Source organism: Momordica charantia, assembly GCF_013281855.1.
Source record: "Momordica charantia cultivar OHB3-1 chromosome 6 unlocalized genomic scaffold, Mcharantia_2.0 BLBB01000006.1, whole genome shotgun sequence".
Lineage (NCBI taxonomy): Eukaryota > Viridiplantae > Streptophyta > Magnoliopsida > Cucurbitales > Cucurbitaceae > Momordica > Momordica charantia.
In genome coordinates, this window is record NW_028275164.1 from 12,295,235 (window position 1) to 12,439,413 (window position 144,179).

The following is a 144,179-nucleotide window of genomic DNA, read 5'->3' on the forward strand; positions in this document are numbered from 1 at the left end:
TCTACTCTTTGAGCATAGTTCCGATTTGATTTATTTCTGTTATAATTGGAACCAGAACCTGATCTGGGATTAGTTAGCATATATTGTCTGGAATTGTGATTGAGATAATATTTGTTAGCTTGTTTTATCCCTAACCAGTGGCAGAGCGGGGTTGAAGAACAATGGCAGGGGACGACAAATTGGTCACTTTTAATGGGTCAGATTTTCATTTTGGAAAAATCAGGTATTAGATTATTTGCACTCGAAAGAGTTGGAACTGCCATTAGAAGGAAAGCCGGATGATATGGGAGAAAAAGAATGGAAGAAGTTGGACAGGAAAGTGTTAGGTACGATTCGCCTGACATTAACTAAAAATGTTTAGAGTAGCGTGGCGAAGGAGACGACCACAATGGGGTTGATGAATGCCCTGGCCAACATGTATGAAAAACCCTCGGTAAATAATAAGGTGTATCTCGCAACTAAATTTTTTAATTTGAAAATGGCTGAATGTACATCTATTACTGCCTATTTAAATGAGTTTGATGCGTTGATTAACAAACTGGTAGCTGTTGATTTAGAATTCAGTGATGAAGTTTATGCTATTTTGTTATTAAGATCTTTGCCTGATAGTTGGGAATCCATTCGAGCTGCTATTTCGAATTCTTTGTGGGAAAGAGAAATTGAAATTTGAAGATGTTAGAGATGCAGCTCTTGCAGAAAAAATTCGCAAGAAGGACTCTGGTATCGCTTCTACTTCTGGTTCAGTATTGAATGTGGACAGAGGAAGAAATAATAACAGAGGTTATGGGAATCGAGGCAAGTCGAAAAACAATAGAAGCAGATCGAGAAACAACATGTTTGAGTGTTGGAATTGTGGTAAGAATGGACACTTGAAGAGGAATTACAAGGCCCCGAAAAAAAATGAAGGGAACGAAGCCGGTGCTGATGTTGCTGAGCAGATACATGATGCTTTGGTTCTGCAGTTGAGAGCGCTCATGACACATGGGTGATGGATTTAGGTGCATCTTTTCATACTACAGGACAATGTGACATTCTTGAAAATTATATTGTAGGAAATCATGGAAATGTCTATCTTGCCGATGGAGATCTTTGGATATCATTGGTATCGGTGACGTAAATTTAAAAATGGCGAATGGTTCAGTCTGGAAAATTCGCAAGGTACGTCACGTTCAGAATATGATGAAAAACTTGATTTTTATGGGTCAGTTGGATAATGAAGGATGTGAAATATCCTTCGGTCAAGGAATGAAAAGTTACAAAGGGTGCCATGGTGATTGCTCGAGGAAGCAAGTCAGGAACTTTGTATGTCAACAACAATGATAAAGACATGGTGGCTGTTGTAGATCATTCGAGCCATACTCAATTATGGGTTAACAGACTGGGACATATGAGTGAAAAAGGTATGAAAATTCTTCATTCTACAGGAAAGTTACAGGGACTTAAGGCGGTTGATCACAAGCTGTGTGAAGGTTGTGTATTTGGGAAACAGAAGCGTGTCAGTTTCTAAAAAACAAGTGCAGTGCCAAAGCTTACGAAATTGGAGTTGGTTCACACTGATGTGTGGGGTCCTTCTGAAGTTTCTTCTCTTGGAGGTTCCAGATACTATGTGACCTTTATAGATGACTCAAGCAGGAAGGTATGAACTTATTTTCTCAAACATAAGTCTGATGTATTTTATGTTCTCAAAACTTGGAAAGCTATGGTTGAGAATGAGACAAGTCTAAAAATTAAAAGCTTGAGATCAGATAATGGTGGTGAATATGTTGATGCGGAATTTAAAAAGTATTGTGCAGACAGTGGAATTGTGATGGTAAAGATTATTCCAGGGATACCACAACAGAACAGTGGGTCAAGAGAATGAACAGGACGCTGAATGAGCGTGCTAGGAGCATGAGATTACATGCGGGATTGCCTAAGATGTTCTAGGCAGAGGCAATCAACACTCTGACCTATCTTATCAATAGGAGCCCGACCACATCACTAGACTTCAAATTGCATGAAGAAGTCTGGAACGGTAAACAGGTAAACCTTTCTCATTTAAAGGTTTTTGGTTGTGTATCTTACCTTCACATTGATGCTGTAGATAGAAGTAAACTGGATGCTAAATCTAAGAAGTGTTATTTTCTTGGTTATGGCGGAGCTGAGATGGGCTATAGGTTTTGGGACGACCAAAACAGGAAAATTATCAGAAGCAAGAATGTGATCTTCAATGAGGATGTTCTGTACAAAGGCAGAGCAAATGATGAATCTGGAAAGTCAGAGTCAAATGAAAGCACAGAAGAGAAGACTAGGTACATCAGTCTTCCCAGAGTTGAGACCAAGACAACAAGCATTGAAGATCATAGTACAACTACTCTTGAGGAACCAGTTGTGGAATCTGAGGAACAGGTTGTTGAACCTGATGGACCAGTTGTTGAAACTGAAGAAGTTCAGAGAACACCACCTACAACAATTAGGGGATCTAGCAGGTCTATTAGACCACCACAGAGGTATTCCCTCTACTTTGAATTATATATTATTGACTGACAGAGGTGAATCTGAATGTTATGAAGAAGCAGTTCAGTTGGAAGATTCTGTCAATTGGGAGTTAGCCATGAAGGATGAAATGAACTCTCTTATGACAAACCAGACATGACAATTTACTGAGTTACCAAGAGGTAAGAAAGCTTTGCAGAACAAATGGGTGTATAGAATCAAACAGGAGCCCGATGGTAGCAAAAGATATAAAACAAGGCTTGTAGTTAAAGGCTTTCAACAAAAGGAAGGTATTGACTTTAATGAAATTTTTTCTCCAGTAGTTAAACTAACTACTATTAGAACTGTATTATCGATAGTGGCAAGAGAAGATTTGTTTCTGGAACAAATGGATGTAAAAACAACTTTTCTTCACGGTGATTTGGAAGAAGAAATATACATGGAGCAGCCACAGGGATTTACAGTACAGGGGCAGGAGAAAATGATTTGTAAATTTCAGAGAAGCCTGTATGGTTTAAAACAGGCTCCCAGACAGTGGTACAAGAAGTTTGACAGTTTTATGTGCAATAATGGATTTCAAAGGTGTCAGGAAGATTATTGTTGTTACATAAGAACTCAGGGTAACTCTTCTATTATTTTATTGTTATATGTTGATGATGTGTTAATAGCAGGACCAAACAAACAGGAAATTCTAAACATAAAGGTTGAATTATCTGGAGAATTTGATATGAAATATTTGGAAGTTGCCAAACAAATCCTAGGGATGAGGATCGAAAGAAAAGATGGTACGTTAACATTGTCATTGGAAGAATATGTAAAAAAGGTGCTAAACAGATTTTACATCGGAGATGCAAAACCTGTGAGTACTCCTTTAGCTTGTCATTTTAAATTATCTAAGGAGCACTCACCCACTACTGAGCAAGAAAGAGATTATATGGCTAGTATTCCATACACTTCAGTTATAGGTAACCTGATGTATGCCATGGTTTGCAGAAGACCAGATATTGCACATGCAGTAGGAGTTGTTAGCAGGTATATGAATAATCCAGGGAAGCAACATTGGGAGGCTGTGAAGTGGATCTTCAGATACTTGATAGGAATGACTGATTATGCTCTACATTTTAAAAGGTCAGATTCTAAATTGCAGGGCTATGTTGATGCAGATATGGTAGGTGATACAGATGGCAGAAAAAGTACTACCGGGTATGTATTTACTTTGGGTAATACTGCTATTAGTAGGGTCTCTAGATTGCAAAAGATAGTAGCACTTTCTACTACAGAAACTGAGTAATTAATATTGCTATTAGTTGGGTCTCTAGATTGCAAAAGATAGTAGCACTTTCTACTACAAAAACTGAGTATGTTGCAATTACTGAGGCAAGTAAAGAGATGATATGGCTTCAGTCCTTTTTAGAAGAACTTGATTTGAAATTGGGAAAAGGGACTTTGCATTGTGACAGTTAAAACGCTATTTCATTTATCAAAGAATCCTGTATTTCATTCGAGAATGAAACATATACAGATAAGGTACCATTTTATCAGATCAGATTTGGAAGATGGGGTGCTATTGCTTGAAAAGATTCTAGGAAGTGAGAATCCAGCCGATATGCTTACCAAGACAGTCCCTGTTGATAAACTGAAGTTGTGCGCAACTTCAGTTTGACTTCTCCACAAGTAGAGAGAAGTTGCTACCGTTGCAGAGGAGACGTGATGCTTGTTTTGTCTCCAAGTGGGAGATTGTTGAGAATGAAGAGAAAATAACAAAATGAAGAATGAGTTGATTGGGCCTAAATACAAAAAGCCCAATACATTTAGATTACTTTTTATTGAAGTTTAGTTATATAATTTTTATGTAAAAATTATTATCCTTGCCGCCCCACTATTTTAACAACCCCAAGAGAGAGAGTGTTTTTGTGAGATTTTTATACAGAGTGTCATCTTCTTCGTGGGGTTTCTATGAGGGTTTTATAGAGAGTTCTGTGACTAAAATTTTGTGAGAAATTTTTGTTGGGTGTGTTGCCCTAAACTCGTAGTTTGTATTTATGTAAAAAACAAATGTATATTCAATAAAGTTTTATTCAATAAATTTGTTGTTGAATTCATAGCATTTTGCATTGTCCAAAATCCAATAAACTAAACATCCAAGGTTATTTTAATGTAATCGGGACAGTATATATACTGTGTATATATTTGATATATTGGGTATATATTTGATATACCCCTGATATACGAGTGGATAACGTCCCGTGAATAACCTAAACGGTCTATAGTATATGGATAAGGTTAGGTACCTTATCCTGGCAACACTATGGATACGACCCACTTTGTCAATGTTACAGACGTCTCGATCCAGGTCGTTCGTGTGGAGACATGCGAGTGGGGGTATCCTATACAATGAGTTTGTATAAGACTGGACTGCGAAATAGCCAATCTTTAGATATAACGCTGTTGACTAACAGATTGCTGTTTCATAGGATGACCAAACAACTCATTCTCAATCCTGAGTGAGTTATGGACTCATACTCGTGAAGGCTCATCCTTTGATCTGTATGGGTGAGAGTGGCCCGAGTTGCCGACTCAATATAACTACCATTTTGGGGACGAGACCGAGTGGGGAGCTGGGAACATAACTTCACAAGATGGAATTCACTCCTCCCCGACTTTAGGGGAATAGATGAGTGTTCTCTTAAATGCTGGCTCTGGGACTTGAACAAGAGGCCCCACCCTCTCATTGGCCCGAGAGGGACTTCCGGTTATTGGTCGGACCATAATCGGGTTGTTCATTAGAGGAGCAGTGGTATTTAAAGAGTAAGATGTAACTCAGGGTAAAACGGTAATTTGACCCAACTTGAGTTACAAGCACTCGTGAAAGATTGACTTGTCATTAATGGTCGTATATCCATGAACACAAAAACATTCTGCAGTGAGAACAGTGCAATTGCGAGTCTTTAGTGGATTGACCCGTAGTTAACGAATGTTGATTAACTCGGTAAATGAGTTTGACCGATTAATCTCGTATCATTGGAGCTTCTGATCTGTAGGTCCATTAGGTTCCCTTGCTAGCTCAAAACGGGTAAAACGAGGATCAAGTTTTTGGAAGAATTTGAACTGTTCAAATTACTTAAGGGATTATATGTATATTGATACATTATAATATATAGTTAATTCTAAATTAAAACTATATATTATGAGAGAAATTATTTGAATGAGATTCAAATAAAATTAATATGAATAAGATTGATATTAAAACTATAGGTTAAAAATAATGTGCATAAGATGTACATTAGAACTATAGGTTATACGAGAGAAATGCTATATAATATGATTCTATTTATGTGATAAATAATTATTTGATATATATATATATATATATATATATTAATTATTAATTATTAATATTAATATTAAACTCCCTTGCAAAATTGCAGGGGAGTGGGAAGTTAATATGACGTGGGGAAACTCCCCACGTCATTTTTCTTTTTCAAGTTTGTTGCAGAACTGTTCTGCAATATAGAAAAAAGAGAACGCCCAGTACTCTCTCAACAAGGCTCTCTCAATTCTCCCTCTCATCCAAACCTGTGCTCCCACAAGCGTGTTCTCGAAACCCAAGAAGATAGCACGGAAGATCGTTTGGTAGTGTCGGGAAATCATTGAAGAAGAGTTCTTCAAAGGTAAGAAAAACAAGTTTTTCCCCTGTATTTTCATTCATGAACGTTTTGATTTTGTTTCCCAAAAATCATGAACGATGGTCCGTTTCCGCTCCGGGATTCACATCCCTTCAATTTTATGTTCAACAACCTCCATTGAAGAGTTTCAAGATGATTCGTGAGCATTTTTCTTTGAGAAAAAGTGAGAGAAATCATTGTGGAGCGTTTGTAAACTCTTGAAGATTCTCCTGGCATTTAGTGGAACCTGCAACGGTAGCAGAGAACTGGACGTAGCCCACATTGGGTGAACCAGTATAAATTCGGTGTCGATTTCTCTTCCCTATATTTTATTGTTCTTGTTGCTTGAAGTTTAGGTTGGTTTATCTACTCTTTGAGTATGGTTCCGATTTGATTTATTTCTGTTATAATTGGAACCAGAACCTGATCTGAGATTAGTTAGCATATATTGTCTGGAATTGTGATTGAGATAATATTTGTTAGCTTGTTTTATCCCTAACATAAGATATTATAAATAAAATAGAATTAGAATATTTAAGACATTAGGAATAAAATAGAGTTGGAACCGTGTATTCATATTCAATGCTCTTAAATCATTATTATTATTATTATTATTTATTTTTTTGAGAAAACGCTCTTAAATTATTAGATAATTTATGTGGTATATATGTAATAGGATCTAAATTAAGAGTATGATTTAAATAGCTTACCATATACAGATAGGACTACAAACCTTTTCCCATTGACAATCCACTTTATAATATGACAAATGATCTTATTCAGACGTTGAAATAGGTCAGTGGAGGTACTGTAGACAATGGGATTAATTTATAATCAAGAATCAGAATGAGAATGAATCGGAATGAGAATGCTATTTCTTTGATGTTGTTTACTAAAACTGTGTGGAATTGAAATTGGAGTCAGAAATATAAAAATTACTAATATACTAATTTCTTCTTTCTTGCTAATTACAAATATACATTATTGTGCTAACATTTTTTTAATTAAAATAATAATAAATCTTATTTCATTTTATTACTATATATTATTGATAGTAAATATTTTGTATTATAACCGATTATTAAATAATAATAAATAATTAGTAATTAAAATAAAATTATATCAACTAAAATACATTTTTATCAGGACAACCATCATTTAATATAAAATATTATTATTCTTAATATTTAATAATAATGAATTATCTTTTTAAAAGTTTATCGATATTAATTAATAATAACAAAGTAAAATTAAAAAATTAAATATAAATTTAATAATATTTTATAATAAAATCACATCAACTGAAAAGTTGTATAAATTTTGATTAGAAGAAAAATTATTAGTAGCATAAATGAAAAGGAAATAATCAAAGTATAAAATAATTAATTAAAAAAGTCATGGATCTGGAAGGATAAAAGTACTAAATAAGTAGGGCCCATAGAATAAAAAATGTGAATTAGATGAATGAGTTTGTATGAAAGGAATGAGATTGTCCAAATTTGATGTGAGTCCCACCATTTGATTCAATTCCTACAATTTAGTAAATATGAAGGAATTCATTCTCATTATTTGATTCTCATTTCAAGTAAACATGGCCTAAGACTTAGACCACACCAACGGTTTTCTTCTAAAATTGCTAATGAAAGCATGAATATATATTAGTAAAGGCCCCGTTGGGTAATACGATTTGGTTTGTAGGCCAATATAAGCTTAGCTTAGCAGTTAAGTCACGTTGCTTATCCTCACATTTGTTGTATTTAAAAAAAACATATTTTAGTTTTATGTTTTTTTTTTAAATTATACTATTTTCTTACAATTCTTCAATATGTTTTTCAGATCTCTTTAAAACATTTGAATTTTTAGCCAAATTTCAAAAAGGATACAAACAAGTTTTTTAAAATGACTCTTTTTAGTTTTCATAATTTAGCTTACATTTTGAAAAAGTATTTAAAAAGTATATAATAAAACAAAGAAGTACATGGCCGAAAGTAGTATTTATAAACTTAATTTTAAACGAACACCATAAACAAAACAAAAAAGCTATCAAATATGGTCTAAGATAATCACTCCTAACTTCATGTCAATCTTAAGTGTATCCATGGAATATTGTTAATGAAAATGTTAGTGAATGGGCCGAATTAGGAACCCTTTTGGGCATGTGAATTACCCCTAACACACGAGCACTAAAAAACCCTGAAATCAATTCAATTTCAACCCTAAGATTTAGGTTAGACGCAGATTGCATCATGATAAAATCTCGTAAGATAAAGAACCTAGTTTCTTTGACCCAAGAGCTAGTCCAACATTCCACGAGATAGGATGATCAATCCTAGTTCAATCTTATTGATATGAACCTCAAGACATGAATTTCAAAATAGTTCACAAGTAGCTCCTAGCTAGGCTCGAAAGAAAAAGTCCAAAGACACCAAATACATTTTTCCAAAACTAAGGTATCAAACAATGATATTGCAAGACTTTAGATAGCCTCCAAATTAAACGGTAAATGCCACATCATCAACCATAGCAAAACAACAAAAACACCCCTACTCAATGTGTTCAAGAAAGGGTAAAATTGGAAAGCGGTAAAATTACACAGAAAACTCTTAAATAAAAGTATATTATAATTTGAAGTATTGGGCTGTCCATATCACACATCTTCTCGAATACATTCGCAGTAATATGAACAAACATAATAAGAAAGATGAACCAACCACACGTGAATACATCATTTAATCCAGTCTAGTCCACAAGTTTGGCCGTCCAACACAAACATATTAAAAAAGACAAGAAAAATAAAAAATTTAGGGTATCAAAATCCAACACAAGATCCAACAAAAAAATGCATCAACTTTATGGGCAACTAAATGATTATATGTCGACTGGAGTATAGTTTATCTAATTTACCCGTCACCAATGTGAAACTCAAAAGGAAAAAAGAGAAAATCTATATGTTTGTATGTTTGAATTTCCCTTTATTGTTATGTCATCTTATTGCTTGTTTATCACGAGAATGATTCCACTTGACTTGTATTTCATGATTAGTCAATAATTAAACACATGTTCATATCAAACAAAAAGAAAAGGAAAGAGGAAAGGCCCAACCTTTGGTTGTCCCTCTATTTTATATATGTTAAGAAATGCGAGAGGATGGTCAAAAAGAATAGGATGAGATCGATCATGATTAATTATTTTCTATAAAATCATAATAAATTAATTGCTAAATATATGTTATAGTCTATATGATACTTGGGTATTGTTTCAACTCGATTCTCCATTATGAAAAGTTTCGATGTTTTAACATTCTTAATTACACTTAATCGTTGATGAATGTTAAAATTGGCTTTGATAAACTTCCACACCAAAAAAAACTTTGTGAGTTAGTATAAATTTAGAAGAATAATTAAACTACTTCAAAGGAGAAAAGTCAAATTTCTACTAATTTTTTTAGAACTTTGGAGGAGGTATTAGAAACTTTTCTCTATTAGATTACTTAGAGTGCATTTGGTTGGTAATCAAAAAATAGAAATTTGAAAACAAGGTATTCAATGAAAACCAGAGTTGTATTCTTTGTTTTCAGTGTTTTCAGACATGTGTTTGGTAGCAGATTTGGTAATTGAATTTCGATTTAAAAAATTGTTCCATGTGTATTTAGTAATATATTTGTAAACTAGAAGTAGTTGCAAACTAAATTTTAGTTTAATCTAAACTTGTATTAATTAATTTATTAACATGTTTTTATGAATTTTGTATAATTGTTATTTTACAAGGTTATATAATTTAGAATACATTATATTTTACATGTTTTAATTTTAACAAACATAAAATGAGTTTATAATATAATGAGTTTATAATATGAACTAATATATTTATCAAAGTTTTTATGATTTTTAATGTAATTCTGCATCCTCAAAATTTCAAATTGTGAATCTGAAAACACTGAAAACATAAAAAAATCAGTTTCCAACCAAACAGACCCTTAATTTCTCCTCTAAATTTATGTGGACTCACCAAGTTTATCAAGTCAATTATAGTATTCACCAATATTGGTGAATATTATTGGAATATGGTAAAACAAAACAGACCAAATTGAAACTTTTTAAATAATAGGGACTAAAATGAAAAAGAATAACATTGAAGACTAAAATTGACCTAAATTAAATATAATAAATGGAAAGAAATATAAAATTGGGGTGATATATTAGGGAATTAATCATTGATTGTTTTCAAAATTAAAAAACATGCATGCATGGAAATGATTATATGTTTTTACTTTTGATTTCCTATACTAAGGCTTAAGAGTTTGTTTAAAAGAATCAATCAATAGGGTTGAAATAGAAAGTGCTTTAAATGGGACTTTTTGAATGAATGGCCTTCAATTTTTATTTCCTTATTGATCTTTGTTTGTGCCTTTTTGATACACAAATGTTGCTGTCATTATGCTGTGTTTTTACCACAATGGCCCCTCAAATTAATGGTATTTGCAACCGTATACATAGACTAAATTATTTGATTTACATCCAAAGCATGGTTTTTTATTTAGTCCTCGTCCTTGATATGACATTGGTCCACAAAACACGTCAACTTTTCTTTTTAATATTTCAAATTTGATTTTTAATTACTAATTAATGCTCGAAATAGTCGAGTACAATCGTATCAATCTCTTTTAAAGACGGCCACTTGTCCATCTCCTTCTACTTTCTATTTGTCACATCATATCAAAGTAGTTACTATTTGTTCAATAAACCCGTCACGATCATCATTTATTGAATAGTGTTGATGTTGAATTTTGTTGAGCTACCAAAAGGTTGGCTATGTCTTCACTCAGATGAACTACAAAGGAGCGAACAATGCAAGGGAAGACCTGCAAAAAGGAAAAACATTCTATAGGAGTATAAGATAGAATTACGAAGTTGAATCGTAGAACTGGTGTCCTTTTTGTAAATGGAGTAAGGGACAAGTCTGTTAGGGCAATTTCGACAAGAGGTTGGGCAGTTAAAGACTGTCGAATTTGAGGTCAGTTTGCCTCAAGCTCAGATGTGCACTCTTAAGAAGAATCAATTGATCTTCTGAACTTCTTCAAGTCGGTTCTCCTTGATACATTGAACAGTCTCATATGTGTAGGATCTTATCAAACTTACCATGTTGACATATGATTCATCCACGTGTCACTCAATTTTTACCCTCCAATAACAACAAAAATCGCATTAACTAATGATTCATAATTTACGAATGTAATTTTGAAACTTTGTAAAATTGAAAGACATGATAGGCATCAACCATCAAAATTCATGATAAAAAATCTAAAACTTATAACAAAATTGGCCACGAAATTGAAAAGAAAAAAAATAACTCAGACTCTCGACAACCATTTTACTTTTAGCTTTCTATTTTTTGTAATCAAGCTTACGTTCACTTACTACTTTATCTATACATTTATTTGTCTTGTTATCCACTTTTTATTCAAAATCTAAGTGATTTTTTTTTCAAATATGGTCAACAATTCAAACGTATTCTTAAAAATAGTGAAAATCATATTAAGCAAACGGTGAGGGGAAAAAAATAATTTAAAAAAATAGGAAACTAAAAACAAAATCATTATTGGAGCTTAAATTACATATTTTAAAAAAAGGAAAGTTGAGAGGGACCAAGGAAATGAAAGCAAACACCCAAATCGAGGGACCAAAATTTAAAACTAAAAAAAAAAAAGGTAATATATATATGGTATAGGTTGAGGAAGAAGGAAAGAAAATAGAGAGATCGAAAAATGGGGAAATCAGAATCAGCATTGTTGAAGTGGAGGAGCTCATTCCTCCGCTATTTGTTGATAGTTGTGAATTTGGCAGCCATTGGAGCAGCTCCCCAAGGTTCTCTCATCACCAAACTGCCTGGTTTCACTGCCAATTTTCCCTCGAACCACCATTCTGGGTCTCTCTCTGTCCTCTGAATTTGTTCTCTTTTTTTTAGGGCTTTTTTTCTTTGTCTGAGCTTTTAGAGTGATGGGATTTGTCCATAGGTACATAAATTTAGATGAGAATTCGACAGGGAAGAAGCTTTTTTATTACTTCGTGGCATCGGAACGGTCTCCGGCGGAGGATCCGGTGGTTCTCTGGCTCAACGGCGGCCCTGGCTGCTCCAGCTTCGACGCCTTCGTCTATGAACACGGTACCTTTTCTCTCTCCTCTCTCAATTTTTTTTTTATCTTAATAAAACAATTATGTCTTTTAAAACCTCAATTTTTAATTATTTATTGTTAAAATACCTGTATTTATATTATAAAGAGATAGTAAAATAAATGTTTTGGAAGTAAAACTAAAATCTTAAAAATATGTATAATTATCGAAAGGGTAGAACAAAAACATCTTTTTTTAATTAGTTAGGGTCATGGGGGATAGGAAATGAATTCCTTTGCCTTTGACTTCGAGTTCGATCCCATTTTTTAATCTCTTTTTTTTTTAATTGTATTTATCAGCTTTTGTACGATAGACAAAAATTGGTAAATATTTATATAAAGTTGATGGTTGGTTGAAAATAATAAATTACTTTACAAATTTTTATTTTCTAATTTTTTTAACTTAAAAATGTACCTTTTTAATATATTATTTACTATATAGTGAATCTTTATTTTTTTTTAATACTTCCTACACTAGATAGTAGGAAATTCTCACCAAAGTGACAGGTATTTATTAATTCGAAAAAGTAAAAGAATTTTTTTTTCCTCTCCCTACGTTGCTCTCTCCTACCTAAAAAAAAATTGAGTGGTGAATGGTAGAATTCTTATTGCCTAATTAATCATAGTTAACTGACTAAGATATATATCTCGAACAAAAATATTTTAAATAGCGTATTAATTACATGATTCATGAGTTTAGTATAATAAAAAAAATTAAGAGAATTAGCTGGACTGAACGAACACTAAAATAAATTTGAAGTTCATTTCATTTTGGTCTCTACAACTTGTCCTTCTTTTCGAAACATTTTTTTTTTTACTTTTCAAAATAGTATCTCTAGACTAGAAGTCGGCTAAAATTCATGTATATTGTTTCTAATCGTAGCCAATTAATCTCTCACGTCATTTAAAACAAAGAGTTATGTATTAAGTTTCATTTGTCACATTTATAAATAACTTATTCATTTATTTCATTTTTCTTTAATCAAAGATATAACAATTCATCTTAAAAGTTAAGAGTATAAATTATAATTTAATATAAAAAAAATATCTGCAGGACCTTTCAATTTTGAAGAAGGAAATCCAAAGGGAACTCTCCCCACCCTACATCTCAATCCCTACAGCTGGTCCAAGGTGACACCAAAATAATAATAATTCTTTTTTTTTTTAATAATTATTTCTTTGTCTCATACCAATAGTTTGTTTAATTTGTTATTTTCTAAAAATAATTTATAATTATTTATTGTGAATATCTTTGTTTTTTGTTTCACTTTGTAAAAGTGCTTTTATTATAATGTTGGTTAAACTTCCTAAGAATTTAAATGAAATTAAACTAATTATATGGTTAACAAAGAAGTAAAGAAAAATATACTATTAAATATAACTCTAAAAAATTACGATTTAAATACTATTTTGGTTCCTGTAATTTTGATATTTTCAACTTTTGTTCATTTTAGTCATTGTAATTTCAAAACAAATGTTCCGCTCCCTGTTTAAAAAATGATCAATTTGGTCTTTGATTGTAAAATTTTATGTACGATAGAAACCTTTTAATACAAATTTATAGCTACATTTCAAGAAATTTAATACATAGAGTGTGTTATGCGAGAATTATTATTGAAACAAATGAGATAACAATGAAAATGAATAGATTCACTAGTGTGCAGGATCAATAAATGTTTTAAAATTACAAAAACTAAGTTACAAAAATATTGAAATGAAAATAGATGTTTTGAAAGTATATAAACTAAAATAAACCAAAGTAGAAAGTACATGGACGAAAATAATATTTAAAGGCTGATTCTAAGTGGTAGTTATTTTAATTTTTTTTTCTCCACAATTTCATTTGCCTTTTCTTACTAAACTTTGTAAAATATTTAATTTGGTATTTTGGTATGAATATTATTTTTGCAGGTTTCAAATATTATATATTTGGATTCTCCTGCTGGTGTTGGCTTATCCTACTCACCAAACGAGGCAAATTACATAACTGGAGATCTACAAACTGCTTCTGATACCCACACTTTTCTTCTCAAAGTAATTAATTTTTATTTATTATTAATTCCATTTTATTTAACGTTTTGACCACAAAAAAGATTAAAAAGAAAAGAAAAGAAAAGAAGAAAAAACACATTTTTCAAATATTTCACTTTAAATTTTCATTCAAGTTCCTATTGAATAAAGAAATAGTAGAGTGAAATTAGAAAAATATATTTTCTATGAGTCATCGGTTTGTTTAGGTTAAATATCTATTTTACTCTACTCAATAAAAAATAATACTAATAAAGTCATGTTGAAATCTTTTGATCCGAGTATGGTTACGAGGATATTTAGAGTCTGTTTTGTAATGTTCTTATTTCATGTTTATTGTTTCTCATTTCATGTTTATTGTATTGTTGCTGCTTTCCTCTTTTACGATTAAGAAAAATAGAACGGAATTGGTTTTGCTTATGATCTTTTCTATGAAAAAAAAAGAAAGAATATGTTTGTAATTATTTCTTATTTCTTATTACCTAAAATTATATAAAATAAGTAAAAATTTTATATAAAATTAAAAATTAAAAATTTCAAATACGGTATGTTATAGTTATTTTTTTTGATATTTATTATGCATTTAAAATAAATAATAAAATAATATTTTATCTTTTTTCTCTCTCTCTCTCTTATATTTAATTATGTAAAAAAAATTGAAATTGAGGCAGTGGTTTAAGGCCTTTCCAGAGTTCCTTCAAAATCCATTTTACATAGCAGGGGAGTCTTATGCTGGAATCTATATCCCTACACTTGCTTCTCAAGTTGTCAAAGGTAATTATTTATTTATTTTAAATTACTATGTTATTATTTTAAAAAATATTAAATTTTGCACCATTAAAAAAATATATATTTGTGTGAACTTTAGTGAAGATACGATATAATCATCGTGCAAAACATTGAATTAGTCGAAAAGGTAAAAGAACAAATATCTTTTAACTTTTTTTTCTTCTTTAAATTCTCTCTATATCATATCCCTACTATTTAAATAAAGGTTAAAATACTACGTTAATCCCTGTACTTTCAACTTTAGTTCATTTTAGTCATCGTACTTTAAAAATGTTCATTTTAGTCGTGTATTTTAAACTTTGGTTCATTTTAGTCTCTCTACTTTTAGTTCTTGTACTTTTGAAAAATGATCATTTTAGTCATTCTTTGTAAAATTTTAACATAAATTTTACACATAACAAAAACTCTTTAGTATAAAGTAATGTTTACATTTTAAGAAATATATTGATTTTAGTGTCGTGTTGAAATTGTGATAGAAAAAAATGAAATTAAGAATAAAATTAAGGGACCAAAATGGTCACTTTTTAGAAGTACAGAGACCAAAATGAATATTTTGAAAGTACTGGGACTAAAATGAACCAAAATTGAAAGTACTGGGACCAAAACAAACATTTTGAAAGTATAGGGACCAAAATGAACCAAAGCTAAAAGTAGAGTGACCAAACTAGTATTTTAACCTTAAATAAATAAACTGTCAGTTGTTTTTCTTATAGGAGGTTGGATTTATGACCCATAATAAATATTATTAGTGTCTTAATCAGTTGAGTTATATCTAAGACGGTCATTAAAAATAAAAATAAAAATACTAAAATATTAAGACTGAAATTAAAAATCATATGTATACGTATTTATGCATGTCTCTAGGCCTTTATTGGAAAATTGTGAAATAGTGATATCTTATAATTATTTATTAATGGATGTAGGGCTAAAAGTTGGGGCTGTACCAGTAATAAATTTTAAGGTATGTTGTTAATTTTGTTTTTTTGAAATAAAATGTAAAGTATGAGAAATTATTAAATAAACTTTTTGGTGTCAATGCAAATTAATTAATAGGGTTACATGGTGGGGAATGGTGTGACTGACCAAAAGTTTGATGGCAATGCTCTCGTCCCCTTTGCACATGGAATGGCCCTCATCTCGGACGCTATCTTTCGGGTAATAATTTCTTAACTCGATATCGTATATAATATGTCTTTTAAATGTCAACTTATATATTTTTGTTTATGTGGCATCGTCGTCTGTTAGTCTCTAAACTTTAGAAAGTTGCATTGATATGTTTTTAGATTTTGAGCTATAAACTTATTTTTAAGTATATGTTATTTGTCTTCACCATTAAGAAAGGGTCTAAGATATTCAAGTCGAGCATTCATCGATCGGTTCAATGACAAGGACCAAAGATCATGAGTGTATTCAAAGTCTACTATGGTTTAGTTCATGTTAATGGCAAGGTAAAGGATAATTTAATGCTTTTAAGTTAATCGAGTTGGACGTTTCGTTAATCAGTGTTAATGATAGGGATCAAAATTAAGATAATTTAAATTTAAGGGTGTAATCAAAAACATTTTAAAATTTGAAAGATTAAGTTGATCTACAATTTATAATTTAAGCTATTTTAGAATATAAGTCTAGGGGGTTGTTTCTCTATTGATGTATTATCAAATTTTAATTGTAACTAATCAAAATGTATATTTGTGTAAAGCTCGATAATAAGAGAAAATGTATTTAAAAGCATAAATATTGAAAAATAAAATGAAAATTTAGAGAAAAAAATAAAATAAATGTATGGCATTGTAGGCAAGCTTTAAATGGTGATGGAGCGTCCCAATCTCAATTTTAATTGATATTTCTAAAAAACTATAAAGATAAAAAATTCATAATAAAAATTTAAAATAACAAACAAACATTTTATTTTTTTAAACAAGTTAAAATTTATTAATATTAAAAGTATGTCTAGCGATATTTTTTGTTGATTTTTTTTAAATATTTTTGTCAACATTTTTCATCTCAATTCATCTTATATATTGATATCAAATTTATGAAAATATAAATTGTCGATAAAAATGTTTGACATGTTAATACTTGATTGTAGGAAGCCGAAGCTTCATGCAGTGGCAATTACTACCGCCCTCAAACTAGCGACTGCTCTAAAAAGCTTGATCGAGTTGAGGAGGTGAATTTTTTTCCTTTGTTCTTTAAATTATCTTTTATATTTTTTAATTTTCTCCCATATGAAATAATGAAATGATGGAGAGAGATTTATTTTCTCATTCATAAACAAGTTTCTATTATTAACCACGGTCTTAAATTTTTTAAGAATTTTGAAATCATTCTAATAAAGTATGAATGGAGATGTTAGGTTCTGGATGACTTAAACATATACGACATCTTGGAACCATGCTTTCATGAACCAAATGCGAACAAAGCCAACAAGACAAACACAAATTTACCATCGAGTTTTCAGCAACTCGGACAAACGAAGAAGTCTTTGGCTGTCAGGAAGCGGATGTTTGGTCGTGCTTGGCCGTTTAGGGCACCAGTGCGTGATGGCATTGTCCCATCTTGGTCTGAACTTATTGAGAGTGACACCAAATCCCATGTCCCGTGTATGGTTAGTTCATTCTCACCATTTTACTACATGTTTCTCAATCTTTCTCCATGTTAAATTACAAATTTAGCTATTAAACTTCAATGGTAGTATCTATTTAGTTTTGAAACTTTTAAACTTTTTATTACATCCTTAAAAATTCAATTTTAATTCTAATATATTATATCGTGGTTAAATATAATTAATTTAATGTTGATGTGACATAAATTAATTAAAATAATAAGTGATAATTTAACATCACATGACGTGACGTAATAAGTGTGCCCGGTAGATAAAATAAGAGACTAAAACAATTTGGTGAAGTAATTAAATAAATAAGCCCTTTAATTTTTTTAGTATATGCTCTTATTCTTGTTTTATTATCATTTATGTCATATGTTGTCATGCCCGGTTGAAACTTATTAGTCTAATCTAATCATGTGTCAAGTTAATATTTTAGTAATAATATTATTAACAACAATAACTTATTGGAATCAAAATCGTGCAAATAATTGAAATATATTTTAAAAAACGATACTAAATAGATACAACTATAAAAAATTTAGAGATCATATTTTTATGAGTTAACATTCTTTTATTATCATATACTTTTTAATGTGATATTATTTTTATACCCCATCTTCATTCAAAATTTTTTTTTTGTAAGTATATATTATTTGGTTAAATTCTCTAATTACTTCATACGGTTTTAATTTAGTCTCCTTCTCTAAATAAAAAAGATAGTCTCCCTCCTTTGAATAGTTTTATTATGGTTCATATTATTTAATTGGGTCCCATAGGATGATGTCTTGACAAAGTTATAGAAATCCTGTCGTATCACCACTATTACTATTCTTGTGTTCAAATTTTATGTTGGTCATTGTGTTGCTCAGTCTAGACAACGAGTCCTGGTTATAATAATCATTGATTAATTTAAACGTTTTTCTTAATATTTTATCTTAATTAAATATTTAAAGTTTGACAATCTAACTGTTTTTGCTTAATATTTTTTTACGAAAGCAGAATGATGAAGTTGCAACGACGTGGTTGAACGATGAATCTGTGAGAGCGGCAATTCACGCCGAGCCGGTATTTCTTTATAACCCCATAATTAAATAAAATTTTGATTCCTATATTTTCAACTTTGGTCTGTTTTGGTTTATTTTGGTCTGTATATTTTCAACTTTGATTCATTTTAGTATCTCTATACTTTCAAAATATTCGTTTTGCTCAATTAATTTTATTTTTATCTCATTATTTTTCTATCACAATCTCACACTACACTCAATAAATACAACAAGATTTTGTATTAATTAAATTGTTTCCAATTTTACAAATAGGGACCAAAATAGTAAATTTTTTAAAGTACACGTACCAAAACAAATATTTTAAAATTACAATGACTAAAATGAAGTAAAATTGAAACTATAACTGAAGTAAATAAACAAAAACTGAGAATACAGATACTAAAATAGTATTTTAATCTAAAATTTTTAAATAAAAATAATTCTTTGATCAATTAATTAAAAAAAAAGAAAAAACAGGAAAATGTGGCAGGTCCATGGGAGCTATGTACTCGTAGAATAACGTACTTTCACAATGCTGGAAGTATGATTCCTTATCACACAAACCTTACTTCTCAAGGATACAGGGCCCTTATCTACAGGTAAATTAACATCTTCCCTTTCTTATATTAATTTGGTTTAAATACTATTTTCGTCCTATTTTATACTTTTAAAACTTTCATTTTGGTTATATATCTTTAAAACGTGACCATTTTAACCCTTTTATTTTAATTTTTATCTCATTTATTTTTATCACTGTTTTAGCATGATACTTTGATCATTAAATTTCTCGAAATGTAACTATAAATTTGTATTAAAAGTGTCTCTATTGTATATAAATTTATAAAATTTATGTTAGAATTTTACAAATAAGACTAAAATGGTCACTTTTTAATAGACATTTTGAGTGCTGATAGGCTAAAATAAACAAAAGTTGAAAGGATAGAGATCAAAATATATAATTCAAACCTCTTTATTTTTATCAATTTTATCTCTATATTTTATTTTTTTGAGCAAATTGCACGAATCACTTCTAAAGTATAGTGACTGTTACTCTTGTATCCACAGATTTTTTAGTGTAAAACTTAAATTATCAAACTTGCAAAAATGACAAAACTGAATACTTTTGTAACTTGCAATTAAAAATTGCATTCCATGGATACATAAACACTTTTATTGGTTAAAAAATTTGCTTAAATTACCGGTTTAATCCCTAAATTTTCCTAAGTATTTAATAAGTCTCTAAAATTTAAAAAATGTCTACGTCTTTGAACTTTCAACCGTCGCAACTCAATAAATATAAAACATAACATTGAAATTTTAGGAACTTATTATTCATTTGACCTATTAAACACAAGAGAAGAACTTAATTATCTCTTGTAACATAATTTTTAAGAATGTTTTGTATTATAATTATTATTTAAAATTTTCTTCTTTTATTTATTTATTATTATTATTATTTTCTTTTCATTCTCCTTTATAATGAAAAACAGTGGAGACCATGACATGTGTGTGCCATACACTGGAAGCCAAGCTTGGACTTCTTCACTTGGATACAAAATTGTTGATGAATGGAGGCCATGGCTCTCCAATGCCCAAGTTGCTGGGTAATTAATTATGTATTTTTTATGCATCATAAATTCATTTTCTTTTAACAAAAAAAAAAAAAAACTTTAAATCATATTTTCTACTTCTTGGGTTATTTTTTATTGTCTATAAATTTTAAATATTTTAATTTTAGCCTTTGAACTTTGCATAAATTACAATGTTGGTCAATATGTAGGGATGAAGATTCGAATTCACGATCTTTAGATTGAAAATAGGTAATTTGAAGCTGTTAAACTATTACTCAGGTTGGCGTATGCAACCAGAGTCAAAGTTTTAGTTTTATGTTATAAATGATTGATAGAAAATTGAGAGGAAAGACTAAGTGGCATAATTTATAGAAGAAGAGAGAATATTTAAAGATGAGAGACTACTAAAATAAAACGTGTGGGATAGTTTAGGGAATAAAATAGGATTTTAAAAATATTATTTTCACTTACAAATCAAGCATTCTTCCTCTTTCTACTCTTCAAGGTATTTACAAGGATATGAGTACAATCTCACTTTCATCACCATAAAGGTATGTATTATTTTCAAAATTATGGTCTAAAATTTGTCAAATTTTGTGAGTCTTATATTAGTTTTCTTTTTATTAAAAAATTTCCTTTTATTTATATTTGACAGGGAGCGGGACACACTGTACCTGAGTACAAGCCCAAAGAGGCATTCGATTTCTATAGTCGATGGCTAGAAGGAACTCCGATATGATCAAAATTGAAACATCTATCTTTCAATTGAATGATATAAAAAATCATTAATTTTCCTTTTGTATCCAAATGAAACCAAAATTATTGCAAATATAAACTTAGCTCAGTTATAATTGACACATGTCTCTGACCAAGAGATCATGAGTTCGAATCTCCCCACTTGTTGTACCAAAGAAACAAAAAACTATTTACTACATCAATACATCATCAATGAAAATCTCACTCTCTCCCTCATTATAGATTAATATGTTATACGGCCTCCCTACGAAGATCACGAGAGGCAAATATTTCAAACATAGGAACTTATGAAAGCGGAGCTTGGATCTAATCCCTCTTTTGTTTGGTGAAGCATTATTTTGGTCAAGGAACTTTTCAATAAAGGCTACAATATGTGAAGGATTGGGAATGGGTTCATGGTAACGATTAAAAGTGGTGATTGGATTTCGAGTGAATTTACTAGGGTACTAGAAATGAGGAGCGTATTAGAAGACATTTTTGTGATGAGGATGTAGAAACTATTCTACAAATTACCATCCCTAGTCAAAACAAAGAAGATTAGATTATTTGGAATTTAAACAAGAATGGTTTGTTCAGTGTGAAAAGCCCTTATCACCTTTTCAACCTCCTCAAAGAAATACTAGAGACAGAGATGAAAAAGCTTTTGGAAGATTAAAACTCCTCCAAAAACAAAAATATGCTATTTACAATGATATTATCCCTAGGGTTGTGTTTGGGGAAGGGAATATCCTGGACGCGTGGAGGACCCCTATTGGTGCTCCAAGATTGCTCATTAGTCATGCCCAGTTCGGATAGCCGAGATGGCCGCCACTAACGTCGACAAATGCTAAGTATGAGGGCCGAGGTGAACCTGGCCCAAGTCTGACCTACCGGGGAGCTCGGTAGGGGCTGATGTGAGCAACTGTCTGCGGCGTGATTATCGGGCGTAACCGTCGGTCCCGAGATTACCGGGTGTAACCGACGGTCCCGAGATTACCGAATGTAACCGTCGCGAGATTAGCGGGACTACCACCCATAAGTAGAGGACCTCACTCCCCGATCAGGTACGACGATTTCTGGCCTCGAATTAAACTTGGAATCCGACCTATACTGACTTGATCGTCGGAGTGCTCACCTTTTTGTGCAGGTCCGCCCAAGTGTTCAGGTCGGTCCGGAGGCCGAGTTCGAGCTACAATCGGGAACACACTGTTGTGCATATCCTTGCATAAACAGGTTGATTAATGATTTAAATCCAAATTCAAATTAGATTTGAATTAAGGAACAATTAACCCACAAATGAAGGGTTTGATCATCCGAACATTCTAGAAAAAAACAAGAATGACTCCTAACCACCCTTTCATTTACCCTCATTGAATTTCAAGTGTTCTGTTTAAATACTTGAAGACTGGTCTTGTTTTTATTCTATTTTATTTCTTTGCTATTTTGTCTCAATCTTCCTATGTCAAAATCACTTCTTGATTTATTTTTCTGTATTTGTTATTGAAAATATGGTAAACATGATAAGGACACCAAAATATTAGGATAAGAGCTCAGAGGCTAAAATGAATAAGACAATAGAAAGTTTATCCCTTATAAATTTATAACCGAGTCATGAATTGGATTTGATATACTTATTCCAGTATATAATCCAAGTAAATAGTCAGCTTCATATGATTATTTGGGAAAAAAGTTTTGTTGCAAGATGATTGAAGACTGAGTGTTTTAAAATCACTCTTGTCTTTTGAGTGCTTTAAGAACTTAGATAATTTTTGGAATCGACACAGTGGTGATAACCTTTATGAAATTATGACCAAAGCTTTTGTGTACGAGCTCAGTATACAAGCTACTTTAGAAAAGCATAAGGCTTCAGTCTATGGAGAAAGGATCCATCTCAACCGAAACAAACGTGGAGTAGTGATAAGTCTTGAATTTTAGGAAAAAGTGTTTACAAATTGTGCATGTTTAGTGTCTTCTGAAATTAAATACATATGTTTCATGCATTGAATCAGGTATAAATGAGACTATTTCTTAGGAAAGACTTGTACACTTGGTTTTGGATAAATAGATGGAATTATGAGGAAATATATATGTTTTATAGGAAAAAGGAAGGAAAAAGCAGCAATGCACCTGCTGCAGATGACACAGAGGCTATCTTAAAGCTAGCAGCGATACGTCTGGCGCATCGCCAACACTCCAGAAACTTCAGCAATGCTTCTGGTGCATTCTCCACCTACAAATAAGGGCTTTTGTTGACCGGGCAGTTGGAAGAAATCTCAACCCATCCCTTGATCCGTGCAACCAAATGCTGTTAAAGCCCCATTGTAGCTCCTCCACTCAAATACCCAAGATTTTCTCCACCAACTTGCAAGGTTTAGCTTATAAATACCAAGTTCCATCAAGCTTCAAAGGGGAGCTCACTTGACATTTAAATTCCAACTTGCTTTCTCTCTAGAATTTACGCTTTGATAATTTGTTATGTCTTTAATTGTGTTCAACATTCTTGGAATTATTTTTATTGCAATCCCATTTTGTTGTTATCATTTTCTTTAGATTTTGGTTCTCGATTTTAATTTAGCTATTGTAATTACTTCTTAAACTTAATATGACATTTTATTTCAATCCACTTCTTATTATTTCTATTTTTCATGTTTCTATGAGTAGCTAATTTGCTTTTCCAACCCTCTTACGAATGACTTAGTTCCCATCATTTTAATTACATCTATCAGATAGCACGGCGTTTACGCTCAAATTGCTTATCTTGATTGAGTTAATTAATCTAGTTGATTTTACTTGCTGGCCACTTGTTTAAATCACAACAGTTGAGTTTAATTCTGAAAAGGTTAGAGTCAACGGAGTTCATCAAGATAAAATGGAAAGTTACTTAGACATAAGAACTTAAACAAGATCCTAGACATAGGCTCTCTTACCCATTAAACGTAAGTTGGAGTTTTAATTACTTAGGATTCTTCTAGTATTTTACAGACATGTTTTAAATACTAGTCTAATCTTCTAAACAAACTAAAAGCAGTATGGAATAGGAGTTGAACTAGTTTGCAATTAGAGAGTAAATTTAGTGTGAGATTCTGATAGGTGTAATTCATTTCTCTTCGAACTAGTCAGTAGTATGAGGGTTGGTTTCAAAATTCTATTTCATTAAATTATAAAATGTGTATTTAAACCAACCGATTTTTTTTCCCAAACTCGATTGCTCATTCAAGCAGTTTACAAAATCAATTTTAAAAGAAAACTAGTCCCTGTGGAGACGAACTTGGAATAGTTCCAGATTATTACTTGTGACAGTGTGCACTTGCACTCGTCCCTCTTGCTATTAAGCAGAGGCGCAACAAGTTTTTGGCGCCGTTGCCGGGGACTTTATTTTCATTTTAATTTATTCTTTGTGAATTGTTTTTTTGTGCAATCACTCCACCATTTCTGTTCTGAAAATATCCCCCTATCCAACCTCAAAAGTGAGTATCAGTGTATGAGCGCAAATTCATATTTGTTACCTTACGATCTAGAGATCGAGAAAACCTGCAAGAGGTTAAGACGTGAACAGAGACTGAAAAAACAGCAAGCAAAAATCCAAAAAGAGAAATAACGTGAGCACTTCAACAAAATGGCAGAAAATGTAGTGCCGAACCCAATTCACGTGGCTGACCAAAGAGGCCGTGCAATGCGAGATTATGCAGCCACAATATTAGAGGACCTGAACTCTAGCGTTATGAATCCACTTCCAGCAGATGCCCAATTTGAATTTAAGCCAATGATGCTTCAAATGTTAAACACTATTGGCCAGTTTGAGGGGCTTGAACATGAAGATCCACACTCTCACCTTAAATCTTTTATTAAAGTTGCTAACACTTTTAGATTACCTGGAATCTCTGATGATGCATTAAGACTCACATTATTCCCTTTTTCTCTTTCAGGCCAAGCAACAGCATGGCTGAACGCCTTCCCGTCAGACACCATTATCACATGAAGCGATATGGTGGATAAATTTCTTGTTAAGTACTTCCCACCGACAAGGAATGCAGATGTTCGGGAAGAGATTATCTCATTCAGACAAAAGGAGAATGAGGCGGTAAACGTTGCTTGGGAACGTTTCAAAGATCTAATAAGGAATTGTCCAAATATTGGAATCCCAGCGTGCGTACAAATTGAACATTTCTTTAGAGGTTGCGATATACCGACTAAGATGATGCTTAATGGGGCCGAAAATGGGAAATTTACATCAAAATCTTTCAACGAGATAGTGGAGATTTTGGACCAGCTATCTGAACACAATGATCAATGGTGCTCGGAGAAATCAAGGACCCAATCAAAACGAGCAGATCCAGCAGGCGTGCTAGCCTTAGATAATATGACGTCTATGCAAAAACAAATTGACACCATCACTCAAATGTTGAAGAACATGGACAAGAACAATGCAGCTGTCGCATCAGCCCCAGCAACAACCAATCCTTCTCCTATTTACCAAATAGCTGAATCTACTTGTCATTATTGTGGAGATCTACATCCATCTGAAAATTGCCCTTCTAACCCTTCTTCTATGTCTTATGTAGATCAAATGAATCAACAAAAATTCAATCCTTATTCGAACACATACAATCCGGGATGGAAGCAGCATCCTAATTTCTCATGGAGTGGACAAGGAAGTTCCAGTGGTACGGGACAGAATCAACAGTACAAGCAAGCTTATACCCCACCTGGATTTCCAAATTCACCGGCTTTTCCACCAACTCCACAGTAATACAACCAACATAAAAATTATGTACAGCCGGCACAACAAAACTTGAGTGACATGGAGATTTTAATGAAGGAATTCATAACCAAGAACGATGCCACAATGAAGGAATTAATGACTAGGACTGATGCTACCATGAAGGACATGAAGGATGTGAAGGATTACATGGGCAGAAATGACGTTACGATAAGAAATTTAGAGATGCAATTGGGACAACTTGCGAATGAGGTAAGGACAAGACCCCAGGGTTCATTACCGAGTAGTACATAAGAGCCAAGAAGAATAGGAAAAGAGCATTGCAACTCCATTGCAACAAGGAGTGGACTAACATATGAAGGGCCTCGAATGCCAGATGAATCTTCCCTTAGCCCTTCGAGAGAGAAAGACACACAGGCCGTACCTGAAAAAATAGTAGAACCAGAGGTAAGTGTACTGGTTGCCCCACAGGTAAGTAACTCTAGACCTTCTCCTTCCTTCCCCCAACGTTTAGTAAGGAAAAATCAGGATAATAATTTTCATAAGTTCCTAGACATCTTGAAACAACTGCACATTAACATACCCTTTGTTGAAGCTCTTGAGCAAATGCCTACTTATGCAAAGTTCTTAAAAGACATAATAACTAGGAAGAAAAAGTTAGGAGAGTATGAGATGGTAGCTTTGACAGAATGTAGTAGTAATGTTTTTAAGAGCAAAATGCCCCCTAAGCTTAAAGATCCTGGCAGCTTTACAATCCCTTGTTTAATAGGAGGTAAAGATGTAGGGAGAGCACTATGTGATTTAGGGGCTAGCATAAATCTCATGCCTTTGTCCATTTGTAAGAAATTAGAAATAGGGAAAGCTAGTCCTACCACCGTCACACTCCAGTTAGCAGATAGATCAATCACCAAACCAGAAGGAAAAATAGAAGATGCCCTAGTAAAGGTTGATAAATTTATTTTTCTAGCTGACTTTATTATTTTAGATTGTGAAGCTGACAAGGATGTGCCTATCATTCTCAGACGCCCATTCCTAGCTACAGGAGAAACTCTAATTGACGTTAAAAAGGGAGAACTCACGATGCGCGTTGATGATCAGAAGGTGACATTCAATATGCTGGATGCAATGAAATATCCGGACGATATGGAAGAGTGTGCAGTAATTAGCATTGATAAGGAAATTACTTGTTATGAGTAAGATGATTTGTTAAATGCAGAAATAGAGGCAGAGTTAGAAGAAGCAGAAAAGGAAGGCATCATAGCGACAACTGCTTTGAAGAAAGAAAAGAGAAAGTCAATTCAGCCTTTAAAAATAGAACCACCGTTATAGGGAGGGGATTTCAGCGAATAAGCGACCCTCGCCTTGGTTTTGAGAACTAAAAGAGGGATTTGTCTTGTATTTTATTTATTTTATTTTTCTTTCTTTATTCACGCATTGTTTGTTTTTTTTTTTTAAATTTGATTATTTAGTTTGAATAATTTTGCAGGAACAATAACATGCTTAAATGTGAGAGGTTAAGATGAAAAGAGGAAATTTTGCTAAGAACTTGCCTTGGTGCTAGACGACACAACCATGTCTACTTTCCACCATCTTCAACCACATCGTGATGTTACAAACAATGAAGAAAATGATTCAGGGAGTTTTTTTGTGACTTACAGTATTATTTAATTCAGTGCATGTTCTATTTCTGTTAATAAATTAGTAGATGCGCATGTTAGGACTTAGGTAGTTAGTTGATTTTGTCTTTTGAAAGCATGCTATCAAGTTGTGGATATTATGATGTGTTGCTCCGGGCTAGCATTGACATGCATAGAAATAATAAAACTTGCTGCCAGATTTTTGTTTTCGTGAATCTTCAAGTGAATGCACAATTGTCTAATTAATTTTAAGCATGAAAAGTCTTGGATTTACCATCTTTGGGTAGGTTCTTGTTCTTTTCTCATGTCGATGACGATAATTAGGAATATGTACGAGCTTTGTTTTCTACTATTTAGATCAAGCTATGACTCATTTGCCACGTTGTTTTAAGATAAACTCATTTCTGCTTCTTTTGTTTTAACCTTTAAACTTTTTAGATCTTTTAAGAGGATCCTTGTCCTTTAGTGGTAAAAAATTTTTACGCATCACCAAAAATTTTTCGCACTTAAAACCAGTGAGGACACTGTCTCCTTCAAGTTTGGGGGAGTCGCGTAAGCAAGCCTAATAGATTGCAGTGAGCCAAAAAATAAGAGAGGTAAGAAAAAGTGTGGAAAAACAAGAAAATTTTTTTGTGAAAATGAAAAAGTGATAGAAAATTTTGCAAAGAAAAGCAAAATGAAAATAAGAGTGGAAAGACAAAAGCGTGAAAGGAAAAAAAATATGTGGCAAGAGAACTTAATGAGAGAATAAAAGTAAGGAAGCTTGCCTTAACTCAGTTCCCACTCTATTTGCGAAAAAAGTCTCACTTAGGGATACTCGTAATTTTATGGTAGCAACTTTGATCTAGTTTGACTTTGTGCAACTCACTAATGACAAGCTCGGATTGGTTGCCAGCCTAGAGAATCCCTTGAGTGACTGTCCTATTTTCGAGTCATTTTTGTGCTAGAAAATTTTCATTAAGGGGAGTGTGCATAGTCTCTACTGGATTTGAAAAAGTTTTTTGAGTGAGACAATAGAAGATTTTGAAAAGCTTTTATCTTTTAAACAAAGGTGGCCTTATGATGATTTTGCTTGAGAAAAGTAGTAGGGATTAGAGCTTTGACGTTCCTCCTGAGACACCATATGAGCAAATTACTCAGCTCTGCTTGATGTTTGGTTTATTCTTGAATTTTGCATGCTTATTATTGATTTGGTTGTTGTTGTTCTTGCTTGGGGACAAGCAAAGTTTCAAGTTTGGGGGTGTGATAAGTCTTGAATTTTAGGAAAAAGTGTTTACAAATTGTGCATGTTTAGTGTCTTCTGAAATTAAATACATATGTTTCAAGTAGTTGTTTGCAACCATAAAATTCTAAAAGTTCTTTATGAATGTTTTAAAAATTCATTTCCTGTTCGTATGATTGAATTGTAAGTGTTTCATGTACATGTCATATGTATATATTTGCCTACATTGGTATATATTCAGCGAAGTATAGTGCCCATTGTTTGGTATTTGAATCTGGGTGTTCAAATGATGATTGTGTTTCATTATTATTTTATACTTTTTTGAGAAAGTATTTGTTTATTTTACAATGTGATGAATTTGTCAATAATTATTTTGTTTAAACATAAATAATGATTTGGAAACTTAGTGAAAGTTTTTGACTCGATGTTGAATAATATAATTGTTATCACATAATTTGAAAATTGTAAATATATGATGTGAAAATATGTCTTGTAGATTCTAAGAAAATGACATCTGCTTCTAAGAATATAATTGTTGAATTGAACAGAAATGAGAAGCTTAATGAGGATAATTATGAGATTTAGACAACTAAGAGATTCTAGAAGTGTTAAGCAATATGTTAACTAATCCTGAAAAGGGCAATACTACTCAATGTAGGAGGGACAGGGAAGCTTATGAAGTATGGAAAAAGAAAATCTCATTTGCTCGCATTATGTTGCTAAGTAGCATAGACAACGATTTCATGCATGAGTATCACTCTTATGACATTGTCAATGACATGTGGGAAGCATTAAAGTCGAAATTTGGTGGGACCTCTGTCACCAAAGTTAGGTAACTTACTATTAAGTTTGATACGTACAAAAAAAACTCTAATTATAATATGAGATAACACATAAGAGAGATGTCTAATATGATTAGTGAGCTAAAAGAAGCTGACCATTTCTGATTTATGAACAAAATGTTGAAGCTGCTATCAATTGGGAGCACATGAAAGTGCATTTCTGATGTTTCACGTCATCTTGAACTGGAAGAAGACCACATGGAGGCTGTTGGGTTTTATGTCTAAAAACTCATAGTTTGTAAATGCTAGATATACTTTTATCATTCAATAAAGTTGTTATTGAAGGTTATAATCAATAAGTAGTTATTGATCCAATAAAATGTTCTTACTAGATCTAAATCCAATAAACTAAGGATCCTAGACTGTTACATGAGACTCAACCTTTATGTAGAGACATAAATATGGATCAAGTTTGAGTTAACAGTCTAACTGGTCTATAGTATAGGAATAAGGTTGGGCACTTTATTCTAGGGATAATATGGATGCGACCCACTTTGTAGCTAGTACAAATGATGTGATCCTAATTCGTTCATGTGAAGACATACAAGTGGGGGCGTCCTGTGTAAAGAGTTTGCATAAGATCGGAATATGAGATAGTCACTTTTACTTTATAACACTATTTACTATCTGAAACTGACTATCTTGACTCTGATGGCCTAGGTAACTCGATCTTAATCCTGAGCTAACTATGAACTTCTGTTTACTCGGGATTATCCTTAGATCTGCATGGGTGAGAGCAACTCAACTTCGCTGGTTCAATAAGCCTCCCATTTCAGGGGTAAGACCAAGTAGATAGCTAGGGACATAGGGTGCAAAAAGGAATTCACTTTTACCCAATTTTGGGATAGTAGAGAGGTTGTTCTCTTAATGGCTGAATCCAAGTCTTGAACAATTGGCGCCACCCTCATCAAAAGATTTGAGAGGATTTTTTGATTTGGTAGTTGGACTACAAATCATTGTTCATTAGAGGATCAGTGGGACTTAAGGAACAATAGGTAATTACAGGGGTAAAACTATTGGGTGTGTTACCCTAAACTCGTAGTTTGTATGTTGTGTAAAAACAAATGTATATTCAATAAAGGTTTATTCAATAAATTTGTTGTTGAATTCATAGCATTGCATTGTCCAAAATCCAATAAACTAAACATTCGAGGTTATTTTAGTGTAACCGGGACAGTATATGTACTGGGTATATATTTGATATACTGGACATATAATTGATATACCCCTGATATACGAGGTATATGTTTGATATACCCTGATATACAAGTGGATAATGTCTCGGTAATAACCTAAAGGGTCTATAATATATGGATAAGGTTGGGTACCTTATCCTAGCAACACTATGGATACGGCCCACTCTGTAAAGGTTACAGACAACTCGAACAAGGGGCCCCACCCTCTCATTGGCCCGAGAGGGACTTCTGGTTATTGGTCGGACCATAACCAGGTTGTTCATTAGAGGAGCAGTGATATTTAAGGAGTAAGATGTAACTCAAGGGTAAAATGGTAATTTGACCCAACTTGAGTTACAAGTACTCGTGAAGGATTGACTCGTCATTAATGGTCGTATATCCATGGACACGAAAACATTCTGCAGTGAGAAGAGTGCAACTGCTGGTCTTTAGTGGAATGACCTGTAGTTAACGAATCTTGATTAACTCGGTCAATGAGTTTGACCGATTAATCTTGCATCGTTGGAGCTTCTGATCTGTAGGTCCATTAGGTCCCCTTGCTAGCTCATAACGGGTAAAACGAGGATCAAGGTTTTGGAAGAATTTGAACTGTTCAAATTTCATAAGGGATTATATGTATATTGATACATTATAATATATAGTTAATTCTAAATTAAAACTATATATTATGAGAGAAATTATTTGAATGAGATTCAAATAAAATTAATATGAATAAGCGGTTCATCTTATATTTTAATTCTATGGTCCCAGGATCTCTCTCATTCAAATGTGGTATCGGTTCATTCTAGTCAGGCATTACATGCCCAGCAGCTTTCACTTTGGTTCGTCCCCGAACCACATCTTACTGGGAGAGGTTTCACTCTGATACCATTCTGTGACACCCCAAGCCTAGGATTCGGAATCCGGATTCGGCACCTCTTTGCCTCGGTATTCCCCTGCATCCCCTACGACCCGGCCGCGTCACCATCTAATTCTGAACTAACTGGTTGTATCCGAAATTGATAAGTAGAGATATAAATGATCACCTGATTCTGGCTTTGATAACAACATAGTGGTTCCAAGATACTCCTTTAACTGAAGAAGCATTTTCTCACATTCTTTTGTCCATTCAAACTTTCCTTTAGTTCTAAGGATTTTAAAAAATGGCAGACATTTGTCAGTAGATCGAGAAACAAAGCGATTTAAGGTGGTGATTCGCCCATTTAGACATTGGAATTGCTTTAACTTTTTAGTCGATTCCATTTCAAGAACTGCCTTAATTTTATCAGGATTCACTTTAATTCCTCTCTGGTTGATCATAAATCCTAAGAACTTTCCTGATGAAACTCCGAAGGTACATTTAGTGAGATTGAGTTTCATCTTATAATGTCGTGACACCCCAAAAGCTTTTGTGAGGTCGGTTATATGTTGTTCGTATGTTTTGCTTTTAATTAACATATCATCGACGTAGACTTCCATATTCCGGCCAATCTATTTATTAAACATTATATTAACTAAGCACTGATATGTTGCTCCAACATTTTTCAAGTCAAAGGGCATTACTTTATAACAATAAAGCCCTTAATCGGTTACGAATGCAGTATGCTCCTGGTTGAGTGTATGTATTTTTATTTGATTATATCTGGAATAAGCATCCATGAATGTTAATAACACATGCCATGTAGTCGCATCCCCTAATTGATCGATCTGTGGTAACGAAAAACTATCCTTTGGACATGCTTTATTTAAGTTAGTAAAATCGACACACATCCTCCATTTTCCATTAGCTATTTTAGCCATTACTACATTAGAAAGCCACACGGGGTAATCAACTTCCTTTATTAATTCAACTTTGAGGAGTTTGTTAACTTCCTCTGAAATTACAGCACTACACGCAGCATCCATAGGTTGGCGCTTTTTCTTGACCGATTTATAATCTGGATCAATGTTTAGCCTATAGACTATTACACTTAGGTCAATACCCGGCATGTCCTCATGTGAGCATGCAAATACATCAGAATTGTTTTCTAAAAAATTAATAAGATCGGTCTTAAGCGAAGCTCGTAGTCTTGCCCTGACTTATACTCACTTGTTTGGAAGATTTGAGTGGGACTTATTCGAGCTCTTCTATTGGCTCTTATATTGGAGTAGCCCAACCTTCTTTTGCCGATCTATCATATGTATTTTCTTTAGTTTGTGTGGCCGCAGTAGAGGTCTCTCTGACAATCATTGCACATATCCGCGCCATTTTAGAGCCATTGCATAGCACTCTTTAGAGTCATTTTGTTCTCCTCTCACTACTCCCACCTCATTATTCGTGGTGTACTTACTTCATCATTTGGTGTAGGTAGACGGTACGACCTGCAAGTCATGAATATAAGGTCTCCTAAGTATTGCATTGTAAGTAGAAGCCCCGTCAACCACGACGAACTCAACAATTTTTCAAAGTTCATCCTCTCCTTCTCCAATCAGGACTAGGAGCCAGGTACAACCTTCTATTGTTACTAACTCACCTGAGAACCCGACCAATGGTGTTGGACATTGGTTTAGTTGAGATATCTCCCAACCCATAGCCAAATAGGTTGAAAGAGATAAAATATTAGTAGCAGCGCCCCCATCGACCAACACTCTTTTCACTCGTACGTTGTCAATCAAGGGGGAGATAATTAAAGCGTCATTGTGCGGTAGATGAACACCTTTCGAATGTTCTGCAATGAAAGTTATTGCTACTGCCGGTCGAATAAATGAGGTGTTCACCTCATGTTGTGCCTCTCGGATTAATGCTTTCCGCTTATTTCCAAACTGTCTCCCATTAGGCCCGTCGAAAATTGTGTTTATTACAGCACATCTTTTCTCATTCTGATCTCTCTTCTTCGGCGAGGGTGACCGATCTTTGTCATCTCTATCTGATCGGACATACTTCATTATCCCTTGCGTGGAGCATGAATCCCTCCGCCCCACGTGCTTTTTCAAATGACCTTGCCGAATTAAAATTTCAATCTGATTTTTCAGGTCATAACACTGAGAAGTATCATGACCATGATCTCAATAGACATATCTTCCTTGATATCCCATTCTGTAACTCGGGCTGATGGCTCTGGGACCTCCCTAGTCTCAGCGGGGATTTGGGCCATCGTCAGTTCTACAATTTCCGCATGCAGGTGAGCAACACCACTTAATTCCGTGCGAACTTGATTTAACTCTACCCATAGACCAGTTAGTTCTTAGCCCATCTGTCGTGCAATATTTGATGAGTTAGGTCGTAATGGGTTCCTTCGCTACGCACCTCTTCTCATGAGTGGCAGCCGACCCCTTCCCCGTGCCGGCATGCGAACGGAGGAGCGGGAGCGACTGCTGGTGAAACTCGATTGTTGAGACTGATTATCTGCCATAATTCAGTAGCAAAAACTCCGATCATAGATTCCTTAGTGATAAAACTTGAGAACTCTCGTTCCCACATATGGTGCTAATTGTTCTTACCGAAAAATTTTAGATAACAAACAATAGATCTTCCAAAACACTCAAAGATAAGATCCTGCAAAAAGGAGTTGGCACTCCAAGATTTTGTCAGTATTAAATCGAAAAAAATCATGTTTACTTAAAGAGAATGAGAATCATTTTTTTTTATTCTCTTTGATGGTGTTTACCAAATTGTTCAAATAGTGGGACCCACCTACTTTTTTAGGAGGCAATCTCATTCCTCTCCACATCATCATCAATCCTATTCTCATTCATTATTCCGTGTGTCCGACACACTTAATGTAAATACTTTTTTACTTTTACCCTTTCTATTTTATGATTAATGAGACCCATAACTTTTTATTTAATTGTTTTATATTTTTAATCTTTTTTAATTTATACTACTAATAATTTTTCTTTTAGTAAAAATTTATATCACTTTTATGAGTGATGTGATATTATTATAAAATATTTAATATTTAATTTAATTTTGTTATTAATAATATCAGATTTTTTAAAATATAATTCATTATTATTATTTATCATAATAATAAAATTTATAACATTATTATAATAAATTTTAATAATATTTTATATTAAATGATATGGTTCTAATAAAATAGTATTTTAGTGGATGTAATTTTATTTTTATTATTTATTAATATTAATATTAAATAAATTGTTGTTGTAAAAAAATATTTACTATCAATAATATAGTAATAAAATAAATTATTATTGTAATTAAAAAACTTAGCACCACAATGTATTTGTGATTAGCTAGAAAGAAGACAGGGATGTACTAGTAATTGTCATATATCTGATTTTAATTCTGATTCCAGACAGTTTTAGTAAACATGATCATAGGAGTTCTGATTCCGATTTCAGAAAATTGAAAGGAATAACATTCACATTCCGATTCGGATTGATTTTCATTCTGATTCTTAGTAGGTAAACAGGGTCTAAATTCTTATGCTCTCAATCACAGTAATCGTGTACATTTACCTTTTTCACTTACAAATATTTACAGAGCTCCTCGATAATCGTTGGTATAAAAGATTTGAGTTAAAAAATACAGTTATCATCGAATTTTTAAGAAAAACAGTATGCGTCGAAAGGGGGATTCGGTTAAGCGAATAACATTTGAACGTTGAGAATGAGTTCAGGTATTTAATGCGCAGTTCGGAATTTTTCGAACTCATCCGACTTGCATAAACTTCACATAAGTTCCATCTCTAAATGAACCGCTGATGACGTCTCTGGATAAATTTTCACCTTAATCATAAGTAAATTTCAAAAATAAAAAATTAGTTGTTAAAATGGATTTCTATTTTTCAAATGTTGTAATGCTCAACTTTTTTTTTTCTTTCGGATATTTCTCTGTAATAAATTTATTTCTTACTCTATAATTTTTTGGGCTTAAATTCCTCTCTCTAACAAATTTATCTTTCTCTTTCTAGAATTTTCATGTTTATAATATTTAATAGGGAAAAATACACTTTTGGTCAGTGAGGTTTAGAGCAGTGTCTATTTGGTCTCTGAAGTTTTAAAATGGACACTTTTGGTGACTGAGGTTTGGATTTGGTATCTATATAGTCCCTCAAATTTCAAAATGAACACTTTTAGTCCTTCAAGTTTGAGAAATAGATCTAAATAGTCCCTTAATTTGATGATGTGGAACTTTAATTGCTGAGTAGGCAAAATAAATTAATTTAATAATATATTTTTGAAAAGTTAGGACTTCTGTTTTTTTTTTATTATTATTTTTTAAGTTATCTCCCATTTCATCTTCTTCTTTCCCTTTTTCCGGTGAAATTCACCACGCCGGCCAACTTCCGATAACCTTTGCCAACCACATGAAAATGGAATCTCTCTCTCACCCTATATGAAAATGGTGTTTACCACTTCCTCTAATCCTCGAAACAGAATTTATTGAACAAAAATTCTTAGCTTACATATCAGAGCATCATTCCTTTCCCAAATTTCTCTCACCCTAAATTAAATGAAAAATATATGCAACTCAGTCCAACCAAAACCCAATTTTATAAAAGAATCACGAACAATTTTTGAGTTTTTTTTCTTTATGTTGATTGCATTTTCTGATTTGGGTGAGTTGTAATTTTTTCTTTTTTTTTTTTTTGGTTCTGGGTTGTCGAAACTGGAGGACTTTCTCAGGGGCGTGGGTGTTGGAGGCGAATCCTGACCTGCCACGTGTCATGATCGAAAATGTGAGTCGGTTAAACGCGCGAGCAACATGGAGAAAGCGGCTCCTCTATACTCAGGTCGGCAGTCAGGGTAGGACCTATAGTGCCGAGCTGAGCTGATACAGAGTCCGTAACAGTGTCCCTTCCGTGCCCGACAACACGCCGCGATTTTAGGGTGTGTCAGAACCCCTGTCGGGCCCAGTTTCTATAAATAGAAACCTTTGCCTTAAATGCAAGGTACGCAATCCCAAGTAGACTCGGCAGTTTAGCTCGGACCAAAACTAACTTGCTCGTCGGAGCGCTAACTTTGTTTTGCAGGTCCCAAGAAGGGTGCAGGGAAGGTGTGGGGACCGTTGGCTATAGCTCGTCCAGAACGTTCCGATCTACATCGTATCTGAGCTCAGCCGATTTCAGGCTCAAACATCTGGCGCCGTCTGTGAGAACGACATATCTAGAAGTCAGCCTCACCTTTTGCAATCTGAGTCAATGGCCCAAACCCGCTCCCAGCAGTCACGATCTCAACTTTCGCCTATCCACTCTCCGATGAGGGATGCTGTCACTTCCCGAGCCCATCCTCGACTCACGTATTCTCAGGTGGCAGGAACTCCCGTCGTCAAACAACGACCCCACGCGGGGGCGGTCAAGGAGAATGGAGGTCAGCCGGCCACATCCGATCCAGTAGCAGTTCAGGATTTCCACCTCGCCTCAAATCAGTTCCCGCCACTGCAACCTCAGAGAAACGGGTTGCCGCCCCGCGCACCTCACCTCCGCGGTTGGGGAAACACAGGTGCACGTTCCGGGGCAAGTGCTGATGCGGGCGTGGACCCCGTCATGGTAGCCAACGTGATCGCCGAGCTCAAGGAAGTCAAAGCAAGGCTTGAGGCGGTCGAGAGAGGCAGCGAGGTGTCTGGCTCTTCCGTCTCCAGGGATCCCATTCGAGGAAAGGGACCGATGCATCCTACCCAAAGAACGGAGTATCAGTTCTGACCGCGCAGGGAGGCCCAAGCTGGAGCACCCTCGCGAAAGCTACAACGAGTGAGGACAGGCAGTGCCCTGGAAGCACAGATTCACGACCACCCTCGGCAGGACGATCGGGTCGAGGGCCGGCGCCCGAGGATCCGACCAATTCGAACTCCCTTGGCATCTTTCGATAACTCCAATGCCCATGAGGGCCGAGGTGCCAAGACGCCGAGGCGACGAGTAGTGGCACCCGAAGATCGGGAGTATTTGGTTGACGATGAGGAGGAAAGCCCAATGGTCGACGTTCAAGAGAGGTCCTTCCACGCTGACCATTCGTTCCGGTCTGAAGTGGACCTCCTCCGGGATCAGTTTCAGAGGGAGATAGAAGATCTCAAGCGACAGTGCAGGCCTGTGGATCCGCATTGCGTGGCCGAGCAAGAGGAGCAGCCTTTCTCCCAAGCGATCCTAGATGCGCCTATCCCACCGAGGTTCAAGGCTCCAGTCATGAATTCTTACGACGGATCTGGAGATCCGATCTCCTACGTAGAGGTGTTCGAGGGGAAGGTGGATTTCCTGGCCGCAAGCGACGCTATGAAGTGCCGAGCATTTCAAATAGCCTTAGAAGGCTCGGCAAGATTGTGGTACCGACAGTTGAAGCCCCGATCCATCGACAGTTACCAACAGCTGAGGAGGTTGTTCATCAACCAGTTCTCAGCTCGGCAGTTGTTGAAATTGCCACCCTCTCACCTCGGAATAGTAAAGCAACGGGACAGCGAGTCCCTGACGGAGTACATCGCTCGATTCATGGACGAGCATGTCAAAGTGGTAAGTTGCACCGATGACATCACCATGATGTACTTCACCACGGGCTTGAACGACAAGAATCTGACGATAGAGTTCGGAAGCTGACCACCGGCCTCCCTGAACGAGATGCTTGCTAGAGCTCGCCAGTACATCGACGGCTTGGAGTTGTGGAAAGCCAATGGAGCTCGGCGAAGCAACCGTGGTAAGGACCAGGACCAAAAGTCCCCTCCTCCCAAGAAACAGCGCAGCGATGGTTGGGGCTCGTCTCGGCGGGCCGACGACAATAAGAGTAGAGGCCGTCGAGACGAGAAAGACCCTTCAGGCCGTCGAGGGCCAAAGTTCGACAAGTTCACTCCGCTGAACGTCTCGATCGCGGAGATCTACGCAGCAGCCGAAGATACCGACCTAGAGGCGCTTTTCGCAGCCCCAGAAAAGCTCCGCCGACCTCCAGGGAAAACGAGACAATCGACTCTACTGCCGATTCCACAAGAATCATGGCCATGACACTTCACGCTGTTTCCACTTGAAGGAGCAGGTTGAGGATCTGATCCGGAGGGGCTATCTAAAAAAAATACGTTGGCAGGCGTGAAAGGGCGGAGCCAGAGGGGTCGGCTCGGGAGGACAAGCGAGAGAAGACGCCCCCGCCGAGACAGAAGGAAGATCGTCCTGCCATTATAAATATCATCCATGGGGGCCCGAGTGGGGGACAGTCGGGGCAGAAGAGAAAAGCTCTGGCTCGGGAAGCGGCACACGAAGTTTGTACCTCGTACCCTAGGGAACCTGCAATGCCGATCTTATTTGACGACCAGGACGGCGAAGGAGTGCACATGCCCCATAACGATGCCCTGGTAATCGCCCCACTCATAGATCATGTGAAGGTGAGAAGAGTTCTTATCGACGGTGGAGCGTTGGCCAACATCTTATCGTTCTCGACCTACACGGCCCTGGGGTGGGGGAGGAAGCACTTGAAGCTCAGCCCGACGCCTTTGGTCAGTTTCGCAGGGGAGTCAGTCAACGCGGAAGGGTGTGTGTCGCTCCCTGTTACCATCGACGAGGGAGATCAACAAGTAACTAAAGTCGCATAATTTGTTGTGATAGATTGAAGCTCCGCGTACAACGTCATAATTGGTCGGCCCTTGATTCACGATCTCCAGGCAGTTCCATCCACTTATCACCAGGTCTTGAAGTACCCGACCTCGGCAGGAATTGCGATAGTCCGGGGTGAGCAAAAAATGTCTAGAGAATGCTACGCAGCTGCGATGAAGGGAACAACCACTTGTGCAGCGGTTGCGGGCGCGACAGGGCCGCGTGCCGACGAACCAGAGCCGAGCCGTGGCACCCCAGCTGAAGAACTAGAACTTGTCCCCTTACTGGGGCTAGAAAAGCAGGTCAGCATCGACAGCAAACTGGGGGCCGAGGTGAAAGAGGAGCTCGTCGATTTTTTGAAAGCAAATGCCGATGTGCTCGCGTGGTCCCATGACGACATGCCAGGCATAGACCAGAGTATAATGGTGCATGGGCTTAATGTAGATCCTAGTTATAGGCCTGTGAGGCAAAAGCGTCGGCCTGTCGACGCCGAGCGAAGTAATGTAATTTGTAAAGAAGTCGAGCAGTTGCTACGAGCTAAATTCATAAGAGAGGTTCATTACCCCGCGTGGTTGTCTAACGTAGTTTTAGTTAAAAAGTCCAACAGCAAATGGCGCGTCTGCATTGACTTCACGAGCCTCAATAAGGCGTGTCCGAAAGACAGTTTTCCCCTGCCTCGGATAGATCAGCTCGTCGACGCAACGGCAGGGCATGAACTCCTCTCCTTCATGGATGCCTACTCTGGGTACAATCAGATTCGGATGCATGTGCCCGACCAAGAGCATACCGCCTTTGTTACCGACCAAGGGTTGTATTGCTACAATGTCATGCCATTCGGTCTGAAGAATGTCGGTGCGACCTACCAGCGGATGGTCAACATGATGTTCGCTAAGCAGATCGGAGGCAACATGGAGGTGTATGTAGACGACATGTTGGTGAAAAGTAAGCAGACGAGCTCCCATTTAGCCGACCTAGCAGAGGCCTTCAGCGTGCTTCGAAAGTATCAGATGAAGCTCAACCCGAGCAAGTGTGCCTTTGGGGTCTCGTCGGAGAAGTTCCTCGGGTTCATGGTCCACGAACGCGGAATTGAAGCAAATCTGGACAAGATAAGGGCAGTCCTCGAGATGGAAGCACCGAAGAATGTTAAACAGCTGCAGAGGTTGAACGGTCGACTGGCAGCCTTGAATCGCTTTGTGTCTCGCTCCACGGATAAGTGCCACCCTTTCTTCCAAATACTAAGGAAAAAGGGTCGGTTCGAATGGACCGACGATTGCGAAGTTGCACTTCAGCAGTTGAAGCAATACCTCAGCTCGGCTCCCTTGTTGTCAAAGCCGCTGTCTGGCGATGTACTCTACCTGTACCTAGCAGTGTCGGAGAATGCAGTGAGCTCAGTACTTATCAGGGAGGCGGAAGGGCGGCAGAGCCCTGTTTACTACACGAGCAAATCATTGACCGAGGCCGAGGCTCGTTACCCCTGTGTTGAGAAGCTGGCCCTAGCCTTGGTAATCTCGGCTCGACGCCTACGACTATACTTCCAGGCACACAAAATAATCGTTCCGACAAACTTCCCCTTGAGGCAGATTTTCTACAAGCCCGAAACGTCGGATCGCCTGATGAAGTGGGCAATAGAGCTCAGTGAGCACGACATCGCCTTCGAGCCGAGAACGTCGTTGAAAGGTCAGGCAGCCGCAGACTTTGTCGCCGAGCTGACCCCACCCAGGCCAGGGGGCGATGCCCGTGACCAGTGGATACTCTATATGGATGGTTCGTCCAATGAGAAAGGTTGTGGGGCAGGTATGCTGCTCCTCGGCCCCGGCGGTCTTCGGTTTGAGTACGCACTCCGATTTGGTTTCCGAGCCTCCAACAACGAAGCCGAGTACGAGGCATTGACAAATGGACTAAAGGTTGCCAAAGGGATGGGCGTGAGGCGACTTTTGATTCTCAGCGACTCCCAGCTGATTGTCAATCAGGTTACCGAGGAGTACCAGGTAAAGGAAGCTCGTATGGAGAGGTATCTGGCCAAAGCCTGAGGGCTCCTCGCCCAGTTTGAGGACTATGTGATTCGACAGGTGCCGAGGTCCGAAAACTCCAACGCCGACGCACTGGCTCGCCTGGCCTCGGCATATGAGACTGATCTACCAATAACGGTTCCAGTTGAAATACTTGCTGAGTCGTCCATCGACCAGCCTGAGGTAATGGAGATCCAGTCAGCTCAGCCTACATGGATGGACCCAATTAAGGACTTCCTAGTCATGGCTCTGTCCCCGCCGATCCGAGCCAGGCCAGGAAGCTCCGACGCCAAGCTGCTCACTACTTGATGCAAGAAGGCAAGCTCTTCAAAAGGGGATATTCTCTACCATTACTGAGATGCCTCGACCCGGAAGAGGCGAGGTATGTCATGCGCGAAATTCATGAAGAGGTTTGCGGAAACCATGGAGGAGCTCGGTCCATGGTCGCGAAGGTCGTCTGCCAGGGCTACTACTGGCCGACGATTGAGCGCGACACCAAGGAGTTCGCCAAAACATGCGACAAATGTCAACGCTTCGCGAGCATTTTGAGGCAACCCCCGGAGATGCTGACGCCGATCTCAAGCCCTTGGCCTTTCGCTCAATGGGGGATAGATCTGATCGGCCCGCTACCGACGGGGAAGGGACAGTTGAAATTCGCCATAGTAGCTGTAGATTACTTCACCAAGTGGGTGGAAGCGGAACCTCTGGCGTCTATTACCGAGGCGAAGGTCGTCAGCTTTGTATGGAAGAGCATAATATGTCGGTTCGGTATACCGAAAGCTATCATTACTGACAATGGAAAGCAGTTTGACGGTGCTCGGTTTAATCAATTCTGTCAACAGCTCGGCATATGTCACCTCAGCTCGTCGCCTGCCCATCCACAGTCTAATGGGCAAGTTGAAGCCATCAACAAGATCATCAAGCGTGGTCTGAAGACGAGGCTGGAGTCTCTGAAAGGTCGGTGGGCAGAAGAGTTACCAGAGGTATTGTGGTCCTACCGAACTACACCCAGCCGATCTACTGGTGAGACGCCATACGGCTTAGCCTTCGGGTCGGAGGCTGTTGTCCCTGTGGAAGTCAGCATGCCAATGCCCTGAGTTGACAATTTCGACGAGCAAGCCAACAGTGAAGCCCTACTCGTGAATCTTGACCTTCTCGAGGAGAAAAGATCTCACTCCCAGCTTCGGCTAGCAGCATATCAAAACCGTATAGCTCGATACTACAACACCAGAGTAAAAGTCAGAGCGTTCAAGCCTGGCGACCTCGTCCTCAAGAAGGTAATGCATCATGTCGGAGCACTCGAGCCGAACTGGGAAGGCCCGTACAGAATCTTAAAAATACTCCGACCTGGAGCGTATTTGTTGTCCGACCTAAACGGGAGACAACTCCCTCACCCATGGAATGCCGAGCATTTGCGAGTTTATTATCAGTGAAATGCGTGTAATCCGACGTGTAAAAATTTCATTCATTAATGAAAGCTGATCTCCAATGACTTGTGCAAAATTTGACTTTATCCGTTAACGTCGCCTACTACTACCGAGCTACGTCAAATGGGGGCCAAGGAAGACTACGTGGTATGACCTATGCTAAACGACCTTGACCTATGCTAAACGACCTACAATAATACAAAGCGCGAAGCAATGGTCAGCTCGTAGGGACCTGGTTATCCCAAATGCACACCGCCGAGCTGAAATGTTTGGCTCGTAAGCTGTTGTGTAAGTAAGAAATTACTAAGACTTGAGAAACTCAAACAACGAGGCCAAAACTAAAATTGAAGTTTAATTAAATTTCTCTAAGTATAGGGACCTCGGAGAGAACAACTCAAGTTCAGACGAAGTTTGTTTTCATTGAATTTAAAGTTTGATGAAGAGCCGAGGTATTATTAAGGTTTAATTAAATTTCAACAAGTATAAGGACCTCGAAAAGAATTACTCGGATCTAAGCAAAACAACGTCATTTCATTTAGACTGAAGTTTAATGGAGAGCCGAGGGTATATATGCCTCGACTCAGTACATATTTGATTCAAAAAAAAAAGAGAGAGGAAAAGCGAGAAGTAACAGAAGGCCGAGACGATCTACTCCTGGGGGGGTCGACAGGCTTGCTGGACCACGCCTCGGCACCAGCAACCTCAGCCTCTTTATCGGCCTCAACAGGTCGCTCCACCCAGATAGACTCGTATTCTTGCTCGACGGCGGCGATGGTGTCCTCCGAGCAGGCAGTGTCGAGCCTGTTGATGGCGTAGTAGAAGCCCTTGTTTGCCATATCGCAAGCTAAGCCGTCGAACTCGGGGAATTCTTTGATTCTCTTCTCCAAGTAGGCCCAGCTCGTCAAGTTCTGTCGAGCCTCGTTCCAGCCCTTCTCTGCGGTCTCGGCTCGGCCCTGGGCATTCTTCAGGTCGGTGCGTGCTTGGGCTATCAAGGCTTTCGACCTATCGGCCTCGACCTCTTTCTCAGCTCGCGCCTTTTCAACCTCGGCCTGGAGCTCAGAGATTCTCCGTTCATAGGAGGCGTTCGTCTCCTCCTCCTTCAAGTCCCGTCCGCCGAGCTCCAAGCTCATCATCGAGGTCGAGAGGCAAGCATGATAATGCAGCTGCAAAAGTTCAAGGTTAGATCGGAAAAGAGAAAGAAAAAGGAGCGAAGAGTAGGCACGAGCTTACCTCCGCAGCAAGAGCTATGGTCTTTCTCACCGCCTCCGCAGCGTCCTCGGGCGCTTGAATAACTCGTTCCGCCAAGTGAGAGCTCGAGGACCTCACTTTCGTCGCAGCCTCGTGAATACTGAGGCGGAGAAAGCGAGCCTGAAAGGGAGTGGGAGCTCGACGCCATGACCCCGACCGTGTAGCGACCCCTCCTCTAAGTCGACCACGATGAGGGGAGGTGGAGATTGGGAGTTGACCTCCTCGGAGGGAAGCGTATCCCTCGCTCGCTTCTTCCTCACCAGAGGGGTAAACGATCCCTCACCCCCAGCGACAGTCTGTAGGGGCTGAGCTTGGAGGACCTGAAGCTTCGCCAAGTTGGCTAGCCCTGGAGCCGGGACATCGGCGCTGCTTGTGCGATGACGAACTTGGGGGGGCGCCGGCGGAGCAACCGAGGCCGAGGCCCGCTGCCGCTTTGTACTGCAGAGTGCGAGGAATTTGGAAGCCATTCCTGTAAAGAAGACGAGGTTAATTCAGAGACTTCCATTAAATGAGTTGAGGTGCCGAGAAGAAGTTACCTTCAGGAGCTTTGCGTTTCTGCGAGCTGCGTTGCCGAGGTTTGGGGAGCTTCTTGAGCTCGTCTGGTTGATCGTGAGGACTGAGGCCGCTGGAGAAGAGGTGTGAGTTTGAGACGAGTGCTTCACCCCACAGCGCGTACTTTAGTCTCTGGCCTTGGGCTCGTTTGATGATCTCCCCAGACTTGTTGATCCTCGGAACGGGGGATGGAAGAGCTGCAAAACAAGCCGACGTTAGCAACGAGGTCGCTCAAGTTAAGAAGACAAAAAAAACACACCCCCTAACTCGCGCCTAAGACACTCACCTACGTCCCCAAACTCTACTGGGACTTGGCAGGTCGGCTCACCCCCTCCGTCCCTCAGAAGCCACTCGCCAGAGACGAGGAACCAACACTCCTTTCAATTTTTGTTAGAGGAGGGGTTCCTGATCAGCTAACCTACGTCCCGCCGAGCTGAGAGGTAGTACTGACCCTCTCCCTCGTTGGAGGCTTTGACGGTATGGGTCGCTAAGAGTTGGTCCACCGTGAGCCTGTCCTCATCCTCGTCTCGGAAGACCCACCACAGGACGTAGGCTTCGAGCACGGTAGACCATACATTAGGGGAGAGCTGAGCTGGGGCGAGGTTGACTGCGCTAAGGAACCTTTGTATAAAAAGGTGGAGTGGAAGTCTAACCCCCCTATGGAACATCTAGGGGTAAAAACTGACGAAGCCCGGAGGACGGTCGTCGAGGTGTTCCCCGATGTTAGTCACCCTAAGCTCTATAGAGTTGGGGATCGACTAAGTTTTGCGGAGCTCGGCCAACCTACCTACCGAGCAAGATGAAGGAGGAAGTTCAACTACAGGACTAAGGTCAGGGTTTCCCGAAGTTGAGGCTATGTTGGGGTTTGCCGAGCTATCCTCGACGTAAGGGTTCCTTGAGGTAGGAGCTAAGGTCGGATCTCCTAAAACGTCGTCTGAACTAGAAGAACTAGACGACCCAAACGACGAATCCCTAGACGAGCTACTCATCGCCGGACCTAACTGGGAGGACTTGAAAGAACTATCTAAAGAAAGAGGGAAAGAGTACCTGACTTGGAAACGGCCGAGGTACACGAAAACTCAAAAGTGAAAAGTAAAAAGTGAAAAGTGAAAGACTTTCGCCTTTTATAGGACAGCACGGAGGCATGAGAGCCGTTCGATCAAGGAAGGATCAACAGGCAAGATCCGCACATGCCAGGTTGTCCCCACGACGACGTTTGGGTTCCCGAAGCAGAAGCTAGGGCTGACGACATCCATGACGTCACACATGCACGCGTGGATTCGACCCGTCTCCAGTTAGCTCGGAGGACTTCGCCGAGCCGACCTCCGCCCAGCCGAAGTGGGGGCCAATGTTGAAGGCGAATCCTTGCCTGCCACGTGTCATGATCGAAAAGATGAGTTGGTTAAACGCGCGGGCGAAATGGAGAAAGCGGCTCCTCTATACTCAGGTCGGCAGTCAGGGTAGGACCTATAGTGCCGAGCTGAGCTGATACAGAGTCCGTAACAGTGTCTCTTCCGTGCCCGACAACACGCTGCGATTTTAGGGTGTGTCAGAACCCCTGTCGGGCCCAGTTTCTATAAATAGAAACCTTTGCCTTAAATGCAAGGTATGCAATCCCAAGTAGACTCGGCAGTTTAGCTTGGACCAGAACTAACTTGCTCGTTGGAGTGCTAACTTTGTTTTGCAGGTCCCAAGAAGGGTGCAGGGAAGGTGTGGGGACCGTTGGCCATAGTTCGTCCAAAACGTTCCGATCTACATCGTATCTGAGCTCAGCCGATTTCAGGCTCAAACAATGGGTATTTCAATACTATTTTCTGACTAGATCCACCTCACCTTGTCTTTTGTTCTATCTTCGTTGCCGACGAAGCTCACCGAAGGTTGGTGTAGCCGGTGGTGAGTTTCACCGGAGAAGAGAGAGAGAAGAAGTGAAAGGATAGATAATTCGGGAAGAAAAACAAGAAATAAAAAGGTGGAGTCTAATCATTCCAAAATATATTATTAAATTAATTTATTTTGCCAACTCAGTCATTAAAGTTCCACATCATCCAATTTAAGGACTATTTAGATTTATTTCTCAAACTCGAAGGACTAAAAGTGTCCATTTTAAAACTTCATGAACTATATAGATACCAAATCCAAATCTCAGGGACCAAAAGTATCCATTTTGAACTTCAGGGACTAAATAGACACCTGCTCCAGACCAAGAGTGTATTTTTCCCTATTTAATATTATTCTCTCTCTCAAATTTTCATCTATATATACATATATTTGATTACTCTCTCTATCAAATTTTCATATATATATTTCTAACATCTCACTAGGGTTCAAAATGTGGAGAGACATGTCGACATGTCGCTGGACATGTCGACGTGTCGAGCATGTCGACATCGACATAGGGGGGAAAAGTCGATTTTACCCCCATGTCGTGGACATGTTGAAATGTCGACTCAAATGTCGACGTGTCTTTTTTTTCCCTTTTCTTCTTTAAAGTTATTTTATTTTCATCATCTTCTTACTATGCCACTATAGTCTATAATTTCTCACAACCTCGATGATTGTAATTTTAGTCTTTTCAATGAAACATTTGAATTTTAATACTGTATAAAGTATAACTAATAAGATTTGGAATTTACTTTATTGATAATTTCTAATCCAATCTAATCCTTACTTACACAATTGAACAATATATGTGAAATATTGACATATATAAATAATCTTAGAATTTTTTAAAAATAAAATATTATTATATACAAATAGTGATGAAACATGAAGTAGAATAGGTAACTTAATTAATACCAAGAAATGATCTCGGAGGATCTAGTGCACTATCTTGATAACTTTGATATAAATTACAATAGTTCTCCCCGATCATCCTAGACTGAAAGTTTTGAAGGTAGTTGCTCAAATGAGTAGAATATGAAGTACATATGAATACCATTGGTAGATAATTTGGATGAATGACATAATCACGAGGTTGGGGTGTTTGAAAATTGTGTAAATTTGATTGGAAAGTTGGATTGATGAGTGAGTTGAAAATGTGTTTGAAAAATATGTAAATTCAAATTTGAAAAGAGAAGTAGGTAAAAAGTAAACAGATACGAGTTAATTAGAATTTAGAAATGTGTTTGGAAACCAAGTCGGTAATTATCTCATTTCTAAATGAATCCTATTATGAAAAACCCTAAAAAAGTAGTCAAAAGTTTACAATTAAGTTTACTTTACATATTCAAAAAATTTTCATCAATCTTCATTAAAGGAAAAAATCATTTTTCGATATTTCCATCAACATCAACATTTTCATAAGTAAAATGGTCAAACTCTTACATTTAATGGTTAAATTTCTCTTTAAAATATTCTTTTTATTTCTTTAAACTTTTACTTTTTATGCCCATACATTAGAGTCTAGGGATGACGAAAATCCGTGTAGGGTTGGGTACCCGCTTCAAGAACAAGGAATGCATTTTTCACATTGCCTCAACCCCTTCTCGATTCCATTTTTAAATAATAAAATATATATTTTGTTAACTATTTTACTTAATTAGGAATATAATATTAATTATTTTTTAAAACTAATTATTTATACTTGTAAATAATAAATTTTCAATAATAGATATAATTTATAGGGATGCTTGTAAAAATGGCAAAAAGATTACATAAAATCAATAAAATAGCACTCACATTCTAAAATTTCAAATATAGCAATTTTTTACCACGGAGGCCCACATTGTTAAAAGTCCTAATTACCCTGCAAGCCCAATATTAACATGCAAAAGCCCAAAGATGGTAGCCCAAACTAAAAGAAAACCTAATTTTTCAAATTTCATCATTTTCGTACGTTCAACATTCATCCTTCACCACCACTTTTTCATTCAAACCATCAAAACAAAACCTAACTTTTCAATTTTCACTCTGATTTCTGTTCTATTTTCATTCAATTTCCATCAAGAAAGTTATCCACAAATCATTTTCGTTCGTTCGATTCTCATCCAACTTTCGAGCTTCTGATTTCCAGCCCAAACATCGTTTGATTTCCGTTCGATTTTCGTCAAGAATGTCATCCCCAACTACCATTTTCGTTCGTTCGATTCTCATCCAACTAGCAAGGAGCTACAATGTTTACCAAATTTCGATTTTCATCTGATTTCCGTTCGTTCATTCGTTCTGATATTGTTCGATTTCCGTTGATTTCTTTAAGTAGAGGTATATATGTTTCCATTTCGATTTTTGCTGAACTCCTAACACACAATTCTTACATTTCGATTTCTGGGATATGATTTTTGTTTTCTAAAAACAAAAAATAGAAAAACAAAAAACATAAATCGTTATCAACAAGCTCTTAGCAAGTAACACAATTTGAGAGTTTTTGGGTAATAATATAGCGTTGACCAAAAAGACATCAATGCCTTTTTTCTAGTTCAACAATATATGGAGTAGGGATTCAAATCTCACACCGTTAAATCGAGGATATATGCTTTAACTAGTTATCCATGCTTAGGTTGGCAAAAACATCCATGCTTAGGTTGGCAAAAGGATCGACGCTTAAGTTAGCTAGTCATGTTTGAAAGAGATGATAGTGAACATTTATTCAAGTTTGTGTGTTTTTCAATTTTAAAAAAGATCATTAAGTTACATATATATGTAAATATATATATATAAACTTTGTATTACATCCTTTTATACCATCATTAATGAACCTGGACACACCTAATAGGTTGTGTATTTGTTACCATGTTGACTCAATCAAAATATCCATCAAAACGTGCATATAAACATTTCATTAATTGAGTTTACAATATACCGATCAAATAGTCCAAGCGAACATAGCTCAATAGTAATTGACATATATCTCCAATCAAGAGGTTGTGAGTTCGATCTCTAACCCTCCCACGTTGTACTAAAAAAAACATATAGATCAAATAACAACATAATTCAAAATTCAAAATTCAAATATGGGACTGAAACTTTTAAAAGTATATAGAATATTTACCGACACGATATATTCATATTACATAGATTAAATTTATAATTGAAGTTAAAATTATAATCTTAATATCATGATTTCAAAAGTTTTAATTTCGTCTTTATTGATCGGTTAAATCTCCTAAAACATTTGTGTGGCATTTGGTGTTAACAATTTTTTTTCTATTGCAAATGAAAATTTTTTTATATTGCAAATGTTATTTTGGATATCGACTCATCCTCTCACTCATTTCTAAAAGAAAAAAGAAATAGATAAAACGTATCATCTAAACATATTAATATCGAGTAATAAATGACACAAATAATTTTAGAAATTTAATAAATAAATAAAAGACCATGAGAAGAAAATTAAACATGAATGTTAATGTAGCCCATAATTTAATCAAGGTTAAAAACAAGTTTGATCTTTATGGCCTCGTTTACTTATTATAAATCAAAATGAAAATTCATAAAAAAAATGAAAATTAATCGAAATTAAAATGTTATTCTTTATTTATGTTATTTACTACAAATTGTCTGATATCATAATAAAAAATCTATCGACGCAATTTTGCTCAGTAATGTCTGAAATGGAAATAGGAATAAGACATATTATAATTAATACTGTAATAGAATACTCATCTTTATACTTCTGCATAATTTAAAATGCTGTAACTGAATAATATGTCAATATACTTTTTTTTATTAAAATAACAATAATCAATAATGAATTTTAATTTATTACTTTGTAATAATATGTTTTTAATTTCAATAATTTATTTTGATTTTAATAAATAATAAATAATTAAAATAAAATTAGAAATTAAAAAGGTCAAAATAAATTTGAATAGAATAACAATTATTAACGTAAAATCTTTCTTGAATTTTATTGTTATGGTATTTAACAATACTGAACTGTATTTTAACAATTTATTTGATATTATATTAACAAATAATACCTAACTAAAATAAAACTACACTCACTAAAAAAATAATAAAGTTTTTTTTAATTAAAAGAACAATTTTTTATAGAAAAATATTATTCAAATTTATTGTTGTGATAGTTAATAATGATTAATTACATTTTAACAATTTAATTGATATTAATTAATAACAACTAAGTAAAATTAACTAACTGTTAAGCTACATATAAGTTTGTAATATTTTATTATAAGTTTATGTCAACTAAAAAAGTCAATATATTTTTTATTAAAGAAAAGTATAGATTGAATTTATTTTAATATGTTATTTAATAACAATTTTATATTTTGACGAACTAAATAATGGCTAATTAAAATTAAATATTTGAACTATAAAAAGAAAAGTAAACGTTTAAAAACTAAATAGAAAATTTTAATTTTAAAGAAATCACATATAGTAAAACAAATTGGTATGATTCTTTTTTTATTAGAAGAAAAATGAGAGAGGTAATAAAATTACATTGAGCCCAAGAATAAGATAAAAGTAAAGGTCGATGAGATTACCATTTTTTTAGAAGTGTCATACCCAAATTTATTCTACGAAATCTATAAATGGATTCCATTTTAAAATTTTGGCAATTTTTGATTCTCATCCCTCCATTTTGATTCCTTTTGAGTAATAATTCAGTTACCAACTTTAATATGTAATATTAAATTGATGTAGTCTATTTAATTCTTATAATTTAAAATTTGTAATTGAGACGATGCTTGTTGATTTACATGGATTCGATGTACCTAATGCTATGCTTTTGGCTGCTTTGACTTTCGCTATCTGAGAAGCAACACTCCACCATTTTGCTTAGCAACGAGACGCTTGTATTGTTCGTTTTCACGGTTTAGACTGTTCCCATCTCGTTTGTCGTTACTACTGGAATCATTTTTACTTTCATTTTCTCTCGCTATTAAAATGTTTCAGTTTGCTACGTTGTGCTTGTCCACGAATATGCAGCCATTTGAGAAGTTCCGCTAGTATGAAAATCACTTTTGCTTTTATTTTATTTCCTCTTACTACTGAGATATTTTAATTCGCCACGTTTTTTTTTGGTCTATAAAAAAATGCAGCAATTTGAAATTTTGACCTATTCAAAATACTTAAAAACTTGTAAGTTATACATGGAGTGAGAATTTAAGCATGAGCTTTTTAACCCCATATCAAAATTCAGACTTGGTAAAAATTTATCCTTTTCCTATGCTTTTCTTCTCCTTTCCGATTAGCGACGCCATTAATTGGCTTCATTTCTCCGTCATCTTTCCAAGTCAAACTTGTCTACAGGCAACAGGTTTCTTCAACGTCTCTCTCTACTCTCTACTTCGAAATCATCTGCTTTGGTTGTTGCATCTTCCGATCGTTTTTCAGGCTCAATCACCTTTGTGTTTTCATATTTAGAACATCTTTTCATGTAAAACTCACTGTCTAAATCCTGAATCAATCTGCAATAATATTCCTACTGCTGCTAATCGAATTTCTCGACGGCTGATCGTTTTTCCGATCTGGGAGGAGAGGGATTCTTTTTTCTTTTTTTTGGGGTCTGTTTATTGGACTGATCGCGATGTTGAACCACAGTTGACTGGAAGTTTTCTTTCAAGAGATGGACGATAAATCTTTTGGGGGTGAAATAGTTACGTTTCGATTAAGTTGTGGATTTTGGCCTTTTCGGTCGTTGGTGGGGCAGTGTGCCCTCTCGAAACATATTGATTTCTGAATCTGGAAACCTAATTGTCTTTTTGGCGATTGATTTGGCAATATGCGTATGCTCTTTTCTGTTGCGCGTGTGATTGGAACAGCGCATCGAACAGAGCTGTCAATATTCTACACAGGGATATTCAAATTTCTACAGAGGCAAAATTTAGAGTACTTAAAATTTCTGTCATGGCTTGAGGCCAAGCTTTTTGTGAAGGATTGAAATACAGAGATAAAGGGTCAATAAGTTTGATTCTATTTGCTGGTGTGGGATATTACATATTCAAGCATTTTGAGAGTCACCAGAATGGGGTCCTGCTTGTCTACAGGAGGTATGAGGGCCATTCCTGGTGCTCCTGTATCTCCTGTGTTGGTAGCAAGGAAAGAGAAACACTCAGAAATTGAGCTGAAGTCTGAGAATTCTGTGCTCGAGCCGCAGAGTGAAGCAACAGTGCATAGAATTCCTGGTAGGATGTTCTTGAATGGATCGACTGAAGTCGCCTCTCTTCATACTCAACAGGGCAAGAAAGGGATGAACCAAGATGCCATGATTGTATGGGAGGTCAGCTCTTTATTGTGTTCTAACATATTTCATTTCGAGATCATGTTGGTCCCTATTGAGTGATCTAATTGGTTGTTCAATAGTTTCATATTGATGTAGTATGATTTTTTTCTTGGTGCTTTGAGTTTGCTGTGTTTTTTAACCAACTAATGCTAATGTGTTAGTTTCCCCTTTTCTTTGAACTCCTACGATGGAGGGAGAGAAAAAATGTTCTAACTAATTGACTGACATGTAAAAAACTTTAAGAAGCTTAGATGTTGCTACATGAGTACAATTAGATTATAAAAGCGGAAAATTAAGAACTTCTATAGATCTTATACCTATATATTCTTGAGAGTTGTGACTTGTTTTGATGCTAGTTAGTGGTTATGATAACTATAACTTATACCTTTCTGGATTGTCCAACTTATGTTGATTTTTTGTGTACCATTTTTTTGACCTTCCCTTGTCAAAGCAAGGGCTCTTTAAATTATTTGTTTTGCTTCAAATTGTAGCCTGAAAATGCAACTTTCAGATAATACAAATAGATGGCTTGTCATAGAAGGGGTTTAATCACTAACCAGATCATGAATTTCAGAATTTTGGCTCCAGAACCGATACTTTCTTCTGTGGAGTTTTCGATGGTCATGGTCCTAATGGTCATCTGGTTGCAAAAAGAGTGAGGGATTCTCTTCCTCTGAAGCTGACTGCACATTGGGAAGCTAATTCAAGCAATGATGGTATTTCAAAAGAGCTCAGTTGCAAAACAGAACGTGTAAACTATGAAGATTCTGCCTTAGGAACTGTTTTGGAGGAATCTAGTTCCCCTATCGATCGCAAGGGAACTGGCAATCACCCTGAAATCTCTCAAAAACTGAAGGAATCGTTTCTGAAGGCTTTTAAGATAATGGATGGAGAACTCAGAATGCAACCAAGTATTGATTGCTTCTGTAGTGGGACAACAGCAGTAGCTCTTGTTAAGCAGGTATTGTCATTACTGCAGTTCTCTACAACATTTTCGTTTTGATTTTCTACACGTCATTCTTAACATACTTGTAATGTACCGTGTTTTTAGGGTCGAGATCTTGTTATTGGAAATGTTGGGGACTCCAGAGCTGTGCTGGGTACCAGAGATAAGGATAATTCTCTCCTTGCAGTTCAGTTGACCATAGATCTCAAGCCAGACGTTCCAGGTCTCTCTCGCATTCCGCATATTTATGCATCCACGAATGGACAAAACCACTGGTTGACGTTAAAATATTTGTTTTCATGCAACAAACTTTCAAGAAATCAAGGAAATTATTCCTTGGGACATACAACTATAAGTAGTAAAATGATGTGCTGGATCTTACTGACATGAATTATGTGGCCTGATTAGTTAATTTGATATTTTGAGTCCAATTAGTTGCATTTTATTATGTCATTTGTATTTAAAGAGAGATTATCATTAGTATAAGGTAAGGTTTTACAAATTCATTTAAAAATTTTCAACAATGTATTCCTTCTTGTCTCTTCATTATCACCTGTCTAAATTAATCTAGAGTGATTATCTAGCAGTCTAATGGATCTTGTTCTTCAGAAGGCAATCATAAAGAGGAAAACTTAAGATGATAACTAGTTTACTCATTTACATAGGACCTAAGAAATTTCACTCATTAACTTCTTGCTGAAATCTGTTTCTGATTGCTTCTTTGTTAACTTGACCCTACAGCGGAAGCTGAGAGAATTCTCAAATGCAAAGGTCGGGTATTTGCTCATCGAGATGAACCAGAAGTTGCTAGAGTATGGCTTCCGAACAACGATTCCCCCGGGCTGGCCATGGCTCGATCATTTGGGGACTTCTGCCTCAAGGATTTCGGTTTAATTTCTGTTCCTGAACTATCATATCGATTTCTTACAGAGAAGGATGAGTTCATAGTTTTAGCCACAGACGGAGTATGATAATGACTACTACTTAACTCCTACTCAACTAGACACATTTGATGACAACTTTCTTTATATCTAAAGATTGATTCAACACTTCTCAGATTTGGGATGTTCTCTCAAACAAAGAGGTGGTGGACATTGTAGCATCAGCCCCAGTGCGTTCTGCAGCCCGATCGTTGGTTGAGTCTGCAACCAAAGCATGGAGATGCAAATTTCCTTATTCAAACATTGATGACTGTGCTGTTGTGATCCTCTTCCTCGATTCGAACTCGAACGTTATGGCGTCGGAGACAAATATTTAAACTCCAAGGAGGAGGTAAGGATGTCTTGAAGGTAGTCTTTTTGCTCCACAGATTGCTGTTTAAGGATTATCTGCCTATGCTGTAGTTTGTGTAGAAAATTGCTCTTTTATCTTGCAGCTAGAAATTTGTATATGAACGAGTTAACGTACATAAACTTGTGAATTATTTTTAACTTCATGTTACTATATGTAACATTATAGAAGATAGTAGATATGAAGATAGACATTTCATTTACTAAATCTCTTGAAATGTAACCATAAATTTGTATTAAAAGAGTTTTCATCGTATATAAAATTTATGTTAAACTTTTGCAAATAAGGACCAAAATAGTCACTTTTAAAAAGTAGAAGAACGAAAACGGATGTTTTGAAAATATATGAATTGAATGAACAAAAGTTTAGAAGAAATAAATCAAAGTCGAAAGTATAGGGACTAATTAGCCTTTAGACCAACTTTTTTCTATTCCATAATTTTAACCAAATTGCATCGCACATATCACGACCAAAACACAACATTTTTTTTTCTTTTTTAGAAACATATCAACCTTCATTCAAAAAGCCCAATGGGGTGAAAGCAATCGTAAAGGACCAAGAGACAAGGGTGTCTCTTCTTGAAGGAGGGGAGGTATTACATAAAAGCACTCCAATTTAGATCGATAGCGTAGGTTAGTAGTTCCTAAAGAACTTGTATTAAGCACTCCAACCAGAGGTAGTAAACTATACGAGATCGCAAAAGTATTCAAAATAATTTGACTTATCTAAGAAAATTTTAGCATTCCTTTCATTCCACATCAACCACAAAATCGCCCATCTAATTCATTCTCTATCTCTAGCTTAGGATTGCTTTAAACATTCGAGCATACAATCGCTATCTCTTTCAAAATTCTCTTCATATAGATTTTTTTTCCACTAATTTTTTCTCACAAAAGACTACATGGGTGGAAGTAGTGGTGGAAGTAGTGTTTATAAGTCTAATTTAAAAAAAAAAGAAAAAAAAAACAAAAGAGTTGTCGAGACACTTTGATACATAATGTATGGAAAAGATAAAAGACGACAAGACTTTGTGTAGCATTTCAGTATCTTCCTCTATACATACAATAGATATGTATCTAAATACTAAACATTTTTTTCCTTTGATATCCTTGCCAAGTTATGTGCATCTCGACTAGTCTCATGAAACAACCGTCTGACCTACTATATTTGATTGAAAAGAAAACTCATACGATATTAAATTCTAGGTAGGTAACCACTTTGGTTTAATCTCATTCCCTCTAAATTCTTTAGAATTGATCTTCGCTTCTTTGAACCAATGTATCAACCCATGATAGTTAAGTACTTAACATCTTTTTTTGAAAAGAACCGTACTCGAACCATTCCCTCCCTTCCAAGCCAAAATTGTCGTCTCATATAACCTCTTTTTTGCTTTCTTTTTTGACCTCTTTTTTGCTTTCTTTTTTAGTTCAACAGTGCAGGATAGGATATTGAACTATGGACTTTATAGATGCAAATGAGTTAATTATTCATTATGTGTCACATAAAACTATGAGAATAAAAGACCAACAACAAAGGTTGGCGTATTCCAAATCTGCAGATTGCTTCTTTTATTTCATTTGTAAAATGTGAATTACAATAAGCAGCAGCAGCAGCATGTCATTATTTTCGGGTCAAACCTTAAAAAGTTCGACTTATTTATATCACTTCAGCAAACATGGGCAAATTGCTCCTTTTAGCCATAATATTATTACCTTTAGCTGAAGTGATTATTGATTATTCTCTCTCTTTCCCTCAATTGAGTTCTGGGTCGTCCCCGCTCGGTTTCGACGAATGACCAAGGAGCTCGGCTCTCAATTGCATCAACAGCCTCCCGAGGTAGTTTAGACCTTCTCCATATCGGCCTCCACCCCATATAAGATCATGTGGCGATGCTTCAACTAGAACACATCCAGCAGTAGATAGCAGCATGGATTTTAAACTAGGATGACTCGTAAATTTGCATTTCAATGCTCGGTACATAACATCGAGCTTGGCTGTATCCCAATCAGATCTCACCTGCAAAGAAAATTGAGAGTTTTGTCAAAGATTTTTTTTTTTAATAAGAAATAGAGCTTTCATTGAGAGGTAGGGAAGAAAATAAGAGCCAGCATACCAAATCAGGGCGTTGCTTCCGCAATAACCTAGCAATCTTGAATGCTTCCTCTGGAGTTCTTGTTGATTTTATTTTTTCCACAAAATCTCGAGCTAAAGGATCGTCAACTCCAACAAATTTGTGAGCCTATACTACATTAAAGCAAGGTTAGGCACCAAAACTTGAGGAGACAACATGAGTGAGCAATTTACGAACGTACCTGATAATAGTGCTCTACAGTCATCCAAGTGTCATAATTGCCATTTTCATTAGCGATATGAATTGCATGCGGTGAAAAGTTTGAAAGAGCGCCATAATGATCCCATGTATTGTAAAATGATATTATACTGGGCTCGCAGGGAGCGACTGTCGGGTCAGCTGCAAGGGTTTCGTCTCGTGATGGGATGACTGGAGTAACATCCGATATGGGATGAAGAAATCCACTTATTAGCATGTCCTCCCCAACCTATGGAGCCATAATTGAAATGGGAACAAGATCAGAAATATCATTCCATATAATTAATTACAGGTAACTCCCAAAAATTGTGAGAACAATTAACAAAACAAATTATAAAGTAACCTTCTCATATTGAACATCAATTAGTTCCAAAGCTTGAGACATCTCAACCATCCCAAGTTCACCAACTGGAGATGGTGCATTCCAGCCCCCAATAATCTTAGGAGCAACAACTGCAACTACCTGAATTAAAAATCATCTACAGCATTAGGTATCGATGACGGAGAAATTGCAAAAACCACTCACGAACTATAAGAGGTGTTACGATCACACCTTCAAACTTTCAATCTGATCAAATATTACCAGTAGAAAAAGAATGAAACTGTGATAAGTGATGAGAACCTTATGTACTATTCCACATCCAATGGCTGAGGCTGCAAGCGTTCCTCCACACTCCCACAAAACCGAAAGATACCCGCGATCGTGAAAGTATTCCATTACATCTCGAGGGTTTAGGTTATCGAACTCGACAACTTCAACTCCTTTCAATGCAAGAAGTTTCTGGAAACTCCTTCTAGCACCCCTTTGGGTCACAACCATGGTTGGCATACCACTCGTGTCCCAAATCTTTGCTTCTTCAGGAAGATCAAGAGTCCTTGACATCACCACACGAAGAGGAGTATGTCCACCTCCATGTCTTGCAGCTAGTTCGGGATCTAATGCAGAGGACGATATTGTGGGATCGACATTGAAGCACAACACTATTACAAAACTCGGCGTAATAGAAAATATGGCAAAAACTTACCATCCCTACGTACGGTATTGCCTCCTACTATAACAGCATCGCTTCTTCCCCGTAATTCGAAAACTCGTTGTCTAGACGCAATGCTACTAATCCATGCTGAATCACCAGAACTTGCAGCAATTTTCCCTGTTAGTTGCAACAAAAGCGCTTCAATGAGGATAAGCCATTCTATTCCTCTCAAGATCAAAAGAGCGACGAAACTGCAATACTAACCATCAAGGGTCATGGCGTATTTAAGCACGGAGAAGGGGACTCGAGAAGCGGCTTTACATATCAACGGAGCGTTAACGAGGAGGCATGCTTTTCGAGCTTCCTACGACACAAATCGACACTCCATATAAGAAGTGATGGATGGGGAGAAGAGAAGGCCTATTCCTATAAATTTTACCTCAATGGCTCTGCTCTTGAGGTCCTCCCCAAGAACATCAACCTGAACTCCTTGGCTTCTTAAAGCCCTCACAGCATTTCCTCTTAGATGTTGCAAAGGATGTCGAATTCCGAAAACGACCCTTTTAATCCCTGCCTAATTGTGCACTCTCAATCACCAAAACTAAAAACAAAACTCTAGAAAGAGAAACGAAGACAAGCACAAGGAATAAGATTTTGCAAATATATCAATTTTGTCTGTGACAGATATTAATAGATACGAATACACGTCTATCACTAATAAAAACTTATAGGTGCGATGAGTTTTTTTTTTTTAATTTTGTCATATTTACAAAACTTTTTAATTTGTATTGGATTTGCTATTATTTTGGGCCAACATATTTTCAAGTTTTTTAAAGGTAAATTAGGTCAAATTAGCAGTAAGGAAGAGTGAATTTATGCATGGGAAGGATGCTAGAAATTGCTCAAAAGGTAGGTGGTGGGGATGAATTGCTTTCCTTTTCTATATTGTCTTTGGGAAGGAAATCCTAAAAAATTGCTAAAAAAATTAGGTGGAAAGTTTTCTTTTAAGCAATTTCAGTGGTTCCTAAGCCTCTTTAATAACAATTTCGTTCTCGGCTCGAACCTGAAACTTTAAGATAGGTGTACCTCGAGCCTCCAAACACTTAGCACTGCACCATCCTTGGAGACAAAAGTAAAAACAAGTTTTTGGAAACTATTTCTTTTGATTTTAGATTAAATTTTAAAAACATTTTTAAAAAGTTGGTACAAGACAAAGAAATACATTGGTGGACGTAGTGGGGTAAGCTTTAAAAAAGAAGAAACAAGATGGTTATCAAAAGTATAAAGTAATGATTTAGTATTTAAACTTTATATTATAACAATTTATCTTCTTTAGTTGAAGAAAAATTTAGTCCTGGAACTTTTGAACTTCAGTACAACAATATTAACGATTTAATCCTTAAATTTTAATATGTAACGATTTGGTTCTTGAAATTTTGTATGTAATGATTTACTCTTTGAACGTATATAATGCTTAAGTTCCTAAACTTTAGTGTATGTATAGAAAATAAATAAACCCCAAATTAGAAGCAGGTAAAAAAATGTTTGGTTTTGAATATTTGTTGTTTTTCAGTTTAATCACTATTATCTGTTGTTTAAAAAGTTTCCATTAATATTTGTTGGAGTATTTTTTTTAATTTAATTTATACTATTACAAGTTTCAATTAAACTTTAGTTGTTGTCAAAATGAATATAGTTCAACGATAATTGATCTATATTTCTAATCAATAGGGTGTGAATTTGATCCCACCCCCATATGTTTTACTAATAAAAATTTTAATTTTTGTTTCAATTTTTTTTCCAAATTAACTCTAATTTTTAAAAAAATTTTGTCTTATATATTTTAATATTTTATCAATTTAATTCTTATCGTGGGTGAATGTTAAAATTAGAAAATAATAAACTTACTAACATGAAATTTATTTAATTGATAGAAATTTAGATTTAAAAAAAAAATCATGTAGAGAAGATAACTCACAAATTCTACCTATTAGAAAGAAAATAAAAAATTTTCTCTTCTATAAATTTTCATTAACTTACTAAATGTCAAATAAATTTTTGAACTACGTTAAGAAATATTGAGAAATGCTAAAGGAAAATATTTGATACCTTATTCAAATATTATTCTTATCATTGTTTAATATTTGACAACTGTTGTCGGAGGAAAGTGTAAAACAATGATTTTGTTTTTAACAATGAATGGTCATTTTTCCGACCATGCGGAATACTAATAACTGATAGTTTCCAATATTAAAATATAAGAGATTAAATTAAAAAAAAAAAAAAGAAAAATGAACGAAGGACTAAATTGTTAATGAACCTGGACAAAAGCAGAGACTGCAGCGTCGTCGCCGGCGCACTCACTGGACTCCAGATTCAGAAACGCCGTCGCACCACGGCAGCGCTCCGCCGCTGCTTCGACGGCCTGGACCTCAGCCGATTTGGTGCCCTGGCCGTAGAGGAAGCCCTCGCCGGCGACGATGCCGGACGGCGTAGTGACGATGCATCCGTAGTTGGGATGAGGAGCGGTGAATCCGGCGGACTTATCGGCAATCTCGGCGGCGTGGCGGATGAAGGCGGCTTCGACGGAGTGGGCGATGGAAGTGGCGGCGGCGGTGGGCGGCGGCGGCGGGGGCCGGGCGGAACAGATTATGGGGAGAGAAGAAGGAGAGGCGAAGACCATATCGGAAACTTTGTGGCGATGGTTTCAACGTCTCTTGGTGGAAATGGGAGTCATTCAAAGTATTTCTATTTTTATTATAAAATATAAGAAATGGAACTGACCCGTGACTTCCTTTATTTTTTTTTTTTATTTGGTTAGTGACTGAATCAGTTCGATTAATTTCACGGATAACTTGATTGGGAGTAGATTGTTAAGATAAAATTATTAATTGGGATAATAAGATAGAATCATAGAATTCATAAGAAGTATTTAAATCGACATTTTGGACTTTTTAAATGAGTTTGAAAAAGAATTTTGATTAATAATGTTATGTTCATATTAATTATGAGTCTTTTTGTTGACTTTTTTTTTTTTAATTTTGTTATTATTTTTTGGTATAATGAAATATCAATTAACCATTTATATCAATGATGCTATGAATATAGAAATGTCAATGAGGAAGTTTACAAATCGGTGAAAAGTTTAAATACCTTGATAGTGAAATAGAAGTCTTTAATCATTGTTTTTTCTCTAACGCAATTCTTTAATCATTGTTATATGGCTCCACAATACACATATTCAAAGTCGGATTATCTATTTGTTAAACAATTGATGGTAAATAAAATAATAACACGAACGAAAATGATAATTTTCTTTAAAAAAAAATACATTCTAGATTAACTAAAAAAATTTAAAGGTCAAATAGAAAAGTCCAAAAAAATTAGAGACTAGAGATTTAAACTCATTTAAATTAATAAAAAAACTTTCATCCCAAATTTATTCTATTTTGGTCCTTGGAAGTAAATAAATCTAAAAATCTAAGAATCAAAATAAACATTTAAAAATTTAGAATAGTTCAAAAACTTCAAATAAAATTTAAGCTCATATTTGAATTAGTAAATAAATATTTCATGTCAACAACGATCAAGAGATCAGTAATCTTTTTCAAGATCGAAAATCGATCTTAATCTTCATAGTTATATTAATATAAAGTATTGATTAATCTCATACGTTGATATAAAACCCCTCCAAAAATATAAATTAAAATAACAATATTTAATTCTCTACCAACAGTACATAAGTTGGCCAAAGCATAGTTTAAAAGAAATACCTAAATAAAATAAATACTTAAATAAAAGTTAATTCACACACTGCTCATTCGAACATAGTTTAGTGAAAAAATTTGTGGATAAAATAAAACAATGAATAAATAAATAAAGTAGAAATTAGGTACTTTTCTTATTATTATTTTTGTAGAATTTGGTCTGTTTTTTGTGTCCATTCTTTTTCGTGCGGATTATCTTTTTTTTTTCTTTCCTTAATTTAGTAATTTCCATTTTTGCATGACTGACGAGATTTGTCGTTAAACAATAATTTTCGTTTTGTCGTTTATGAACAATTGCTTTTGTTTTTGTTCTTGAGAAACTAAAATATTTCAAAGAAATTGTAGACTTTCTACACAATATTTCTTTAAACTTTTGAAAGTTATTACAAATCTGTTTACACTCACAATATTTTCATCCTCGTAATTTTAACTTTTTCCATTTTAATTCAAATGCATACACAAATAATAATAATAATAATAATAATAATAAATAAAATAAAATAACGTAAAGAATCTCTCGACAGTGACAACTTGAGTCTACAATTTTGTTTGTTAGTAATTTTCTATTATTTTTTGGATTAAAATAGGTAGGAGGAAAAAGACTGCTTGATGTGGCATGTGACATGCTAGCATAAAGCAATATTATTTTTAAAAGTATTATTAAAATATTTGATCTAATCACACAAATTAAAATTTCCTACTCTTGCACCAATCGAACACGTAGCTCAACTAATTAAAGCATCTATCTCAAACCAATAATTTAAAAGAAAATTCCCAACATTGCAGACAAAATTAATGTTCTATGAATTAAGTCAAATGTTCAAATCTTTGCCTCTACCTTTGTTTATATTTGAAATGAAAAACTAACTTTTTTTTAATATTAGAATTGGGGATCGAACTCACAACCTCTTGAGATATATGCCAATTACGGTTGAATTATACTCGTTTTAGTATTAATAACTAACTTATTATATTGTTTTAAAAAACTAACGAATTAACAAGATTTGAACTCTATTAATTAATTAAAAAAAATGGATTCAAATTTCACAGTGATCTACTAGAAATCTTATGAATTTCTTAATTCCATTGAGTTGGTTGAAATATGGGTAAGCTAACATTAAACACTCACATGTAATAATAAAAAAGATTTTCACTGAATTAGTTAACAAATCTAATAACTTATATTTATACCAAATCTATAATACCAAATCATAATTCAAATAATATAATATAAACTTTATCGAATTTAACTAATATAATTCAACAATAACTATGTTATTAATTTTTTTGCCTTTTTAAGTCCATTTGAACCTAGCTTAAATAATATTATGATTATTGTTTTTTTTTCTCTGTTTTTTTTGTTTCGACTGTGGAGATATTTATCTTTTTCAAATATTTTATTAGTTTCTTTTAACTCATTCTCTCTGTCCCTTCACGTGAATGAATAGTTGAATACAAAACGACCAATTTCTTATTTCTCCCATCTCCTAAATCAATCATTTAAAAATTTTTAATTGGCCAATACAATTCATAATTATTGGTTTTTAATTATTATTCTAACTCATATATATTTGTCAACCTCCGTCCAACAAGATATGAGCAACACATACTATTTTCTTTTCTTGAATATCATTTAACAAATAGGTCCGGATTCCAACCAAAGTAAAAATATTTTAATTGCTTGAATTATGTTCCTGTTGGCTAATGCATACTATTTTATTTGGTCTTTGATTTTTATATATAGTTTAGTATTTTAGTTTGTAACTTTTATGTTTGATTAGAAAAATGATCAAGTTCGGATCTACAAAGTTTGAACTCGGTAACTGAAACATTAAGGACCTGCAAAACAAAGTTAACACTTCGATACTGAAGTAAGTGCACAATTCAATCAATACTCGGAGAGAATATTCTTTCACTCTGATACTGAAGTTAGTGCACAATTCAGGGTTCTCTATTTATAGAGGCGAGCTTCGATAGGGCTCTCAACAACCTAAGACCAAGATGTCGTGTGAAAAAGCATGTCTATAATCTGGTCGGCCTATAGTTAGAATGTAAATCGGCTCGACTTATGGCTAAGGGTGGGGGATCTAACTCACAAATTCTTGATTAGATATATATGTCAATTATCGTTGAGCTATGCTAGCTTTAGTGATGATCTCTAATGTTGACATATACCAAATGATAAATTGCGTCCAACATTTTCTAATATTTTATTTTAATATAAGTTTAAAATTTTCATTTTGGTTTCTAAACTTTCCAGAGGTTTTTGTTAAAGTCTTTGAACTTAGGAAAAAAAAGTGTTGGTTCTTGCTATTATTATGTTTCCTAATTATTTTCCACCTAATACTCATCTCAACCAATTTAAATGGCCCTAATACATGTTTATGTCAATTGTTGGTTTTTCGTGGGTATAGGATACTAAACTCTTGTAGCGTCGCAGCGGAATCCACGAAAATCAAGTCATGGTCGGAGATCAATCACGAACGGAAAAATCTCACAATTCACCGCCTAAATTCTTCAAGTGGTGAAGAATTTTGAGACAATCCAATCTAGGTTCTTTCTCCGTGTGTTTTTTTACAGCAACTCTCACTCTCTCTGTTTCTGGACAAAACTACACACACGGTATTACTCACACACACAATGAGAGAGACTGGAGAGATTTATGGGAGACTTAACTGCTCCCGTATTTCAAATTCAAATTTGAATTTTTTTTTATTTAATAAATCCTACATCTCCCACTCGCACAAATGTACTTTCATTATGTGCGAACCACACAAAAACTATGTCTCATCTTCTTATGGGAATTTTTTAATGTCTCAAAAACAGGAAATACATTCCAGTTCACCAGCATAAAAAATCATACAAAAAAAAACAGGTCGTGTAACCGTCATACTTTAATTTCGAGAGTGAGTCACTTTACAACTGTTAAGTATGTAAAGTAACTTGAATAAGTGAGTAGAGTCAGTATGAAGTGTCCTAGAGTCATTTAGTCACATTTATCACAACTGATAATCTCTTTTGAAATATTAATTTCATATATGTGTGTATTCACAATTATATTACAAAAATATAATTGGTTGACCTGTGAATACACTATAATGTGACACTCGAAATGATATTCCCTTTCCTAAAAGATTTCCATTCCCAAACAACTGCTTTCTAGGTAGGTCCCATTAGATCGAATCATTCATGACCATTGGCAACCTTCCTAAGAAAACTAACATTGCAATAGAACTTCCAAAATTTAGCCACAAAATGTCATAAGGGTACTTGTTGAGATTTTTTAATCTCACAGGTCTCACGCAACAAAGAAGTAGAGATCAATTAACTTCTGCTACCCTTGGTGGTCAAATTGTGCACACGTGGTATGAAACACATGTTACAGTATTTTACTCTTTGCCGTTAGAGCGTATGTCTCAACCAAATATTGTACAGATGATAGTTCAGATATACTCAATATCTAACTTGAGTCCTCAACTCTACCATAATAATTTATCAACTAATGATAGCAGGACTTCCATCTGGCATTCAAAGATAGTTTAAGATGAATAATGAGATTTGTTACCTTCGATCATACTATGATCTCATCTTGATCACATATCAAGGCGATATCTCATTTTAAGCTAGCAATTGCTCTCAAATTTTATTGTATTACTACAACAATGAAAATGCTTAAAATTATCTCATTTCTAACTGACACGCAAGTCATAGAAGCGATTGCTCGTGTGAGAGAGCCAATCTACTGTCCGACATACTTCTCATTAAACGTTCTAAACATTTTGTGTGTATGCATAGTAAAGTACAAAACTTTATTCCATAGTTCAAAATACATAATACAATTTGTTCAGAAATACAAACTTAAAGTCTTCGCAATCCTAAATATTTAATGTGGCTATTAAATATATCTCTAGGAATAGACTTAGTAAAGGGGCCCGCAACCATATTGTTGCTCATTGATATATATTGCACATTTACTTCCTTTTGTGCAATCATATCTCTAATAAAATTGTATTTAATATTTATGTGCTTTGTCTTAGAGTGATATTTGGGATCCTTCGTGAAAGCTATAGTAGCCTGCCATCACAGTTTACCAATACTGAGTCAGGCGCGCTTTCTTTAAATCCCAAATGACTTAAGAAAATCTTAAGTCATACTGCTTCTTGTACTGCCACTGAAAGTGCCACAAATTCAACTTCCATTGTAGACAAGGCTATACAAGTTTGTTTCTTGCTACTCCAAGATATTGCTCCATTATTGAGTAAGAAGACATATCCCGAGGTGGATTTTCTTTCATCCATATCTCCTCCCCAATCAGCGTCCGAGTAACCTTCTAATTCTGAATTGTTTCTTTGGTAGCACAACGAATAATTCATAGTGCCTTTGAGATACCGAAGTATTCTCTTAACAGCTTTCCAATGGGGTTGACCAGGGTTTGACTGGTATCTGCTTATCATGCTAACGGCAAAGCAGATATCTGGTCTCGTACACATCATAGCATACATGAGGCTTCCAATTGCACTCTGGTAAGGAACTTTTCTCATGATCTTTATTTCCTCAGGAGTCGTAGGACACATTCTTTGACTCAAATTTTCACCTTTTGCGATAGAAGTATCAATGAGTTTGCAGTCTTGCATATTAAATCTTTCAAGAATTTTCTGGATGTATTGGCCTTGTGTAACATCCTTTTGGAGCGATCTCTTTCAATCTTGACTCCAAGTATATAAGCTGCCTCACGTGTTGATTCCATTGAATCACTTGACAATTGATCGGTTGAGTCACGAGTGGTTTGTGGTTCGTCCAAATCACACGTAGTATTTAGATATCTCCCACTTGGATGAGATACTGTTGGTACAGTACTGAGACTATCCCACGATGGATTTGATGAAAGCAAATCATTCTGATTATAATTTTCAAATAGGGATATCTCATCACTGATCTCGTCTCTCCTTAGAAAATCATTCTCCAAGAAAGTAGCATCTCGTGATTCAAATTCAATTATACTCCCAGTTTCTTGTTCACCAATAAATACATACCCTTTTGAGTGTTCCGAGTATCTTATAAATATACTCTTTTTACCTCTTGGACCTAATTTCCCATGTGGATGTGATGACTCATGTACATAAGCAGCACAACCCCATGGCCTTAAACCACTAAGGTCGGGTTTTCTACCAGTCCATAACTCATAGGGTGTGGAAGCAACAGATTTGGAAGGCACATGATTAAGGATATAAGCAGCGGTTAATAGAGCATCACCCCAAAAAGTGATTGACAATTTCGCTTGAGCCATCATTGACCGAACCATTTCAAGAAGAATTCTATTTCTTCTTTCAACTACTCCATTCTGTTGTGGTGTTCGAGGAGTAGTTAGCTGCCTTACTATACTTTTTTCGTTACATAGCTGTCTAAACTAATTAGACAGATATTCACGTCGTCGATCAATTCTTAAGACCTTAACCTTTTTATCTAAGTGATTTTCCACCAAGTTTAAAAATTTTCTAAAACATTCTAATGCTTCAGACTTGTGGTAAATCAAATAAACTTGACCATAACGTGTAAAATCATCTATAAAAGTGATAAAATATTCACTGCCATATCGAGCTTTTATACTCATATGTCCACAAATATCAGAATGAATTAATTGCAATGGAGTTTCAGCCTTAGTTCCCTTACCAAATGGTTTTCTTGCCATTTTTCCCGCTAGACAGCTTTCACATAAAGGTAATTCTATTTTGTTAAATTGACCTAATAAACCTTCCCTAGCCAGTCTAGTCATTCTATGTTGACCTATATGACCTAATCTAGCATGCCACATAGTCATTTCAACATTAGCATCAACAGATGACGTTATAAGGAAAAAACTTGCAGAATTGTAAGATATCGTTTCAACAACATCTAGTACAATAAAACCATTAAAAAGAAAATCATAACCATAATGTATGTTGTTCAAAGACAGAGTTAATAAGTCTCCAGCCAAAGTAAAAGTGTAACCAAGTTTGAGAAGGACAGTAACAGAAAGCAAATTTCGCCGAATATCAGGTGCATACAACACATCATGCAGAAGTAGAGTGCGTCCATTTCGCATGTGCAACTTGTAGGAACCAATGCCCTTTACAGGCACACGGGCATTGTTTCCTACATACAACCACTTAGCTCCTGATGAAATTCGACGAAATTCCACATACACCCCACGATCTTTAGCTACGTGGTCGGTTACTCTTGAGTCTACAGTCCACAAAGGATGAGAGTCAGTCAATAAGACAAAGCTAGAAACACAACTTTCAGAAGTAAAAGAACAAATCTTAAACATTTTGAAAGTTTGTACCTTCTTGGGTTCAGTACACTCACGAGCAATGACCATTTTGGTGACAATTGTAGCACTTGATATTTGCTTTCTTGTTTTTAGGACGAACCATGGAACGCTTCTCCTTATCCTTGTCATTCTGATATTGCTTGGGTTTCTTATTCTTGTGATCTCCTTTCCCTTTAAAACCTTCCTGATGTTTACGTTTGTGCCCTTTGTTCCCATGTGAACCACGACCAGCCACATAGGCTGCGTTGTAAGGCCTTGTTGCCTCTATACGGTCTTCTTCCAGTTCAAGACGACGTGAAACATCAGTAAGAGTTAAAATTCTCTCATTATGGGTAAGATGCACCTTCATGTGTTTCCAATTTTGGGGAAGAGATTGAATAACAGCTTGAACTTGTTGTTCATCAGTCAGGACATGACCAACTTCTTTCAGCTCACTAACCATATTAGACATCTCTCTTATGTGTTGTTATGCTGACATCGTTGCTATTCTGCTCAAGAAAGTTATGCGAGCAAGTGAGGTTTTCTTCTTCCAGGCTTCATAAGCCTCTTTGTCCCTCCTATGTTGAGCATTATTGCCTTCTTCAGGCTCAGGCAACACATTTCTTAACACTTCTAGAGCCTCTTGCTCTTCCAGTACATATTAGATTTTCATGGCTCAAATCTCATATTTATCCCTATTAAGCTTCTCTCCTTTGTTCAATTCAGCAATTATATTTTTTTGAAGCAGATGTCATATTTTAGAGTCTACATGTCATATTAGCATATATATCAATTCACATGCATAACACACTACCCCTTAATATTTTTCAAATTTCAAATAAATTTCATCATAATTATTTTGTTCAACACCGAGTCGAAATTTCACTAAGTTTCCAAATCATCGTCAATGTTTGAACCAAATAATTATAGACAAACTTATCACATTGTAAAATAAACAAATACTTTACCAAAAAGTGTACGATAATAATGAAACACAATCATCATTCATAGCCCATAGTAAAATTAAACCCTGAAGGCTGGCACAATTTTCATTTAGTATATATATCAGCAACAATACATACATAAACATGTACATGAAAACATTTACAATTGCATTCGACAAACAGGAAATGAATTTTTTTAAAATTTCATAAAGAACTATTGGAATTTTGTGGTTGCAAACAACCACTCCACGTTTGTTTTGGTTGAGACAGATTCTTTCTCCATAGACAAAGGCCTTATGCCTTTCCAAAGCAGCTCATATACCGAGCTCATGGACAAAAGCTGTAGTCACTATCTTGTAAAGGTCATCTCCACTGTATCGACTCCAGACATTATCTAAGAAGGTCTTAAGGCACTCGAGAGGTAAGAGTGATCTTAAGACACTCAGTCTTTGATCATCTAGCAGTGAACCTCCTTCCCAAATAATCATTTGAAGCTGATTATTAACTTGGATTATATACTGGACTAAGTATATTAAATCTAATTCATGACCCTCTTATTCACTACAGCCCTCCTAACTTTTGTCCTAGGGACCTTTGGTGTCTTTATCATCCTTGCCATATTTTCTGTAACAAATACAGAAAAATAAATCACGAAGGTGATTGTGACACACCAAAAATTAGGACAAAATCACTAAGGAAACAAAATAAAAACAGATCGTTTCTAAGCAATAAAACATAATAACATGTAATAATTAGGTGATTTGCAAAGGTGGTAGGGGACAAACTTCCCTTTATAATTTTATTTGTGGGGGCGCCACAAACAGTAGCACTAAATTTCAGAATATGCAAGTTCATCATGAAACTTCAAAAATTCATAACTTATTCAATACTTATCGAAAAAATTCATACCATATACCGTTGGAACGCTCTTCAAACGTACTTTCTAAAAATGTATGACAGAGAAGTCCAGTTTTATGAAGAACCTGGCTCTGATACCAATGTTGGTTTTTCGTGGGTATAGGATACTAACCTCTTGTAGTGTCGCAGCAGAATCCACGAAAACCAAGTCACGGTCGGAGATCAATCACGAATGGAAAAATCTCACGATTCACCGTCCGAATTCTTCAAGTGGTGAAGAATTTTGAGACAATCCAATCTAGGTTCTTTCTCTGTGTGTGTTTTTACAGAACTCTCACTCTCTCTGTTTTCTCGAGAAAACTCCACACACGATATTACTCACACACACAGTGAGAGAGAGTGGAGAGATTTAGGGAAAGGGGAGCCCCTATTTCGAATTCAAAATTGATTTTTTTTATTTAATAAATCCTACCTCAACACATTAATACACATTTGAAACCATGCTACCTATGTGTTAAGCGACTGATGGGAGAGTACAAGAACTGAAATAATTATTTTTTTTTAAATTCAAGGTCTAAAATCTATATTTTGAAAATATATGTACTAAAATGGAATAAACCTACAACTTTTAGGAACTAAAAAAGATATTTTGAAAGTTTAGAGACTAAAATGAAATAATCTCGAAAGTCTGGGGACGAAAATTAAATTTAAACTTTTAGATAAATTAAATTACAAGTTAATACAACTTTCAAGTTGGCGTCTAATAAGTCTATGAACTTTTAAAATTTCTAATAGGTTTCTAAAATTTTAATAGACCAATGACATAATCAACATTTTAAAAAATTAGCAAATCTATTAGACATAAAATTGAATTTTGTATCTATATTTCTAATTGAATCATGAATTTTTAATTTTATATCTAATAGGTATGTGGATTTAAAAAATATCCAATGGTGAAGGACTATTAAATACAAAATTAAAGGTTTAGGAATCTATTTGACACATTTAAAGTTCATGGGCTTATTAGATACAAAAATAAAAGTTTGGAGACTATTAAATACTCTTTAAAGTTTAGGGACTTACACAAACTTGACAGTTCGGAACTAAATTTGTTATTTAACCTATATAACATTATTCCTTTCTGCTTTCCAGCTTATTCGTTTCAAAACGAGTGAGAATTTTGAGTGCGAGCAACAGAAGAAGAATGGGGAGGATATGAGAAAGGAGAGAGATGAGAGACGAGAGACCAAGTCAACTTGACTCAGGAATTATTTAGAACTATTTTCTAAATCTCGTAAACTAAAATGTCATTTTCAAAACTAACCACAATTTGCCTTTACATACGATTTGATTGTTAATGTAATTAGAAACAACTTTTATATATATTTCATATTATCAACGAAACACGTCAACCTTTAAGTCCTTTTTTTCGAAAAGAAACAAAGAATATGTTGATGAGTAAGATCATACAAAAAAGGAAAGATGAGATATCCCGACAAGCTAAAATAGTTACAAAAAGGATTCTCAATTGGTCATAATATGAACAAGATCGTGCAAAAAGGTTTAGAAAAATGGAACACTAATGGATGCAAAGAGTTTGATTGAGTTCCAAAACGTATCAATATTACTAGATTTTTTTCTGAATGCTCTCTGATTTCCCTCAAACCAAGTTCTCCAAAAGGTTGCCACGACGACATTTGTACCAATATAAGCTTAGCTGGCATAACAAAGGGATCACTTAAGATCTGTTTGGTAACATTTCTATTTCTTGTTATTGTTTCCAAATTTTATTAAAACACTAAGCATTTTGTAATTAAATATGTTTTTGTTTCCCATGTTTTGAAAACATTCTCATATAGAAATTTTGGAAACAATCTTGTTTCCATTTCTAATCTGTTACAATATAATAAATATAAATATTATTTGATCATTCTTGAATTCATGGTGTTGGAATATACAATTCTATTTTTTTTATTAAAAATGAAAAAACAAAAACAAGAAACGATAACGTTACCAAACAGGTCGAATTTTTTTCATTTTTGGTTCAACTAAATATCTTTAACCAATTGACCTAGGCTTACATTGACAACTTTAACTTCCATTTACTACCCATTCTACCTATTCCATTTCCAAAGGAGTTGGTACAATGTAATGGCTTCCAACTTGACCATTAAGTCTTAAACAGACTACTAAAAATGATAGTTTAAATTCCATTTTAGTTCACAACTTCTAAACAAAGATCATTCGTTAATCCCCCATCAACTGTTTAAACAGATGGTATGATTTTGAACATATATATTAGTCAAGTTGGTACGAGCATATCCAGACGCTACATAAAATAGTTAAATCGATATCTCGATATTGGATATAGTTGCAGTTGATAGCAGAAGCACTGCATCAATCAAAATAGTCATCTTTCTATAGTCAAGGATGAAATGAAAATTTTTAAAAGTTCAAGAATCAAAATAGAGTAAATCTCAAAATAGAATAAATACGAAAATATTCAGTCATTAACAATGTCCTCACCTCAAAAAAAGGGAAAATAAAAACAGCTCAAAAGTTCCAACATACAAGTTTGTAATAAAACAAGAGGCTGCCCAGTATTTAAAATCTGCGACAGAGCATTTTCCTCTTTTTATTTCATTATTTGAAAAGATGTAAATTACAATAGGCAGTATTAGCTGCCTACAGATAATCAGACTGTATTTTGGGGTCAGAATGAGGAAATTGCTCATTGAATTCTGAACTATATAATACCTTTAATCCTGTGATTGTTGATCTTCTTTCTTGTTCTCTATGTTAATTGAACTCCGTGCTGCTCCTGTTTGGTGTCGAAGACTGACCAAGGAACTCGGCTCTCAACTGCATGAGAAGTCTTCCGAGGTAGTTAAGACCTTCTCCATCTCGGCCTCCGCCCCAAAAGAGATCATGTGGTGATGCTTCGACGAGGACAGATCCAGCAGTTGATAGCAGCATTGATTTCAAGTGAGGGTAACTTGAAAATTTGCATTTCAATGCTCGGTACATAACATTGAGTTTCGCAGTTCGCCAATCAGATCTTATCTGCAAGGAAAATTGACAAATCCCAAGTATTATCATGTGCACAAGCTCTTACTAGTTCAAGCTAATGTGTTTTGATGTGCTAACATATAGCTCTTTTCTTTTTCCTTCAGGATTTTCAATTGTTCTTATTATATTTGATGGTTGAAAATTATGGGACAGTTTGATAACGTTCTCTTTTCTATTTTTCATTTCAAGTTTTTGAGAAACATAAAAATTTAGTAACGATTCATATTTCTCGTTTCTCATTTCTAAGAAAGGTACAACATAATCAAATTTCTTAATTCTTATTTCCATTTACAATTTTTTTCAAAACATAAATAAAAGCATTATTTATCATCCTCTACTTAAAAAAATGCATAATAACTATTTAAAAAAATAAATAAAACATAAAAATTTTTAATAATTAATTTTAAAATCTAATTTTCATATAAAATTTTTACTATTTTAATTAAAAACTATACAGAACAATAAACAAGAAACGGTTATCAAATATGTTTTTACTTTTTTTTCAATATAAAAAAAAAACACGAAACAAAAAACAGTTACCAAAGACCGTTCTGTTTTTCTTTATTGAAAAAGAAAAAACGAGAAACAACATGAGATGAAAGACAAGAAACAAAAAACATAAACATTACCGAACAGGCTCAAAACTACCACCAAATACTAGGTAAAAGCTTTACAAAAGATGAGCAACCTCATCTTTCTTGAGAAGAACTAATATTTTTGCTAACTACATAATCTTCAACCCTTTTCTGGGTGAAGGAGAAAATTTACTTCTCTCTTTTCTTTTTACTACATTGGTATTAAACAAAGTTTTCCAAGTCTGGAAAGATGTCCTTAATTCCTATCCAATGAACTATTCTAGCAAAGAGCTCTACAAGCATCTTACCACAACACTTCGGCTCTAACACCCAACTGAACCCACACAGAATAGCCCATGAAGGAAATAAAAGATGTCTCAAGAACACACCAAGACAACCCAGAGGGGCAACCAGTGAACAAGTGAAGATATCTTCATAATTCTTCTTGGGAAATAGTTCAATATAATAAAAGATATTCTACAAGTATCTAACTAATCAAAAAATAGCCCCACGAAGCTGTCAAACTTAGCATTTTGTACTACAGTATCTAGACCGATATCTTAACCAGCTATGCTTCGCTTCATTGTCTCACCGTGCCCCAATATTCTTCTCAAAAATGATAAATCCCTAAAGTATAGTGTGTCCATTGATATAATACAAATATTACTGCCTATATAGATATGTATGGGCTGAGGTAAAATCCAGCTTATCACTTCATGAGTATATCATCCAACTAGGAGCAAAAGCACAGAGCACCAACATTCCAAAAACATATTTTAATCTATGAGTTTCATACAAAATAAACTGACTAAAATCAAATCTAGTATGAGGAGTACCATTTTAGGGTGCTGCTTCTGCATTGACCTTCCTATCCTTGCTGCTTCCTCTGGACTTCTTGCTGATTTGATCTTTTCCACACAATCCTGAGCTACTGGATCATCAACACCCACAAATTTGTGAGCCTGTATATTCAAGCAAGGTTAAGCACTATTCTGCATATTAAAAGTGAGAAGACAATTCAAGCAAGGATGAGTACCTGATAATAATGCTCTACAGTCAACCAAGTGCAGTCATTACCATTTTCATCTGCGAGATGAATTGGGTGACGTGAAAAGTTTGAAAAAGCGCCATAAGGATCCCATGTTTTGTAAAAGAATATAATATTTGACTCATAGGGAGTAACTGTCGGGTCAATTGCAAAGGTTTCATCACATGATGGGATGACTGGAGCAACATCTGATATCGGTTGAAGAAATCCACTAATTAACATGTCCTTTCCAACCTGTAAGCCATAGTCTGATCCCAGTCAGAATGAAATCCATATATTCTTGTAGATGAAATGAAGCAATATACATGGATGTATGTGCCATGTGGAGGGGACAAAACACCAACTCTCCAGGAAAATCAATTTCAAGCAAAATTGAGGGAGGAGGGATTTCTATGTGTAGTAAGTACACTCTTAACAATTACATATATCTAATGTTGCAAGTCTTGAAAGTTGAAACTAAAGTTTTTAAATAAATTCAAAACCAATTAAGCAAACTTAGATGTATAAATGACTTATAGAAAAGAAGCTTAAAATAGAATGTCCAAATAACCAATGCAAAGTGAATCACGTATTTCTCATCCAAATTTCATTATTTTCTCTTCAATATTGGTGTTTTAAATATGTTAATTTAAACTTCAAAAAGAAAAACAAATATATAAAAGATTCAACACTAATTTGTGTTCAACAATTGCTATTTCTAAAGTATACAATCACGGGAACCTTACTGGAGTTTCTATGTTTCTTAAAGTATGGAGGACCAAACTCCACACCCCCGCCCCCCAACATACACACACACACACACACAAAAGGAAAGAAAAAGGAGATATTTTGCCCATATCATAGAAGACTGACGTGGGAAATGAATATTAAAAATAAACAAATAAATAGATGAAGTGGAGGTAAGAGGAGTATTATTCCACATTATGAACAATAACTTCTAAATGTTGGGAACACAATAAATTAAAATTAACCTTCTCATATTGAACATCAATTAGTTCCAAAGCTTGAGACATCTCAACCATCCCAAGTTCACCAACAGGAGAAGGCGCATTCCTCCCCCCAATAATCTTAGGAGCAACAAATGCAAAAACCTGAATTGAACAATATCTGCAGCATTAGTACTGATAGTCTAAATGGGTGGTGATGAGAGTACATTAATGTACTAATAGAACAAGTGAATGTCATATTTGAGGGTAAAAATGTAGTGAATAACATACAGTTTATACTAATGAGCCATAAATTGAGTTTCACTTCTGCTGACAGAATTATAATATTTTATTGTACCCCATTATACTAGTTAGTTTTACTTGAAGGACAGTTCATGCATTTGGAGTTACTTACTCTTAGAATTAGAGACCCATCTAATATTTTTTCTTTGGGAATGTGATTCGATTTAAACGTTAGCATTAGATATTACAATAATACATTTGAGAGGCAGAAAATGCTGCTTGAACAGTTTCTCTTTGTAGAGTTGGCAATGGGCAAAGATATTTATTTTGGAAAGATGGGTGGGCTACCCCCTAACCCTACTCAACTTATGATTGCCTATCCAAGAAAAGGACATCACAGAATCGAAACTAGTCCTAGAAGATCTATAAGGCATATGAAAGATGCGGAGTCAGACAAATTCTAAAACTTGCTTGAAATTCCTAGTGAAATTCATCCATATGAAAGGGAAGAGAGAAAGAAGTGGCCACTTGGTCAGGAGTCTTCTTTGTTAAGCCTGATTTTACGAAATTATCATATTCTTGTGTTAGTGCCAGGCATCAGCAATATGTCAGACACAAACACATACCCAAATAAAACATACATGCTCGAGTTGTATTATATACAGGACAATATTTTCCTTACGCCAGAATTCACCTAAAAGGAAGAAAATTTCATCTCATATAACTTTGTTATAGCTAAGAAGTATACATCAGGGACTTAACCATATAGATCAAAAGAAAAAATATCAGAACCTCGTGTATTACTCCACATGCAATGGCTGAAGCTGCAAGGGTCCCTCCACACTCCCACAAAATTGAAAGAAATCCACGATCATGAAAATATTCCATTACATCTCGAGGGTTTAGATTATCAAACTCCACTACTTCAACTCCTTTTGATGCAAGCAGTTTCTGGAAACTCCTTTTAGCACCCCTTTGTGTTACAACCATTGTTGCCATGCCTCTTGTGTCCCAAACATTTGCTACTTCAGGAAGATCAAGTGTCCTTGACATCACAACACGGAGAGGAATGTGCCCACCACCATGTCTTGCTGTCAGTCTGGGATCTAATATAGAGGACAACATTTGGGGAAATTACTGAAGCACTATTAACAACTCGTGCCAATCAACAACAAGACAGTAATAGAAAAATGGTGAGCAGTAATAGAAAATGGTGAAACTCACCATCCCTGCGTACTGTATTGCCTCCTACTATAACAGCATCACTTCTTCCTCGTAACTCAAAAACCCGGTGCCTAGAAGTAACGCTACTAACCCATGCTGCATGACCACTACTTGCAGCAATTTTCCCTGATAATTAAAATAAAATCACTTCAATGAACTATTCTGACCTTCATATATATAGAATTACAATTAGTAATTAAACCAGAAGGCTACATTTTACCAGGAGGGAAAAAAGTTCAGTGAAAAAAAGACAATGAACATAATCGAGAGGATAAGTCATCCTCTTGAAATCAGAAGGGAAATGATACTACAATACTAACCATCAAGGGTCATGGCATATTTAAGTACAGAGAAAGGCACTCGTGATGCAGCTTTACAGATCAATGGAGCGTTAACGAGGAGGCATGCTTTTCGAGCTTCCTATAGCACAAATCAACAATTCATATAAGTAACCTGTATCTAAGCAATTAGCAAACATTATGGAAAACCAGAATAGGAAATAGACTGAATGGCATCAATTCAACACGTAATAAAGTGAGGCAGAGAACAGTCGTGATTCAACTATTCCAATTAATTACCTCAACGGCTCTGCTCTTTAGGTCCTCTCCAAGAACATCAACGAGAACTCCATGACTTCTTAAAGCCCTCACAGCATTTCCTCTTAGGTGTTGCAAAGGATGCCGCATTCCAACAACTACCCTTTCAATCCCTGCCTAATTGTGCAGTCTCAATCACCAATTTGAAAAAATAATAACAATAAAACAAGAGTAAATGAAAAGACTTTCGAAAGAAAGAGAAACAAAAGCAGCACCTTCTAAAATAAAGGAAACCCTTCATTTGATTTAACAAGATTAACCATTACTTGTTTCAAACCACGTTTACACAACAGGGCATACTTCACCATGTATTCATATTTTTAACGCTCCTCTACACTTATAGGCATGAAACAAGTAATTATCAATATTAATTTGGCAAGAAAAAGACACTACAGAGGTTCAAGCACACAACCTCCTGTTCTCTAGACTACCATTAATATCAAAAACTTAAAGATGATAGGTTAAAATATATTTAACCCTTCATTCATATCCTCAAACATTATTACTTGCTTACTCCAGAAAACTAAAGTGAGAGTTCAAAATATATCAGTTCCTTGAAGATACAATTTCTACCAATTCAATTCCAAACTAATCATCCCTCTCTCAATTTCCAGGAGCTCTAATCAAACACCAAAGAACAAAAACGAAGCATGAATTCATCAGTTGAAACAAACAACCGAAGCTGCGTTAGAACCTGGACTAAAGCAGCCACCGCAGTGTTGTCGCTGGGGCAGTCACTGGACTCCAAATTAAGAAACGCGGTAGCTCCACGGCACAGCTCACCGGCGGCCTCGACGGCTTGGAGCTCGGCGGGTTTGGTGCCCTGACCGTAGAGGAAACCCTCGCCGGCGACCGCGCCCGATGATGTGGTAATGATGCAGCCATAGTTGGGATGGGGAGCGGTGAATCCGGCGGACTTGTCGGAAATCTCGACGGCACGACGGACGAAGGTGGCTTCAAAGAAGTGGGAGGTGGAGCTGGGATTTGTGGCGGTGGCGGCGGCGGGAATGCGGCTGGCACAGATGATGGGGGAAAAAGCTCCCAAAGCGAACACCATGGGAATCGGCGATCTGAAGATCCGTTGGTGATGGTGAGTGAAATTTGTTCTGTACCGGAGAACTGCAGAAGAAAGGGTCAAAGCTTCTTCTTCTTCCTACACTCAAAATTAATGGCGCTGATTCCACCATGATCCTGCCTGAACGAAACTTGTTTTTTATTATTATTTTTCTTTATATCACATGGATGATGGATTGGAGTGAGAATCATTTCGGTTTAAATACTCTTTCTTTTGTTATGGTCAACCATTCTAGAATCTTTTATTTTTTACTTTTAAACAACTTGCGGTAGAAAAAGTTCGTATTCGGTAGCTTTTATAAACAACTATTATTTTTCTTCAATGTTGTGTTTTAACTCCAATTTCCAAATATTTTATTGGTTTTAAGCTTATTTTAATCACTATCTATGCTGCTTTATTTTGTTTTTATACAACATGTGAGGGTGAGGTTCGAACTTGTTTATGCAGGAATTTGCACAACGGTTCTTCACGAATCGAGCTCGAACCCGGTCCTCGGTTCCGATCTGAACACTAGAGTGGACCTGCACAAGAGGGTAAGCACTCCGACGCTCAAGTCAGTATAGATCAGACTCCTTATTTAGTTCGAGGTGAGATTCGATACCTGAGCGTGAAATGAAGTCCTCTATTTATAGGTGATGGATTCGACAGTACACACGACCGGCGGTTATGTGTCTTTTCTCATATCAGACCTGTCGGGTTCCGAGCAAATCGGACCCCAATCAGGTCGAACCTTGGTGCCCATACTTAGTCTTTTATAACGGGCAAACCCGACCACCTCGGCGGGGCCGAGGTGGACCTAAGCAATCCATTTTATTTGGTTTCTTCAAACAGTAATAAGGGTCCTCCACGTGTCTCGGGTACATTTACTCCCAAACATTGGCCCCCTCTCTGTCAGGTTCGACCTCGACCTAACAGAGAAGTTTATTCGAATCTATTTTGGACACGTGGCGACTTTTCATTTGTAGAGGGAATATGACCGTTGCGGAAGACGTTTCGACCTGCCAGGTTGTCGGAGCACTCAAGTGTTTCGCCGTTGCGTAGCTCGAGAAGATCCTAGCCGCTCGTTGATTACACGTGTACGGCGCAGAGGTTTTTCCGATCAGCTATAAATAGTCCCGAAACTTCAGGTCAAACCCTACGTTTCCTGAATTTCTGGAGTTCGATCTGAAACCAGCTCGAACCTTTTGTAGGTCAGTCATTTGCACTTTTACTTTTCGAATATGGTGGTGTTCCTGTCTTCCCCCTTCAGTAGTGATAGCCTGGGTAGCGTAGGTCGAACCATAAGTAGCTCACCCCCAAACCAAGTGATTCTAGGGAGGTCTTAGCTCGTAGGTTAGAGTCCGAGCTGGAAGAAATAGAGAACTTTAGGTTCTCAGATGATGGAGAGGATAGTGATACCTCCACCTCGAGCCAGGATCTAGAGTACCCTTCTAGAATGCCCGAGCACTATCTCGGACCCCTTCGTAGGGGGTTTAAAATTCCGAATGACATCCTCCTTAGAGTTCCGGAGGAAGGGGAAAGAGCTGACAATCCTCCAGAGGGATGGGTCACTCTTTACTTGAAAATGTTTGAGTACGGCCTCAGACTTCCTCTCCACCCTTTTGCTCAAGAGTTTCTCAACCGAACTGGTTTGACGCCGGCACAAGTGGCCCCCAATGGGTGGGGTGTCATTTTTGCCTCAGCCATCCTTTTTTGGTTGCGAGCTCGGGATGTGGACGAGGCCGAGCTATTAAGTGTCGAGCAACTGCTTGGATGCTTCGAAGCCAAAAGGATAGCTAAGAAGCCTGGTCGGTACTACATGTGCGCAAGGAAAGGCGCAGGTGGCATAGTCAAGGGGCCGACCTCCATCAAGGGATGGATAGGAAAGTGGTTCTTTGCCTCGGGAGAGTGGCTGGCAAAGGACGAGTCTGGTCGTGCCTTTTTTGATGTTCCCACTAGGTTTGGGAACTTAGGTATGGAGTCTTTCTTGTTTTCTTTCCTTTTAATTTCTTGATTTTCACTTCTAACTCGAACTTTTGTTTGTTTTGTGCAGTATCGATTAAGCCGATTCCGGAGCTCGCTCAAGCCTCCTTCGACACTCTCAAGTACTACAAGGACAACTTCCCCAAGGGCAGGAAGATCGGAACCTTGGTTACCGACAAGCTTCTCTTGGAGTCGGGGCTTCTTGACTACAACCCTCTGGTTCGACCAATCGAAGCTTCAAGGCCGAATTCTGAACTCGGTAAGTCGTGCTCGACTCGGCTTCAATTTTATCTTTCCTTTGATCTCTAACTTTATGCTTGTTTATTTTGCAGTAATGGTGTGCGGATTCACTAGAAGTGTGAAGCGCAAGTCCAAGGGTCGTGCTCACGCCCTGAAGACCGTGGTGGACACTGAACCGGTGACGCCTACGGTGCCACGGACTGAGGCTCAGGGTAACTCTGGGCCATCTTCTGCAGTCCCCACCCCTGTGATCGAACTAGACTTGTCTGGGGGTCGATCTGAAGAGAAGCGTCCAAGGGAGGAGTCCGAGGCGCTTAACGTATCCCCCCTGAACGAGGTGAGGGAGAGTCTCCTTTGAGGAGAAGAAGAAAGAAGAAGAAGACTTCCTCCTCCTCGGAGGCTGGGGCTCGTGGGACTCTGCCTACGAGCCATACTGACTTGGTGGATGACCCTGCAGCTCGGATGGGGGGAACATCTGATGTGCGGATACGGTTTAGGATGGAACCGTCAAGTTCTGGGGTGAAAGACTAGGTATCCCGCATCTCGGCCACATGCTTAGACCGCTGCCTGAGGAGAGCAGCCAAGTTCGTTAGTGACCCTGGGTCCGTACTGCAGAGGACCATTGACAACGCTGCCGAGGTAAGATTTGCTTTGGATCTACCCTTATTATTATTATTTTTACTCAATTTACAACTTGATCTAACCATTGTGTTTCTTGACTTGCGCAGGCGTTTATCGCTTCCATTCATTCAGCTATTATGGTCAAGGCCGAACTGGATGGAAGGGAGGCTTTGGCAGCAAAGGAGAGGGAGAACTCCTCTGCTGCCTTAGAGGCTGCCACCACGCTGAAGGGCGAGCTGTTAAAGGCCCAAGGCGAGGTGGGCATACGAAGGGCCGAGGTGGATGCCAAGGCCGATCTCTTGAAGAAGGAGGGTGAGAAACACAAGGCTCACTTCCGAGCAGCCCATGCCATCACCAAGGGGCTGGAGAAGGGGAAATTCCAACTCCTGAAGAAAAAGGACGATCTCTCTCAAGTCCTTGAGGAGAAGGATGCCTCAATTGGGCGACTTACGGCCGAGCTGAAAGACCTGAAGGAGCGTCTTACCAATGGAACTCTGCTGGAAGAGTCGTTCAGGCAACACCCAGACTTCAATGGGTTTGCCAAGGACTCAGCGATGCCGGCTTCAAGTTCCTGATGAAGGGCATTGCTGCCGACATGCCTCACCTTCAGATCGATCTCAGCGATCTCAAGAAGAAATACTCTGAGAAGTGGGCTTCTGGGCCTAATGGTACTCTTGGCCCCCAATCACTGGTGGACAAGTACGTCAGGGAGCTGGACTCTGACTACTCCGACGTGGAGGAAGAGGATGCTCCTAGCCAAGAGCCTAATGAGATCGGCATGACGCAAGAGGAGGTTCCTTCTCAGCAGGACGGATCCCAGGAGGTCAACCTTCTGGGGTCCCAAGGCGAGCTGTCCTCCCACCTCGGAAGTAGCTGAGGCTCTATTTTCTTCTCCTCTTTTGTTATTATTTTTTGCAAGTCTCAGGGCAGAGCTGCAAGGTATATAAGTCTTGGCTCTGTCCTCCAATTAATGAATTCTTCTTTCCTTAAATTTGATTGCCATTCTGCATCTAGCTCTGACTCTTTCTTCTATTACTTTTTAATCTTGCTTTCATAAGTCAGAACTCGTGTATAATTTCCATCTCGCACCTCTTAACTCGTAAATTTAAAGGCTTGAGCGTAACTCTTTCCACATCGCACCCTTTTACTTGAGGTTTGAATTTGAGAGTTTCTTTAAGTAGTCTTTGATATTTCTCCTCAAACTCGGAAGTCCAAAGGATAATATCAAGCAATTTGAACTTTCTACATCGCACCTTTAACTTGAACGTTCCAAGGCTTGAATTATGAGTCCATAATTAATATTCACATCGCACCTCGAACCCGTGGGTTTTGAGGATTGAATTTTGGCTCGTAATTGATTTTGACATCGCACCTCGGACCCGTGAGTTTTGAGGATTGAATTTGATCAATTTTTGCCCTTACCTTGCCGATTTTAAGTCTTATTGGAGTCCGTGGCCCCCATTTAATTTCTGATCGAACTCGGAATCATGAAATTAAATAATCCCATTTATTAAAAGTTCCACCCCTTGAAAATTTTTACAAGCCCATATTGGGACTATTTTGACATTTCAAGGGTAATATCGCTTCAGTTGCTCCGCGTTCCACGGATGCGCAAGCACTCTTCCTTCCAGGTCGGCCAGCATATAAGTTCCAGGTTGGACTACGCCTTTGACTTCGAACGGTCCCTCCCAACTTGGGCAAGGGTGTCGACATGACTCTGAATTTTTCTTAAGACTAAATGTCCAACTTGGAAGCTTCGAGGTTGAACTCGGGCATTGTAATGTCTGGCCATTCTGTTCTGATACTCTGCTACACGCAGCTGAGCCATTTCCCTTTTCCCTTCCAATAAGTCCAAGTTGAGGAGTAGCTCTTCCTCGTTCTTTGCTGGCTCGTTCTGTTCTACCCTGTCTGTTGATATGCCGATTTCTACTGGTACCACGGCTTCGGAGCCAAAGGCTAGCGAGAACGGAGTTTCGCCAGTTGACTCCCTTGGGGTGGTTCGGTATGACCACAAAACTTCAGGTAGCTCCTCGGCCCATCTTCCCTTTCTGGAGTCCAACCTTAGCTTGAGTCCTCGCTTTATGATCTTATTTACTACTTCGACCTGCCCATTTGCTTTTGGATGCGCAGGGGACGAACTGAGGTGGCTTATGCCCAATTTTCTGCAAAAGTCCTTGAACTTTGCATTGTCAAACTGTTTTCCATTGTCCGTCACAATAGCATTGGGTATGCCAAAGCGGCATACAATGTTTGCCCATATGAAAGATGTGACCCTGGACTCTGTGATGTGGGATAGTGCCTCGGCTTCGGCCCACTTGGTGAAGTAGTCCACAACGACAACGGCGAACTTTGTTTGTCCTTTGCCCAGGGGAAAAGGACTTATGATGTCTACCCCCCATTGCGCAAATGGCCATGGGGCCGAGATGAGGGTGAGCAGTTCGGGAGGTTGATGGATAATGTTTGCGAAACGCTGGCAGTTGTCACAAGCTTTCACAAATTGCTTTGCATCCTGCTCGACAGTGGGCCAATAGTACCCTTGTCGAACCACCTTGGCCGTCAACGACCTGGAGCCAGAGTGGTTTCCACACACCCCTTCATGGATTTCCCTGAGAATGTAAAAGCCTTCTTCTGGAGTCACACATTTAAGCAGGGGCAGGGAGAAGCCACGTCGGTACAACGCTCCTTCCCGAAGCGTGAACCGAGCTGCCCTCCGAGACATCTTCTTTTGCTCCTTCGGATCTTGCGGTGGACTTCCTTTGATGAACTCCACGATTGGGTCCATCCAAGAGGGTGATAGAGTATCAACCTCCATCACATCTGGCTCCAAGATTGAGGGGGTGTCCAAGATCTCGACCGGGACCGATCTAGCCAGGTCGGTCTCATATGCTGATGCCAATTTGGCTAAGGCATCCGCATTAGAATTCTCAAATCTTGGAACTTGACTTACCTCGTAAGTCCCGAAATGGGTGAGGTGTGATCTGACCTTGCTTAGATATTTTTCCATCCGGGGGTCCTTCGTTTGGTACTCCTCCTTAATCTGATTTACGATTAGCTGGAAGTCACTAAAGACCTTAATGTGGTTGGCCCCCAGCCGTTTGGCAACGCGCAGGGCTGCCAAGAGTGTTTCATACTCGGCCTTATTATTCGACGTCCGAAAGTTGAATCGTAGAGCATACTCGAATCGCTCACCTTCTGGTGCGAGCAAGAGGATTCCTGCCCCGCACCCCCTCTCGTTGGAAGATCCATCAACGTAGATCGCCCACGGGAGGTTGGACTTGGCCAACTGAGGTGATGGAGTGAGCTCCGCGATAAAATCGGCCACTACTTGCCCTTTTAACGCAGTTCTGGGCTCGAACTGGATGTCGTACTCGCTCAATTCCAATGCCCACTTCATCAGACGCCGTGATGTTTCAGGCTTACTGAAGATATTCTTCAGGGGCAAGTTTGTAAATACTATGATAGTGTGTGCTTGGAAGTACGGCCTAAGTCTTTGGGCCGAGGTGACTAATGCGAGGGCCAGCTTCTCCATTTGGGGGTATCTAGTCTCGGCTTCAGTCATGGCCTTACTGGTGTAATAAACGGGGCTTTGGCTCGCACCCTCCTGCTTGATCAGTGCCGAGCTGACGGTGCTATCAGATACTGCCAGGTACAAGTGGAGTTTTTCTCCTGGTAATGGTTTTGCGAGTAGAGGTGCCGAGCAGAGATAGTCTTTTAACTGCTCTAGTGCTTGCTCACATTCTACTGTCCATTCGAACGGTCCCTTCTTCCTAAGCACCTTGAAGAAAGGAAGACACTTGTCCGTTGATCTTGACACGAACCTATTCAGGGCTGCAATCCTGCCATTTAGGCACTGAAGCTGCTTTAGAGTCTTGGGTGCCTCCATCTCGAGCACTGCCTTTATCTTCTCTGGATTGGCCTTGATCCCACGGTTGTTTACCATAAAACCAAGGAATTTCCCCGAAGAGACTCCAAAAGCACACTTGGTCGGATTAAGCTTCATTTGGTACTTGCGCAGTACTCCAAAGGCTTCGGTCAGATCGGAAAGATGCGACTTTGACTGCTTGCTCCTGACAAGCATGTCGTCCACATACACTTCCATATTCCGACCGATCTGCTTGGCGAACATTTTGTTCACCATCCTTTGGTAGGTCGCACCCGCATTCTTTAGGCCAAAAGGCATCACCTTGTAGCAGTACAGACCTTGGTCTGTAATAAACGCAGTATAATCTTGGTCTGGTAAGTGCATTTTAATTTGATTGTATCCGGAGTAGGCATCCATGAAAGTGAGTAGCTCGTGCCCGGCCATTGCATCCACGAGCTGGTCGATCCTCGGAAGGGGGAAGCAATCTTTTGGGCATGCCTTATTTAGATTTGTAAAGTCCACGCACATCCTCCACTTCCCGTTGGATTTTTTAACTAATACAACGTTAGAGAGCCACTCAGGATACAAAATTTCTCGTATATATTCAGCTTTTAAGAGTTTGTTTACTTCATCAACAATTACATCACTCCTCTCCCTATTTACAGGTCCTCTTTTTTGCTTTACAGGTCGAAATGATGGGTCTATGTTGAGGCGATGCACCATGATCTTTGGGTCGATGCCAGGCATGTCCTCATGAGACCATGCGAAGACGTCCGAGTTATATCTGAGGAAGTTGACCAGTTCTTCCCTGTCAGTGGCCCCTAGCTTGGTTCCTATGCTTACTTGTTTTTCAGGGCTAAGTAAAGGAACAAGCTCGAGCTCTTCTGTTGGCGGAGAGAACTGCCTTTTGCCTTCCTTTGGCAGGTCTGCTTCGGATTCTTGCATCTTGCCATGACTGGTTTGTTCTTCCAGGGCGCATACCGCTGACCCTTTAAGCGCGGATGCATAACATTCTCGTGAGGTCTTTTGCTCACCTCGGACCGTGCCCACTCCATTCGGGGTTGAGTACTTCAAGACTTGATGCAATGTGGAGGGGACGGCCCGAAATGAGTGGATAATGGGTCTCTCGAAAATGGCGTTGTAAGCCGATCTGCCGTCGATCACCACGAACTCGGCCATCTGTGTTACTTGGGTAGCATCTTGCTCGATAGTGACCGGCAGGTCAATGCACCCTTCTGGGGAAACCGACTCTCCAGAGAATCCAACCAAGGGTGTTGGACTTTTCTTTAATTGTTTCCTGGTCCATCCCAATGCTAGATATGTTGGGAGGGACAAGATGTTGGCAGATGTGCCTCCATCAATCAGTACTCTTCGGACCAGGACGTGATCAATGAGAGGGGCGATCACGAGCGCATCATTATGGGGCAAATGGACCCCCCAGATCGGCATCGCCAAAAGTGATGGAGCAAGTAGGTTTCTGCTCCCTGATGACGCATACCTCGTGCCTGGCCTCGCGAGCTAGCTCCTTCCTCTTGTTTCCGGACTGGCCCCCGCTCGGACCTCCAAAAATAGTGTTGATGACCGCAGGTCGGTCATCCCGGCGAGGCGGCGTTCTTGAACGCTTCCTCTCTTCTTTCTTTTCGACCGAGTTAGACCTCGGTTTGCCAACGAATTTTTTGAAGTAGCCGTCTTGAATGAGGTCTTCAATTTGGCGTTTTAACTCCCAGCAACTTGACGTATTGTGGCCGTGATCGCGATGAAAATGACAGTACTTATCTTTGTTGCGCTTTTCTGGATCTCCTCGGAGCTTCTCAGGTCGCTTGAGGAGCTTTTCCATCCCGCTCTCCTCGATGTTCGTGAGTATCTCGGAGATGGGAATGGTGGTTGGAGTATACCGTTCATAAGGTTGGTTCCGGCTGGGGCCGCTCTCCGACCTGCGGTATTCTGTTCTGCTGGCGGAAGAGGACGATCCCTTATCTCTAGACTTGGAATCAGCCTACCTCTTCTCTTGGGTCAACTTCTTCTGGTCGATCTGTCTTTCAGGTCGGCCAGTTTTGGTTCGGAGGAGCTCTTGCCCATCAATTACCTTCATCGTCTTCTGCAGGACTTCGACGAAGGTGGCTGGAGCCTCCTCTCCATGTTTTACTGTTAAGGTCTCATCGGCCAGGCCGGTGAGGAAGTAGCACATGGCCGAATCATCGGAGCAGTGCGTGATCTTCAACTGCTCCTCCTGGAACCTTGTGACATATTCTCTTAGCGTCTCACCTTCCTTTTGTCTGATGGTGGCGAGGTGAGTCGCTGTTTTTCTATCGTAATGCCGAGAAGAGAATTGGCTGATGAACTCTTTTCTCAGCTGAGAATATGTCGATATCGACCTAGCCAACAGTCTTCGGTACCACAGGCGTGCGCTGCCAGTAAGCGCGATCTGGAAGGCGCGGCACTTGATTGCATCCGTTGCCGCCTGAAAGTCCATGAGGCCTTCGAAGACCTCAACGTAGTCTTTAGGGTCCTTAGACCCATCATAGGGCTTCATAGTGGGAGTCTTGAACTTTGGAGGGATTGGAGCCTCCATAATATCCGAGGTGAATGGCGATTCTCCCAAGTCGCCATCGTCAAACGAGCTCTCCTTCTTCTCGCACCTAGCTTTGAGTGCCTCGACCTGCTCATCGAACCTGTGCTTCATCAGGTCGAACTCTTCCCTGGTGATCACAGCTTCTGGTGTTAGGGGCTTATACTTTGACTGAGCCTTAAGGTCAGAGTTGGAGAACTCTCGGGAGTAGGACGGAGAGTCCTCCGACTCCCGAGAGGCTTTCTTCTTCTTTTTAGTCAGATGCTTTCTTAGATCGTTATCCCGCAAGCTGTAATCCACTCCATCGTTGGGGATGGGCTCGCGATCGCCAGGTTGGATAGATGGAGCTCCCTTTTCACCGGGTGCCCCCGAGACCCTAGAAGGAGACGCGGTTCGGTTAGCACGCGTTGCCTCGACGTACATCTCTTCCATTGTGCGCAACCGATGGCGCATATCATCCAACTCGCACTGGAGAGTAGTCAAAGCTTCAGGGTCTGCTGCCTGGTTGGCCCTTTGGGAGGTCTTTCTCGAGGTCCCTCTTCGGCCTCAGTTGGCCTTTGAGGGTTTCAGATGAGCAGGGGGTAACTCTTGGTTCGCATGGCGGCAGACCTGCGCGGCAGATCTCCCTCTTGCCCTGCTCGGACCTGGTCCTCGACTATTCTTGCGTCGAGGTCTCGCTGAGTGCCATTATCAGCGTTCACACCCCTCCGTTCTGTCGTATTAGCAGAGCTTGCCGGATGCACCATCGTTGCGTATATTTTCTAGATCAGGATGACTTAGGATGTCTCTTTCCCACAGACGGCGCCAAATGTTTATGCAGGAAGTTGCACAACGGTTCTTCACGAATCGAGCTCGAACCCGATCCTCGGTTCCGACCTGAACACTAAAGTGGACCTGCACAAGAGGGTAAGCACTCCGACGCTCAAGTCAGTATAGATCGGACTCCTTATTTAGTTCGAGGTGAGATTCGATACCTGAGCGTGAAATGAAGTCCTCTATTTACAGGTGATGGATCCGACAGTACACACGACCGGCGGTTATGTGTCTTTTCTCATATCGGACCTGTCGGGTTCCGAGCAGGTCGGACCCCAGTCAGGTCGAACCTTGGTGCCGATACTTAGTCTTTTATAACGGGCGAACCCGACCACCTCAGCGGGGTCGAGGTGGACCTAAGCAGTCCTTTTTATTTGGTTTCTTCAAACACTAATAAGGGTCCTCCACGTGTCTCGGGTACGTTTACTCCCAAACAGAACTCATGACCTCTATGTTAGAGATAGGTGTCTTAACCACTTGAGCTATGTTTGGTCTGGCTATGATGGTGTTTTACTGTTTACTATTTTTAATTTTGTTACCCACGATTCTACTTTAGTTATTAGTGGGGTTGGTTTATTTATGTGATCTTTACTTTCCTCAATTGAGGTTAGTTGGTTGTTATCCTTATGCAATTGTAACAAGTGTTTTGTATAAATACCCTTTGCAGAGGTTAATAAAGATTATGTTTTTTCCTCTATGAAACAGAAGTTGTGGCTAAAATTCTAAAATTCAAAGTTTGTATCAGAGCTTAGACATAGGCGCTGCTATGGCTATTGACAAAGTTGGAAGTTCTTCTTCACTTTCTTAAGTTACTACAAATGTTGTTCTTGCCGTGACCAACATTTCTCAGTTGAATTGGTCATCCTTTGGGGACTGCTTTGACAGTCAAATTGGATGATAAAAACTACTCCCTGTAGAGAGGGATGATACTTGCAGTTGAGGGCAGAAGGTTGAAAGCGCATTATAGCGAAGCCTACACAATTCATAATTCCTGCAAACAACAAGGGAGCCTTCAACGTTTCTCCAAATAGTGCAAACAGTAGCCACAACTCTGCATATATTACTATACCAGAAGTTGTCATTGAACCTGCTTGGCTGGCTGGCAATGGAGCCACTGATCATGATGTCACTTCAGGGTTGAGCAACCTACTGGTAAAGGTGTGTTAACAGTTGGCAATGATAATAAATTAAAAATTTCACATGTTGGACATAGTTATTTGCAAACATGTTCAACCACTCCTCGCAAACTTATTCTTAAAAACATCCTCCATGGTCCAAAAGTGAAAAGAAATATTTTTACTATTGCTACAATGATTGCCGATAACAACTGTTACGTTGAATTTTATCCTAAATTTTGTTTTGTGAAGGACAAGGTAACAAAGAGGGTTGTGCTACATGGAGTTCTTAAGGATGGACTGTATCGACTGAACTTGTCATTTCACAACATCAAGCAAGTCCACAAACCGCAACAACTCCAAGTTCAAAAGACTACAACCAACAATCAAGTTCATTTGAATTCCAATAATAGAGTCAGGTCTTCTTTCATTCAGTTTCATTTGAATTCCAGTGATAGGATTATGTCTTCATTCAATGTTAGTTCTTTTCCGTCCAGTAATGTGTTGTTTGATGTGTGACGTAAACGTTTGGAACACTTGTCCGACAAAGTTTTAGCTTAATGTCAAAATTGTTGGTAATAATGTTAAAACCTAGATCTTTAGACTGTGATCTTTGCGGGTCATCACCAATACCCTCAACTTTTCGTTATTATATTAGTTTCGTTGACAATTTTTCCTGATTGACCCATATTTTCCCTCTTAAACATAAAGGGGAAGCTCTTGCAACTTTTATCCAAAACAAGAAGCTAGTAGAAAATCAATTTGACCATAGAAAAAAATGCTTCAAAGTGATTTGGGAGGAGAGTTTAGATCATTTGCTTCCTTTGTAAACTAAAATGGAATTATGTTTAGCCATCCTTATCCTCATACAAGTGAACAAAATAGTATAGTTGAAAGGGTCTTACTCTTCTTGCTCAAACTTCAATGCCTTTAAAATTATTGATATATTTGATATATCAATAAGAAACCTACAATGTTACTTGAACCAAAATTTTCAATATAAGAAAGGTTTATCAATGATATACAATATACTTAATAAGAAGTATATCATTCATATATTTATTGTGACTGATATACTTCATATTAGATAATAAATGATATCTCTAGTCTTTGGTATACTTAATATCAGATATATCAATGATATACTAGAATTTTCAAAAACAACGAGGACAAAATCGAAATAAAAAGAACAAAAATTTGATTTCAAAAAGTTGTTGCTATATTTGTTCCTATATAAAATATTTTTGCAACCCATATAAAATTTCCTAAAATAAATATGAAATTTTATGACCTAAATTTTAATAGGATATAAACCATTCATTTTCTACCCAATATTTTGAAACTTTCATTTCATTTTTTTAGTACAACTTTCATTTCATTAATAAATATTAAACTCGAATAATTAGTAGAATTAAAGTTAAGATTACAAATTTAATCTTGAACATTTAGTGTTGTGCTTAATAGATTTTGGGCATTAAAAATTGTCTAATAGGTCTTTATTATTGTTATTTTAAATGATAGATCAAGTTAGACCTTTATTGTTTCTCATTTTCAATTTTATTATGAAATCTAAGCATTTTTTCTTTTTTTTTAGTAGAAACATTCTAAAAATTTTATAGAAATTTTGGAAACAACACAAACAAGATTTTTAGTTTTTGTTCCCATTTCCAATTTTTTCAAAATATAAATCAAAAAATTGTTTTATTATTGAAATGCATAATAAATACTAAAAAGTAATAAATACATAAGAATTTTGAATATTTAATTTTAAAAAATTAATTTTCATATAAAATTTTTCCTTCTTGAATTTAAAATCTAAAGGTTACCTTCTCTTTTCAATAGAAAAAAATAAAAGAAGAAGAAATAATTAAAAAAAATACAATTATATTTTTCTTTATTAAAAAAACAAAAAAAAGAAGCGAAAACATTATCAAATAGATCTTTAGGTGGCGTTTGGCTCACGAATCCGAGATCAGTAGCCTGGATTTGTGTAGTGTAGCCTATAGCCTGATTTAAGTAGCCTGTGTTTGGGGTATAGGATTGGGAAGCCTCGATTTGGGTAGTCTGATTTTTTTTAGTTGTTTTTTTCTCTGTTATTTAGCAAAATGTTCAACCCTTCATTTAATCTAATTAGATTTGTAGACAATTTTGTACGATGCAATTAATTAATTTATATTGAATTTTTTTATTTCATTTATATATTTTCTAACCATAATTTTCTTTATTTTTTTATTCATAGGTCCCAAAACAAATTAAATTAAACACAATCAAATTGTTCACAATAATTTGGAGTAAAATTTAAGATCGATATCATAGTTTTAAGAATTATTGGAACAAAGAAAGTAGTTTTAATTATTGGAACAAAGAAAGTAGTTTAGATAATTATATCATAAGTAAATTACATCACATTTTTTAACATAGGTTTGTAAAGTTTTTTTCTTTTGAACTTTTTTTCCATCAAACTTGGAAATTTACGTAATTTTAATGAGTTACTTTAAAATTTTGAAAATGTAAATTATACTGTAAACTTTTAGTTGAATATTTGTTGTCTCCAAATATAATAGTTTTATTACTTTGTGTTTTATTAAAATCAAATAATTTCTTTAACATGAATAATCGAAAATCAAATATTATTTAATTTTATAATTTCAAAATATAATAACATCTACTTTTTTTTTATAATTTGAATATAGCTACTGTAGAACAAAAAAATTTGAGCCAATCATAAACGGCTACGTCATTATCTATTTTATTTAGGGATTAATTATATATTAACCCTAAATTAAAATTAAAGATAATTTGACAATTAAAATATGTAATAGGGTCATATGAGTATTGGGCTTAGAATCGATTTGGTTCACAAACTTGGCCCAAAACCCAATTTACCATGAAATAAAGTGGATTAATATTTAAATTTAAATAAATCCATTTAAAGAATTGAGCTTGACCCAAAATTATCCAAGCCCAATGGCCCACCAAAGCCTATGGAAACCTCTATAAATAAAGAAGACCTCATTCATTTGGAGGGTTGAGAATTTCAGGATTGAGAGAATTCACACCAAATTGAAGACTCTCTGAAAACTTGAAGATTCGGAGACCAACTTGAAGACTTTGAACACTTGAAGACTTGAAAACTTTCGAAGAACATATAACTTCGATCCAAATTCAAGAACAAGCATCTCAATCTTCACATCAAGTTCGAGAGAAAGAATCAGAGGATAAAGATTAGAGATTGAATCCACTTTACAACACATACTACAAATATAAAAGTTCAACTCCACGAAATATAATTTCTCCGGAAATCTCGTGTGAACAAATTGGCACGCCCAGTGGGACAATCTCTACCTCTCATCTCCTTCTCAAGACTTAAAGTTTTTTCAAGAAAATAAATGGAATTTAAAAAGGCTTCTACAACAGCTACTTACATGAGTAACCTTCACACGAGTCATATCACCTATGGTTGCTCTGATGAATTCCAACTATGGGAACATCAAACTCCTCCTGTTATTGCAAACAAAGTAATGATGCCACAAAAAACATCTATAGAAGATAAATTTCTTGTTAATCATAACCCCTTATTTGATTCTAATCCTAACATTGTCTCTGTTATGATGACTGATGCAAGCACTATGGATGAAAAATGGTTGAAATAGAAAAGAAGCTTGCTACATTGATGAAGACAATGGAAGAAAGAGATTATGAAATCGCTTCCCTGAAGAATCAGATTGAAAGCAGAGATGTTGTTGAGTCGAGTCAAACCCCTGCTCTCAAGATAAATGACAAGAGAAAGACTATCGCTCAAGAAAATCAATCGCAATATTCCACTTCGATCGCTTCGTTGTCTGTTCAGCAACTCCAAGATATGATCACGAACACGATCAGAACGCAATACGGAAGATCTTCTCAAAGCTCCCTCTTGTATTCTAAGTCATATACTAAGTGGATTAATGATCTGAGAATGCCTGCTGGATACCAACCTCCAAAATTCCAACATTTTGATGGGAATGGCAATCCCAAACAACATATTGCTCACTTCGTCGAAACTTGTGAGAATGCTGGTACAAGAGGCAATCAATTGGTCAAGCAGTTCGTCAGAACGTTAAAGGGAAACGCCTTTGACTGGTATACTGATCTCGAGCCTGAAACGATCGAGAGTTGGGAACAGCTTGAAAGAGAATTCCTAAATCGCCTTTACAGTACGAAGAGAACCGTCAGCATGATGGAGCTCACGAACTCCAAACAAAGAAAAGGCGAACAGGTTGTCGAATATATCAACCGATGGAGAGCTCTAAGTCTTGATTGCAAAGATAGACTTACTGAACTATCTGCTGTCGAATTATGCACTCAAGGTATGAAGGGATGTGATTCCCAGAGCGGAAGCAGACTTTCGTTGCTGATTTTCGGGATACAAAATCGAATTTTACAGAGGGAAAATACAGAGGAAATACAAACCTTTGAAGAACGTTTCTTCAGTAAGTTCCCCTCGAACACCACCACCGGATCTTCCTCGCTATCCTCTTGGGTCTCGGGATCGTGCTTGTGGTAGCACTTTGATAGAAGAGAGGGAGAGATTGAGAGAATTTTGAGAGCAATTCTGGGAGTTTTCCTGTTCTGTAACCTTCTGTTTTCTCATTCCCCAACTCTTGAAGAAGAAGAAGGGTGACGTGGGGTAACTCCCCACGTCACAAAACCTCCCACTCCCCTGCAATTTTGCAGGGGAGTTTAATATTAATTATAATATTATTATTATTAATATTAATATTAATATATATATATATAATATATAATAATTATTATAATATATATATAATAATAATTAATATATATATAATTAATTAATCAAATTAATTAATATAATTAATTATTAATCCAATTAATAATTAATAAATATATATATATACATAAATAATTAACACTTAATTATTTATTATAAAATTAGAATCATATTCTAAAACATTTCTCTCGTATAACCTATAGTTTTAATGTACATCTTATGCACATTATTTTTAACCTATAGTTTTAATATGAATCTCATTCATATTAATTTTATTTGAATCTCATTCAAATAATATCTCTCATAATATATAGTTTTAATTTATAATTAACTATATATATTATAATGTATCAATATACATATAATCCCTTAAGTAATTCGAACAATTCAAATTCTTCCAAAAACTTGATCATCGTTTTACCCGTCATGAGCTAGCAAGGGGACGTAATGGACCTACAGATCAGAAGCTCCAACGATGCAAGATCAATCGGTCAAACTCATTGACCGAGTTATTCAAGATTCGTTAACTACGGGTCATTCCACTAAAGACTCGCAGTTGCACTCTTCTCACTGCAGAATGTTTTCGTGTCCATGGATATACGACCATTAATGACGAGTCAATCCTTCACGAGTGTTCGTAACTCAAGTTGGGTCAAATTACCGTTTTACCCCTGAGTTACATCTTACTCCTTAAACACTACTGCTCCTCTAATGAACAACCCGATTATCGTCTAACCAATAACCGGAAGTCCCTCTCGGCCAATGAGAGGGTGGGGCCCCTTGTTCATGTCCCGGAGTCAGCATTTAAGGGAACACTCATCTACTCCCCTAAAGTCGGGGAGGAGTGAATTCCATCTTGTGAAATTATGTTCCCAGCTCCCCACTTGGTCTCGTCCCCAAAATGGTAGGAATGTTGAGTCGGCGACTCGGGCCACTCTCACCCATACAGATCAAAGGACGAGCCCTCACGGGCAGGAGTCTATAACTCACTCAGGATTGAGAATGAGTTGCCTGGTCATCCTAAGAAATATCAACCTATTAGTTAATGGTGTTACATCTAAAGATTGCCTATTTCGTGGTCCGGTCTTATACAAACTCATTGTATAGGATACCCCTACTCGCATGTCTCCACACGAACGACCTGGATCAAGTCGTCTGTAACCTTTACAGAGTGGGCCGTATCCATAGTGTTGCCAGGATAAGGTACCCAACCTTTAGGTTATTCACGGGACATTATCCATTCATATATGAGGGGTATATCAAATATATACCCCGTATATCAACTATATACTCAATATATATACTGTCCCGATTACATCACAAATAACCTTGGATGTTTAGTTTATTGGATTTTGGACAATGCAAAGCTATGATTCAACAACAAATTTATTGAATAAAACTTTATTAAATAGACTTTTGTTTTTACAAAATACAAACTACGAGTTTAGGGCAACACACCCAACAAGGTATGCATTGGGAACTTCTCTACATCCTTCAAGGTATAAAACTTCGCACCTTTGAAGAGCTAGCAACTCGTGCTCACGATATGGAGCTAAGCATTGCTAATCGAGGAAGTAAGGATTCTTTAGTGCTGGACTTAGAGAAAGAAAGCAAAAGTGTTGAGAAAACTTCAAATGAATTTTTTGGTGTAAACACAATCTCTCCCAAGTTGTTTTCAAAAATAAAAGGGAAGAGAATTGAGAAGCAACAAGGAAATAGGAAAAGATGGCTAAGCTTGAAGGAAAGACAAGAAAAGGTCTATCCTTTTCCTGATTCTAATATCCCTTATATGTTGGAACAATTACTGGAAACACGACTGATAGTACTTCCTGTGTGTATACGGCCAGAAGAAATGGGTAAAGTTGATAATCCAAAATATTGCAAGTACCACCGAGTTATCAGTCATCCAGTGGAAAAGTGTTTTGTCCTAAAAGAGCATATCCTAAACTTAGCTCGAGAAGGAAAGATTGAGCTGGATTTCAATGAAATAGCTCAATCAAATCACGTTGCAATAATAACAAATATAGGCAGCCAAACACCTCAAAGTCTATTCTACAATAAGAGGATAAACTTGATCAAATTTGAAACGTTGAAGCCTATATTTGTTCACTCTCAACGGAAGACTTCAAGAAATACCATTAAAGATGTTGTCAAATCCGTCAATCAGGGAGAGGAAAATTGGGCTCGTCGGAAGAAACAAAAACAAAGTTTTGCTAAGAAGAAGTCATCTATGCTTAGCAAAGAGCATGAACACCAAAGAAATAAGGATTCAAGGAAGCCTAAATCAGAAAGGAAAGAAAATAAAGACTCCTTTCGACCTCAGATATCGGCGACCTTAAAAGAATTTTTCCCAAAAAAATTCCTCTATATCAAAAAGAAGAAATAAAATCTTGCAAGTTCACATTACATAAATGTGGAAGAGGTTGACAACTTTAAAATAACTGAGCAAAGGGCTTCTGTCTTCGATCGCATCAAGCCTTCAACTACTCGACCTTCGGTCTTCCAGAGGATGAGTATGGTCACAACAAAAGAAGAAAATCAATGTTTTATTTCCATCTTCATTCAACCTTCAGTCTTTCAAAGGCTAAACATCTCCACGTCAAAGAAAAATCAATCTTCGACATCTGCTTTTGATTGTTCAGAAGTGATAGGCGATCAATTTGAAAAAACGATGAAGACCGTGAAGGCGAAATCATTTGGTGAAGTCAATGATGACAAGAAAATTCACAGCATTGTTCCTTCCCGTATGAAGAGAAAATTCTCTCTTCTCATAAATACAGAAGGTTCTTTTAAAGTCAAACAAAAGCTTATCATCTCAACCAATCTTAAAAATGGAGGATGTGATGAAAGTTGTGATGAAAATGAGAGCATATGAAATATAAACACTCCTTATTGTAAGAGTCTAAATACTCCTGGCCCGCATGAGTTTAAAAGGTGAACGGCCCAAAAAAAAATAATCTTGTATTTATGAACTACGTTATGACTTGATCTCTTCCTAAGATACGTAGGTAGTTTAAAGAAATCTTTAAGTTCAATCCAAGTTTTTATAAAAAAAAAAAACTTAAAAAAAATATGGCAACACCACAGTAACGCTGCAAAACGCAACCTTACCAAGAGTGACGATACGACGCTTAACCCTATTGAACACTAGCTTTGTAGCAGAATGAAGGATGGTCACTGGGGGTATATACCATCAAATTAGGTTGTGCCCCTCATGATAAGTATCATCCCTCAAACTTGATTTTTGCTTGATGGATGGCGAAAATGTTGCAGTCGATTGATCGTTGGTGAAGATATTGCAGGTGATTAATCGTTAGCGAAGAAGTTGCAATCGCTTGATACTTGGCGAATGAATTGTAGCTACTTGATCATTGGCAAATATATTGCAAGCTTGATCGTTGGCAAAGATATTGCAACCGCTTGATGGTTTGCGAAGAAGTTGCAATCACTTAATCGTTGGCGAAGAATTTTCAGTTGCTTGATCATTTACGGATATATTGCAAGCTTAATGGTTGGGGAAGATATTGCAGTCACTAGATCGTTGGCGAAGAAGTTGCAACCAATTTATTGTTGGCGAAGATGTTGCAAACGTTTGATCGTTGACGAAGATATTGCAACTGATTGATCATTAACGAATAAGCTATAGCCGCATGATCGTTAGTAAAGAAATTGCAGCTTTGCGAAAAAAATCGTAGCTGCTCGATCGTTGGTGAAGAAATTGTAGCCGTCGAATGTTATCCCTATATAGGCGTCATCCCCGAAAGGATGGTAGCTGTGAGGGATACTTCACCAAATTAGGTGGCCTTGTCCCGCGAGGATGTGTGAGCTGGACGATATCCCTATATAAGCGTCATCCCCGAAAGGATGGTAGCCGTGAGGGATACTTCACCAAATTAGGTGGCCTTGTCCCGCGATGATGTGTGAGCCGGACGATATCCCTATATAGGTGTCATCCCCGAAAGAATGGTAGCCGTGAGGGATACTTCACCAAATTAGGTGGCCTTGTCCCACGAGTATGTGTGAGTCGGATGATATCCCTATATAGATGTCATCCCCAAAAGAATGGTAACCGTGAGACTTACTTTACCAAATTAGGTGGTCTTGTCAATCATTGGAGTATCTTTGCTGCAAGAGAGAACAAAAAAGCAAGCAAAAAGGAGAAAAGAAAAATCAAGATGAAGACAAACCTTGATAATTAGGTGAAGTGCGAAAGTTTGATATCTCAATTCCAATAGAAGAAGCGACAAAATAAAGTTAGTTCCTAAAAAAAAGAACGCACTGTTAAAAGAAATTGTTGGGAGAGATACTTTTAAGTTGAAAAGAAAGAAAAAAAATATTTTCTAAAATTTGAATACAAGAGAAGTGAAAAAAAAAAGAAAAAAAAAAGAAGAAAGAAGAAGATTGAAATCCTCCCTGCCACTGGGAGGGAGGTGTTAAAAAAACAAAAAAAGAAAATCCTCCCTACCATGCGGCAAGGAGTGTAAAAGGAAAAAAAAAAGTGTTGAAAAAAAATTATTTACAACTACAAATAGAAAGAAAAAAAAAGTTGAACAATCTCTCATTTTCACCCACGAGCATGAAGTCTATTTTTGGTAGAGGAAGTAAATGGTCATATCGCACCGCATGAAGATAAAAGATAGTAGTAAATGACTATAGAAAAAAATGAAGAGAAAAAAATGAAAGAATGGGAGAAATTTTGAAGCCAACCTTTTCACTGTACTTCTGCTGTACTTCTACAAATGCACAAGAAGGCTCAATTTAATAACAAATCAAATCCCAACTCAAATATGATTCCTTTTTCAAATTATGATTGGAAATTTGATTGGATTCTTAATTTAAATTTGACCCAAATCAAATACCAACTCAAATATGATTCCTTTTTCAAATAATTGTTGGAAAATTGATTGGATTCTTAACCCAAATCAAGTCCCAACTCATGATTCCTATTCAAATTCGAAATTGAAATCTGGTGGGATTTTAACTCAACTCCCAAGTAGGATTCTTTTTTCAAATTCAAATGATAAATTTGATTGGATATCAAATTTAAATCCTTTTCAAATTCATCAAATTTGAATTATATTCCAACTTTTAAATTACGTTGGATAAATTTCATGTTTTCAAATTTGATCCAAAATTCAAATTTGAACCATAAATCCAGCGTTTAATTTAAAGTTGGATAAATTCCAAAATTTTGAATTCATCCCAAATTTGAATTCGAATTATATTCCAACTTTTAAATTAGGTTGGATAAATTTCATGTTTTCAAATTTGATCCAAAATTCAAATTTGATCCAAAATTTAAATTTGAACCATAAATCTAGTGTTTAATTTAAAATTGGATAAATTCCAAAATTTTGAATTCATCCGAAATTTGAATTCGAATTATATTCCAACTTTTAGATTATGTTGGATAAATTTCATATTTTCAAATTTGATCCAAAATTCAAATTTGAACTAAAATCCAGCGTTCAATTTAAAGTTGGATAAATTTTAAATTTTCAAATTCATCCCAAATTCGAATTTGAATCATATTTTGACTTTTAAATTAAATTCAAAGTTAAAAAAAAACTTTTGAAGATAATTTAAATTTCAATGGATAAATTTCAGATGTCTCATTTTAAATTGTGTAAATTTATTGTTAATTGGACCTACAACGATATCTTGGTCCACGATTAATATTTTCTTTTTTCAAAATTATGACTTAAATTCATCTTTTTGATTGCACAATATTTTCGAAATTCAGTCACAATTATATTTGGCATAAATTTCGAAAAAGGGGCATTCGTAGAACCAAAAAATTTGGGCCAATCATAAACGACCAATTCATTATGTATTTTATTTAGGGATTAATTATATATTAACCCTAAATTAAAATTAAAGATAATTTGACAATTAAAATATGTAATTGGGTCATATGAGTATTGGGCTTGGAATCGATTTGGTTCACAAACTTGCCCAAAATCCAATTTACCATGAAATAAAGTGGATTAATATTTAAATTTAAATAAATTTATTTAAAGAATTGGGTTTGACCCAAAATTATCCAAGCCCAATGGCCCACCAAAGCCTATGGAAACTTCTATAAATAGAGGGGACCTCATTCATTTTGAGGGTTGAGAATTTCAGGATTGAGAGAATTCACACCAAATTGAAGACTCTCTAAAGACTTGAAGATTCGAAGACCAACTTGAAGACTTTGAACACTTGAAGACTTGAAAACTTTCGAAGAATATATAACTTCGATCCAAATTCAAGAACAAGCATCTCAATCTTCACATCAAGTTCGAGAGAAAGAATCAGAAGATAAAGATTAGAGATTGAATCCACTATACAACACATACTACAACTCCACGAAATATAATTTCTTCGGAAATCTCGTGTGAACAGCTACAACATTTTGGGATATGGGAATCGAACTTCCAACCTCGATGAAAGGAATATATGACAATTATCACTTAGCTATGCTCATGTTGGATGAATATAGTTAATTTTAAAATTTATTATTTTTGGTAGTTTTAATATATATATTATTTTTTTAGTACAACATGTGTGCGGAGTGGGGATTAGAACTCATAATATATGCCAATTATCACTAGGTTATGCTCGTTTTGGCTTTTGTAGTTTTAATATGATAACTGCAAATTAAATATATTGATTTTAATATGAATAAGTCCATAAAAAGCTAATATTCTTATTTGAAATCGCTTATTGAAAATAAATATATTTTTTGAATCATTGCTATTTCGATAGGTATAAATGAAGAGACTCAAATTTTTGAGAGAAAGATAATATTGTTATTTGTTGTAAAAAAATTAGCTTAAATAAAATGTTGTAAATGACACGATAACGGTTTTTTAGATAAAAGCGAAAGAAATAAAATAAAATAAAATAAAAAAGAGTGTGTAACGCATGGGACCCCATGGGTTAAAATTTGGAAACCTCCATGGGCCAAACCGCCTCTTATACATTTACTAGAAACTTCTTAAATTCAAAAGTCTATTAGACAGTTTTAAAAATTGAAGATCACATATCAGACTATACAAGACCTCAAAGCTTAAGAAGTAAACATCTAGTTTGTTACCATGTGCCATGCACATTTATGTCAGTTTGTTACCATGTGTCATGCATCGTCTCTAATATGATACAATTTATAATTTTATTAATAACTAAAGTTAATTCATCTTATTTTCATTCATAAAATTGTAAATCTTTTATATTAGCATACATCTTATTTTGTTATATTTTGTTATTGAAAGATCACAGTTATATGTTAGGATTAAAAAATATATTTTTTTTCTTAATTTTTTAGGAAAATAAAAATTATTATATCAGAAATTATAAATTTTGGGTAGTCTATAAGAAATTTTAATGAACTAATAATTTTTTTAATATTTTATTTTGAGATAAGTATTTCTAATACTTACATCAAATATTATATAATTTTGTTAAAAAAAATAATTAGGTTAATATATTTAAATTATTGTTACTAAAAAATATGAGAAGATATTTTAACAAACATGCTAATTTTTTTAAAAAAAATTGAATATTTTAGTTACCAAATTAAAATTAAAACATGCACAAAATTTTAAATAAAAAAAATACAATAATACACATTATAAAAATATCAATAAATAAACAAACACAACAATATAGCAATTATATAATAACAAAAATAAAAACAATAGTAACAAAAAAAACTAGCAATACACACATTCTCGAAGATAGATTTATCTTGTTAGACAAAAACAATCATTTAATTTTATTAAAGTAAAATTATAACTAGACAAACTTAGAAATTACAATATAACTTAATATATAAATTTCGTGCCGTCTTGAACTTACATGCATGTCTTGACTTTTAAGTTTTTTTAAAGCAAAAAATGATAGAGAACTCAAAATAAAGAAAAAGTGTAGCTCAAAATATTGGTAAAAATTATAAAAGAAAATGTCTATTTATATTAGTAGATGATGAAAAGTTAAAAATCTTTTAGAATTTTAAAACTTTTGAAATTCTATTACCATTATTATTAGTGAAAATAATAAAGGTCTTCATAAATTAAATATAACAACCTTTTACATGTTCTAACTTTTTACATTTCAGGTTGTCCTAAAAAAAATAAACTTTTTAAACTTCATGCCATGGTTAGGGTCGATATATACTATTTATAATTTATTAATTAATTTACTATTTACTATTAATTTAGAATAAAATACCTATCTATATGAGTAGAAGATAAAAATTTACAAAACTTTTGGAATTTTATTATTAGTTATTATTAATGAAATAATTACGCTCTTCAGGAATTAAAACAACATTTTACCTATTCTAAATTTTTAGATTACAGGTTGTCCTAAAAAATAAACTTTTTAGATTACACGTAATTGTTATGGTTGATATTTATTATTTATAATTTACTAATTAATTTACTATTTACCATTACTTTTCTATGACATGTTTTGTAAATTTATAAATTACAAAAGATTATAATACTATAAACATGTTTTTTCAAAAACTAATAAACATGCTAAATTTCTTATAAAATTGGAAGCTATAAAACATTTGAGTTACCGAATTAAAAATAAAATATGCACAAGAATTTTAAATAAAATAACATAATAATGCTAATTATAATAAATATTCACAAATACAAAAAAATAATATAGCAATTATAAAATAACAAAAACAAAACAATAGTAACAAAACTAAAAAAACTTAAAAATCAAAATCAATACACACGTCCTTGGAGATAGATTGATCGTATTAGACAAACATCGTTATGTAATTTCATAAAAGTAAAATTATAACCATACAAACTTACAAATGAAGATACAACTTCGATATATAAATTTTGTTACAACTTGAACGTCGTATCAGGTATGTCTTGAATTGCTTTCAAGATTAGAGAGATTTTGAAAACAAGAAAACGAGGGGACCAAAAAGAATGAAAAAATGTAGTCTGAGTATTGGTGAAAAATGATGGAGGAAAATATCTATTCATATAGGTATAAGATGAAAAAGTTACAAATCTTTTGGTATTCTGCAACTTTTGAAATTTATTATTATTATTATTAGTTCAAATAATTAAGCTTTCATAAATTAAATAACATCCCTTCCCATATTCCAACTTAATTACATTTAACTGTTATGGTTAATAATTAAGTAAATATTTATTATTGATAATTAATTAATTTTTTTACAATTAATTTTCTGGCATGTTTGGTAAATTTATAAATGAAAGGAATGATATAATAGTACAAAAATATTTTTCCAAGATTTTCATTTTTTAATATAATATCGATATAGATTTAGATTTAGATTTGTGACGAGTAATGATCATTTGACAAGTATATTTAGCAAGTTTTGGGGAAAATCGGAAAAATGGACTTCCTACACAATAAGTATTGTTTTTTAGCTACCTTTTCAAAATTTATGTTTCCTAAGTATTTGATGATAGAGGAGATAGAGGAGAGATGAGAGAGATCGAGAGCGAGAGAGAGCGATAGGAGAGAGAGAACTAGATCGAGAAAGAGCGATAGTTAGAGAGAGATAGGAGGGAGAGAAGAGAGTAGAAGGGTAGGAAAAGTCATTTGGTATGCAGGTGATGTCAGCCCTCATTAAAAAATATAGGTTTTGAAAAGAGTGACTAAAAAACAATACTCTCTTAGAAAATGACTACTTATTACAATTTTTCGAAATGTTTTGGATACTTTATTACTATGTTCGAATCAGTGTTTCAAATGTCAACTCAAAAGTTGGAGAAGGTTTTTTACTAATGAATCGACAGTCAAAGTCATTCCATTCCGGAGACCTTTCTCGATCAAAACATCGTATTTCTAAATTCTCATAGGGCCCCTTGGGAATTCCTTCCAAAGTTTGTTGAATAATTTTTATGGATTTCGTCATCTCACCAAGTCTGACTAAATAACGAGCTAACCGACACGTCGTCGTTTGATATGTCGACTTATCGATGGAGTCGACATATTGATTAGAGGAGAATATCTTTTTTCTCCCTTTGTCGATGACACGTCAGCAAATATCGACCAAATGTCGACCATTTCTTTTTTCCCCTGCCATTAATTTGATTAAACCCAAAACGTCCTGCAAACCCTATCTTGAAAGGGAGAAAGATCGAGTATAAATCAATAATCATACATGATTTTTGGTTGAAGGAGAAAATCGAAATGTCAATGAAGGAAGATGAATACTCAATGAAAGATGAATCTGCTCGTCGAAATGCACAAAACGATGGTGGATAAAATGAATCATCGGTGATAAAGAAGTTGAAAAACACAAACGTCAACAACGATGGAACTTTGGAAAGATCTGGAGCAAGAAATTTGAATTTTTAATATAAAAAATCTTTAAATGGGTGTGAATCTAGAATTGAGAATCATTTTAAGTTTTGAATTTGAAATAATTCTTTTATTATTTTTTCTTATTTATTTGAATTTAAATGGAGAAATGGAACAGAAGAGAGTATGTGCTCGATAGGAGCCACTCTGCTAATTGCTCCTCAACAAGCTAAAAATAGTTGATCATAGACCTTGTATTATAAATTGAATTCCCTTTTTCAATTATCTATTTATATATACGACCATCAATGTGTTTGGACTTTGGAAGAAAGCCATTCTATTTGGATAAGAATAATTTACTTGTTTTACTTCATGCATCATCACTCCATTTGTATATAATAAATTTTATTGTGCAAATACGGTATCATTATTTCATCCTTTATTTTTCAAATTCTGTACCATTATTTCATCCATCACAACGACATTTCTATAAGTATATTACTTATATATCTATATGATGGTTAAAAATGATTAATTATGAACTAATTAAGATACAATTAAAGTCTTATTTACTAATTCAAACAATGTGTATCAATATCCACAATTTTCGTGATTTTCTCAAAATATCCATCGACATGTCCGTAAAATCGAGACCTCGATATTTCCATCGACATCGACATTTTGAACCTTGGTTCGAATTTTATTTACCTGCTTGATTTTACAGCTAAGTAAAGTATTTTCATGGTTGAGTTTTTTGTTTCTTTTTTCCCTCATGATTTAATATTTTGTTGTCTAAATTATGTATGATTTAATTATATTAGGCCTTTCTATAAATGACATAAAATAAATTTATATTTTCAAATATGATAAAAAGTTTAGAATTTTACAAAAAATAACAGAAATTAAAAATCAAAGTAAAATTTGATCGTAAGTTAAAAAAAAAATAATAAATCAAATTTACTATATTTTTGAAAAAGAAAAACAGATATAGCCTTAATTTGTAGACAATTTAAAAAAAAAATTAAAGTTAAAATTAAAATTAACTCGCTCACTAGAATCGGTTCAAAGTATATATAAGATAAAAAATGAAAATTTATTTTTTTCTACCGGTAAAGTAATGAAATTAAAATTAAATTGAAAAAATTAGTTGACTAGAAAACAAAATTTGGAACGAATCTGCCGCAAACCTGCACTTTTTTTGGGGGAAAAAAATGTATTTCAAGTCTTAAAAAATATTAAAAAAAGAGAATTGCCAAAAACATGTCGCCATATTAAACAATAAAAAAGAGTTGGAAGTTAAAGAATCCTAACAAATCCAAGATTTGTTGGTCGGAGATATGTACCTTACCTCTATAAACCTATATTGTATCCGTCCCTATTTTATAATATACAGACTCTCTTTCTTTTTTGTTTTTCTATTATTTATTATTTTTTAGTTCAACATGTGTAAGTGTGCATTCGAATATCCCACCTAATTTTTGTTGAGAATATATGTTTTAACCAGCTATGCTTAGATTAACTATTTTCTCAATGATACTTCCCTACCTAAAAATTTTAGTTATTTTAGGTTATTTTGGTTTCTATACTCTTATCCTTTTAAAATGAGTCGGTGGCCCTTTGGCCTTCCCTACCTCAAGGATATTCCTTGAAGTCCAAGCCACCTAAGCTATCCCTGGGGACGAAACCCTTTAATATAAAATTATGGTTATATTCAAAAAATATATTGAATGTAGTGTTATGTCACCAATTGTGATAGAAAAATGAGACTACAAATAAAATTAAATGACCTAAATGGCTACTTTTTAAAAGTATAGGGCCCCAAACGAACATTTTGAAAATGCAGGGACTAAACTAAACCAAAACAAAAGTACACGAAAAGAGTTGAAATTACAAGTATTTTAACCTTTATTTTATATTACTAATAACATTTATTATTGATAGAATGAAGTTTTTGTGTCATAATGTATAGTTATTTGAAATGGAGTTTGATTTTCCTTCAACAAAACCTCTACATAAATTTGATATCAAGCCCAACTTCATAAATATAACTAAAGAAAAGAAAGAGTCATGAATTTAGTTCAATGGTAATTGACACTTATCTTAATCGAGAGGTCATGAAGTTCAAATCTCTCATCCCACTTGTTGCATACTAAAAAAACTAATGAGGCAGCACGTCAATGGTTGGAGAATCCAATTAAATGCATGTATGGGAAAATCCTACTATCCCCAAAACATCACTTTCCAATCCAAATCCAAATATTTTTAGGGTCTTGATAATTCAGCTCGGATATGATATGTGTCACAATCGCACTTTAACGGGACTCAGGAAGCGATTGTGCGGCACTTGCTTTCACCCTCTAGCAAGTCAGCCAATGCGGAAACGAATAGCCGGTGGTACAAAGGCTATATGTTGCAACCTCCACCCCCGTTCTCGAGAAAACGGTTTTGGAAAACGGGGTTAGAGAAAAGGTTTTGGAAAACGTTTGTAAGCATTTTGGAAGTTGTTGTAAGCTTGAATGCAAGAGAATAGATTACGGCAAGACAAGAATACACGCAATGTAGGGAGGATGACTAGGTGTACCCCCCTAAGGTAGATTGTAAAGCATTTTGCCTTTGGCAGGCGTGAACATGCAAAGTGGCGAGGAGTCACTCGCCACCAAAAGTACAAGGAAAACTAAATAACAAGCAAAACTAAATACATGACATGAAAGTATGTGGAAAGAGGTTGTTATGGGCATGCGGCCACGGGCAACAGGTCCTGGACAAGCATGACCATGACCATGACATTCTCCCCCACTTAAATGGTTGACGTCCCCGTCAACTGTCGCTGCTCGAACTCTTGAATTGCTGCTGCAGCTGTCTTCAGGTCTTCAGTACGCTCCCAACTTATCTCTTCATCTGGGAGCCCTTTCCACTTGACTAGGAATTCCTGTACGTCCCTTCGTGGTCTTCCTACTCGACGTGTTCTTTCGGCGAGGATTAACTCAACTTCCTTGTCAACCTTGTTTGTCAACGTGACTGCTGGATGGGTTACCTCGTTTCGTGTGGGTCGACAGTGTCGGGGTGGTAAGACTTCAAGTTGCTCACGTGGATTACTGGATGGACTTTCATCCACGGGGGTAGTTAAATCCTATAGGATGTCTTGCCCACCTTCTGAAGGGTTGATGGGGTCCTTCATATTTTCGCACAAGGCGTTGGTCTTTGTTACCTCGGAAACAAAGCTGTTCAGGTTTCAGCTTCACAAGGACTTGATCTCCTGCCTGGAATTCTAATGGTCTTCGCTTTTTGTCTGCCCACTTTTCATGTGTTTAGACGCCTTCTCTAGGTATGCTCGGGCCACTTCGGTCGGTGGATTGACGCCATTCCTTGGTGAAATTGTAGGCTTGAGGGCTCTTGCCCACATAAGGATGGTCGACAACATGAGGTAGCACAGGTTGCCGCCCGCACACGATTTGAAAGGGGTTCTTCCCGTGGCGGTGCTTTTTTGGCAATTGAAATAGAATTGGGCTACATCGAGCATCTGGATCCAGTTCTTTTGCCGAGCATCAATAAAGTGGCGGAGGTACTCTTCTAGCATACTGTTGAAGCGTTCCGTCTGTCCGTCTGTTTGTGGGTGATAACTCGAAGAGATATTCAAATTGGATCCCAATAGGCAGAAAAGTTCTGTCCAAAATGTTCCGATGGAGCGCTGTCTCTGTCGCTCACGATGCTCTCAGGAACACCCCATAGTTTCACAACATTCTTGAAAAATAACTGTGCAGTCATTTCAGCCGAACACATCTTCGGAGTTGGAATAAAGGTAGCATACTTAGAGAACCGGTCAACTATCACGAGGATCGCTTCTGTCTCTCCGACTTTAGGTAGGTGGGTGATGAAGTCGAGAGACACACTCTCCCACGGTCGTGATGGGATTGGCAGGGGTTTCAGTAAACCTGCAATTTTATTTCGCTCCACCTTGTCTTGTTGGCAGATGAGACACGTTTCGATATACTGCATCACGTCGTCTCTCAAGTTCGGCCAGTAGTAGCCTTTCTTTAACAGCGCGTAAGTTCTCTGCCATCCAGCATGGCCTGCCCACATCGTGTCGTGACATTCTCCAAGTAGGAGCTTCCTTAGGTTCCCAGAACGGGGAACATACAAAAGGTTACCTTTGGTGAAGAGGAGCTCATTCTCCACCCAAAACTGTCTAGTTTTCCCTTCGTTGGCCAACTGAATTATCGCTTGGGCAGCTGGGTCATTTTGTAAGTTCTCTCTGATGGCTTCACGAATGGATCCAGTGAGCTTGCTCGCTTTTAGGTGAGCTAACATGCACAGGGCCGCATGTTCGCTCTTTCTGCTAAGGGCATCTGTCGCCTGATTTGCTCGACCGGGCTTATGTTCGAACTGAAAATCGAACTTAGCAAGGTACTCTTGCCACCTAGCTTGCTTGGACGACAACTTCGGTTGGTTGAGAAAGTGACAGACTGAGCTGTTGTCGGTCTTGACAACGAACTTGGCCCCTAGTTAGATATTGCCTCCAGGCCCTCAAGCAGTGGACTACTGCTAACATCTCTTTCTCGGAGACGGCATACCTCCTTTCAGCATCATTCAACTTCCGACTCTCGTATGCAATGGGGTGACCGTCTTGGAGAAGCACTCCTCCCAGGGCGAAGGCTGACGCATCAGTCTCGACTTCGAACGGTCGTGTGACGTCTGCAATTCCCAACACCGGCCCCTCCATCATCGCCTTTTTCAAACTCTCAAATGCGGCTTAACATTCTGAGGTCCAGTTCCACTTCTGGTTCTTCTTTAGTAATTCCGTTAAGGGCCCGGTCCGTTTCGAGAATCCTTCCACGAATCGCCTATAGTAATTGGCTAATCCGAGGAATGAACGTAGTTTGTGATGGACGTCGAAATCTTCCACTCTTGAATGGCTTTGACCTTTCCATCCTACATGCCTATTCGACCACATTCTATCATATGACCCAAGAAACTGATGCATTCTTGGGCAAACGAACACTTTTCCGTTTAACATACAACTGGTTCTGTTTGAGCTTTTCGAAAACAAGCTATAAATGTACCTGGTGTTCTTCCATGGTGGACTGTAGACGACTATATCATCTAGGTAAACCACCACGAATTTGTCGAGATATTTGTGAAACACTTGGTTCATTAAGGTACAGAAGGTGGCAGGAGCATTCGTAAGGCCGAAGGGCACGAATGCTCAAAGCAATCAACCCTACGAGTGACGCAGGTCGTCTTCGGTTCATCTTCTTTTGCGATGCGCACCTGATAGTATCCAGATCGCAGATCCAGCTTTGAGAAGTACTTTGCCCCATGAAGTTGATCGAACAGGTCTGTGATGATGGGCAAAGGGTATTTGTTGCGGACTGTGAGTTTGTTCAATGCTCGGTAGTCGATGCATAGGCGGAGACTTCCGTCTTTCTTCTTTTGAAAAAGGACTGTGGCCCCATAGGGAGCCTTAGCCGGGCGATGAATCCAGCATTCAGTAATTCATCAAGTTGTTTCCTCAGTTCAACTAGCTCGGGAGGAGCCATCCGATAGGCGTTCTTGGCGGGCGGTTTTTCGCCCCGGTAATAATTCAATCTCATGGTCTATCCCCCGTCTTGGAGGTAGATTTTTGGGCAGGTTGTCTGGCATTACATCGGCATACACCTCCAAGACTCGCTGGATTTCTCTGGGAACTGGCTCTTCAGAATTTTCGCCTTCCACAACAGGAATGACCATAAAGGTCGCTCGTCACGAGCGAGAGACCTTTCTTTAGTTGGAGTGCTGATATCATCTTCACTCCGCTTGGTTGTTTGATGCTTGTCTGAACATTGTGGGATCGGAACCCGTTACAACCAGGCACTTAGCGAGGGGTATGGGGATGACTTTGTGTTCCAGCAGAAATTCCATCCCCAATACTACGTCGAAGTCGTCCATCCGCACTATCACAAGTCGACCTGTCCACTCCATGTCCCTAGCTTTACTGAGACTCTTTTGGCACTCCCATGATGGGGAGGGCGGCCGAGTTGACCGCTTTCATCTTTCCTGGGTCTTTATCCCATCGCAAGTTCAGCCGACGTGCCTCGGTTTCTGTCATGAAATTGTGGGTGGCGCCAGAATCTACCATAGTGTTTTTTGCGGCTTTCTGATTGACCCATGCTTCCACATACATCAGACCACGTTCCAGAGGTTCCTTCACTTCCTCGGCTTTCTTCTGAAGCGCTGATAAGAATTGAGTGCTCCCATACGGGGGTTGTCATCGGCGTCTTCGGGAGGAGTATCTGTTTCGGTGCCTTCCGGTTCGATCGCTCGGTCGTTCGTCAGTGTGGCTTGGAAGGCTCGGAGAGCAGCTCGATTCGGACACTCGTATACTCTGTGCGGTCCCTTACAAATGAAGCAGGATGGTCCTGTCTGATTGTTATTGTTCGGTGGGTTCGGCCCTCTCCATGTATTTCCCTCTCTCTGCTGGAAGGGTTTGCGGTCTCCTCCTCCATTTCTGTCAGCTCCCCCAGTTTTAGGGGACCCCGATCTAGCGGGTCTGTTCCCACTACTGGAAGAAGCTTGGGTCTTCCTCTGCTCTTGTGATGTATCGTTGCTAAGATCGAACAACCGTTTGGCTGTTGCGTAAGCAGTAGGGATATCTTGTACCTTCTGTTCATACAGTTTGGCCGGGCCCATGGTTTCAAGCCCTCCACGAAGGCGAAGACCTTGTCTTTCTCGGACATATCGTGGATGTCCAACATCAACCCTGAAAACTGCTTTACATAGTCTCGAATATTTCCTGTGTGTCGTAATTCACGCAGTTTACGACGGGCAAGAATCTCTACATTCTCCGGGAAAAATTGGGATCTGAGTTCCTGCTTTAGTTTTTCCCACGTGTCGATGGTACATTTGCCCTCTTGTACATCTACATATCTCGCTCTCCACCACAACTTCGCATCGTCGGCAAGATGCATTGTGGCTAGTGTGACTTTCGATTCCTCTGTCACCGTGCTTGTCGCCTTGAAGTACTGCTCAAGGTCGAAGATGAAGTTCTCAAGCGCTTTAGCATCTCGCGCCCCACAGAAGGGCTTGGGTTTGGGAACTTTCACCTTGTTGAACTGAATCGGTCCCCCAGCTGGGGCCTGATTTCCCACCGCTCTCATGGTGAGATTTACTTTGGTGCCTAATTTGGCAATCTCCGCCCTCATTTCGTCGATGGTGGCTTTGAAGTCGTCGGTCAGCTCACTGACCATCTGCACAATAGTCTTCTGGGAGATGTCTATTTCTTCGACACGCTCCTCCATGTGGGCGATTGAGCTCGATGAGCTTTCGCCACGCTCAAGGTTATCAGTACGCTTAACCTTGTCTTCAAGGGTCTCAACCCGAAGCATTAACTCACGTATAGCAAGCCCGTCTATGCGGACATTCACGACGTCAATTCCGTCAGCTTTGGTGGAGATCTCATCCAGCCGAGATTCCACATATCTAAGGTTGTCAAGGATTTCCCTCAAGAACAACAGCTGTTCTTCGATCTCGACGAGTCTGTCGACGTGGGACTTGCCCAACTGCTTTGTCGCGGACATAGTTACTGTTTTCCAACTCGATGAGCCAACTGGGCTCTGATACCAACTGTCACAATCGCACTTTAACGGGACTCAGGAAGCGATTGTGCGGCACTTGCTTTCACCCTCTAGCAAGTCAGTCAATGCGGAAACGAATAGCCGGTGGCAAAGGCTATATGTCGCAAACCTCCACCCCCGTTCTCGAGAAAACGGTTTTGGAAAACGAGGTTAGAGAAAAAGGTTTGGAAAACGTTTGTAAGCATTTTGGAAGTTGTTGTAAGCTTGAATGCAAGATAATAGATTAGCGGCAAGACAAGAATACAACGCAATGTAGGGAGGATGACTAGGTGTACCCCCTAAGGTAGATTGTAAAGCATTTTGCCTTTGGCAGGCGTGAACATGCAAAGTGGCGAAGAGTCACTCGCCACCAAAGTACAAGGAAAACTAAATAACAAGCAAAACTAAATACATGACATGAAAGTATGTGGAAAGAGGTTGTTATGGGCATGCGGCACGGGCAACAGGTCCTGGACAAGCATGACCATGACAATATGCACCCTAACTAATACAACATCGATTTGCTCAACCATGGTGGAACTCCTTCGACTTGTGAGGATGACCTTGTCAAGTCGAGATTTAATGGACTACGTCACCAGATCCTCAATGTCATCATCGACCAGTACTTGCCATGCTAACCAACTTTGGGGAGACATCAAGAGCCAAACTTCCCCGACCATGACTTTAAGAGTTTCCCAGCATCTTGAGATTATTGTGGTGGTTAACCATATAACCACTAGATATACGAATCACGAGGGAGGAAAAAAGAAAAACTTTTGCGAGGTGGAAAATTAAGACAAGGAAAAACATACGACAGCTTAACCATAAACCTAGGTTTTGTGATTTCTTTTAATTAATTCTAAGGCCCAGTCCATCTTTATTTCATTTTTTTTTAATTCCTTTTATCTTTCTTTTCTTTTATTTTTCTTAATCTACTTTATCTAGTCCAATCTTACTTAATAAATATTATCCATTTTTTTTATGAAAGATAAGAGCAAACAACAAAAATATAAACTAGAAAAATCTCTATTATAAAAAAAAATTTTAAAATAATTCTCTAGTTTATGGATTTAAACTACTAAAATATCATACAAAAAAATTACTACCATTACATTTTAAGTTTAGGTCCAACTCACACAGGTTTTTCTTCCTCCTAGAATTATTTTGCGCTCTCCTCCGCTGATTCCTTGTACCAAATATACATATATACACACACACATATATATTTTTTCATTTTTTCCTTTTATCTCTGTTTTCTCGTACACAATTCTCCATAGTCCATTTCTTCTCATTCTTCATACTTTCATTTGCTTTTTCTCCTATATTAACACATTTTTTTATATAAAAAAAAATTAAATTTCCAAGTGCATCATGTCTTACTCTTTTTGAAAATTGACATGTCGCATTCCGTGTCTGTGCTCTTACATTCCAAATCCAACTATTGGAAGGTTTTTATTATTTTATCGCATTATGTCTTCTCATCATGTGAGGGGTTAGTATAGGATTATACAAGCATTCAATAAAATCCCAGCTATAGCCTACAACCTCAATCAAGGTTGTGCTCATTGTTGATCATCTTTACATCCTCAGCAACATATCTATCTTACATTCCAAATCCAACAATTTCTACCACTCTATCTATTGTTTTAAGAAAAACGAAAAACAACTAGACTAACTATGAAAACAGAACTAATTGAAAAGGCCATCCACAAAACTAACTAAATCGACAAAATAAATCCACAACCTCAATCAAGTTTTTCATTTTCAGCTTGCACCCCTAGCCTCTAAGGGATTTTGACCCCCACTCAAACATGTTATAATGTTTAGCAAATAAATTTGAAAACCACACTATTTGAGCAAAAGTTTCTAAAATGACTCATATTAGCCAAAAAAAGAACAACACGAGAGAATTGAAAGAAAGGAAAACCAGGGCTTTGAGAAATAAACAATTGACTTTGAAAAAGATCCAGGATGAAGTTTAGAAGGAAGATAACAAAAGGTGGAGTTGAAATAGAAAGAAGATGGTGCCCATCCTCAAAAAACTGTCTCAAAGTGCAACTAAGAGGCAGGCCAGGGAAATGTAGCAGCAAATATTTCATTAGATTGACACATCAAAGCAATTACAAGCTCATTAACAGTGAAATATAACAAGTTCCTACCATTCAGGAATTTTATCATACACTTTATGCACACTCCTTCGAAAATGGATTTTGACCAAAAATTCATAGCCCCAAACCATAAATTCGAAAGAAAATGACCAGTTTAACTTGTACTCCAAGGCGTGATTGCTTCTAAACCTGTGAAAAAACTGTGATAAAATCCTCATTGAGCATACAGATTGCAACCAAGAGGCAGACCAGACCTAGCAATCTACACCAGGCAAATGTAGCTAGCAGCAAACGTTTCATTGAAATTGGCACATCAAAGATTCAAAGCAATTGCAGTGTTACGAGTAAAATATTGGCAGTTCCTTCCATTCGGGAATTTCATCAAACACTTATGTACACTCCCCTTCGAAAATGGGATTTAGACCAAAAACCCACATCACCCAACCCCAAATTCGAAAAGAGAACTACCGGTTTGAGTTGAATTCAAAGGCGTGCCTGCTTCTAAACCTGTGATGTGTCGTCCCGAATCACTCCTTCGCCGTTGGGAAGAGAATCAGTAGGAAACGTTTGTTGCGGCTGCGATTGTTGTTGATCAGAGTTGATAATGGTCTCCATATCCCGCATCCTCATCCGAGCTACGCTTGTAACCAGAATGGCGGCGGTGCCGAGAGTCCAGACCCAGAGGATCTTCAAGCCAGGGTTCTTCTCTCTCGCCATGGCGGAACTGAAGCGAACAAAGGAAGGAAAGGCCTCACTTGGGCCTCTTTCATGACCAAAAGCCGGCAAGGCCACCTTTACCGAATTTACAATCAGGCCCTCAAACTTTTTCATCAATTTCATAGCACCGATTTGAGTATAGGTTAACTAATCAATATATTACTTTTTCTTTTCAAGTTTGGATGGAAGGAAGAAATTGAACCATCGATATTTCAAATGGTAATACGTATTTTATCCACAAGTTATGTTCGACTTGGCAATTAAGATATTACTTACCTTTTCTATGATTCGAGATTTGACTTCCCACACCCTTTGTTGATTTAATAAATACTTTTTATTGGGTGAGATTAACTTTAATTCCAGACAATTTCATACCTTAGAAAGTATAATGGTAGGAGGAATTGTCTTTAGTGAGTTAGATTAGAAACTATGCAACACAATAGACCTTCTTTTCAATATTTTCAAATTTAAATTTTCACATTTGAATTTTTTTTTGTTTATCCGAATTTGTCCTCAATTAATGCTATTTTATTGGATGGAATTTATGTTTTATTTTAATAATTAGATTTAATTAGGTTTCAAAAATTTCATATGTTTTTTAAACAAATAAACATTGCATTAAATAGAAATAATACCATTAAGGGTTACATCTGAAGAGTGGTGGCCATAGACCACATATCATCATCACAATCTACGAAGGAAAACAATTGTCTCATAAGACATAGAAACGATCAGAAATGACACATTTGGCCAATAAAACAATTGCCTATTTAAAAAAAAATACTAGGAATAGGAACAAATTTTAATTCCCTGAACACCTTCTCAAAAGTCATCGGGAAAGAATCCTCCATTAATCGAGGAGTCATGGGAGAATCCTCAATCCTCAATCCTCATATTACACCTATTAAACATGATATATTCAAATCTTGTAATTCATTCTCACATGGACCCCATACCATTTGTCCCGATTTTCTCTCATCAATAAGATTCTTTATATCTATCCAATTATAAAAAAGTTCTTTCTAATTCTTTTTTCCATCCTCGATATAATCTTGATTTCGAATTTTCCAATTCTTTATATTTTCCAAATTTATTCTTGCTTAATTGTCCGGTGATTTTTTTTGAATTTTTTGGTGTATATTTTTTTATCTGGGCTCTTTTTTCTCCGACATCTTATTTTATGATAAAACATATACTCTTCCAAAATATTTTTTACATATTTTAATTATCTCATTCCTCTCATTATTATTTTTCCAACATTTTTTTCCCGGTGTGTCTTTTTTCTAATAGTATACTAAACATAAATATATACTTTTTATTGCTATATATAGATTATATAATATATTCCAATGACCATTTTATAATATATATATATATTTACTTAGAGTAGGATAATAATATACCCCTAATGTGTTATATAATATATACTAGTATATACATTATTCTCCACAGTGACATCATCTATTTCTCCTTTGAAAAAAAAAACCATAGGTTTCTATTATTTTTTTTCTCCATAGGCCACCTAACCCCGATGACACCCAAGAAATGGCACACCACACTAACAGCACAAACCCACGACAAACGATGATTTGTAGCAATCAGCGGCCAGTTCCCAGATCCAAATCGTAGTGGCACGACGTCCCTCCACGACGGCGTGATTCCCTTGTGTCGGTGACGTCCCTCAACGGTGTTGGTTCTGCCGCCATGATGACACTCATGATGCGGCAACCTCACGAACCCAACGGCCGAGGATCTCAAGTCATATTTGCAGCTCAGAGATTTTGACTGGTGGCACGGTGCAGCGGTGATAGATGTACTGGGCGTCGTTGTTCCGGTTGTGCGCGTGTTTAGAAACTGCCGATGAGAAATACCCCATTGCCGTCGGAAAACGTCAAGAATGAACTCTACTCTAAGTTGCCGTCGCCGGTTGAAGTGAGGAGGTTTGAGGATTGCCATGAAATTGGAAAATAGGGAGACAAGATTTTAGGGAAAAATAGAGAGGCAATATTCTAGGAGAAAATACGGAGGCAAAATTTTAGGATTTTGATGATGACCAATATTTAATTTTCTTTTCCATTTTTAGATTGCGTGTGTTTATATTTTTATTAAAATTGGTAATTTCTGATGGACTTCATACATTATGGGCCAATATTTAGACAATAGTATAAATTTTGAATAGTTATGCCATTTTTTATTTGAAACCCAAATAGGCTAATTGTGTACTTATTTATAATAACTATATAGTTTAGGAGTGGTTAAAGATTAGTATTTAGGATTTAATTATAATAAATCTTAATAGTCTACCAACTTGAATATAGCTCAACTGGTTAAAGTACCTATCTATTTTCGATTAAAAGTTGACCAAATTCTCATCCCTACATGTTTTATTAAAAAAAAATCTTACACCAAGGAAGTGAGGGATGATGAACGGTCCTCTTTTTAATTGGCTCCTTTGTTATGATAAATGTTGGTAATAAGTTGGTGGGTAATTAAATTCCTCATGGTCATCCTTATTGGCCAATATTGATGGTCGTGAATCATTTAATTCAATTGTTTAGCCTGCATGTAGGTTGCCTACGTTCATCCTCATCATTGGGTCAATCCAATGTGACCCGAGCCAAAGAAGCAAATGCACCAACTGTTAAGAAATTCTTGAGAATGAGATTAACAACTGATAAGATGAAAAAGATACCTATATTTTATATATTTATTTTACATTTTATTAATTTATTACGTTTAAATATTTGAATTTAATTATAATTTATCATTTTGTGGCAGATTGAAGATATTCAAGAATAATAATTTTAAAACGCAATTTTAGAGGATAATGCAGACTTCACCAAATTGGGGAGAGTTCAACGGATAAATACAGACACAATTATTATGGCGGGAAGCTTCAATTTGAGAATTATGAATTTTTAGGATATTTTGTAAATAAAGAGATATAATCAAAGTAGGAAACATAATCCTCAATTGATTAGGAACTCTTTTATTTAATTTGTTTTCTTTTAAAAGGATATTTCCCAATTAGTTAGAAATTCCTTATAGAGATAATTCCTCCTTAAAAGAGGATAAAGTTAATCTCTACAAATAGAGAAGCCTTATTGGGAGATCCATCATTTTAGTTCTAACAAAAAGCTCTCTTCTCCAAAATTCAAGTTATCTCCTTCCATTACGAGTGGCTAGGCTTTAATTCTTCCAACTCAAGGGTGATTCAAGTCTGATTGTAAGCTTGAGAGGCTCGAGCTAGATAAAGATTTCTTCTTCAAGTATTCTTTGTTTCTTGTTCTTATTATTTATGAATAGTTTATATTAATTAAATTGACGCCTCAATTCATATTAATTGTTCTACTGCTACCCATGAGTTTGTGATCCGTAATTGTCTTGAATGATTGAAATAAGTAGCAAGGAGTTGACTTATGTGTGTGTATTTATTGCTTTTTCATGTTTACATAGCTTGCATAATAGACTCTAGAGAAACAAAGGGACAAAATTAAGTAACTTGCAAGCTATCTCAAATTAATTGATTTTGGTTTAGTCATTCTCATCATCCTTAATGCTATTCTTTGACTAATATTGAACGCTATCGTGCCCAGTTGATTAATTAATAAGATTTAATTTGATGCTTGGTCTAAATTAATTAAATTAGAAGAATTAAAACTTACCACGGCTGTTCCGAGTAATTAGACTAAGTTCTTGAATCAAGAAACTAATTTTGTGTAAAACATATGATCAAAATTACACTTGGATGAAAATCACATATTTGGATTGGAAGTTGGTAAGATTCACTTTCGCTTTCCTTTTGGTCTAGCTTTTTAAATTTCAAAATTTAATTACAAAACCCCCCATTTTTAAACTTTGAGAAATTAATTTCATTGGTTCCCTTGGGATTTGACCTGGTCTCACTACTTTTACAAGTTAAATTGAGTAAAATCAGTCTTTATTTTGGAGGGCATCGACAACCCTTACCAACAACCATTGGCAAACTAGACTTTTAGATCACAACCTTAAAAACCCCAAGACAATCATGGAACCAACCTAAAGAAATGTTTAGAATAGATTACCTTGATGATCAATATCAAGAGTAGAGAAAGGAAACTCGTGATTTAAATCACTCAACAAGAGGTATGATCAACACCAATGATTGACTGTAACATGCAAATTCTAAAGACACAAGAAATTGCTTAAGAGATGGGAGCTGAAGCTTTCAATTAAACAAATGAGAAAAACTCACTTTCATTCAACTTTCAATTGCATTCCTGATAACACACTTTGTGAGCTACATTTCATGAGATTTATATTGAAATTATTTGTTAGTTTTTGTTTCTTCATGACAAATTTAAGCATATAAGATATATTTTACAGGAATAAAGTATCGGGAGGAAATGAGACATATTTGGATCAAAATGAGAGAAAAATAGGAATCAAAGTGACCAAGATGGAATAAGAACAAGATTTGAAGCCAAAAACCGGAGGAGATAGCGCCACGACACTGGCCTCGGCGCTCCGAAGTTTAAATTTTCTGTTTTGTGATTAGTGTAGCACCATGGCGCTGCTGCGATAACTTTTTATAAAAATAGGATTTTGTAGCCGCCGAGAAGGGGGAGTTTGGGAGACGTTTTTCGGTAGTTTGCCTTTTTGGCCAATTTGAATGGCAAGGAGAGCATTTGAGATCTTAGAAAAGAGATTTACATGGCTCGGGATCTTGGAGCTCGCTTCGGGAATGGACGGTTGACACGCGGAACATAGTTTCTTCTCCTTTCTATTGATTTTTCTATTTTTGTTAAGAGCATCTCACTGTGATTTTATTGTTTTACATTGAATATGAGAAGCTAAACCTCTTATCTTAGGGATTAATGTAGCCATTAAACCTTATGGATTGATTGTTTGATTCTCTTGATTGAATGCATTTAAATATTTTATTTATGTTTCTCTATGCTTAATGCCTTTAATCTACTGGCCATAGATTGATTGATTTTAGACTTGAAATCTTACGCTCGGAAGAGGTGGTTTAGAGTTAGAACTGGGATGCATAACTAAAAGGGTTTTAAGATCGGAAGATTTAGAAGTCCTTTAGAGGTTGTTAAAATATTTGTCTAAAGTCTTTATTTGTTATTGAAACTAGATTGAGATATTGGTTTCTTAATTAGTAAAGATAATTAGCTTGCGCTCGGTAGATGTAGTTGAGATTTGAGAGTTCTTGGCCTATAGAATTAATAATTCGTTCAATCTTGAGTAATTAAGTAGTTGGTTCATAGATTTAATAAGTGAAATCAATTCCCTAGGACCTTTCTCCCCCTTTTTTATCTTTATTTTAGTGCTTATTTTCTTTGATTCTATTCGTTCATTCATATTTGATGCTCTAAATAAAATTGAGTGATTGTATTTGTAGTATTCAAGTGAGCTAGAAACCCAATCTAGAGGACGATATCGGTATTCACTTACCATCTATATTAAAACTTGACCCGTACACTTGTGGTAAGCAATTTCTGCTACAAGTTTTTGGCGTCGTTGCCGAGGATTGGCAATTATTTAGTTTAACTTGATATCGTAGAGAACTAGCTTGGTCTTAATTTAGAGTTTTTTTTCTTTTGTATATATTTTCTTTATCTCGATTTTTTTCTTATTTTAGTTTTTGTTTATTATTTTCTGGTTACTTGGTTGAGTGGTGTATGCCTTTATGCTTGAATTAATCATGTCTTTTTATAATTACGAGTGGCCTTATGAGGAGTCTTCGACCACCCAAGGGTCACCACCATCATTTAATTTTTATTCTTCAATTTACCCCTCTTATGACCCTGAAAATTCTTATGTCAATTATGGGTGTTTTCAGAAAAGTCAAGTGTCTAATTATTATCATTCTAATTATATGAAATATGGAAATTCTTTGTATGGTGACAATGAAGGTACTTGGGGCCAAAATTATCCCAATCGGAGTGAGGAAAATTCATGTCTTGAAGATTTATTGCGAGAATGTACTTTGGAATGTAGAATTAAAAATTTTTGTGCAGAAGATCAGAAAGGATGAATAGGATAGAGGCCAAAGTGGATAAGGTTGAGGCCACAATTGAAGAAAACGGAGCTGCTATAGAGAGTCTGGAAATACAACTTAGCCAGATAGTTGATTTAATTAAAGCCCTTCATGAGCAAAATTTTTTCCATATCACTGAGGCCGAAGCTTGTAAAGTTGTATGCGTTGATAGTAGGGATGAGTTGGACAACTTTGAGCAACACCAGGAAGTACAGTTTTATGAGATAAAGAAAGAACACGAGCTTAATTTGGAAGAGGAAATTCGAGCGATAAAGGAAGAGGCTGAAAAGCCTAATCCTATTTTATCTTTTGAAAATTCTCTTAATTCTCATTTTTTCTTTCTTTATCTTGAGGAGTCTTGTAAATATAATTTTAATTTATTTTTCTTTAACTTTCCTAATTTATATTATAAAATTTTTTCTCTTTCAGGTGCCCATGAAAAGTAAATGAGCCTACTAGAGCTAGTAGGATACATCGATTCAAGGAAGAAGGGGTCAAAGAAAATTGAGAAGTTTTATACAATCTAGCTACAGACGTTAAATAAAGCGCTTTTTGGGAGGCAACCCAAAAGTTTTTTTTTTTTTTTTATGCTATCTTAGTTTCTTTAGATTTATTTTTCTCATTACCTTTTGTGTTTCATATAGGTTTAATGTAGATTTGGTGGTGCTAAAATCAATATGTTGGTTTAGAGTTAGAATTGGAATGCATAACTAAAAGGGTTTTAAGATCGAGAGATTTAGAAGTCCTTTAGAGGTCGTTAAAAGATTTGTTTAATAAAGTCTTTACTTGTTATTGAAACTAGATAGGAATATTGGTTTCTTAATTGGTAAGGAGAACTAGCTTGTGCTCGGGAGAGGTAGTTGAGATTTGAGACTTCTTGGCCTATAGAATTAATAATTCGTTCAATCTTGAGTAATTAAGTAGTTGGTTCATAGATTCAATAGGTGAAATCAATTCCCTAGGACTTTTCTCCCATTTATTTATCTTTATTTTAGTGCGTGTTTCTTTTCTTTGTTACTATTCTTTCATTAAGATTCGATTCTCTAAATAAAATTGGGTGATTGTATCTGTACTCAAGTGAGCAAGAAACCCAATCTAGAGGACGATATCGGTATTCACTTACCATCTATATTAAAACTTGATCCGTACACTTGCAGTAAGCAATTTCTACTACAAGTTTTTGAAGCTTTCAGCCAAACTAATGAGAAAAATTCACTTTCATTCAAATTTCAATTGCATTCCAAAATCAAAGTTTACATTCTTATTTATAGTAATTGAAAAATCAAAAAGAAAAGACATAACTCTAGGCCAAACTAGTCTAAATTTTGCTAACATCCCTTTAGGCTTCACACCTATACATTAACCTTCTTAAATAAAAATACGTAGAATTTAAATGGTACATGATGCATTAAATATGAGAATGAATATGAATTTTTAGATTCATTAAGCTTTTTGAATGAAAATGGTGCCTTGTTAAGATTGAATGAATGCAGCTCTTCACCATGTGTGAACGGTACCTTAACTTGGAAGTTATCATTCAATGATTCTTGAAGCTTTTAGCTCCAAACTCTTAGCTCTTGTGATTGGTTTAATTTTGTAGCATAATGATTGGTTTGAATTTGCATGGTTAGTGTTAAGAAACCCTTGAGAAATTGGATCTAAAAACTTTCCTAATATACAAGCCCATAGAACTCAATCTCAAAAACCTCGAAAACGATTGTGGAATCAACCCAATGAAAGTAAGAACCGGATTACCATGTTGATCAAATATCCCAAGGTAAGAAACTCATTCCTTGTTTGAGATCCGAATCACTCCATAAGCAAGAATGATCAATTCTTACTTGAATGATCCTAAACATGCAAAATATCACAAGATGCAAAATTCATTAGCTCTTAGCTAAAAGAAAGGCTCAAAGGCTCATTTCATTACATCTCAATTTTACATATTCTCAAATCAAACGTACATGGCTATATATAGGTTGCAAAATAGTATTTAAAGTAACATATAGGCATTTGAATGGTTGGAACACTTAAGTCCATTAATACCATAAACAACTATTAACTATTTGTAACCTAAAAAGTAAATGAAAAGTCTTAAAACTTGAAATACATCAAAATACACCATAAATCCGAGTTTACAACACCAAGATTTAAGAATGAGAAATTAATGCAAGGCTAGCAAATGAATTAAAAGTGTAAACACCAAGGAGTAATGAAAAATGAGGTCCTTTTTTCTTTTCGTCTCTTTTTTTTAATCAACTATTGAATAGCAAAAACACAATAACTTTAAGAATACATGCTTTCATGTTTAGCAGTCTTTTTTTTAATCAATTGGTAAATTGCATGAATTTCACCCTTAAGAAAGTCGAATTAGAAGACTTCAAAGAAGACAAATTTGTAGATAAGACCCAAATCTATAAGAATGCAGGAGACGAAGTTTTGAAAAGATGTATAATTCACCCAAACCTTTTTTCGTCCATCATATGTTAGCTTTATGGCTTCAATCAAACCAAATATTTTGATGATCACAAACCAAGTATGAACTAATAATTTGAGTGTTTCAAAGTGTCCATAGCATAGAGGACAAAACCAATGTCTGTCGAATCACTCAAATCAGAGTTCAAACGAAGAAGTTATGGTCAAGAGAAAAATCTTAAGTGGCGGGTGACATGGACAAGTGGATCACTCAGAAGTTGACATGTGGCATCAAGAGGACATGCTTATGCTGACGTGACATACAACAAATCGAACAAATGAGAGGACGACGTGTGGCGCTTTCAATCTCTACAATTCAAATTCCACAAATCTCTCAATCTCTACAATCACTACAATCTCCATAAATTTGATATCAATTTCCACTCATTTCTCTAAATCTTCAAATCCTCTTTATTTCATTTCCTTACCTCACCTCTTAATCTACACCGTTCATCATTTGTTGCCCTAAATCAATGGCCAAGTTTCATCCACGAAACTCTATTTAAAGCCTCCAAATTCATCCTTCTCCACACACCAATTATCAAAGAAAATCTACTCTCTTCAAATTCTCCTCTCAAATTTTTTGCAAAGTTTTCATTCTCTTCTACACATAACTTGTTCATTCTTTGTGAGAGATACATTAGAGTGTGGCTTTTTAGTTATTTCTTTGGTGCAAAATCTTGTGTAACCCACTTGTGTTTCTACATTATTTATTTTCAAATTGAGTTTTGTATTAAGGTATGGGTACACTTTGGGTTGTGAGAAAAATCAATTGGTTAGATCGTGAACCAGTAAAAAAGATCTTGAGTTTCTCTTTAGCCTAGGACAAAAAGATGGTCGATCGGTTTCGATCATTGCAGTAAAATAACCCAAGAAGGAGTCTTGGGGAGTAGTGTAGGAATTTCTGAACCACTATAAAAATTCTCGGTGTCACTCATTCTCTTCTCTTCTCCTTTTTAAATTCAACATTTACTACTTTGAATTATTTACTAGATTGCATATAGCTTGCTTAATAATTATTTTTCTTGTTAATATGCTTTTGTTGATTGCATGATTTTTTATTACCTTGAATTTATTTTAAATTTTGAAAAAGTGGTAAGCAACCCTATTCACCCCCTGCCCCGGCATTTCCATTCGATCCTACAATTGTTATAAAGAGTGGGTAGCTCGTTTCTTTACAAAAAGTTTCATCCTTGAAATTCCATCTTTTTCTAAAACAGTTTTTTTTAAATGCAGAAGAAAAGCTTGAAAATTTGAGTTTTTGAGCCAATTTTACTAGAAAATAATTTTCCTCAAAAATTGACTTTTGAAAACTTTTTTTCCTCCACTTATTAAAGTCTGAAAATTTATTTTGTTTGGAATAAATCTTTGAAATATATTTTTTTAATTTAATATCTTTGAAAATTAAATTATCTTGTTTTTTAATTTTATTTGAAACTTTTTTTCTTAAAATTTAATTGTTTGATCTTATGGCAAACATTGGGGTTAATGGATTTAATGAGGGTCACTCTACCACTAGGCCACCTCTTTTTTATGGAAATAATTATACTTGGGGAAAACTAGGATGGGAATTTAGTTATTTCGATTGATTATAACTTGTGGAAAATTGTTTCTAAAAGTCCCTTAATTCCTGTTAAGAAAGTGGATATTGTTGATGTAGCTAAAGAAAAATGAGTTTAATGATGATGATAAAAGAAAAATATCTATTAATGCTAAAGCAATGAATTGTTGTTTTTGTGCTTTATGTGCTAATGAATTTAATCGAGTATTTGCATGTAACTCTGCGAAGAAAATATGGGACATGCTTGAAAAGTAATCGATGAGGAACAAATCAAGTAAAAGAGTAAAAAATTAGCATACTTGTTCATAATTATGAATTGTTTAAAATGGATTCTAACGAGTCTATTACTGAAATGTTTACTAGATTTACGAATATTGTTAATGCTTTGAAAGGTTTAGGAAAGGAATATACCACAGTTGAGAACGTGAGGAAGATTCTAAGATTTCTACCAAAAAGTTGGGAACCCAAAGTGACAGCGATTCTAGAAGCGAAGGATCTCTCAAATTTTCATTGGAGGAGTTCATTGGATCTCCCATGACGCATGAGATAATCATGAAAGGCAATATGGAAAAGGACGTCAAAAAGAAGAAAAGCTTAGTAGTAAAGTCTACATCCTTCGAAGGGACTTTTGAAAGTGATGAAGAGCTAAACGAGAAAGAACTTGCCTACTTATCTAAGAAGTTCAAGAAGCATATCAAAAAGAGACACTTTCCAAAGAGAACCAACAGTCAAGATGCTAAAGGAGAAAAGAGCACCAGAGATGTCATCATCTGCTACGAGTGTAAAAAGGCTGGACATGTAAAATCTAAATGTCTTCTACTTACGTAAATCATCTTCAAGGAGAAACAAGAAGGCTATGAAAGCTACTTTGTATGAAAGTGATGAATGATGTAATTCTGAAAGCGGAAAAGAAGTAGCTAATATTTGTTTCATGGCTTTTGAAGATGAAGATGATGACGATGAGATATGTTTTGAAAATCATTCTTTTGATGAGTTTATGGATGCTTATAATGAGATTAAAGAAGAATTTGAAAAATTAGGTAATAAATATTAGCTCTTAAAAAGAAGAATACTAGGCCAGCTCATGAGAACCATGATTTATTAGTCGAGCATGATAGGTTAAATAAAGAAAGTGAGATGTTTATAAAAGATCTTGTCATGTCTAAGTCAAATTTGCATGCTTTAAAAGAGGCGTATAAATTATTAGAAGTGAAAAATAAAGATATATCATCTACCCTTTCAAAGTTTACAAATGGTAAAAAGAACTTAGATATGATGATGGGAAAACAACAAGCTATGTTTGATAAAAGTGGTTTAGGCTATAAACCTCATCAAAAACAAAAGAAATTTATTAACTACTTTGTTAAAGAAAGCTCAATGTCTACTATTGTTTGCAATGCATGCGGAAAACTTGGTCATAAAAGTTATGCTTGTAACTTGAAGAAAAATGGTGCATTAAATGAAAGGAGATGGATTCCTAAATTTTTGCTCACTAACCCTCAAGGACCCAAACAAGCTTGGGTACCTAAAGTTACATCTTGAGTATCATCTTTTTCTAGGTATGTTTGAGATCAACAAAGAACAAGTGGTACTTGGATAGTGGGTGTTCAAAGCACATGATCGGAGACCACACAAAATTTACAAACCTAGAAAAGAAAGATGGAGGATACGTTACCTTTGGCGATAATAAAAGAGGTAAAATCATTGGAAATAATATAGGTAATGGTTCAAACTTTTTATTGATAATGTGTCGCTTGTGGATGGTTTAAAAGCATTAGTAAATTATGTGATAAAGGCTATAAAGTAGTATTCAATGAGAAAAATTGCATAATTGAAAATACTTTGATGGAAAATTACTGTTTGTAGGAAATAGAGAAAAATATTTATACAATTGAATTGAATGACTGTCTTGTTGTTAATAATAAATGATTGTCTAAAATGCATGATATTTCTTGGTTGTGGCATAGAAGATTAGGTCGTGCTAGCATGTATTTGATTTCAAATATTTCCAAAAAAATCTCTTGTTCGAGGTCTTCCAAAATTAAATTTTGAAAAGACAAAGTTTGTGATGCATGTCAAATGGGTAAACAAACCAAATCATCCTATAAACCAAAGAAAATGGTTTCTACTTCTAGGCCTTAGCAACTATTACATATGAATCTATTTGGACCTAAGTGGAAAACATTATGCTTTCGTTATAGTTGACTTTCAAGATTTACTTGGGCTTTATTTTTATCTCATAAGGATGAGACCTTAAAAACCTTTATTAATTTTTTCAAAGAAAATTCAAAATGAAAAAGGTTTTATGGTTTCGAAAATCAGAAGTGATCATGGAGGAGAATTTACAACGCGCAGCTTTTGAAAAGTTTGTGTGATGAAATGGTTTTTCTCATTATTTTTCTTCTCCGAAAAACACTGCAACAAAATGGTGTTGTAGAAAGGAAAAATCGCTATTTGCAAGAATTAACTACTTTTTTGTTAAATAAGTATAATTTACCAAAATATTTTTGACCAGAAGCTGTTAATACTGCCTCTTATGTGATGAACCGTGTTTTAATAAGGTCAATTTTGAATAAAACCCCTCATGAGTTTTTTAATGATAAAACTCCTAATATCAACTATTTCAAAGTTTTTGGTTGCAAATGTTTTATTTTAAAAAATAAGAGAAAACTTGGAAAGTTTGAGTCAAAAATTGACATTTGGCATATTTTTAGGATATTCAACATGTAATAAAGCATATAGAGTTTTTAATAAAAGAAACCATTGTAGTTGAAGAGTCAATGGATGTTGTCTTTGATGAATCTCATATTGCTGCTAATTAAGTTTCTGCTAGTGTGATGAGTTAGAAATGCCTTTTGAGAATTTGAACTTTAAAGATAATACTCGGAACTCGCTGTAGTAAATGAGACTCAACAAGTACTAGAGGAAACCATTCCTAAGGATTCGAGTTTCTTAACTCACAATCCAAAGAAGTTAATTATAGGTGACGTATCTCAAGGTGTAAGAACTCAATCTTGTTTAAATGCATGAAAGAATGTTGCTTTTGTATCTCAAATTGAACCAAAAAGCTGAAGTTGATGAATTCTAGTTAATTGCTACGCAAGATGAGTTAAATCAATTTGAAAGAAATAGTGTTTGGGAATTAGTTCCCTGTCCTGATGATCATCCTGATATTGGTACTAAATGAGTTTTTAGAAATAAAATGGACGAGTATAGTAATATTGTTAGAAATAAAGCTAGGTTCGTTGCACAAAGATATAGTCAAGAAGAAGGAATATATTATGAGGAAGCTTTTGCTCCTGTTGCTAGACTTGAATCTATTAGGGGGTGTTTGGTTCGCTGTTTTGCGCTTGTTTATTAAGTCTGGGTTTGCTAAGTGTGGATTTGTTAAGTCTAGGTTGTTAAGTCTGTGTTGAAGGGATGTGAATCCCGGAGCGGAAATGGATTTTCGTTGCTGATTTTCAGGATACAAAATCGAATTTTAAAGAAGAAAAATACAGGGGAAAAACAAACCTTTGAAGAATATTTCTTCAGTGAATTTCCCTCGAACACCACCACCGGATCTTCCTCGCTATCCTCTTGGGTCTCGGGATCGTGCTTGTGGTAGCACCTTGATCGAAGAGAGGGAGAGATTGAGAGAATTTGAGAGAAATCCTAGGAGTTCTTTTTCTTCTGTTCTGTTCTGAAAAAAAAATGTTTCTTGCTTCTCCAACACTTGGAGAAGAAGAAGAAGGGTGACGTGAGGTAACTCCCCACATCACAACAACTCCCACTCCCCTGCAATTTTGGGGGGAGTTAATATTAATAATAATATTAATAATAATATATATATATATAATTAAAATATATAAAATAATTATAATATATATATATATATAAAATTAATTAATCAAATTAATTAATATAATTAATTATGAATCCAATTAATAATAATAAATATATATATACATAAATAATTAACACTTAATTATTTATTATAAAATTAGAATCATATTCTAAAACATTTCTCTCGTATAACCTATAGTTTTAATGTACATCTTATGCACATTATTTTTAACCTATAGTTTTAATATGAATCTCATTCATATTAATTTATTTGAATCTCATTCAAATAATATCTCTCATAATATATAGTTTTAATTTACAATTAACTATATATATTATAATGTATCAATATACATATAATCCCTTAAGTAATTTGAACAATTCAAACTCTTTCAAAAATTTGATCCTCGTTTTACCCGTTATGAGCTAGCAAGGGGACCTAATGGACCTACAGATCCGAAGCTCCAACGATGCAAGATTAATCGGTCAAACTCATTGACCGAGTTAATCTAGATTCGTTAACTACGGGTAATTCCACTAAAGACCCGCAATTGCACTCTTCTCACTGCAGAATGTTTCGTGTCCATGGATATACGACCATTAATGACGAGTCAATCCTTACGAGTGTTCGTAACTCAAGTTGGGTTAAATTCCATTTTACCCCAGAGTTACATCTTACTCCTTAAACACCACTGCTCCTCTAATGAACAACCCGGTTATGGTCCAACCAATAACCGGAAGTCCCTCTCGGCCAATGAGAGGGTGGGGCCTCTTGTTCAAGTCCCGTAGTCAGCATTTAAGGAAGGAACACTCTACTTCCCTAAAGTCGGGGAGAAGTGAATTCCATCTTGTGAAGTTATGTTCCCAGCTCCCCACTCGGTCTCATCCCCAAAATGGTAGGAATGTTGAGTCGGCGACTGGGCCACTCTCACCCATATAGATCAAAGAACGAGCCCTCACGGGCAAGAGTCCATAACTCACTCAGGATTGAGAATGAGTTGCCTAGTCATTCTAAGAAATGGCAATCCATTAGTTAACGGTGTTACATCTAAAGATTGCCTATTTCGCGGTCCGGTCTTATACAAACTCATTGTATAGGATACCCCCACTCGCATGTCTCCACACGAACGACCTGGATCGAGTCGTCTGTAACCTTTACAGAGTTGGCCGTATCCATAGTTTTGCCAGGATAAGGTACCAAACCTTATCCATATACTATAGACCCTTTAGGTTATTCACGGAACATTATTCATTCATATATCAGGGGTATATCAAATATATACCCGTATATCAACTATATACCCAGTATATATTGTCCCGATTACATCATAAATAACCTTGGATGTTTAGTTTATTGGATTTGGACAATGCAAAGCTATGATTCTACAACAAATTTATTGAATAAAACTTTATTAAATAGACATTTGTTTTTACAAAATACAAACTAGAAGTTTAGGGTAACACACCCAAACAAACTCCCACTTGAACTAAACTCGAGTGGGGGTGTACATTATCATAAAGCAAAGGGAAAATACAATAAACTAGAGCATACACTATACCCAATTACATTTCTCCCACTTGCCCTAGACTAACTGTACAAAGCTCGTAAACCTAGACGTTTAGATGGCCCTCAAACACTTTAGCCGTGAGTGCCTTTGTAAAAGGATCAGCAATATTGTGCTCTGTAGCGATCTTCGTGACAATCACATCTCCTCGCTGCGCTATCTCCCGTATAAGGTGGTACTTCCTTTCGATGTGTTTGTCTCTCTTATTGCTTCGAGGTTCTTTAGAATTTGCCACAGCACCACTGTTATCACAATAAAGTGTGATGGGCAAGTTCATATTTGGAACGACGTCCAAATCTGTCAAGAACTTTCTAAGCCAAACCGCCTCTTTTGCTGCTTCACAAGCTGCAACATACTCAACCTCCATCGCGGAGTCTGCGATGCATCCTTGTTTGATGCTTCGCCAAACTACCGCTCCTCCGTTAACAGTGAATACTGACCCCAACGTGGATTTCCTTGAATCCTTGTCTGTTTGGAAGTCAGAGTCAGTGTATCCTGTAAGGATCAAATCCTTAGCGCCATACACGAGCTTGTAGTCCCTCGTTCTCCTAAGATACTTGAGGATTCCCTTAACAGCAGTCCAGTGATCATATCCTGGGTTGGATTGGTACCTACTGACCATCCCTACCGCAAAGCAAATGTCAGGCCTCCTGCACAGCATAGTATACATCAGGCTGCCCACTGCTGAAGCATAGGGTATACGTCTCATTTCTCAACTTCTTGAGGTGTCTTAGAACATTGTTCCTTAGACAGATGAATTTCATGCCTGAAGGGTAACAAACCTTTCTTGGAATTCTGCATCGAATATCGAACAAGCATCTTGTCGATATAAGTTGTTTGAGACAGGGCTAACGTTCTGTTCTTGCGATCCCTTAGAATTTGGATGCTAAGAACATATTGAGCTTCTCCCAAATCTTTCATTTGGAACTCAGTCGCTAGCCACTTCTTTATGTCAGTGAGGTATCCTACATCATTCCCAATGAGTAGGATATCATCCACGTACAACACTAAGAAGGCTACGGTGTTGTTGACGATCTTCTTGTATACACAAAGCTCATCAATGTTTTGGTCAAAACCATAAGATTTGATCGCAGTATCGAACCTTATGTTCCAAGATCGAGATGCTTGTTTGAGTCTATATATGGACCGTTTAAGCTTGCAAACCTTTTGCTCTTGACCTTGTTCTATGAACCCTTCGGGTTGAGACATATAAATACTTTCTTCAAGATTGCCATTCAGAAAAGCAGTCTTGACGTCCATTTGCCATATCTCATAGTCATAATATGTGGCAATGGACAAAAGTATTCTAATACACTTAAGCATAGCTACAGGGGAGAAGGTTTCTTCATAGTCCACCCTTCCCTTTGTGTGTAGTCTTTTGCCACAAGTCTCGCCTATAGGTCTGTACCTTTCCTTCGGCGTCTCGTTTTCGCTTGTAGATCCATTTGCACCCTATGGGTTTACCCCGTCAGGTTGATCTACAAGTTCCCAAACGGAATTGAAGTACATCGACTCCATTTCCAGGTCCATTGCTTGATTGACCATTTGTCCTTGTCAGTATCTTCCATTGCCTTCTATAGGTCAATGGATCCTCGACGCCGTCATCAGGTATGACAACTTGAGTTTAGTTAAACCCACGTAGCGGTTAGGTTGTGACACAATCCTCCCACTACGTCGAGGCACCCTCAACACTTGAGGTGGATGTGACTGACGCGATGTGCTGGCTTCATCAACAACTCTTGTTGTAGTGCCAGTTTGATCAACAACTCTTGTTGACGTGTTTGTAGCCTCTTCGGAAATCTCGTTAATTACTACCTTACTCCGTGGTTTATGATCTCGAACATGACCTTCTTCTAAGAAAGTAGCATTTGTCGTTACAAACACTCTGTTTTCTTTTAATCGAAGAAGAGACCACCTCTCGTCTTTAGGGTAACCTACGAATAGGCATACTTTTGAACGAGGTTCCAGTTTCTTCGGTTAGTCATGAGCACGTGTGCGGGCATCCCTAAATGCGAAAGTGACGTAAACTAGGTTTACGACCCTTCCATAGCTCAAAGGGTGTTTCAGAAACACTCTTTGATGGAACTACGTTCAAAATATAAACTGCAGTCTCCACTGCATAACCCCAAAACGAGTTAGGCAACTGAGCATAGCTCATCATTGATCGAACCATGTCCAACAGGGTTCTGTTTCTCCTTTCTGATACACCGTTTTGTTGAAGTGTACCAGGGGCTGAGAGTTGGGACGTGATTCCATGTTCTATCATATAGTCCTGGAATCTCAAGTCCATATACTCTCCACCCCGATCTGATCAAAGTGTTTTAATGGTTTTACCTAATTGATTTTCAACTTCAGTCTTGTACTCCTTGAACTTTTCAAGGGCTTCAGACTTATGTTGCATTAGGTATAAATAACCATACCTTGAATAATCATCGATAAAAGAGATGAAGTATTCATACCCTCCTCGAGCTCTAACATTCATCGGACCACAAAGGTCTGAATGTATAAGTTCTAAGGGCTCTTTGACTCTATAACCTTTTGCAGTAAAAGGTCTTTTAGTCATCTTTCCTTCAAGACAAGACTGACATGGTGGTAAATAATCATCTTCTAACTCACTTAGAATGCCATTCTTAACCAACCTCTCAATCTTATTGAGATTAATGTGACCTAATCTTAAGTGCCAAAGATAGGTATCTTCCTTTTGAGAAACTTTTTGTCTTTTATTTTGAGTTCTAGCATTTTTAAACAACTCGGTATTTAAAACTGCTTTCGTTATGGTTGGTCTTAGCACATACAAGTTGTTTTCAAGTAAAGCTGAACAAATGTTAACACCATTTCTTGAAATGAATGCTTCATTTAAATGAAATTAATTGAATACATCTGTTCCAACAAACAAGAAATTGAAATTAAGTTCCTTTTAATTTTAGGAACAACGTACACATTATCTAATAATATATACATATTCTTGTTTGTAAACAACTTGAGCTCCCCTACCGCCACAGCTGAGACGACCTCTCCCGTTCCGACCTTGAGAGTCATCTCTCCAGCGTCAAGCTGCCTCCAGGAACTAATCCCTAAAATGAAGAACAAACGTGATTAGTGGCTCCTGAATCCAGTATCCAGGCGGAGTCATCATTCTCCACTAAACATGTTTCCAATACAAGTAAATCATATTTACCTTCGTTGGCTTTCTTCTTTTCGGCCAAGTACTTTTGGCAGTTGCGCTTCCAATGCCTGTCCATATTGCAGTGGAAACACTTTCCTTTCTCTGCAACCTTGACCTTGCCTTTCTGGGCAGCAGCAGCTGAGTCAGGTTTAGACCCTTACCAGCAGCCTTCTTCTTCTTAAAAGTCTTACTTTCAGAAGAAGAGGGTGCAGACCTGGTTCCAGAGGACGATTCTCTGTTGAACCTCTTTGAGGTGGCAACATTTGCCTCCCCTTCTTGTCCCTTACATTTCATAAGAGACTGGTAGGTCTGCAGCTCGTTTAGGAGCGTGGTAAGAGTGTACTCCAGCTTATTCATAATCGCATTGCTGCGGAATGGAAAAAATCTTTAGAAGAGATTCCAGAATAAAGCTGACCTACTCTGCTCGTCTATGACGGTCCCGTTCGACTCAGCCACGTTGAAGTGGACCATCAGGTTGAGAACGTGTTCTCGCACTGAGGAACCCTCCTTCATGCGGGAGTTGTAAATGAACTTAAGGGCTCATGAGGCATGTGAGGACGGTTGTCCAAACATGCTCTGCAGCGAGTCCATGATCTCCTTAGCGGTGACCGTGTCCTCGTGCTTCTTGGCAAGCACATCAGATATGCTCGCCAAGATGTAGACCTTGGCCTTGTCATTGGCTTTGATCCACTTGTCATAGGCGTTGCGCACCGCCACAGTGGCGTTAGGCGCAGGAGCTTGAGGACAATCCTCTTGTAAGACGAACCTAAGATCATCTATCACGAGAATAGTGTTTAGGTTTGACTTCCATTGTTTGTAATTTTCGCCATTAAGTCTTTGCGCGGCTAAGAGTGCAATAGTAGAAGTAGACATGCTGAAAGTAAAAACAAATCTATATTAGTTTCATGCATTAGCCTTTTAAACCCAATCAAAATTTAGCAAAAGTAATTAAGCACCCTAACAAAATTGTTTTGCAACGACGCTTCAGTGATTTAGAGCAACAACCAAGTAGGGCGGACAGGTACTCCTTCACTGAATTGAGACATTCTCAACTAAATTTTACACCAGAATAACTCTTATTCCTATAAATTTTAGTCATCGTTTATTTGGTCAGGAAATTGCTAACTAACTAACACTTAAAGTCTCGTGTACCCAACATTTTCGGACCTCAGAGGTCCACCCCAATAATCATGCCGTAGGGAAGGAAAATATTGGAGCAAAACCTAAGAGACTCCTATCCATTTCTGTAGTTTGTCTTGGTTTTGATTTCCATACAATGAACCCTCCGTAGGGATGGTCGCTCCAGGACGACACGCAGGTCATGTATGAATCCTCACGGTGCAAACCAATGGCGGAGACCGCAGGACGTGTTGTCACACGTCCTTCTCCCACTTACTATGAACACTATCTCCATTCACCTCGATATTGAACCATGCAAACACCTTCCGTAGGGAGGCCGCGCCCAAGGCGACACGAGGCCGAGCATGGAACTCACAGCGTGAATTTAAAGGAGAACGTGAGAGAAAGAGTAAAGTATGTTATATATATTTTTGTATATCAAATATATACGTGTATATTACATATTCTCTTTGCTCCCACTTAGTATTCTAAGACTAGGGTATATTACTTAGATAAATCCTGGCTAAGTGAAATTAACTAAGTGAATTTTTAGTCGGCCCAATATAACTATTATATCAGAAGTTGTACAATAATGTTTTAGTTCGTTAAACACTTTAATAAACCAACGACATTATTGCTTGTATATAAAATATTGACTAATTCAACCCCAGGTCGGTTCCCAGGTAGAGGTGTTCCCTTACGGTCAGCTTAAATACCTCACCTAGACAGAACCTTCCTTAGACAGGGTTCCCTTATAGACAACATTTTATATTTAGTCTTTTATTATTTCATTTTAAACCTAGTTAAAACAAAATAAAAGACTACCCCCTAATCACATTAGAAGATATAACCTAAGGTCTAATTAATTTTAAACCCCTTTAAGATTAATTAACTTAGACCTTAGTGTTTGCATGCAACTCTTTATTATAGATTTTAATTTCTATCTACCACATTTTATAACCCTTATAAAATTTAAGAAATTAAAAACTATAAACATGCATTGAAAGCATACATTAATATAACAATTATATTATCCAAAATAATGTCATGCTCAATGCAACTTTATTTTCATCTAATTAATACAACACTTATATTAATTATGAAAATAAAACATGCATACATACATTATAACATTTAGAACTATATGATGCATGACCATACATACATACATATATCAAACATACATATTATGCATGTAACCTATGGTGGGATTTTAAAACTATATGGCATACAATATGCTATATGATTTAATTAAAATATACATTCATAATGCATAAAATAATAAATAGCAAAGTTGGAACGGTTTTTGGCACCCTAAGAAAACGAAATAATACAAAATAAGAAAATCGACTGCATCCGCCCTCGAACCGCGAACCGAAGCCTCGGAACCGCGTCGAAAACACCAGGGACAGCGCCTCGGGGCCTAAGGGCAGCGCCGTGGTGCTATGTGCTGTCCCGCAGCGCCATGGCGCTTCTGCATAGCGCCATGGCGCTGTCTGCGTAGTCTGCTTCGTCTCCTTCGCTGTTTTCTGCAACTTTTGCCCAATCCGACGCCACGAACGACTTTCGAGCAACCCGGACTTACAGAAAAATAATGCCCAAAACACCGGGCCCTTACATGTTCGAATCACGAAGAAAAATGCTATCTAAGTGCCAAAAATCCGGAAATTTTCCAACCCGCAAACCCATATCTCGAAAATATGAACACCCACCAAACTCAGCGATTTTGATACCAAAAAATCAGAACTACAACCTAGCTCTGATACCAATTGAAGCGATGTGAATCCCAGAGCGGAAACGGATTTTCGTTGCTGATTTTCAGGATACAAAATCGAATTTTAAAGAAGAAAAATACAGGGGAAAAACCAAACCTTTGAAGAACGTTTCTTCAGTGAATTCCCTCGAACACCACCACCGGATCTTCCTCGCTATCCTCTTGGGTCTCGGGATCGTGCTTGTGGTAGCACCTGATCGAAGAGAGGGAGAGATTGAGAGAATTTGAGAGAAAATCCTGGGAGTTTTTTTTTCTTCTGTTCTGCTCTGAAAAAAAAAATGTTCTTCTCCTTCTCCAACACTTGGACAAGAAGAAGAAGGGTGACCTGGGTACAACACCTCCCACTCCCCTGCAATTTTGAGGGGAGTTAATATTAATAATAATATTAATATTAATATTAATATAAATATATATAATATAATATAATAATAATTAAAATATATATATATATATATAATTAATTAATCAAATTAATTAATATAATTAATTATGAATCCAATTAATAATAATAAATATATATATACATAAATAATTAACACTTAATTATTTATATAAAATTAGAATCATATTCTAAAACATTTCTCTCGTATAACCTATAGTTTTAATGTACATCTTATGCACATTATTTTTAACTATAGTTTTAATATGAATCTCATTCATATTAATTTTATTTGAATCTCATTCAAATAATATCTCTCATAATATATAGTTTTAATTTACAATTAACTATATATATTATAATGTATCAATATACATATAATCCCTTAAGTAATTTGAACAATTCAAACTCTTTCAAAAATTTGATCCTCGTTTTACCCATTATGAGCTAGCAAGGGGACCTAATGGACCTACAGATCCGAAGCTCCAACGATGGAAGATTAATCGGTCAAACTCATTGACCGAGTTAATCTAGATTCGTTAACTACGGGTCATTCCACTAAAGTCCGCAGTTGCACTTTCTCACGCAGAATGTTTTCGTGTCCATGGATATACGACCATAATGACGAGTCAATCCTTCACGAGTGTTCGTAACTCAAGTTGGGTCAAATTACCGTTTTACCCCAGAGTTACATCTTACTCTTTAAACACCACTGCTCCTCTAATGAACAACCCGGTTATGGTCCAACCAATAATCGGAAGTCCCTCTCGGCCAATGAGAGGGTGGGGCCCCTTGTTCAAGTCCCGGAGTCAGCATTTAAGGAAACACTCACCTACTTCCCTAAAGTCGGGGAGGAGTGAATTTCATCTTGTGAAGTTATGTTCCCAGCTCCCCACTCGATCTCGTTCCCAAAATGGTAGGAATGTTGAGTCGGCGACTCGGGTCACTCTCACCCATACAGATCAAAGAACGAGCCCTCACGGGCAGGAAGTCCATAACTCACTCAGGATTGAGAATGAGTTGCCTGGTCATTCTAAGAAATGACAATCTATTAGTTAACGGTGTTACATCTAAAGATGGCTATTTCGCGGTCCGGTCTTATACAAACTCATTGTATAGGATACCCCCACTCGTATGTCTCCACACGAACGACCTGGATCGAGTCGTCTGTAACCTTTACAGAGCGGGCCGTATCCATAGTTTTGCCAGGATAAGGTACCCAACCTTATCCATATACTATAGACCCTTTAGGTTATTCACGGAACATTTCTTCATTCATATATCAGGGGTATATCAAATATATAACCCTATATCAACTATATACAGAGTATATATACTGTCCCGATTACATCATAAATAACCTTGGATGTTTTAGTTTATTGGATTTTGGACAATGCAAAGCTATGATTCAACAACAAATTATTGAATAAACTTTATTAAATCGACATTTTTTTTTACAAAATACAAACTACGAGTTTAGGGCAACACACACAACCACATGTTTTTGGTTGGTATATGAATAGGTTTATTAAGTCTGGGTCTGTTAAGTCTGTGTTTGGTTTGGTGGAGGAAATAGGGGAAATGGGGTTTTTGACCCCACCAATAGTTCAAATTAGATAAATGAACCCCTTTTGAAAAACCTAATTTTTGACCCCACCTCTACTTAATTTTGAACCCACCTTTAGTGAAAAGACAAATATACCCTTATTTATGATACATTAACTTCCCCATTAACTTCCACCCAACCATTTCACCAACTTTTAACCTCATATTTTTACTTATGTTTTGAGTTTGAAACCATCCAAAATTTTCTCACCATCCAAACTCCTCACAGATCACGTTTTTTAAAATCCGGGAAAGAAAAATTGTCACGTGTTTGATCATTGTCCCCACACTATCTAAAATCGTTGTCCCCACATTTTCACATTTGAAGAGGTTAGAGGTACGTTAACATAAAAATTTCTGAAATGATTTTAAATATTTTCCATTCATACATTTTCACTTGGCTTCTTGGAAAAAGAAAAAAAATGCAGTCGGTATCCTGGACCAAGTATTGTTCCGAGATTGAAGCTTCGAGATCCAGGGTTGAATGTTCAATCCCGCACAAATCATGTTCAATCCCGGATCGAAAGATGGTTCGGGGTTGAATGTTCAATCCCGGACCAATCTCGAAGCATTGTGGTCCGGGATATGTCTCGGACCAAGACTGGTCCGGGACGGTCCGGGATGACATGTATTTTGTTATTTTTTTACCATTTTTTCTGGACGATATTCTTATCTCACTTGATTTTATCTATTGCAGATGCCTCGTTTTTCATAACATTTGGTTGAGAATGGAACGATAGTGAAAAAGATAACGTTGTGGTCGCACGAGAGGATTGACAGTGGATAGTACAACCACGTACAGAGAATTTCTAGTCACGTGTATAGATTGAGTAATATAAACCCCCTTCAATTCGATATTATAATTAGACGCGTATATCATTTTAAAACTAAAGTTTGTGTAATGAAGATAACTGATGACGATGACCTGAATTATTTTTTAACTGGTGAAGATGTTTATGAATTGCCTATATACATATCTACTACGCCAAAGCAGGTACATGAGAATGAAACGTACATGCCTTCTTTCCCATATCATGTAGGCCAAAACGTGTCCTCGAGTTGTATGCCCACAGCTTGTATTCCCCCATTCCAGAGACCCACAGATTCGATACATTCATTTCCTTCCTCATCATCGAACCCCTCTTCTTCCCAACAACCACACCTCTTTTACGGGCATTTAGGTCATGATATAGCGGGTTTAACACCATTGTAATCAGATGTTGTTCCATGTAACCTAGGAGATGATAGGGTATGTGATTGGAATGTGCCGGGATTATGGAATGATAATCAAGATGAAAGTGATGAATCATATGACCCGTTGGGAGAGTCAGAAGAAGGAGACTATGAAGCAGAATTTGTGAATGATGACTATGACAATGCACTTGATGAAGAGTCTGAGCCCGATGTGGAACAGGTACATGCTGAGATTCGTAGGGATGAAGCAGCGGTCCAACAAATGGGGTGTGATGGTCTCACTGGACAGCCTAATGATGAGAAGTTGCAACTCATAGTACAGTCTTCTAGAACAAATGATGTTAAGGAGGGCGAAGTATTTGATACGAAGAAGGAGTTGAGTTTTGAGAATGCATTTAGTTGCAATGCGGCTGAATTTTCAGTTTAGAGTAAAAAAGTCGACACCGGAACTATATATACTACGCTGCGTTGATACTAGTTGCACCTGGAGACTTCGAGCTACAAAGCTGAGGGACTGCAATCTGTTCAAGATAAAAAAATACTATAGCATTCATACATGCAACGGTGGAGTTTTGAAACAGGATCATGGCAAGCCAAGAGTTGGGTGGTCGGACATCTTGTCCAAGCGAAGTTTATAGACGTCTCCCGCATGTATAGACCGAAGGACATAATACAAGACATGAGGAAGGAGTATGGTGTGAATTTAAGTTATGACAAAGCTTGGCGGTCCAGTGAAGAAGCACTTCGACTTATTAGAGGGGATCCAGCATCGTCATACGGTCTACTACCAGCTATGGTGAAGCATTAAAAATCATGAACCCAGGTACTATTTTCGAATTGGAACTCAAAGATGGAAAATATTTCAAATATGTCTTCATGGCTTTGGGTCAATAGATCAGAGGGTTTCTGGCTTGTATGCGACCAGTGTTGGTTGTCGACGGGGCCCACCTAAAAGGGAAGTTCAGAGGGGTATTATTAACAGCTTCTGGTACGGATGCGAATAACCAGATTTACCCTGTTTCATTTGCTATTGTCGACGGTGAGACGGTAGCATCATAGGTATGGTTTATGACTCAATTAAAAGGTGCGCTCGGCGTAGTGAACAATTTGGTTTTTGTTCCGATAGACATCACACCATTTGTAAGGCAATTGACAAGGTATTTCCCACTGCATTTCATTGCTTTTGTATACAACATATTAAGATGAACTTGTTAGCAAAATTTAAAGTTGATGCAAAGGCACTCGAAGAACTATTTCTAAAAGCTGCGAAAGCATATCGAGAGTCTTATTTCAACTCAATGGGCTCAACTTTGTGCGTACCCTGATGTGAGGGAGTATCTGGATGACATTGGAAAGGAGCGTTGGGCTCGTTGTTTCCAAACAAATTGAGGTACACACAGATGACCAGTAATAATGCGGAGTCCGTGAATGCCCTCTTTAGACACGCGCGTAGGTTGCCAGTAACTACGTTATTGGACCATATCAGAGGTCTGTTACAGACTTGGTTCTACGATCGACGGACGCTTGCCTCCACCCTGTAATGCATCATCGTCCAATGACTCGGCCTCTTCTACCGGATCCTCTATGATGTTTTTTCCTTTGTCCCTTCACCCCTTCTTTCCTCAGTACCCCCTTTCCAAATCTACAGGCGGGTTACGTACTGCAGTCGGGGTAGGTACAACAGCCGGGTCAGGTACGCCGGCGAGGCAGTTTAAGCGGCGCGGGCTTCCAATGGATGCATGAAACGGACCATGTGTTCTGCCTCAGCATTCGTCGAAACCAAGTATTCCTTATCCTTGGACTGCAAAAAACTTATGATTAGACCCAAATGAAAAAATAAATTTGAATCGCACGGGGTCAAGATAATTACTTACCATCGTGTTATCGAACACGTCTCTCTGTAGAGTAAGAAACCCACGAGAATAAGTGCACGACCACCTAAGGAGTCGAGGAATGGCGTCGTCGCTCAGCCTCGTGGCTACGCGCAGACTCAACGTCGATATCGTCTCGTAAGCCCATACCTAGAATCAGTGAAGTCAATAAATAATGCATTTAAATAATATATACGATTATATAGTTGACTTAAAGCTCGCTAACCTGAAATGCGTACGGAAACCCGTAGAGACTATAAGTCTCTTGGTGTGTGGGGTCATTTCTCGCCTTCTGTTGGTACGCCGGTAGTTTATCCTTCAGGGCATTCTTCAGGCTCCAAAATGTTCTTTCGAAAATCAACGAACTCCAGTCGTGATTGCAGAATAGCTCCTACCTATCCACAACCCCTAAAAGGGTCGTATCTATAAACTGCTTCCTCTCCTTCCCCATCATGGCAAGCTCGACGAAGTAAACTATGCCAACCTTGACAGCATCCTCATCATCGTCGAAAACTGCCTTCATAAAAATCTTCTCTAACTCACTACACTTAACCCTGACACTATCCTTAAAGTAACGTGCTCGAAGTCGTCGGCCAGGAATATCGTTATCTACCCTAATCATCCTATGACTGAGGCCGGTGATTAGGTCAAACTCCCGCTTACCAAAGGAGACCCTTTTCCCAAATAGGTCGAAACTAATTATGTCCTGCCTAGGCTCTTCAACCTCTCTCAACAATAGATGATGTATTATAATGGACCGTTAAAAACTACGTCCATGTCCAAAATGGGACCGAAACACGTTTGCCTAAACATGTCTAACTGGGTTGGGGTTAACCTACCCTTCAACCTAGAAGTGGTTTTATCTACATGGGCAAGGTTGGTCAACGTGGTCGGAAACCAGTCATCACGATTTAGAATTAGTCTCAAATCCATTATATGTCCTATACAAAGGTAAAAAACAAATAGATAAAGACTAATGCAAGGAAATTAAAAACAACGTTCAGTGCAGACCAACTTAAAAAAAAATTTCGAAGTGTTTGCATTCTGCCTTCCATCCCGGACCTCATCCCGGACCGTTTCGTTCCGGGATGAAAGACAGAGAATATGGTTTCATTTTCTGCCTTTCATCCCGGAGGCGAAATGGTCCGGGATAAGGTCTGGGATGGAAGGCTTATGCAGCCACTTCGAATTCGATCCCGGATTCAATCCCGTACTCTATCCTGGACCAAAATCATCCGGATTGAATACGGGATTGAATCAGAGATTGATTTTTTCCCCAAATTTCTCAGTCCTGCAAGCAAAACATGAAAATGACCCTAGATCTACATGGCTGCTTCAGATAGCGCCGATAATGATATCAGAACAACAAACATTTCTAAAAATTTTGTTATAATCTACCCGACCACTAACCTTGCGATTGATGACTGCGTAGGGCGAAACAATGGAAGAGAAACGTCCGAGATAACTTCGTAAGGTCTGGGATGGATGAATCGTCCAACGTCTGAGATAACGTTCAATCCGGGATGAGTTTTAGGGTTTTAGGACAAATGAAACGTTCGAGAAAGGGTGAAAATTTTCGTTGGGCCAGGAAACGTCCGAGATGGGGTTAGGATTTTACTATGTTGTATCATAAATAAGGGTATATTTGTCTTTTCACTAAAAGTGGGTTCAAAATTAAGTAGTGGTGGGGTCAAAAATTAGGTTTTTTCAAAAGGGGTTCATTTATCCAATTTGAACTATTGGTGGGGTCAAAAACCCCAATTTCCCAGGAAATAGGTTTATTAAATCTGGGTTTCTTAAGTTTGTGTTTGATTGGTGTTAAAGTCTGGGTTGGTTAAGTCTGTATTCTGTATTTTGTTAAACTGACTTTATTAAACTTGCGTTCAGTTGGTTAAGTTTTAATTTTCTTTTAAAAAATATAATTTATAAACTAATTATTTAATTAAAATAATTTAAATTACATTTAAATTATTTTACAAAAGTCAATTTTCTTACGGAATTAGGAAATACTATTTTAAGGATATACAAAATATTTTTAATATATTTTTCCATCCAATTTTTTTCCAATGATTAATTTCTAAAATAAATATTCAATTATCTATATTTATCAAAGTTTAAACAAGAGTATACAAATTTATTCAACATAAATTTTACCATAGAGAAAATGTTATCAACCATTCATTTAATT

The 144,179-nt window shown here is 36.6% G+C and overlaps 9 protein-coding genes across 11 annotated transcripts; 3 read left to right on the top strand and 6 right to left on the bottom strand.

Annotated features, from left to right (window-relative positions):
- Positions 1-11,835: 11,835 nt before the first annotated feature.
- LOC111018253 (serine carboxypeptidase 1) lies at positions 11,836-21,325 on the top strand. 3 transcript variants are annotated; one of them, XR_015791894.1, is made up of 15 exons: positions 11,841-12,065; positions 12,154-12,302; positions 13,364-13,440; positions 14,221-14,343; positions 15,009-15,111; positions 16,050-16,087; positions 16,180-16,281; positions 17,216-17,296; positions 17,483-17,734; positions 18,734-18,799; positions 19,255-19,376; positions 20,268-20,381; positions 20,558-20,597; positions 20,854-20,899; positions 21,004-21,142. XR_015791894.1 is itself a non-coding variant. In XM_022294269.2 (14 exons), the coding sequence occupies exons 1-14, from the start codon at positions 11,905-11,907 to the stop codon at positions 21,085-21,087; spliced, it is 1,509 nt and encodes a 502-aa protein (XP_022149961.1). In that variant the 5' UTR covers positions 11,836-11,904; the 3' UTR covers positions 21,088-21,325. The 3 variants fall into 3 exon arrangements, 2 of the variants coding, with proteins under 2 accessions (XP_022149961.1, XP_022149960.1); XM_022294269.2 differs by lacking the exon at positions 20,558-20,597 and having other exon boundaries at positions 11,836-12,065; positions 15,018-15,111; positions 21,004-21,325; XM_022294268.2 differs by lacking the exon at positions 20,558-20,597 and having other exon boundaries at positions 11,843-12,065; positions 21,004-21,325.
- Positions 21,326-25,884: 4,559 nt separating this feature from the next.
- LOC148210694 (uncharacterized) lies at positions 25,885-27,000 on the top strand. The gene is made up of 2 exons (XM_088125153.1): positions 25,885-26,055; positions 26,275-27,000. Exons 1-2 carry the CDS (start codon positions 25,885-25,887, stop codon positions 26,998-27,000), a joined length of 897 nt encoding a protein of 298 aa, XP_087981279.1.
- A 6,005-nt stretch (positions 27,001-33,005) lies between these two features.
- LOC111018264 (uncharacterized) lies at positions 33,006-33,604 on the bottom strand. Its single transcript, XM_022294288.1, has 2 exons — positions 33,193-33,604; positions 33,006-33,040 (listed from the first exon to the last, which is right to left on the bottom strand). Exons 1-2 carry the CDS (start codon positions 33,602-33,604, stop codon positions 33,006-33,008), a joined length of 447 nt encoding a protein of 148 aa, XP_022149980.1.
- A 17,910-nt stretch (positions 33,605-51,514) lies between these two features.
- Positions 51,515-55,087, top strand: LOC111018289 (putative protein phosphatase 2C 33). The gene is made up of 5 exons (XM_022294318.2): positions 51,515-52,607; positions 53,185-53,571; positions 53,662-53,779; positions 54,298-54,521; positions 54,614-55,087. The coding sequence occupies exons 1-5, from the start codon at positions 52,353-52,355 to the stop codon at positions 54,812-54,814; spliced, it is 1,185 nt and encodes a 394-aa protein (XP_022150010.1). The 5' UTR covers positions 51,515-52,352; the 3' UTR covers positions 54,815-55,087.
- A 1,301-nt stretch (positions 55,088-56,388) lies between these two features.
- Positions 56,389-60,885, bottom strand: LOC111018262 (riboflavin biosynthesis protein PYRR, chloroplastic). The gene is made up of 9 exons (XM_088124902.1): positions 60,470-60,885; positions 58,589-58,723; positions 58,414-58,513; positions 58,201-58,326; positions 57,798-58,111; positions 57,519-57,638; positions 57,159-57,404; positions 56,960-57,085; positions 56,389-56,862 (listed from the first exon to the last, which is right to left on the bottom strand). The coding sequence occupies exons 1-9, from the start codon at positions 60,830-60,832 to the stop codon at positions 56,599-56,601; spliced, it is 1,794 nt and encodes a 597-aa protein (XP_087981028.1). The 5' UTR covers positions 60,833-60,885; the 3' UTR covers positions 56,389-56,598.
- A 5,179-nt stretch (positions 60,886-66,064) lies between these two features.
- LOC148210695 (secreted RxLR effector protein 161-like) lies at positions 66,065-66,490 on the bottom strand. The gene has a single exon (XM_088125154.1). It carries the CDS (start codon positions 66,488-66,490, stop codon positions 66,065-66,067), a length of 426 nt encoding a protein of 141 aa, XP_087981280.1.
- Positions 66,491-72,473: 5,983 nt separating this feature from the next.
- Positions 72,474-78,922, bottom strand: LOC111018288 (riboflavin biosynthesis protein PYRR, chloroplastic). Its single transcript, XM_022294316.2, has 9 exons — positions 78,383-78,922; positions 77,671-77,805; positions 77,413-77,512; positions 77,093-77,218; positions 76,661-76,974; positions 75,671-75,790; positions 74,688-74,933; positions 74,488-74,613; positions 72,474-73,070 (listed from the first exon to the last, which is right to left on the bottom strand). The coding sequence occupies exons 1-9, from the start codon at positions 78,743-78,745 to the stop codon at positions 72,807-72,809; spliced, it is 1,794 nt and encodes a 597-aa protein (XP_022150008.1). The 5' UTR covers positions 78,746-78,922; the 3' UTR covers positions 72,474-72,806.
- Positions 78,923-82,644: 3,722 nt separating this feature from the next.
- Positions 82,645-88,449, bottom strand: LOC148210696 (uncharacterized). Its single transcript, XM_088125155.1, has 4 exons — positions 88,121-88,449; positions 84,135-84,930; positions 83,490-83,933; positions 82,645-82,845 (listed from the first exon to the last, which is right to left on the bottom strand). The coding sequence occupies exons 1-4, from the start codon at positions 88,447-88,449 to the stop codon at positions 82,645-82,647; spliced, it is 1,770 nt and encodes a 589-aa protein (XP_087981281.1).
- Positions 88,450-115,082: 26,633 nt separating this feature from the next.
- Positions 115,083-115,450, bottom strand: LOC111018274 (basic leucine zipper/W2 domain protein). The gene has a single exon (XM_022294301.2). The coding sequence runs from the start codon at positions 115,424-115,426 to the stop codon at positions 115,211-115,213; it is 216 nt and encodes a 71-aa protein (XP_022149993.2). The 5' UTR covers positions 115,427-115,450; the 3' UTR covers positions 115,083-115,210.
- Positions 115,451-144,179: the final 28,729 nt, after the last annotated feature.

Coding starts and splice junctions, on each gene's coding strand:
- LOC111018253 (XM_022294268.2), top strand. CDS start 11,905: ATGGGGAAATCAGAATCAGCATTGTTGAAGTGGAGGAGCTCATTCCTC. Junction 17,297..17,482: donor AGCTTGATCGAGTTGAGGAG/GTGAATTTTTTT, acceptor TGGAGATGTTAG/GTTCTGGATGACTTAAACAT. Junction 19,377..20,267: donor TACAGGGCCCTTATCTACAG/GTAAATTAACAT, acceptor AATGAAAAACAG/TGGAGACCATGACATGTGTG.
- LOC148210694 (XM_088125153.1), top strand. CDS start 25,885: ATGGAGATTTTAATGAAGGAATTCATAACCAAGAACGATGCCACAATG. Junction 26,056..26,274: donor TGGGACAACTTGCGAATGAG/GTAAGGACAAGA, acceptor GTTGCCCCACAG/GTAAGTAACTCTAGACCTTC.
- LOC111018264 (XM_022294288.1), bottom strand. CDS start 33,604: ATGAAGTATGTCCGATCAGATAGAGATGACAAAGATCGGTCACCCTCG. Junction 33,041..33,192: donor ACCATTGGTCGGGTTCTCAG/GTGAGTTAGTAA, acceptor CATGACTTGCAG/GTCGTACCGTCTACCTACAC.
- LOC111018289 (XM_022294318.2), top strand. CDS start 52,353: ATGGGGTCCTGCTTGTCTACAGGAGGTATGAGGGCCATTCCTGGTGCT. Junction 52,608..53,184: donor ATGCCATGATTGTATGGGAG/GTCAGCTCTTTA, acceptor CATGAATTTCAG/AATTTTGGCTCCAGAACCGA. Junction 53,572..53,661: donor CAGTAGCTCTTGTTAAGCAG/GTATTGTCATTA, acceptor CCGTGTTTTTAG/GGTCGAGATCTTGTTATTGG.
- LOC111018262 (XM_088124902.1), bottom strand. CDS start 60,832: ATGGTCTTCGCCTCTCCTTCTTCTCTCCCCATAATCTGTTCCGCCCGG. Junction 58,724..60,469: donor CAGTCTCTGCTTTTGTCCAG/GTTCATTAACAA, acceptor GTGCACAATTAG/GCAGGGATTAAAAGGGTCGT. Junction 58,514..58,588: donor TCAAGAGCAGAGCCATTGAG/GTAAAATTTATA, acceptor TTTGTGTCGTAG/GAAGCTCGAAAAGCATGCCT.
- LOC148210695 (XM_088125154.1), bottom strand. CDS start 66,490: ATGTGTCCTACGACTCCTGAGGAAATAAAGATCATGAGAAAAGTTCCT.
- LOC111018288 (XM_022294316.2), bottom strand. CDS start 78,745: ATGGTGTTCGCTTTGGGAGCTTTTTCCCCCATCATCTGTGCCAGCCGC. Junction 77,806..78,382: donor CGGTGGCTGCTTTAGTCCAG/GTTCTAACGCAG, acceptor CTGCACAATTAG/GCAGGGATTGAAAGGGTAGT. Junction 75,791..76,660: donor CATGTGGAGTAATACACGAG/GTTCTGATATTT, acceptor TGTTCAATTCAG/GTTTTTGCATTTGTTGCTCC.
- LOC148210696 (XM_088125155.1), bottom strand. CDS start 88,449: ATGGAAGAGATGTACGTCGAGGCAACGCGTGCTAACCGAACCGCGTCT. Junction 84,931..88,120: donor TTCGACCTGATGAAGCACAG/GTTCGATGAGCA, acceptor GTTCGAGCCCAG/AACTGCGTTAAAAGGGCAAG. Junction 82,846..83,489: donor TCGGCATATCAACAGACAGG/GTAGAACAGAAC, acceptor GGAACGTTCAAG/TTAAAGGTGCGATGTAGAAA.
- LOC111018274 (XM_022294301.2), bottom strand. CDS start 115,426: ATGGCGAGAGAGAAGAACCCTGGCTTGAAGATCCTCTGGGTCTGGACT.